This window comes from Neoarius graeffei, chromosome 23, assembly GCF_027579695.1.
Source record: "Neoarius graeffei isolate fNeoGra1 chromosome 23, fNeoGra1.pri, whole genome shotgun sequence".
Classification (NCBI taxonomy): Eukaryota; Metazoa; Chordata; class Actinopteri; order Siluriformes; family Ariidae; genus Neoarius; species Neoarius graeffei.
In genome coordinates this window covers 33710224-33854402 of record NC_083591.1, presented here as the reverse complement: position 1 = coordinate 33854402, position 144179 = coordinate 33710224, and the positions used below count along the sequence as shown (strand labels likewise).

General features: G+C 43.5%; 1 protein-coding gene and 1 pseudogene across 1 annotated transcript; both read right to left on the bottom strand.

The window, feature by feature from the left end:
- Positions 1-25438: 25438 nt before the first annotated feature.
- Positions 25439-66732, bottom strand: LOC132871282 (uncharacterized). The gene is made up of 10 exons (XM_060905402.1): positions 66580-66732; positions 66441-66473; positions 66244-66312; positions 66075-66155; positions 65924-65986; positions 65614-65837; positions 65377-65524; positions 49019-49158; positions 25679-25803; positions 25439-25496 (listed from the first exon to the last, which is right to left on the bottom strand). Exons 2-10 carry the CDS (start codon positions 66457-66459, stop codon positions 25439-25441), a joined length of 927 nt encoding a protein of 308 aa, XP_060761385.1. The 5' UTR covers positions 66460-66473; positions 66580-66732.
- A 5970-nt stretch (positions 66733-72702) lies between these two features.
- On the bottom strand, positions 72703-75575 carry LOC132871281 (uncharacterized; annotated as a pseudogene).
- Positions 75576-144179: the final 68604 nt, after the last annotated feature.

Below are 144179 nucleotides of genomic sequence, written 5' to 3'. Positions count from 1 at the left end.
CAGATTCGTTGGAGACAGCAAATCAGGAAGCAGAGTTGGCTAGTAAGGATGAAGTGAGGGCAGCCATGAAAAGAATGAAGACTGGGAAAGCAGTCAGACCAGATGGTATCCTGATTGAGGCTTGGAGATGTTTGGGTGAGATGGCTGTGGAGTTTCTAACGAGATTGTTTGTTTAATAAGATCCCAGAGAATGAGAAAATGCCAAATGAATGGAGAAAGTGTGCTAGTCCCAATATACAAGAATAAGGGAGATGTACAGAGCTGCAGTAATTACAGAGGGATAAAATTGATGAGCCACACCATGAAACTATGGGAAAGGGTATTGGAGGCAAGATTGAGAAGAGAGGTAGCAATCTGTGAACAGCAGTACAGGCTAATGCCAAGGAAGAGCATGTCAGATGCAATTTTTGCTTTAAGAATGTTAATGGAGAAGTACAGGGAAGGCCAGAGAAAGCTACATTGTGTTTGTAGACCTGGAGAAGGCATACGATAGAGTGCCGAGAGATGAGTTATGGTATTGTCTGAGAATGTGTGGAGTGAATGAGAAGTATATTAGAGTGGTGCAAGACATGTATGAGAACAGTGAAACAGCAGTAAGGTGTGCAGTTGGAATGACTGAATGGTTCAAGGTGAAGGTGGGACTTCATCAAGGATCTCCTTTGAGTCCTTTCTTGTTTGCCATAGTGATGGATAGCTTGAAGGACAAAGTGAGGCAAGAGTCACCATGGAACATAATGTTTGTGGATGATATTGTGATGTGGTGAAAGTAGAAAGGAGGTTGAGTTGGGTTTGGAGAGATGGAGGTATGCATTGGAACGAAGAGGAATGAAGGTGAACAGTAGCAAAACAGAATACATGTGCATCAAGGAGTATGAAAATGAGAGTGTAGTGAAGCTGGAAGGAGTAAATGTAAAGAAAGTTGGTGAATTCAAGTACCCGGGGTCAACTGTGCAGGGCTGTGGGGGCTGTGATAGTGAGATGAGAAAGAGAGTGCAGGCAGGGTGGAGCAGTTGGGAGAAGGATTTCAGGAGTCATTTGTGATAGGAAAGTCCCAGCAAAAGTGAAAGGTAAGATGTATAAGACAGTAGTGAGACCAGCTATGATGTATGGATTGGAGACCATAACCTTAACGAAGAGACAGGAGGCAAAGTTGGAGGTGGCGGAGTTGAGGATGTTAAGGTTTGCGATGGGAGTGACAAGATTGGACAGGATAAGGAACGAGCACATCAGAGGGACAGCACATGTGGAGAGCTTGGGAATTAAGCTAAGAGAGATGAGACTGAGATGGTATGGGCACATCCTGAGAAGAGATGCAGAGCATGTGGGAAGGAGAATGTTGAGGATGGAGCTGCCAGGCACACAAAAATGAGGACAGCCAAAGAGGAGATACATGGATGTGGTGAGAGAGGACATGAAAGTGGCAGGTGTGGTAGAAAAGGATGCAGAAGACAGGGAGCAAAGGAGACGAAAGATCTGCTGTGGCGACCCCTAATAGGGAGTAGCCAAAAGAAGAAGATAGTGAACTCTGTTGGTGGACAGAAACAAAGCTGCACAACCATGGCATTTAGAGCAGGTTTGACACAGCTGCAGGAGAAGCTTTATGGAAACAGTCAAATTCAATTTATCAAATGATTTTGAGAAATCGGTGATAACAGTGCTGATGGTCAATGTGATGTTTGAAGCCTTATACAGGGTATGATGAACACTCATTATGGCAAGAGGGAACAATATTCCAGACCTGCTATCAGACTGAGCAGGATCAAGATTAGGAGTTATATCACTGTAGTATTGGACCAGGTGGGTGGAGCACAGAAGCGCGGCAGGCCAGAACTGAGTTCTCAATTAACTATTTATTGTTAGCTTTTCAGCCTTTTATCACTTCCCAGCTGCACGTGCGCACACACACACACACACACACACAAGTGTTCTGGTTGGGGAGAGCTCCCTTTCTCTGCTCTCCTCTCCTTTTACAGGGCGCGGTCACTGGGGAAGACACACAAACACAGGTTAATCCCCATCAGGTGCAATGATTCCACCACTTACCTTCCGTGACTCTGCCCTCCATTCACACACCGATGCTTGGCCATGCTCCCGCTGCCACATACCCCCACTGCCCGACTCAGGCCAGGGAGCTGTCTGGCCTATAGCCGACTCCCCCCCCCGACGGGAGAGGAAATCTGCCATGACCATCTGTGCCCCCAGCCTGTGGACTACCTTGAACTTAAATGGTTGGAGTGCCAGATACCAGCGGGTGATCCGCGCGTTGGCATCCTTCATGCGGTGGAGCCACTGCAGGGGCGCATGGTCTGAACAGAGGGTGAAAGGGCGCCCCAGCAGGTAGTAATGGAGGGTGAGGACCACCCATTTGATGGCGAGGCACTCCTTTTCGATCCTGCTGTACCTGTCCTCGCGGACTGACAGCTTCCGGCTGATGTACAGCACTGGGTAGTCCTCCCCACCTCCTGGGACAGAACAGCCCCCAGCCCTCTGTCCAACATGTCCGTCTGCAAAATAAAGGGGAGAGAAAAGTCAGGGGAGTGTAACAGTGGCCTCCCACACAGTGCAGCCTTTACAGTGGCAGCCATTGAATTTGCTCCATGTTTCCGTGTCTGGCCCTCTGCAGGCCCTTGGCCATCCCCTGACTGGTTCTTGACTGTCTGCTGATTTGTCAGTGCAGATAATTTATCCCCCACAATGACTTAGTCAATGCAATCCTGACTGGTGACACCCCTAAGCAGCTTGTGTGAAAACCAGCTGCTATCCCTCATTTTTCCATGGGGAGGAGCAGTGATTGTCCATTTCACAAAGCAGGTCTATCAAACGCTGAGAACAGCTGATTTCAGTTAGTTAATTCAACCCGGAGGACTTTCACCGGGAGTTAAAAAGCCATACGATTTTAGTGCGCTCATACAGAGAGTTTGAATATGTTTTCTGAAAGAAGCGTAACACTGCTGCAGCTGCCAATCACACTGGGAAATCCTAATAGAAATGAAATTACTCATCGGTTACAGCGCAATGTCAATATAATTAAAAATTAATTCAACAGATCTGACAGGTGATTTATGTACGGTATGTGAAGGGAAAATGGCAGGGACTATATGCGCCTTGGTAGCCCGGGGGTTACACTGCATGCCTGGGTTTTCCGTAGAGGTCTGCGCGGGACAGAATTTTCAGTCCCGCTCCCGCAAAGAATTATGATTTTCAGTCCCGCTTCCGCCCGCCATATTTTGTCCTGCTCCCGCCCGCAAATCCCGCATGATGCAGACGTTCGCGTTATTTCTCACGAAAGTTCTTGTCTTTGGCTTGGGGAATTAAACATGCTGATCTTAGCTGAGCTCTCCACTGACCGATCCTTCACCTAGCGCACGGAGCGAGGGTGCGCGTTGCCAGGCGGCATGCGCAGCTGAGGCTTTACATGTACATCTATCTATCTATCTATCTATCTATCTATCTATCTATCTATCTATCTATCTATCTATCTATCTATCTATCTGTCTGTCTGTCTGTCTGTCTGTCTGTCTGTATCTCTCTCTCTCTCTCTCTCAATCTTTCTCTATCTGTCTGCATGTTGTGTGTGTGTGTGTGTGTGTGTAAAACCCTGACAGCCTTTGGCCAGTGTCATATTACACTGAGGCTATTCATTCTCTCTCTCTCTCTCTCTCACACACACACACACACACACACACACACACAGGAAATGAAGAAAATAAAAAGGAATAAGAAAAAATAAATAAAAAGAAAGAAAGGAGTTTGAAAGTGAAAGAGTGCATGAGAGAGAAGAGAGAGAATGAGTGTCAGTGTATGAACAAAATAAAAAATAATAAGACTTTACACACAAGCACACATACACATATACACACACTTATGCACACACACACACACACACACACACAGACACACACATATGCCGCTTTTCCACTACCAACGGGGCTGAGCCGTGCCGTGCTGAGTCGAGCTGAGCGGGGCTGTTGGAGTTGCATTTCGACTACAACCGGGCTGAACCGTGCTGGCTGGAAGTGGGTGGACACATTGGGTGGAGCTAGCGAAAGTGGGTGGACACAATGGGTGGTGTTAGCGAAAGTGGGTGGACGTCACGTGATGTCGTTAGGCGGCGCAAACAGTGACATCAGTGAGCTTTTAAGCGGAAGTCTCACGACCCGGCTAGTAAACAATAAACATGGAGGACATGGAGTCGTTAGTGTTGCTGGTCTTGTTGCTGTGGCTTGTTGTCACCGAAAACGCCAACAGATACTGGCAAGAACGCATAGATGAGGCGAGGCGCATAAGGCTTCAGAAAGAGAGGGAACTTCTTCAATTCCTTCTCAATGACGACGACACAGACGATACGGACGACACAGACACAGACGATGAAACAGTTTCTGACACGGAGTACGAGCTCGCCAGCAAGAGACGACGTGTAATGGTAAGCTAACAGTTAAATTTCTTGCTTTTCACCCTGTCTCGTAGAGCGCAACAGCATTGTAAATCGGCGTGAAGTACTAAAATGTGTTGTGTTGTGTGCATTTCAGGCGGTTATTGGAACACGCCGCACTCCTTCAGTGTGGTCGTTCAACCGGACATCTGAGTGGTGGGATACAATTGTGCCCAGTTTCAGTACAGCGCAGTGGATTGAAAACTTCCGGATGTCTGAGGAGACGTTCGATTACCTTTGCAACAAACTGCGTCCAGCTATGAAGTTGCAAGACACGACCTTTCAAAGATGCATGCCTTTAAAAAAGAGGGTGGCTGTTGCGCTTTGGAAGTTTGCTACTGGCTCTGAATACAGGTCGGTTGGGCATCTTTTTGGAGTCAGCATCCCGTCTGTGTGTCGATGTGTGCAAGACTTCTGTGCTGCAGCACAGGCGCTGTTGGTGCCCGAACTAATCCGGTTTCCAAACCAGGAGAAGTTTGCTGAGATGTCAGCATATTATGAGAACAGATGGGGTCTCCCACATTGTGTTGGTGCGATTGATGGGTCTCATATACCCATCATTGCTCCACAAGAATATCACTGTGACTATTTTAACCGCAAAGGCTGGCACTCTATTATCCTGCAAGGTGTTGTTGATGGTAAGGGCCTCTTCTGGAATGTTTTTGCTGGAATGCCAGGGAGCTTGCATGATGCCAGGGTTCTGAGATTGTCAACCATGTGGGAGCTAGCCACCCGAGGAAACCACTTTCCTGCTCGCACCAGGAACATTGGCGGGGTCAATGTCGGGTACTACATCTTAGGAGACTCAGCATACCCGTTGCAGAATTGGCTCCTGAAGCCATTTCAAGACACAGGGCGACTCACTCCAGAACAGCAGACATTCAACCGGAAATTCAGCCGAGGTCGAGTTGTTGTTGAAAATGCCTTTGGCAGACTGAAGGGGAGGTGGCGTTGCCTGCTGAAAAGGAATGACTTTGATCTCTCACTGGTGAGGTCCATGGTGGTGACTTGCTGTGCTCTTCACAACCTATGTGAAAGTCATGGTGAAAAATACAATACAGAGTGGGACCCTGCAGCAGTAGCATTGCCAATGCCAGGTGTTGCAGGGCCACAAGAGGTTGAAGAGGAGGGCAGAGATGTTCGGGAGGGGCTGATGCGTTACTTGATGACAAACAGTTTAATGTGAAGTAACACTTTTTATATATAAAGTTTTTGTTATTGCTGATGATACCGGTGTTGCAGTTTTCCTGCCCTCTCCTCAGTGAAGTTGTCCACCCACTACTTGGGCATGGAAACAGCCCCCTTTTTTTTTTTTATGTGCCATCAATCTTTGAATAAAACACCAATGCAATAGATCCATCTGCGTTTTGATTTCAGCTTTTAGTCACATCGCAACATATATTTGGTTTGTCTCATAGTGCAGCATTCACGATACACGAAGAGGCAACCCAGATAGCAGAGGGTCGTTGATTCGACGTGGAATCATCGGCATGTTCTTCGACCTATACGCCGTCGAATCACCGTCGATCACCGACGTTGATTCAACACCGCTTTGCTCATACGAGTTTCCGTTGAAACGACGTTGAAAAGTGGCTGGTGGTCGACAGAGAATAGACCCCCTTTCACCCTTTATTCAACTATGTATTTCGGTCGATTTATAGTTGAATTTTCGGCGATGATTCATCCAACTTTACTTCCTGTTTTATGTACAACAGGAAGGCTACAAATTAAGCAAAACAGGCTAAATTAAACTAGCTAACAATAAAGCATCGGGGCTCTTGCCTAGGATGAACACACACATGCATACTTCAACCATGAAAGTGAAACTTAATTTATATCAATGTGCGTAGGCTACGTCCTGTTTAATGTACAACAGGATATAAAAATGCATGCAACAATGCACCTCTCCTAATGTTTGTCAAGCTATCTAATGAGGCATAACTTTTAACATTTATAAGGAACAGAACACACTTGAACAAGTTCTTAGAAACATTTTATGATTTATTTATAATTGTGGCCTATTCCTCCTGCGGCGCAGACACCTGTACATGGAAACAGAAAAACATAACCAAAATTAATTTGATGCAGCATTGATAAAGAAAGTCAGCAGTAGGCTATGGGTTTCTAAATGCCACCCTACCTCATTATTTGGACATGGGGAAAAACTATATTTAAAATCCAAAGAGGGATGGAGGGAGGAAAATTAAAACAAAAGAAAGAAATGAAATATAGAGTAGAGAATATTTGATAAAATTAAGGATGTTTTTATTCAGTAAACATTTAAAAAAAATGTTCTACAACACTCTAGCCTAGTGACTTACCAGTAACAAAATAGACTTGAAGTATTCAGATCCGCTCTGCATAAAGCAGCTAAATCCTCTCTCTGTCTCCCGGCAGAAAGCTGCTTGGTTTGCTTGTGTCTCAATCACAGCTGGTATTCTGTAGAAAGACTTCTTTTCACCTTTCCCATCAGCTTTGTTAGAACCCTAACACAGCACAAAAGTTTACCATTGTAGGTTTATGATGAACCAAGTGCCTCGTGGGTTCACATACCGCACGCTGCCGTTATTTCCCCCAAATCACGAGTTTGTTGGTCTTCCAATGTGGCGCAGGGTTTGTTTACTTCCGGTTTCGGGTGACGTCAGTGAAAGGGGTCTAATGGGGGCATTACCGCCACCCACTGGATTGGGGTGTAAAGCAGTCTGAACAAAACGTGTAAACATAAACATAGGAGAAATGAACCCGTTTTTCTAACTCGTCCTCACTTAGTCTACTTTTCTTTTTTGATTAGTCTGGATTTGATATTGTAAATTTAAATGTGAATCAATGTATATTCATCGGACATGAACAAATGAATAAATCTTGAGTAATCTTGAGGCGTGTGTGTCCGGGGCGCGGTGTCGCGGGGGGGATCGAACGAACCCTCCGATCCCCCCTGGCTACGGGCCAGAATTAGATCATCCTACCAATGTTGAAAACTGGCCGGCAAAAGTGACGATGGTTCAACGTCGTATACTCAACCTTCTCTGACGGTCGACAGATCAACCTTTACCCACGTTGATTCAACGGTGATAAATCGACCCTCTCAGACGGCGGAGAAATCGACGTTTCACGGCGCCGTTTCAACGTTGATTTTCTGACGTACGACGGAAACTGACCATTCTGACCAAAACTCTACGTCGTTTCAACGACCCTCTGCTATCGGGGAAATATCAAGTGCACATATGAAGCATTGTTTCATGGTCAAGTTTTCACCAGCTGTAACTGTTGGAGTGTCAGAGTATGTTTACAGACAATGGGCATCCCATGATCTCATAAACCCAAACTATGCTTTTCATATGAAAATGTGAAATGTGAGGGCCCCCCTTTTGTCTACTGAAAATGATGCAAATGACACATTACAGGGACATTAGGCTGGTTCATTGAGTTAATCTAAAATCCACAGAAATCAGGATAACAGATGAAGCAAATACATGGAGTATGTAGACAAAAATAAATTAAGCAGAATAACTAGGCCTATAAAGTTAATAAAACAGACAGGAAAAAATATAAATAAATTAAAGCTAAATAAAAAATAACCTCAGCAATGCAGATGTTTTAACCCTGGAGCCAGGTCACCTGAGGTCAAGTGTGAGCCCCCCCCCCCCCCCCCTTTTTTTTGTCTGCTGAAAATGATGCAAATGACACATTACAGGGACATTAGGCTGGTTCATTGTGAGTTAATCTAAAATCCACAGAAATCAGGATAACAGATGAAGCAAATACATGGAGTATGTAGACAAAAAATAAATTAAGCAGAATAACTAGGCCTATAAAGTTAATAAAACAGACAGGAAAAAATATAAATAAATTAAAGCTAAATAAAAAAATAACCTCAGCAATGCAGATGTTTTAACCTTGGAGTCAGGTCACCTGAGGTCAAGTGTGAGCCCCCCCCTTTTTTTGTCTGCTGAAAATGATGCAAATGACACATTACAGGGACATTAGGCTGGTTCATTGTGAGTTAATCTAAAATCCACAGAAATCAGGATAATAGATGAAGAAAATACATGGATGTATGTAGACAAAAATAAATAAAGCAGAATAACTTGATATCAAGTGCACATATGAAGCATTGTTTCCATGGTCAAGTTTTCACCAGCTGTAACTGTTGGAGGGCCAGAGTATGTTTACAGACAATGAGCATCCCATGATCTCATAAACCCAAACTATGATTTTCATTACAGGTGTAGGTCTCAATTACTTGTATGTACAGGCAATCTTGGTCATTCAATATTTTTATGTAATAACTAATCCTTCCACATCTTCAATTCTGATTGACTCGGTGCCTCTGTGATGGTCTTTTATCATGTATTTTTATGTTGGCAGTCAAAGCTGCCATTTTCCGGTGCTTATGAGATGCATGTGTAACATGCACATTATCACGTACTATCTCAATTCAAACAAATACAATGATCTTAAAACATATTATACAAAAACACTTTTTGTATTTTGTCCCTTGGGCTCATTACAGGGGCCTCATAACCCTATGGTCAGGTCACTGTGGTCAGGTTACCCGGAGTCATGTGAAATGTGAGGGCCCCCCTTTTGTCTACTGAAAATGATGCAAATGACACATTACAGGGACATTAGGCTGGTTCATTGTGAGTTAATCTAAAATCCACAGAAATCACGATAACAGATGAAGTCTGGTCACCTGAGGTCAACTGTGAGCCCCCCCCCCCCATAGTCTAATGAAAATGATGCAAATGACACATTACAGGGACATTAGGCTGGTTCATAGTGAGATTGATAACCCTGAAGTCAGGTCACCTGAGGTCAAGTGAAAACATGATGAAGAAACCTACAATCGGGCTGCTAAAATCATGTCTAGAACAAGAAAAGTTGTTTTATTCTCCAACTTAAGTATGGGTTGAATGTTTTGGGGTTGTAGATGACATTACAGGGTATTAGGCAGGTTCATTGTGAGACTGATAAGGTCAAGCGGTCAGGTCACCTGGGGTCCCCCCATTAAGTAATGGATAGTTCAATGCAATATTCAGCTAACCTGTTGTCAGGTTAGCTGGGTTCATTGCCACATTATGAACCAGGTCAATACATTTATTACACAAGGCATTTTGTTTTTTTCTGTAAAACAACTGTTTATTAAAACTCTCACCAGTGACCATAACACGTGCAATTAAAAATATGGTGCAAAATTTAAGTGATTCAAATGACAAACATACAATTACAAAAAAACAACGACGATGGTAAATAGTGCAAACTATGTACATGGGCATGAACTATATACAAGTGCGTTGTGCAATGGTCAGTGGACTATGCATTGTGCAAAGTCAGTAGTCAGGGATCAGGGAAACCAGAGTCAGGGGTTTGTGGTGCGTGTGGCAGCCATTGCCTGCGCCATCCGGTCCAGCACCCCGAGTAGTGCTTGCCCAAAGGCTTCAGACTGAGCTGCCTGGTGGCTTCGTGCGGCGAATTCTAACTCCCTCGCAGCACGGGAGTCTTCCAGCATCAGCTCAAAGAGGCGTTCCCGATGGGCCTCACGCCGGGCCTCACGCTGTTCTCGCTGGGCCTCACGCCGTTCGCGCTGGGCCACACGCTGCGCCTCATGGCGTTCGCGCTGGGCCTCTGAGGACGCCTGCAGCTCACGCGGTAGAGTGCCCTGTTCCTGGAACAAGCTCCTTTTCCTCCTTCCTAAACAATGGAGAAATTCAAAGAGAAACATATAAATGGGGGGCAGTAGACATTTTTCATGCAGTGATTCCTTTGCAACCAGTGAGACCATACCAAACATATAATGTAGGCTGGCCAGCTCACTTTTGTTAGAGATTACAATGCTGTATGTCTTCATGTTATGCCTGATTTTCTACAGGAGTGGCAGAGTGTTTCTGGTGGTGTGACTGAGTTTGATTTGAGTACCCAGAACTATTGTGACCACTTGTGAAGCGGCTACTGTTGAAATGCGTTGTGTTGCAACCCAGAATACAAGTCAATGGAATTGTACACGTAAAGTTATTCAGGCAATTAGTTGTGACAACAAGACAAGATGTATGTTTAGATTGCACATACCAGCGTGAGGACGTGGAGCGCTCACAGCCAGCACTTGCGGTTCCGACGCCGGTGTCGAAACTCCTGCAGGCGTGAAGTCCGCAGACAGGGAGGGAGTAATGTTTTCGGACTGTTCCGAGGTAGGCGCCAGGTCTGAGGTGGATGCCAGTTCCGAGGCGGACTCCTCCTCAACCAAGTCTTTGGGGGGAGAAAAAAAGGTGTATGAAAATAAGGCAGAGCAAAAGACACACATGTAGTTCTCACATGGCAACACTGCAATACTGCTTGGTATGTACTATCCTATGCATTCGTTGTTGTGTTAAAAACCACACCAACGTGTCCCATACTAAAAAGAACAGTAAAGAACTTATAAGAATTTACCACTGTCTTAGTAGTAAATCCTTATAAGGATTTATAAATAATATATACCATGTATGATTTACTCCTGAAAGTGGCCCCTTTTGCATTTTCCTCATACAAATTTTTTATGAAAATCTAGTATGTATGAAGTGAACATTGTGCATGGTTTTTACAGATAATGTGTATGATGAATTACACCGTCTTTGTATGCTTCATGTAATGTTTGTAGTTTTAAATTATATTTTACAGTTTAAAATGCATATGCCTTTTATATGTAAATTTACATATAAAAGGCATATACATTTTAAACTGTAAAATATAATTTAAAACTACAAACATTACATGAAGCATACAAAGACGGTGTAATTCATCATACACATTATCTGTAAAAACCATGCACAATGTTCACTTCATACATACTAGATTTTCATAAAAAATTTGTATGAGGAAAATGCAAAAGGGGCCACTTTCAGGAGTAAATCATACATGGCATATATTATTTATAAATCCTTATAAAGATTTACTACTAAGACAGTGGTAAATTCTTATAAGTTCTTTACTGTTCTTTTTCGTATGGGGTAACAGCTATTGCTAACTCAAATGGCAGAGCAAAAGACACACGCGTAGTTCACACATCACAACACTGCAATACTGCTTGGTATGTAGTATCCTATGCATTTGTTGTTAAAGTGTTTAAAACCGCACCAAGTCTAGCAGCTATTGGTAACTCAAAAATAATTGAAACGTGACTTACCATTATCTATCGCCTCCAAAAAAGACATTGCGGTGTCAAGACCCGTGTCCCTCTGGTTCGCCGGACGGTGGCCGTAGATAGCGTCCATCTGGTCGTACCATTTCCACTGCTTTCGGCTGGCCCCACTTCGTCCGTTGTGGTCCTTCACTTGCCTATATTCACTTTTTAGTTTCTTCAGTTTATCCCGGCACTGAACCACGGTGCGGGGATAACCGTGTTCCGACATCAGCCGGGATATCTCCTGGAACACCCTCTCATTGCGCGTAGCACCGTCGAGATTTTTCTGGATATGCCCCTCAGCCACAACACAGAGAAACGTCTGTGTCTCCACGATGGACCACTGGCTGGCCTTTCCTCGCTTGTGTTGGTCTTCCATCTTCTTTTCTTGCTAATCTTCTTCGTAATTCTTCTTCTTCCGGGTTTACGGTGTTTACAGATGGTGGTTGTTTATTTTACAGATCCCAGCGTGCTCGCGGGGCATGTGTGGGCGTGTGAGGACACTCCTCCTCACCAATCAGTGCACAGGGGAGTGTCTGCTCATGCCCCTAGCCCCACTCAGCACGGTTTGGCTCGCTTCAGCCCTACCCCAAAACCGTGCGAGTTTTGGGTGCCCAGTAGGGCTGAAGCGAGCTGAGTCGTGCTGGTTTTTGGTAGTCGAAACGCGAGCCGTGTCGGGCTGAAGCGAGCTGAAGCGAGCCGAAAAAGGGTAGTGGAAAAGGGCCATTACACACACACTTATGCACACACACACACACACACACACACACACACACTTATGTACGCACACACACACACGCAAAAATATTAGAATTGCACATTGGCAGTAGTGCATTAGCATTGTGTGTGTGTGTCCCCTCTGAAAAAACATGTGTGGAAAGGAATCGGAAAAATACGCGAGATTAGACCACATCCACAAATTTAGGCATCTTAAAATGTTTTTATTAATGCCAAATAAAATATCCAGCACAAATTATATATGATAGACATAAATTAATATTTAATTCGTTTTTTCCACAGTTTATCCAAAGTATCATTTTTTCAGTGTGTGTTCTGAGTGTTTACCCTTAGCAGTTTACAGGAGACAGAAAAACAGGTTCTGAATGTTCTGGTTTGGGGGATGCCTTTTGCATTGTTCAAAGAGAATGGTCCCTTTTCACTGAATGGGGGGTAGGGCAGCTTGCGCATTCCAGCCAAACGAGCTGTTACGCATTACAAAAGGTTAGATGCCATACTGTAGTTTACCCTGTAAGACCCATTGTTTCAATATTGCAACATCACTTTTAGTGATTTTAACAAAAGGTCTGCAAATGTTTTTTTTTTTCTCAAGACCACATTTACACCGTAATGTAATCATATGAAAAATACCATTACAGACTGGTGGAGCAGCGTGCCGAAAATAATATGTATTTGGTCCAAGGTGTGGGTTTTTTTCATACGTTGCTGGCTCTTTTGCCAGTAGCGCATCACTTGCGCAGGTCTGGGGTTACCCTGCAATTTTCGGGTTGTTCTATTATTATTAGGCTACCGCATAAAAGCGGTCACATTGTGTGCTCAATACCTGTATACAGCGCTGAAATAAACGTTTTGCAATGAATAAGAAGTGTTTTGAGTTAACAGCATATTTTTAACACTAGAAGGCCCAAAGTGCAGACTTTAGTCTGCAATGAAATCCCCCCCAAATTTGTGAATAAGTCTAACGTACTATTACCTGCCTCCCATTGTTGTGTAAAGAAGCCTAATTATTGTGCTACCTGAGAAATAGCCTCTTTGTTTCTAATCCTAACCAGACTTCACAATGTCACAACCAAGGCAACCAAGAAGGATCAGTTCTAACCCTAACCCCAAATCCTGGATCTAACCCCAACCTGAGCTCACCCCTAACCCAACCCCTAGCCTTAGCCCCTAGCCCAAAACCTAGCCTCAAATAATAATGGAATAATAACCCAAATATAACATGGGGGTACTGACCAGGCACTTGTGGAGCATTGAGAATGGAGCTTGGGAAGGACAGTGCATAACACGGCCTTGGCCTAGGCCAGGACGTGAATCTTTCCGGAAACCCTAACCCAAGTATGTGATTGAGCAGGACAGTTCAGACACGGAGGCCACATCAGATGAGGAGGAAGACACAATGCACATCAACCCCCCTTGTAATAAAAAAAACAAAAAGTTGCAGATGTGGGCATAACACCTGGATCCACAGAGAAGGCGAAAGATGGCACTGTGTGGTTCCACCACAAAGTTGGAGACTTTTCTGCTCATGAAACTCCACAGACAGCATTCAATGGATCTGGAGGGCCAACAGAGTTTGCAACACGCAAAATCACGAGTCGCCTTCAAAGCTTCCTGTATTTGTTGGATATCAGCATGTTGTTGGCCATCAGAGACTGCACAGTCCAGGAGGGCTATAGAACAAATCCCAGCTGGCAGATGAGTGTCTTCGAGCTGATGGCGTTCCTCGCAATCCTTTTTTGAAGGGCTGCCAAGGGCTACATTGGTGCCATGCGACTCATGTGGGCCAATAGATTCGGCAACCCCAATATCAAAGCCATAATGCCCCGTAACCGCTTTCTTGAAATAAAGCGGTACTTTCACTTCGACAACAAGGACACCCGCAAGGAGCGCATACAAACGGACAAATTTGCAGCAATTTCAGACATCTGGCAGGAGTTTGTTCAGAATTGTGTGTCGTCCTACAGTCCAGGGCAACATGTTACCATGCATGAGCAGTTATTTCCTTCAAAGGTTCGTTGTCCCTTTCTGCAGTACATCGCATCCAACCCTGACAAGTTTGGAATCAAGTTTTGGATTGCAGCAGATCTGGACACAAAATACATGTGTAATGCCATCCCTTACTTGGGAAAAGATCCCACTTGTCCAACGGGAGAGAGGCTATCAGAGAATGTTGTTTTGAAATTGATGGAACCATTTACCATATGGATCAGGGAAGGACTGTAACTATGGATAATTTCTTCACCTCTCTGTCTTTGGCTAACAGGCTTCTTCAATGAAAAACAACTCTGCTTGGCACCATCAACAAAAATCGTCAGGAGCTACCAGCAACTGCAAAGGAAAGCTCGGGCGCCAGTTGTACTCCACACAGGTGTTCACATCTGGAAGTACCTTGCTGATGGTGTTTGCAACAAAAAAAATAAATCTGTTTGTCTTCTGAGCACCATGCATCAGAAAGTGGAAATTGTGGACACCCCAAAACAAAAAAACATTTCAAAATGTTTCAAAAAATCATTTCAAATGCAGCATTGATATCATGGACCAGAAATTACGCAACTACTCGGTGCGTGCAGGAACACGGAGATGGCCCATGGCTGTGTTTTACAACCTGCTTGACATGGCTGTCACAAATGCACATGTCTTGTACACAGCATGTACAGGATCCAAAGAAAGTTGCCAATTGTTCATGCTGGAGCTTGCAGAGGAACTTCAAAACAGGCTTTTGCAGGAAAAGGCAGAAGGGGAAGAACACAAACAGCAGCGTGAGATGAACGTTTCTCAGAAGAAAAATACACAGTGCCAGGTGCGCATACCCTGCAATAATAACAGAAGCACTGAACTTTGTGTACGCTGCCACAAATACACCTGTGGCAAATGTACCATAGGAAAGACTCACCATGGGAATGTGGAAACTACTAGATGGGACAACTGTATGCTACATTTCTGTGCTTTGTATAGCCTCCATATTTAGCGAGCCTGCTTTTCTTAGTGTGAAATAAATGTTTATTTTCTTCCTGAAGTTATACCGTCTGTAGTTTTTCCAAAGCTGAAATTGTGTTTTTTGGGGCACTAATTCCAGTCCTCCGTCCTCTGACATTGTGAGCTTGGCAGAGTAAATTGTCATTGAAATTGGGGTGTAACCTAAAACCAAATTACCATTCATGAATAGCAACCTCAGTGGGGGGTGGAGTGGCTGTTCACAATACAATGGAGACAGTTAGCACCTTGAGAGGAATACACAATTTTTGCAGAGAGGAGGGGGCATGCAGCAGAAGTGAAAATTCCTGGGCCTTTTAATGAACCGTTTATCATATACGATAACACATTATCAACAAAGAAAGAAAAAAAAACAATGCCAAGGATCAGGAAAAGAACCACAGTGCTGTGATTAGTTGGGCTATCAATGACTGACAGAGCCCCGGCACGTAACTAAGCATTATAAAGTTAAAAAATATTATTTTTATTGAAAAATCAAGAATGTAATGATTTCTAAAATGATTTTACCTAACGAAATTTTCTGCTTTAATCCACATTTGCTGGTGTTGAGCGGTTTTTTTTTTTTTTTTGCTTCTCTAAATCATCTCATCACAGATCACTCGCTGCTGGAGTGTGCGAGCTTCCCTGCCCCCTATTTGTTGAAAATCTTCTGTAGATGTCAGGGTTTTATATTGATTTATTATTATTATAATTGGTAATAATTAAACGTGATAAATCTGGTTATTAGGAACAAAGGAGGGCATAGTGGGAAATGATACGGTAACTGTCTCTTGTCGGTTCAAATACGATACTGTTTTGTGATTACACTGTACCGGTACATTTTAATAAAAATAGACAAATGGCATGAACCTCTCTACTGTCTCTTATTACACTAAAGAAAGGGCCTGGCCGAGTCATTGCGTATTACTGAAAAAAAGAAAGAACGAATGATACACGGATTGTGTATCATTCGTTCTTTCCAGTTTTAATTGGCAATCAAAAAATGACTTTCATTTCAATTTTAGGCTCATATAAAAAATATGAAAAACCAGTCATTTTTTCATTTTTTTGTGTTAAAAACAAAACAAATAAAATAACCAGTCACTTTTTCATTGCCATTTTTGATCGCGGCGGCTGTGCAGGCGGTTTGGGACACACCAGCGCTCTGCGTGGCGGAGCTTCTCTGCTCGCTGTGTGGATCCACGGCGTGGTTTTCGAGCGATGTGGCTGACGGCGTCACGGCGGCCGTGCTGGAGATGTGGGACTTGTTTTCGTGCGCCTTTTGGTGGGACTGTGGCTACACCACGGGAATTACATCCTGACCCCTACTTGGTGGACTTTTAACTTTTTATTTTTATTTATTTATTTTTTCTTTCCTTTTCTATAATTGTAAAGCGTCCTTGGGTTTTTTGAAAGGCACTATATAAATTTAACTTTATTATTATTATTTGAAAATAGAAAGAACGAATGATACACTGATTCAAACAATTAAGCTATACGGTACTTTCATCACAAGCATGTTGTTTAGCGTGCCCTATAAGGCCTACTTCATGAAATAGTAATCAGTGGCTACATTCAACTTGTAATAGATTTCAGTAGTTAGTAAAGTCTTATAAGCAAAAAAAAAGTCTGTTTTCAGTCATCCCAATATTGCCACTATTTAATATTGTCTAGCCTATTTGAAAGTAGGACCTACATGTAACACTAAAAAGTGCACAGTGATTGCAAGAGTCACTTTTTTAAAAATATTTATTTTTGAGCGAGTTTGCCTTTGTTTAACAGTAGCTGGTATACAGGTTGGCAGAAAACAGGGAGAGAGGAGTGAGGGTGAAAAACCCAAGGCAAGAATCGAACCATGTTTCAGGAGTTACCGGTACAAGACATGTGCAGTAACCACCAGACTACCAAGACTCGCGGTTTCGCCTGCTCCTGCACTGAAAAAAGTAACCTACCGTATAGAATTTACCCAATAAATCTGAGGTAATAATTTGCATTGACTTGTTTGGAGTAGATTTAATTCAATATATTGAGTATAAAATAACTGAAATAAAAATATATTAAATACTTAAATTGGGTAAAATTTACCTCACATTTATGTATCTATTCAACAGCTACTTTCTCACTGAAATTGGGTAAAATTATCTCTTGTTTGCTAGGAGGTAATACCTGATAATTACTAATCAAAGGTAATTAATATCACTTACGGTAGTAACCATTACTTATTCAGAGAAGGTAAGATGTACCCCCCAAAAAAAGACTTTCAGATGGTTCATCATCTCAATGTTTTTAATCCATAAAATCATCAAAAAAAACCCCACAGAATAAAGTGCAGTACAACAGCTTCACACAACATTTCAAGTAATGAACCTGTTTTATAACTCACTAACTAACAGCTTCAAATGTTGTTTCTGGACTGACCAAATCTGCAGTCCAGGTGCATTTATACAACAAATAACTGAACCGCCTTGTTTATATGCAGCAATGATGCACCAAATGATCAAAAAACACAAAATAAAGTGCAGTACAACAGCTTCACACAACATTTCAAGTAATGAACCTGTTTTATGGTATACCGTAGCTCACTAAACTACCGTAACAGCCAGAGACAGGAAGATGGCAGTCCGAGAGTTCCCTGGCTGACTGCAATAATTCCTAAATATTCCTTGGCTGACTGCAATAATCGAGTAAATTTTATCTGGTTTGCTTAGATTATATTTACCACTCTCCAAAATCACTTTTTACAGTGCACACTGAAAAAAGTAACCTACCATATAGAATTTACCCAATAAATCTCAGGTAACAATTTGGATTGACTTGTTTGGGATAGATTTCATTCCATATATTGAGTATAAAATAACTGAAATAAAAAGCTATGAAATACTTAAATTGGGTAAAATTAACCTCACATTTATGTATCTATTCAACAGCTATTTTCTCACTGAAATTGGGTAAAATTATCTCTTGTTTGCTAGTAGGTAATACCTGATAATTACTAATCAAAGTTAATTAATATCACTTAGTAACCATTACTTATTTAGAGAAGGTAAGATGTACCCCCCAAAAAAAGACTTTCAGATGGCTCATCATCTCAATGTTTTTAATCCATAAGATCATAAAAAAACAGAATAAAGTGCAGTACAACAGCTTCACACAACATTTCAAGTAATGTTTTTTTATGAGAGAAGCGCCATCTAATGGCAACACCGTGGAATCGAATGAATGGGCGTGTTTAGAATTAAAATAGGAGAGGGAAGGGGTCTGAGCCATCCATGGCAGCCCCCTGGCGTTCAGCTGGGAACTGCACGGCAGTCGCATGGCAGTCGCATGACGTGCAGCTGGAATGGGAAAAATTCAATAGCTGCTACCGTACCTCCGAGAAAGCCCGCTGGCATTGCTCTGTTCACTGGATCGGATCTGGTGCTCCCTTTTTAGTGAGATCAGTCAGCGGGCTGGTGACGTCCGAATAATTAGGTATAAACCTACGATAGCAGCCAGCCAGCCCCAGGAATTGTCTCACCCCCTTTCTGGTCTTGGGCCTCGGGCAGGCCGCAATCACTGCTATCTTATTAATTTGGGGACGCACCTGCCCATTGCCCAAGTGGAAACCCAGATACTGTACTTTCACCTGCCCAATCGCACACTTCTTTGGGTTGGCTGTGAGACCTGCTTGCCTCATTGGCCTAAGGATGACCCTTAGGTGTTCCACGTGCCACGGCCAATCATTACTATAAATAATAATGTCATCCAAGTAGGCAGCTGCGTAGGTGGCATGGGGGTGGAGGACGCTATCCATAAGCCACTGGAATGTAGCGGGTGCCCCAAACAGCCAAAAAGGAAGTGTGATGAACTGGTGTAAGGCAAATGGTGTGAAAAAGGCCATTTTCTCTCAGGATAGCGGAGTCAAGGGGATCTGCCAATATTCCTTTGTCAATTCCAGTGTCGAATAAAAACAAGCCGTGCCTAGTCGATCGAGCAACTCCTCAATATGAGGCATTGGGTACGCGTCAAACTTAGACACCGCGTTGACTTTCCTATAGTCCACGCAGAACCAGACCGACCCGTCGGCCTTGGGAACCAAGACCACCGGGCTGCTCCAGTCACTGTGGGACTCCTCGACGATGCCCATTTCAAGCATGGCCTCGAGCTCTTCCCGAACCACCTTTTTTTTGGGTTCGGGCAGTCTGTAAGGGTGGCTGCGCGCTACTACCCCTGGGGGTGTCTCAATGTGGTGTTCTCTGAGGTGGGTGCGGCCAGGCAGTGGTGAGAACACGTCAGAAAATTCTGTTTGCAACTGGGTGACCTCTGTGAGCTGGGTTGGGGAGAGGTGGTTTCCACAGGGGACCGGAGTGGTGGGTGATGTCAATTTCCCTTTTTGAACCTCCGGCCCCAGCTCCGCCTTCTCCGGAACCACCGACACCAATGCCACAGGGACCTCCTTGTTCCGTAGGTTGAGGTGGTATATCTGTAACTCCCCACCTCTGTCCATTTGCCTCACCTCATAGTCGATGTCCCCGACTCGCCATGTGACCTCAAAGGGTCCTTGCCACCTGGCGATCAATTTAGAGCTCGATGTGGGTAACAACACAGGTACTTTATCTCCCGGTATGAATTCCCTAAGGCGCGTGCCCCTGTCGTACAGACGGACTTGACGTTCTTGGGCCTGCCGCAAATTCTCCAGGGTTAGGTGCGTGAGTGTGTGGAGTTTGGCGCGCAGGTCAATAACGTATTGAATTTCGTTTTTACTGGTTGAAGGTCCCTCCTCCCAATTTTCCTGTAGCACGTCCAGAATGCCACGTGGCTTACGCCCGTATAGTAATTCGAATGGGGAGAACCCTGTGGAGGCTTGTGGGACCTCTCGCACTACGAATAACGGTCTCGAGCCATTTATCCCAGTTGTGTGCGTCCTCGCTTATGAATTTTTTAATTATGTTTTTGAGGGTGTGATTAAACCGTTCGACTAAGCCATCCATTTGTGGGTGATAAACGTTGGTGCGGATAGGCTTAATTCCCAGTAACCCATACAGTTCGCACAGTGTGCATGACATAAACATAGTGCCTTGATCAGTCAGAATCTCTTTGGGGATTCCAACCCAGGAGATGACGCGGAAGAGTGCTTCAGCAATACTACGTGCTGAGATATTGCGAAGAGGCACTGCTTCCGGATATCGCGTTGCATAGTCTACCAGAACAAAAATAAAGCGATATCCTCGTGTTGACCGATCTAATGGCTTGACGAGATCCATCCCAATTCTTTTGAATGGGGTCTCAATTAATGGCAGAGGGTGCAAAGGCACTTTTGGGATGGCCACAGGATTTACTAACTGGCATTCGCGAAACGCCGTACACCAACTATGGACATTGCCGCGAATCCCTGGCCAATAGAACCGGGCCATTATTCAGGCTAGTGTCTTGTCCTGCCCTAAATGTCCAGCCATGGGATTAAAGCGAGCCGCCTGGAATATAAATTCCCGGCGGCTCTTTGGGATTAAAAGTTGGGTTATTTGTTCCTTAGTCCAAGTGTCCTGCATCACTTGGTGTAATCTATCCTTAATAATGGAAAAATAGGGGAAGGATGGGGTGGCGTTTGGCTGGAGCGTTTGACCACCGATTACTCTCACTTGGTCAAATGCGTGCCGCAGAATCTCGTCTCATGACTGCTCTAACGGGAAATCCGTGAGGGATTCCCTGAGAGAGGGAGGAGCAGCCTGCTGCTCTTCACTCTGATGCGGTGATGACTTAGATGGCTCTGTGACAGCTGCTCCCGCCAATGCCACTCTGGGACCTCCCCCCGCTGAACTATGGCAGGCCCCACTCTTCACTAAGTACATCATTAATTCCCAAAATCCTGGCCAATCAGTCCCCAAAATTATCACGTGGGTAAGGTGAGGATTAACCGCCACCTGTACTCTAAATTTCTCCCCTCGAAACAGAATGTGGACCGACAGTAAAGGGTAGTTGTGAACATCCCCATGTTCACACAACACCTTCACCAACTGTGCTCTTCCCAATGCCTCGTCTTGCACCAGGCTTTGGTGGATTGAGGTCTGATTACAGCTGGAGTCCACCAAAGCCTGCTATGTATCCCCTTGGATACTCACCGGTATGCGATACGCTCTGGCCTGATCGAGAGCGGTCTCTGGTAGCCTGGGCCTGCCCATCCTAAGCATGACGCAACACGAGGGCCTGTTGCGAGCTTAGTCTGGCCAGGCAAGCTATCTCCAGCTCCTCCAAGCTCCAGAAAAATCGGGAGCCAATCAACTTTGAGCATCTCCAACGTCCCTGGGTAGAGGCATGTTCAAGGCAGTGACGTAGTAGAACTGCGACTGGAAGCCATAGATTGTTTACAGAATCATGCTGTATTGAAAGCATTCAATGGGAAGTTCTCATTGAAAACGGAGCAAAGAGCAGCCCTGGAGGTATTTATTGAAAGGAAGGACGTTTTCGCCTTGCTCCCGACCGGCTTCAGTAAGAGTTTAATCTACCAGTTAGCCCCGCTAGTAGCCAAATCAATGGGGCTCAGCGAGAATCCTATCGTCGAGTCACATACGTCAGAGGAAAGAGTGATGTGATTGGTTTAAGCTTTGTCACAGCCTTTTCTGGCTTCGACCAGTAGTAAACTGAGGCATTTCAGGGAGGCAGGTCAACCACGGGCTCTGGGAAACGGTTGGGCTGAATATCTTGGCCAGATCAATAGCTCGTAGAGCTTTGAAGTTGCGTTAGCCAGACTAGGTCTCTGGTGCATCGGGGATCCAGACCACCGCACCCACCTCCATCGCCGAGCACTGATGCTGGAGGTGCCCCGGTTCTCCGCAGCGCCAGCATACCAGTCCAGGCTCTCTCTCTGCACCGGTGTTCCGGAGATCACTCACCTGAGGGGGGGAAGACACACACACGGAAGTAGGAAACGGTAGGACACCACGGGTGTGGTGGGCCAGCTGGGGTGGAGCCGGCCCCCACGGTGGGGGAATGGGGTGATGGTGAGAAGGGGGAGAGAGAAGAGAGGGGAGACATGCTGTCCTGCTGTCAGAACGGCTGCCATATGGTCCTCCGCCAGCTCAATGGCCTGATCCAGCGACGCCGGGCGATGGCACTGGACCCACTCCATGGTTCCTTCCAGAAGTCGGGCGATGAATTGCTCCAGCACCACCAGATTGATGATTGATTGATTCCCTCAGCCTCGTGGTTGTCGGCCCTCAGCCACCACCGGCAGGAGTCCTGGAGTTGCTGGCCAAACGCGAACAGCTGGCCGACCTCCTCCACGCGCAGTGCACGGAAGCGCTGCCACTGCTACTCCAGGGTGCAACCCATGAGCTGGAGGATGGCCCTGTGGAGGTCCGCGTAGACCAGCTGGCTGTTGATGGGGAGCTGTAGCGCGGCCAGCTGCGCCTCGCCCTGTTCCACCGGCCAACCCCACGCCTCAGCTGACTGCTCGAAAAGAGCAAGGAAGGCTTCAGGGTCGTCTTGCGGACCTATCTTCGTTCAGGTGAGGTGGGGATGGTCTGCGGCGGTGGTGATCGGGGCCCCCACCGACGCGAGCAGGTGCCGGAACGCCTAGCAATCTTCCTGTTGCGCCAGCACCAGGGCGTCGAAGCGTTGTTCTTGCTCCTTCCGGAGGGCGATTAGTGCCTGGTGCTGGCTCTGTTGGGCCGTGGTGAGGCATGGACCAGGTCCTTGAAGGGGGAGGACTCCATGTGGCCGTTCCCTTCTGCACTTTCCTGGGTTTTGGCACCACTGTAGTATTGGACAAGGTGGGTGGAGCACAGAAGCTCGGCAAGCCAGAACTGAGTTCTCAATGAACTATTTATTGTTAGCTTTTCAGTCTTTTATAATTTCTCAGCCACACACACACACACACACACACACACACACACACACACACACACACACAAGTGTTCTGGTTGGGGAGAGCTCCCTTTCTCTGCTCTCCTCTCTCCTTTTAATGGGCGTGGTCACTGGGGAAGACACACAAACACAGGTTAATCCCCATCAGGTGTAATGATTCCACCACTTACCTTCCCTGACTCCGCCCTCCATTCACAGACCAATGCTTGGCCACGCCCCCGCTGCCACAATCACTTTTTACTCAAACTCTTCTTCTATATTGATTATCTGAGCTTTTAGTGATGTAGCTCAGTGGTCATGATTTTGGACTACTGACTTGAAGATTGTGAGCTCAAATTACAGCACTGCCAAGCTGTCATTACTAGGATCCGGAGCAAGGCCCTCAACTGGTATAAATGAGATAAACATAAGTTACTCTGGATAAGGGCATCTGCCAAATGTAACACAGATGTAAATGATCAGCATTGATCAAATGTAGAGGGTGAAGATTTAGGAATAATGTTTCTTTTTTTTTTACTTCAGAAAGATAACTTATTTTGAGAGCTATACTTAGAATGTAAGAAGGGGCTGAGTTCTTAATGACAAAGACTATTCTATTCTATTCTTAAACAAAGTCTATTAATACCTGCTGAGGTTTGCTTGCTTGATTGCTTTCAGTTTAACATACCTCTCATGGGTGGCAGGTGGCACAGTGGTGTAATGGTTAGCACTGTCACCTCACAGCAAGAAGGTACTGGGTTCAAGCCCAGTGGCCAAAGAGGGCCTTTTTGTGTGGAGTTTGCAAGTTCTCCCCATGCCTGCGTGGGTTTCCTCTGGGTGCTCCGTTTTCCCCCACAGTCCAAAAGCATGCAGGTTAGGCTAATTGGTGGCTCCAAATTGACCATAGGTGTGAGTGTGAATGGTTGTCTGTGTCAGCCTTGCAATGACCTGGTGACTTGTCCAGGGTGTACCCTACCTCTCGCCCATAGTCAGCTGGGATAGGCTCCAGCTTGCCTGTGACCCTGTAGAACAGGATAAGCGGCTACAGATAATGGATGGATGGATGGATACCTCTCATGGGTATATTGGGGGAGAGCTTTGAAGCAAGCAGAAAGGCAGGCAAAGCAAGGCAAGACATATATAGATGAGAATTATTGCTTTATGAATTGAGCAATGATTTTATTTTCTGAATTACATGGAGGGATGTCAATTTGGAGGGCTGATTCATTTCAACCATAGCCTAAACTTCATTCAACCAATACTGTTGGGTTTCATTTTTGAGGTGAGAAATTTGTGTAGAATTAAACACTCTCCTTTCCTGATGGCTATCTGCACAATATTTCATATCTGTCGACACATTTCAGAGTCAAGTCTTATAAGCCCTCTGAAAAATCCTTACTGAAGACAAAAAAAATCCTTCTAAACTAAAAATGAGACAACTACATGTTGATTTTGAGGAAAAATATATTTTACATAGCAAATAAGGAACAACTTCAATAGCACTTTAATTTTCCACATCATTATATGAAGTTTAGTGGTGCAGTGGTTAGCACTGTCACTTCACAGCAAGAGGGTTCAGGGTTTGAGCCCAATGGCCAACAGGGGCATTTCTGTGTGGAGTTTGCATGTTCTTCCTGTATCTGTGTAGGTTTCCTCTGGGTGCTCCTGGTTCCCCCACTGTCCAAAGACATGAGGTTAGATTCACTGGCTACTCTAAATTGCCCATACTGTAGGTATGAATGTGTGTGAATGGTTGAGAGGAGAAAACATCTATAAATAAGCCAGTAGAAGGCAACAAGAAACCACTTTCTGCAGTCAGTCACAATTTTCTTGACCTGGGAAAACACTTGTTCAGTCTCCCTTGCTGTATGGCAGACAGAACAAGGCCTCAATAACTTGTCTGTGGTGAGGGAATCTAGCAGCTCCCATTGGGGTTCTCAGATCAAAGATCTCCCTCCACACAGCATATACCCTCCTTGGCATTTCCTCCTTGTCCATTAGGTTGATGCAGGCGTCATCAAGGACCTGGTAATCCTTCAAATTCCTCCTTGAACTGCTCCTGGTCCATTTGGAGTGTGGAGGCCGGTCTGATAACTGAATAAAAAAGTTAAATTAGGTTCCTTCTGCCTTTTACAGAGGCAAAAAAAAAGCATATTGACTGCATAGAATACACATACTGTATTTCTGAGGGAATTTCTATAACTTGTATAATATTGTACCACAATAAGTGTATCCAAGCACTTACTTGGTGTGTACTGCAAATCAGCCCTCTTGGCAGGGTCCAGGACAACTAGCTCTTTGATGGTGGAGTCATCTCATGGGAATATTTTGATCGTCTTCTGCAGCACTCCCTCATAGAAAGCTCTTACATCTCTGCAAAATTTAGAAAGAGAAACATCTAATGAAAACATGAAATACATGATGATTTATTTACATAGCATTTTCTGTATTCTGTACACATTTTCACTCTCAATTTCAAATATAAAGTGTCTCAACTCATCATATTTCTTTCAGAATTAGGGTCAATATGAATGTACGTGTGTGTGTGTACTTACTTGAAGAACTGGCACTTGAAGTCTGGATACAGTCTTTTCTTCTCCAGGTCAGAAAGAAGAGTCCTGGTCTGTAGACCAATTGCAACAGTGTTATCATGCTGCAGCTCCCTGTTCTTGAAGTCCACCTGGCACACATGATTCTGACCTCTGACATGACACATCTTCATGATTTTGATCATTTTCCTCAAGAGGTGGTCCATTTCATCACCCAGAAAACCTATCTTAGTCTCATCAGCATGAAAAAAAGACCATGTGGTAGAGAGGATAATAAAAGTGAGCTATTCATCTTCATATAATACCACCTACAATTGAGAATTGCACGCTTGGCTTATTTGAAAATAATCTACAAGTGGAATTACAGATGAATATTAAAACATTTGAAATGTTAATAAGAAATCAGAAGATGGAAATTTTAAATTCATTAAGTGCTACAGTCTTCAAAAGTCTTCATGTTTTTCCAATCCCAATGATTCACTTCACTTCTCAATTGCTTCACTCAAGCAAACACAAACATGGAACAGTTTGTTGAATTCACTGATTAATGGCAGAACATATTCTAGGAAGCGCAGTGTCAGTTTGGTTAGAGGAGATGACAGTTGGGCATTGATCCTCTCCACTCTCCCAGGCTTCTGAACATCCTCATGGCTCTGAAAATAGCTGGCCAGGGCTGGATACTGATTGAGGATGGGACAACCAGCAAGGCCGGCATTGTTTCAGGATCTCAAGATGCTCGACATCTAAAAAGTCATGGTAGCATCAGATATGCTTTGTATCGCTCCTTCCTCTTTGAACTGCAAAAAAATCCAACGTATAAAATATATAAGTATATCTGAGTATGCAGAAAACCTCTAATATCAGATATGCTGAATCGTGAATAAAGATGAAACTAAAGAATGTTTTGAGAGATTCATCACAATAACTGATGGTGTCAGCATTAAATATGACACAGTAACAAATCCTGTATAAAATTTAAATTAAAAAACAGAATGCAATGATTTGTAAATCCTTTTCAGCCTATATTCAATAAAATACAATACAAAGACAATATATTTCATGTTCAAACTGAAACTTTACTGGGTTTTTTTTTGGTAAATATACACTCATTCTGAAATTCATCCCTGTAATACACTTAATAAAGTACTTAGGAACTCATTCTCATTATCTCTAGCCGCTTTATCCTTCTACAGGGTCGCAGGCAAGCTGGAGCCTATCCCAGCTGACTACGGGCGAAAGGCGGGGTACACCCTGGACAAGTCGCCAGGTCATCACAGGGCTGACACATAGAACCATTCACACTCACACCTACGGTCAATTTTAGAGTCACCAGTTAACCTAACCTGCATGTCTTTGGACTGTGGGGGAAACCGGAGCACCCGGAGGAAACCCACGCGGACACGGGGAGAACATGCAAACTCCACACAGAAAGGCCCTCGCCGGCCCCGGGGCTCGAACCCAGGACCTTCTTGCTGTGAGGCGACAGCGCTAACCACTACACCACCGTGCCGCCCTCTTAGGACTTAGTACTTAGGAACTAAGGACACTAATTGTTGAAGTTTTTAAAGTCAAATTCTTTCCTATACTTGCTTGATATATGACTTCAGTTGCTCAATAGTCCAGGGTCTCCATTGTCATATTTCGTGGTACGTAATGCACCACACATTTTCCAAAGGAGACAGACAGACCAGTTTAGCACTCTTTTACTATGAAGCCATGTTGTTGTAACATGTGCAGAATGTGGTTTGGCATTGTCTTGCTGGAATAAGCAGGGACACCCCTGAAAATACATCATCTAGATGGCAGCATATGTTGCTTCAAAACCTGTAGGTACTTTCAGCATTAAAAGTGCCTTCACAAATGGGCAGTAACACACCCCCAGACCATTACAGATGCTGACTTTTGAACTTTGTGCTGGTAACAATCTGGATGGTTCTTTTCCTCTTTAACCTGGAGGATGCAACATCCATTATTTCCAAAAACAATGTAGAATGTGGACTTGTCAGAGCACAGCACACTTTTCGACATTGCATCAGTCTATCTCAGATGAGCTTAGGCCCAGAGAATGTGGCTGCATTTTTGGATGTTGTTGATATATGGTTTTTGCTTTGCATTTGTAGATGCAGCAGTGAACTGTGTTTACAACCCCAATTCCAAAAAAAGGTGAGATGCTGTGTAAACTGTACAAAAAAAAAAAAACACCACAATGCGATACTTTGCAAATCATGGAAACCCTATATTTCACTGAAAATAGTACACAGACAATATATCAAACATTGAAACTGAGAAATTTTATTGTTTTTTAAAAAATATATGCTAATTTTGCATTTGATGTTGGTAACATGTTTCAAAAAAGTTGGGACGGGGCATGTTTCTGACAATGTTGCATCATCTCTACTTTTAACAGCACTCTAACTGAGGAGAACTGAGGAGACCAATTGCTATAGTTTTGAGAGAGAAATGTTGTCCCATTCTTGACTGATAAACAATTTCAGTTGCTCAACAGTTTGGGGTCTCCTTTGTCATACTTTGAGCTTCATAATGTGCCAGATGTTTCAAATCAGAGACAGGTCTGGACTGCAGGCAGGCCAGTTTAGCACCTGGACTCTTTGACCATGGCGCCATGCAGCTTTAATATGTGCAGAAAGCAGTTTGACATTGTCTTGCTGAAAGAAGCAAGGCCATCCCTGGAAAAGATTTTGTCTGGATGGCAGCATATTGCTCTGAAATATGAATATGGTCATTCAGCATTAATGATGCTGTAACACTTCCCTGATGTGGGTGGAGTAAGAAGCACAGCAGGTGGGAGATGATGTTCACACACACACACACACACACACACACACACACACACACACACACACACACGCATTTATTGAGGCTTTTCAGCTCCACTTGCTCACTTTTAGGACACACACACACACAGTCGTGTTCTGGTATGGGGAGCTCTCTTCTGTCTGCTCTCTCCCTCCTTTTCTATGTTCCACCATCACTGCAACAAAGACAATGGGGACACACCTGCCCATGACCCAAGTGGAAACCCAGATACCGTACGTCCCCCCACCCAATCACACACTTTTTTCAGGTTAGCTATGAGATCCGCACACCTCAGTAACTCTAGGATGGCCCTAAGGTGTTCCAGGTGCCACGGCAAATCGTTGCTATAAATAATGATGTTGTTGATGTACACTGCTGCATAGGTGGCGTGAGGGCGGATGATCTTGTAGCAGGAGCCCCAAATAACCCAAAAGGAAGTGTGACAAATTGGAGTAATCCAAATGGTGTGGAAAAGGCCATTTTCTCTTGGGATAGAGAAGTCAAGGGGATCTGCCAATATCCCTTCGTTAAATCCAGTGTAGAATAAAAGTAAGCAGCGCCTAACCGATTGAGCAACTCATCAACACGAGTTATGGGGTATGAGTCAAATTTAGACACCGCATTGACTTTTCTATAGTTCACACAGAACTGGACCGACCTGTCGGTCTTGGGAACCAGGACCACCGGGCTGCTCCAGTCACTGTGGGACTCCATGATTATGCCCATTTTGAGCATGGCTTTGATTTCATGCCAAACCACCTTTTTTTGTGTGTTCAGGCAACTGGTAAGGGCAGCTACCCACTAGACTTGGATGTCTCGAGACCGGTCTCGTTCTCGAGACCGGTCTCGAGACCAATTTTTCGTGGTCTTGGTCTTGTCACGGACGCGACTGTCTGTGGTCTTGGTCTTGTCTCGGTCTCGCATCACTCTTGTCTTGGTCTCGCAGTTTCAGATCGATAGTGGTCGAAAAATTTGCAGCCAACAATATCCACAGTAAATATAATGTTGGATAATGCAACATTAATATTATTAGGCCTATTATTATTATTATTATTATTATTATTATTATTTTATTCCGCCTTTCTCACCCTTCATATAGGCTAACCAATCAATGTCATCCGTGTATTTTGTTGCGATTTAGATATTGGTGCTCACCCAATCAAAAGACCGCCACCAGCATGAAATGTTACGTGAACTCTGTCAGTCTCTCACACTAAAAGAGTTTTTCAGTCAGACATAGCCTACACAGTGATGTCCGCGAATTCGTGCATTATCAAATATGCATACACAGAGCACAAAGAGTTCCTCGCCACAGGTGGAAGGAAGAAACATTCTGCAAAATGCAAGTTTTGCAAGGTCTCGTTGACAGAGACAGCCGGGACAACATCTACATTCACCCGGCACCTGGAGCGGAAACACCCGGAGAGGTAAGTTAGCCAGATGGTACTGGCCTCAAACTCTTTATCTCACTTTTCAGTCTTAGACGACCAGATCATGTATGCGTGGTGTTTTTATCGTGTGCTCCCTCACACGCCCAGTATAGATTATTAGGGACGGATTTTTTGGCAAAAGACTTAGGTGCTAAGCTAACTTTTCTGGTGAAGAAGTGTAACTACATGCTAAGTACAGATATGCTAATTAAGTTACATCTGTGGGTCTCGGCTACTTAAACATTAACAGTTTTCACCAACGTTGGATATTTTGGCAAGTTCATTGAACAGAAAATGTCGAAACCATGTTAGTGAGCACTTTAATGGCTGGTGTAATGTGGTTTGTTGTCGACTTATATTTGGCATAATGGATGAGCCATTAAGGATACCTAAGTTTAGGAGTCTTCTGTGTTGAACCAGTCCAGTGTGTAGGGACTACTAGCATGTTATTATGAAACACAATACTATTGTATAGCCTAGGTGTGAGCCTAATTACAGACTTAATTGAGTAGTTTTTTTCTGTTCCATTTCTTGTCAGTACAGTACAGTTATGTGTGATTCCTGTGACGCTCTCATTCTGTCCCTCTTACTCTCTCTAATGTTTTGTATTATTGTTTTTGCCTTACTGAACAACAGGCTTTATATCACTAGCAGTGATGTGCACATTTCTTTATATTGTCGGTTACAATATTTTATTTAAATGATATTGTTTTACTAAATAAATGTAACCATTTACTTTTGAATATCATCTGCATATCAAGTTGTTTTGACTTCACGAGCCTAATCCATTTCAGGATTATAATTGTGTATCTTCAATTTAATCTACAAATTAAGCATAATTAAAATCAGCTACATATTTCCCACAGTTGTTGAAGGTGTTTTATCAGATGACTTTTGGACCGGTCAGTACCAGTCATATCAGTCCTCAACAGCACACAAAAGTACTATAAAGGGAGTGTCAATCCTCTAATAGTGCAGTGACAGCCATCATGCAATTGTTACACATTTATCTCACTCAGTCTGTGGAACATTTACAGTGAGTGAGCTCAGTCATACACATTCATGACGTGCTCTTCTCAGCATTGTCTGTAGTTAGAATAATACCTTCTTTTACTGAACCTCTGACCTCAGTATGCTGCTCTTATTCTATTAATGCAAGTAACATCAACACTAGTTTTTTTCCGGTCTTGGTCTTGTTCTCGTCTTGACTTTGTCTTGGTCTTGACTCGATCTGTCTTGGTCTTGGTGTCGTCTTGGTCTTGTCTTGGTCTTGGTTAAAGCGGTCTTGACTACAAGTCTACTACCCACCACCATTCCTGGGGGGTTTCAATGTGGTGTTCTATGAGGTGGGTACGGCTAGGAAGGGGAGAGAACATGTCGGAAAATTCCTTTTGCAACTTGGCAACCTCCGTGAGTTGGGCCGGTGAGAGGTGGTCTCCACAAGGGACTGGAGCAGTTTGAGATGTTCTTTTTTTTTACCTCCAACCCCAGCTCTGCCTTCTCAGGAAACTACTGATGCCAACACCATGGGGACCTCCTTGTTCCATCATTTTAACAGGCTGAGGTGGTAGATTTGCAGTGCCACGCCCCATCCCTTCGCCTCACCTCATAGTCAATGTCCCTGACTCGCTGTTTGTCCTCCAAGGGCCCTTGCCACTTGGCGATTAATTTGGAGCTCAACATGGGCAATAATACGTATACCTTGTCTGCCGGGGTGAACTCTTTAAGGTACACGCCACTATCATACAGCCGGGATGTTCTTGTGCCTGCCTTAAATTCTCCTGGGTTAACTATGTGAGGGTGTGGAGTTTTGCGTGCAGGTTGAGAATGTACTGAATTTTGTTTTTACTAGATGATGGTCCCTCCTCCCAATTTTCTCATAGCACATTCAAAATGCCACCCGGCTTACACCCATATAATAACTCAAATGGTGAAAATCCCATGGAGGCTTGTGGGACATCTCATACTGCAAATAACAGGGGCTTGAACCATTTATTCCAATTACATGTATCTTCACTTACAAATTTTCAAATTAAGTTTTTGAGGTTCTGATTGAATTGTTCCACAAAGCCACCTGTTTGTGGGTGATAGACACTGGTGCAGATAAATTTAATTCCCCATAACCCATACAGTTCACGCAGTGTGTGTGACATAAATCAGACCCTCCAGGATTTTGCGATTTGCAACTTCAACGCAAATTCAACCAATCCCCGGGAATTCAGGGTGGTGTTGCAATTATATCCAATCACTGCAACTTTCCCGCAAATTTGACCAATCGTTGGCGTCATCTTGAGGTGACGTCGACAAACTACCTTCCGCCTTACTTCCAGTGTTGCCAGATTGGGCAGTTTCAAGTGCATTTTGGGGGGATTTTGAACATATTTTGGGCTGGAAAACGTCAGCAGTATCTGGCAACACTGCTTACTTCCGTGTATACATTCAAGAGAAGCAGCATGTGCGAGTCAGTGTTTATATAGGCTTAAATTCTGTTACTGAAAGTGTGTTATGTTTACAGTGAAGGACTGTGCGCACTTTACCTTTTTTTTTTTTACTTAATACAAGAAATTAATGGATGCCAACAATTTTGCCAAAATGGTATTTTATTTTCCATTGTTTAGGCAGCTTCAGCATCATACTGAGATTCTGTTCAAATTGTTTTTTTCTTCTATGAAGCCTGAGCTATTTATTTTATTTAGTTTATAATTGTTTAATTTAGTCTTCAGGAGAGACTGCCTGCACACAGTACTAATAGTTTTTTTTTTCTTACATGAAAGCTGAGGCATTTATATTATATTTTAAGGTAACTTCATGTTGTGCTGTGAGGTTCTATGCACTTTAACTTTTGAACCAACAGTTGCATTTGGATAAGTAAAGCCTATTTTTCTGCATTTTTGTAGTCCTGGTAATCTTTTATATTGGTAAAGTTGTTTATAGGACCATTTCTCAGTGTCTGGTTTTTTTAATCAATAGTTTTTCAGTAATAACTTAATATTTAACATATCACTCAATTTTAATCACAAAAAGAGAAAATCACAACAATTTCCTGCAACTTTCACTTCCTCCCAATGTAATCACAACAAAAACCTAAAAAACACCACAACTTTCATCGCAATTTTTTAGAAAACCTCCCGCAACAGACATTTTAGCCTGCAACAATCACAAAAAAGGCCTGCGAAATCCTGGGGGGACTGATAAATGTAGTCCCTTGGTCTGTCAGGATTTCTTTCAGAATCGCAACCCAGGAGATAACACGGAAGAGCGCTTCCGCAATACTGCATGCTGAGATATTGCAGAGAGGCACCGCTTACAGATATCACACAGCATAGTCCACCAGAACTAAAATAAAGTGATATCCCCATGCTGACTGATCTAATGGCCCAATGAGAGCCACACCAATTCTCTCAAAAGGGGTCTTGATTAGAGGGAGAAGGTGCAAAGGCACTTTTGGAGTGGCCGGGGGATTTACTAATTGGCATTCACGGCACACCACCAATGAACAGCCCTATGAATCCCTGGCTAATAGAACCAGGTCATTATTCAGGCTAGTGTTTTATCCTGCCCCAAGTGTCTGGCCATAGGATTAAAGTGAGCCACATGGATGAGGTCCCTATGGCTCTTTGGGACAAACAACTGGGTTATCTGTTCACTGGTTTGAGTGTTCTGTGTCACTCGATACAGCCTATCCTTAAATAGCAAAATATGGGAAAGAGAGTGTCGCATTTGCCTGGAGAGTTTGACCATCTATTACTCTCACTTGGTCAAACCATGATGCAGAGTCTTGTCTCACAACTGTTCCAACAGGAAATCCTCAAGGGAATCCCTAAGAGAAGGAAGAGGGGCAGGCTCATATTGTTAGGGGTGGTGAGATTAGGATCCAGAAGCAGAACACACAGTCAGTAATCCAATAATTAATGAGATTTAATCCAGGGAAAGGGTGTGGCAAAAATGGTAAACAAACAAATGGCAAAAAGAGACAAAAAACTTGACAAAAACACGAGACAGACAAGGACAAAAACACTACAGCAAAAAACCCATAAACAAGAAAAAACCCCAAGTGCAAAAACCATGAACTAGAAAAACCCTTAGTGCAAAAACTAGAAAAATAGCTTGAGCAAAAACCATGAAAATGCAATAAAGGCACAGAAATAGCTAGAATAGCAAAATGGGCTGTTCTGGCAAAGTCAGGGTCTGAGAACAGCTTATTTATACACAGCAGAGAGAACCAGGAAGTGAAATGCAGGCTAGATGGATTTCCCGTCCCGGATCCGGATTGGCACTGACCTGGGAGATAAGTAATCTCCGGCGTGGAAGTCCGGGGCAGAGCATGACAGTACCCCCCCCAACGAGTGCCTCCAAGCGCTTTAGGAAGAGCGTCAGGGTGTTGCCGGTGGAAATCTGTGAGGAGTGTTGAGTCCAATATGAACCTGGTGGGGACCCAACTTCTCTCCTCAGGACTGTAACCCTCCCAGTCCACCAGGTACTAGAGCCCTCTGCCTTGCCGCCACACCTTCAGCAGTTTCTTGACCGTGTAGGCCTCGCCACCATCAATGAGCCTGGGACGAGGATGGGGTTTGGACAGTGGGAGCAAAGGACTGGAGACCAGGGGTTTAAGTTGTGATACATGAAAGGTGGGGTGAACATGTCACATGGTGAGTGGTAAAACCAGTCTGACGGAACATAGATTGATTACCTTGCTGATGAGAAAAGGTCCTAGGTACCTGGGAGCCAGCTTGTGGGAGACAGTTCTTAGTGGCAGGTGGTGTGTGGAGAGCATGATTTGTTGCCCTACCTGGTAGGTGGGTGCCTTAGAGTGGCGTTTGTCAGCCTGCCTCTTGGATGCTAGATCAGAGCGAATGAGTCTTCTCTGGGCCACTGCCCATGTCCTCCTGCAGTAGCATATGAAGATCTGGGCTGAGGGTACAGCAACCTCCTCCTCCTGGCTGGGGAACAGTGGTGGTTGGTACCCTAGTGAACACTGGAATGGAGAGATACCTGTGGCAGAAGAAGGGAGAGTGTTATGCACATATTTGATCCAAGGTTCTGAGTGATCTGCTGGAGGTCTTGTTGATGGGTCCCAAGGAGAGTCCCTTGCTGCTGGATGGCCGTTCTCAGATGGATGAGTTCCGCTGGATCCATGTTGGCCAGAACGTACTGTTGGGGTGATGAGATTAGGATCCAGAAGCAGAACACACAGGCAGTAATCCAATAAATAATGAGATTTAATCCAGGGAAAAGGCATGGCAAAAAAGGTAAATAAACAAATGGCAAAAATAATCCAGGTAAAAAGAGACAAAAAAACTTGACAAAACACGAGACAGACAAGGACAAAAATGCTAGAGCAAAAAACCCATAAACAAGAAAAAACCCTAAGTGCAAAAACCATGAACTAGAAAAACCTTTAGTGCAAAAACCATGAACTAGAAAAATAGCTTGTGCAAAAGCATGAAACGCAATAAAGGCACAGAAATGGCTAGAATAGCAAAACAGGCCATTCTAGCAAAGTCAGGGTCTGAGAATGGCTTATTTATACACAGCAGAGAGAACCAGGAAGTGAAATACAGGCTAGATGGAATTCCCATCCCGGATCCGGATTGGCGCTGACCTGGGAGATAAGTATTCTCTGGAGTGGAAGTCCGGGCTGGAGCATGACACATATTGCCCTGATGCGGTGCTGACATAGACAGCTTCCCCAATCAATGCCACACCGGGATCTCCACATGACATACTAATGCAGGACCCACCCCTTATCATGTGTTCCATCAATCCTTTGAACCCCGCCAATCAGTCCCCAACATCAATGAGTGGGTGAGACGAGGATTAACTGCTGCCTTTATTCTATGCTTTTCTCCCCGAAATAGAATGTGGATGGACACTAATGGGTAGTTGTGAATATCCCCATGCACACACAGAACCTTTACCACTTGTGCTCTTCCCAATGTCTCACCTTGCACCAGGCTTTGGTGGATTGAGGTCTGATTACAGCTAGAATCCAGCAATGCATGATATATATCCCCTTGAATGCTTAGCAGTATACAATATGCTCTGGCCCAATCGGGGGCAGTCTCTGGTGCGTCAGGGATCTGGACCACCGCTCCCACCTCCATCACAGAACATTGACTCTAGAGATGTCCTAGCTCCCCACAACACCAGCACACCGGCCCAGGCTTTCTCTCTGCACCGGTGTTATGGGCGTCACTCAACTGAGGGGGAGAAGACACAGACAAGGAAGGGGAAGACAGGAAGACGCCATGGGTGTGACAGGCCAGCTGGGGGGGAGCCGACCCATGCCTCCATGGTAGGGAAACAGGCTGGGGAATGGAAGAAGGGGGGAAGAAGAGAGAAAAAGAGAAGAGGCAACACGTCCACCTGCCATTGGAACTGCCGCCAGATGGTCCTCTGCCAATTCAATGGCTTTGCCCAGCAATGCCAGGCAATGACACTGGACCCACTCCACTGTTCCTTCTGGAAGTCGTGTGATGAACTGTTCCAGTGTCACCAGATTGATGATTCCCTCGGTGTCACAGTCATCTGCCCTCAGCCTACTACTGGCAGTCGAATGCGAACGGCTGGCCGACCTCTTCCAATTTCAGCAACTGGAAGTGCTGACAATGTTGTTTCAGGGAGCAACTGACACGCTGCAGGATGGCTCGCTTGAAGTCGGCATATACCGTATGAGCCAGCTGTCAGCAGGGAGCTGCTGTGCGGTGAGCTGCGCCTTGCCAGTCAATAGTGGAAGTAGGCACGCTGCTTGACCGGCCACCCCCACACTTTGGCTGTTTGCTCAAAGAGCACTATGAAGGCTTCTGGATCGTCATACGGGCCCATCTCCATGAGGGTAATGTGGGGAGGGTCTGCTGTGGTGGCAATCAAGGATCCTGCCGACATGAACAGGTGCCAGAACGCCTGGCAATCTTCCTGCTGGGCCAGCATCAAGGCTTCAAAGCATTGTTCTTGCCCCTTCTGGAGGGCAATCAGTGCTTGATGCTGGTTCTGCTGAACGGTAGCGAGGGCATAGATGAGCTCTTTGAATGACGATGACTCCATGAGGTGATTACCTTCTGTGCTCCCAGGTTTCGGCACCACTGTAACACTTCCCTAATGTGCACGGCAGGCAGAAGATGATATTCATACACATTTATTGAGGTTTTTCAGCTTAACTTGCTCACTTTTAGGACACGCATGCACACACAGTCGTGTTCTGGTCCAGGGAGCTCTCTTCTGTCTGCTCTCAACCTCTTTTCTATGTTCTGCCATCACTTCAACAAACACACACACCCACCCACCCACACACACACACACACACACACACACACACACACACTACATTAATTGACAAGTGTAATGACCTGTCCATTCACCTTCCCTGACCCTGCCCTCCATTCACAAACTGATGCTTGGCCATGCCCCCACTGCCACAAATGCCTTCCCAGATGTACAAGCTATCTATATCATGTGTACTAATGCACCCTCATACCATCACAGATGTTGGCTTTTAAACTGTACACTGATAACAAGCCAGATGGTTCCTCTCCTCTTTAGCGTGGAGGACATGGTGTCCATGATTTCTAAAAAGAATTTGCCTCAGTCCATTGTAAAAGAGCTCAGGCCCAGAGAAGGTGGCAGTGTTTCTAGATATTGTTTATATCTGGTTTTAACTTGCATTTGTGGATGCAGTAATGAACTGTTTTCACAGACAATGGTTTTCTGAAGTGTTCCTGAAACCATACAGTGATTTCCATGACAGACACGTGTCTGGTTTTAATGCATTGTTGTCTGAGGGCCTGAAGATCACAGGCATCCAATGTCAGTTTTAAGCTTTGTCTCTTGCATACAGAGATTTCTCCAGATTTTCTGAATCTTTTAATGATATTATGTACCACAGATGGTGCGATCCCCAAATTCTTTGCAAATTTACATTGAGGAACTTTAATCTAAAATTGTTGCATTGTTTGCCCACACAGTCTTTCACAGAGCAGTGAACCCCTCTCCATCCTTAGTTCTGAGAGACTCAGCCTCTCTAGGATGCTGTTTTTATACCCAATCATTTTACTGACCTCTTGCCAATTAACCAAATTATTATAATTTTTTTCATGTCCCAAAAGCCAGTTTTGTCAGCTGGAGATCAGTATGTCAGGGCCTCTGCCTTTGACTGCTACCTGGTCCACAGTGCCCCAGACCAGGTAGGACTACTGTGGGTGGTGAGTCCACTGGAGAGTTTTTATGGACAGAATTTCTAGGCACAGCCAAGGGGTGGAGGGTGTCCGGTTTGGTGGCATCAGGATCATGTCTCTGCTTTTTTCAGGTGATGTGGTCCTGTTGGCTTCATCAATCTGTGACTTACAGCATGTGCTGGGATAGTTTGCAGCTGAGTGCAAAGCGGCTGGGTTGAGGATTGTCACCTCCAAGTCCGTACCCATGGTGCTCAGCCGGAAATGGGTGGAGTGCTTACTTCAGGTCAGGGGGGAGTTGCTACCTAAAATGGAGGAGTTTAAGTATCTCAGTGTTTTGTTCACGAGTGAGAGTAAGGGGAGTGGGAGTTGGATAGACGGATCAGGGCAGCATCAGCAGTGATGCAGATGCTAAACCAGTCTGTTGTGGTAAAGAGAGAGCTGAGCCAAAAGGCAAAGCTCTCAATTTACTGGTCCATCTACGTTCTCACTCTCACCTATGGTCACAAGCTATGGGTGGTGACTGAAAGAATGAGATCACGGATACAAGTGGTAGAAATGAGTTTTCTCCGCAGGGTGGCTGTGCTCTTCCTTAGAGACAGGGTGAAAATGTTTGGTGTGGCAGTGGGAGCATGGCCAAGCAGCAGTCTGTGAATGGAGGGCAGGGTCGGAGAAGGTAAGTGGCTAAGTCATTCCACCTGCTGTCAATTAATGTGTGTGTGTGTGTGTGTGTCTGTTTGTTACAGGGATGGAGCATAAAAGGAGGGAGAGAGAGCGAGAGCAGAGAAAGGGAGCTCTCTCTCCAACCACAATGCATGAGTGAGTGAGTGATGAAAGAAAGAAAGAAAGAAAGAAAGAAAGAAAGAAAGAAAGAAAGAAAGAAAGAAAGAAAGAAAGAAAGAAAGCTGAAAAGCTCGAATAAAAAGTATTTGTATAAACATCAACTCTTGCCTGCCATGCTTGCTCGAAAAGAGCGAGGAACATTTTTGGATCGTCCTGCAGTCACATCTTCGTGAGGGTGGCGGCAGTGGTGATTGATGCCCCTGCCCCATGCTGGAACACCTGGTGATCTTCCTGCTGGGCCAGCATCAAGGCTTCGAAGCGTTGCTCCTGCTCCTTTCAGAGGGCAATCAGTGCTTGATGCTGGTTCTGCTGGGTGGTAGCGAGGGCAAGGATGAGCTCTTCGAATGGCGGGGACTCCATGGGGTGGTACTCTTCTGTGCTCGCAGGTTTCAGCACCACTGTAACACTTCCTGATGTGGGTGGAGCACAGAAGCATGGCAGGCGAGAGTTGATGTTTATACAAATACTTTTTATTCGGGCTTTTCAGCTTTCTTTCTTTCTTTCATCACTCACTCACTCACTCATGCATTGTGGTTGGGGAGACAGCTCCCTTTCTCTGTTCTCCCTCTCCTTTTATGCTCCATCCCTGTAACACACACACACACACACACACACACACACACACACACACACACACACACATTAATTGACAGCAGGTGGAATGACTTAGCCACTTACCTTCCCCAACACCACCCTCCATTCACAGACTGCTGCTTGGCCACACCCCTGCTGCCACACTTGGTCATTCAGGAGAGACTCAGAGTAGAACCGCTGCTCCTTCACATCAAAAGGAGTCAGTTGAGGTGGTTCAGGCACCTTGTTAGGATGCCCCCTGAATGCCTCCCAAGGGAGGTTCTCTGGGCATGCTCCACCAGGGAGACCCTGGGGCAGACCCAGGACACGCTGGAGAGATTACATCTCTTGGCTGGCCTGGGAATGCCTTGGTATTCCCCCGGAAGAGCTGGTGGAGGTGGCTGGGGAGAGGGAAGTCTGGGCTGACCCCTGTGACCCGGATGTGGATAAGTGGTAGAAAATGGATGGAAGGTTTTTTTTTTAGCATTACACAATTTTTTTCAGTCTTTTGTTGCCTCTGTCCCAACTTTTCTGAAATGTGCTGCTGACATCAAATTCAAAACGAGCATATATTTTCAAAAAACAGTAAAATTTCTCAGTTGCAACATTTGATAAGTTGTCTTTGTGCTCATTTCAATGAAATATAGGGTTTCCATAATTTGCAAATCTTCACATTCTATTGTTATTTATGTTTTACACAGTGTCCCAACGTTTTTGGAATTGGGGTTAAACTAACAGTGGTTTTCTGAAATGTTCCCAATCCTATGTGGTCATTCCTTCAATTATGTCAATTTTTAATGCAGTGCCTTCTGAGGGATTGAAGGTCACAGGCATTCAGTGTTGATTTTTGGTCTTGCCTCTTATGTGCAGAGATGTATACAGGTTCTCTGAAACTTTTGATGATATTATGGGGTGTATATGGTTAAATCCCTAAATTGCTTACAATTGTCCATTGAGATACACTGTTCCAATTTTGTTAAAGTGGTGAACCTCACCCCATCCTTGTTTGTGATAACCTGAGTCTTTTGAGGGTGCCCCTTTCATACCCAATCATGATACTTTATCTGTTAACAATTAACCTGTTTACTTGTAGAATGTTCCAAACAGGCATTTTTTTTAGCAGTCTACAACTTTCCCAGTCATTTGTTGTCCGTGCTAACTTTTTTGGAACGTGTTGCAGACATCAAATTCAGTATTTGTGCATGTTTAAAAATAAATAAAATTTAGAAAATAAATAAACTTTATCAGTTTGAGCATTAAATATATTGTACTTGTATTGTATTTAATTGAATATAAGTTGAAAATTATTTGCAAACCATTACATTCTGTTTTTACTTACATTTTACATAGAGTCCCAACTTTTTTAGGCATTGGGGTTGTACATTCTGAATCCGTGACATCATGCCAGGAATACTTCATGGCTCTCATCATCATCAGAGCTAAACATGCTTGCTGTCAGGGAGGCTACTGCTTTTGTCACACAGAAAGGAAAAAAAAAAAACTCTCATTGCAGCTTGAGCAATTGTGAGATTCCATCCCAAAAGTCATACAATGTCTTTTACCATTCTAATTTGCATTTCAACCAAAGGTTATTAAACCTTGATGAGATACTCTAGAGACATACTGCAATTGATCTACCTGGCATCCATCTGGCTATCTAGTCATCTGTATAAATTGATACAGAAAAGTGACAAATGCCTTGCTAGGAAACTGAAATGATGGGGGGGATAAATGGATAAATGGATAAAAAAAACAAAATAAAAAATTTATATATTTTCCTTTTGAGGTGTCAGCATAAATAGGAAAGCAAATAGCATTAATTCCTTCATATGATCATCAATTAAATGATTGCACAAATAAATAATAGGATAATCGTGTTTGTGTGTGAACCTCCCATTTTTATTTGTGAAAAACAAAAATATTTGTTTTTGTGGAACTTGTGTTATGCATTTTTGAAAATTATGCAATTAGACCATGATACTAGTCAAATTTCTTGATGAGATCTAAATGTAAATAGATTTATATATTATTTACTAACTAAAAATGCAGCAAGAGGGGCTTCTCTTTACTTTTTCATTGGCTTCCAGTCCAGACCAGGTCTGACTTTAAAATGCTTCTGGTAACATGAGAGCAGTAGCTAAGCTCCACCTCTTGACACAGGTCATTTATTATCCTGGGAGACTCATTAATCACAGCCTGAACCTCCACATAATTATTCTTCCAACCAGTAGTGCTCACAAGGTGGTAAACCACACACTTCCGCGGCCTCCCCACATGTCTTACGCAATGCTAATTACTGCATGCCAAAGGTGCCTAGTGTGAATGTCATCTCATTTACTGCATTAGAAAGCATAGCCTTCTAAGTTTAGTGTGTGTGTGTGTGTCACAGAAAAAGAGAAAGGACTACTGAAGAGATCCATCTCATTTAGCGAGTGTCAGTTCCCAATCATTAAAATGACCACAGTTATGAATAAATGTGGTGGGAAGCAATCACTACAACCATATGAGAGGAAGTGAGAGAAAGAAAAGAGAGTGAGACTATCATGATGAGGATTATTTTTCATTATATATAAAGTCAAGTTTATTTGTATAGCACTTTTAACAATAAACATTGTTGCAAAGCAGCTTTACAGAATTTGAACAACTTAAATCATAAGCTAATTTTATCCCTAATTTATCCATATATATTGTTGGGTTCGCCCAGAAAGAGACCCTGGATTCCTTCGTGAATGCCTTTCCCTCGGGCCCGAGGTAGACGAATCAACAGCTCGAACACAGACAAGGGAACACGTGAGAGTTGTTCACATGTCAGTTTATTCGCTCAGTCACTTCGTCAGAATGAAAACATTTGTGGGAATGTCTTATAGTGTTGCTGTGTTTATGTTTTGTCTTCGTGTGTCTATGTAGAAGTGTGTAATGATCTTGAATCATCTCATCTCATCTCATCTCATTATCTGTAGCCGCTTTATCCTGTTCTACAGGGTCGCAGGCAAGCTGGAGCCTATCCCAGCTGACTACGGGCGAAAGGCGGGGTACACCCTGGACAAGTCGCCAGGTCATCACAGGGCTGACACATAGACACAGACAACCATTCACACTCACACCTACGGGCAATTTAGAGTCACCAGTTAACCTAACCTGCATGTCTTTGGACTGTGGGGGAAACCGGAGCACCCGGAGGAAACCCACGTGGACACGGGGAGAACATGCAAACTCCACACAGAAAGGCCCTTGCCAGCCACGGGGCTCGAACCCGGACCTTCTTGCTGTGAGGCGACAGCGCTAACCACTACACCACCGTGCCGCCCGATCTTGAATCAATCATAATAATATAATAACATATTTTTGCTGACAGTAAGGTACAGATAGATGTTATGTCTGATTCTTCGTGGAATAGTTTGGAATGTATAAACATAGATAATGTTTAATGTTTGCCTACGAAGAAGGTCAAAAAACACTAGTTTGCACAGAAAGGATCTTACTAATTCTTAATAATTAACATGAATAATTCTTAACACATGAATGTGTGGTCAGTCAGTAAATTACATCTTGATTATCTTGATTCCATCAACATAAGTAAAATAACAAATAACAATCAGCTCTTAATAATGAATGTTATAAGAGAATAAACATAAAAAAAATAAGAACAACTTAACCACAAGAACAATGAGAATATGTCTGAAAGAGAGAGAACAATTAAACCACTAACAGGATTAAACTTATAACTAAATTAGGTTAATGCTCTTAAACTAAAAATCCTTAGAATCATGAGATCTTAATTATAATTATAATGTCATTATGAAACTAATCTAGAACTATGAAACTAACATTAATCACGGAATGTATTCATTAATTACGGGATCTATAAAACTAATATTAATCATTACCATAGTATATTTCAATATATTTCAGTGTATTTCATAGCCTTTATGAAGCCATGACCTAAGATTCAACTGAATGAATAAGCATAATCATGAACTTTAATTCTACTATTTCTGAGTGTGGTATGAGTCGATCTGACACTAAAACAGACCTTCAGACACGTCTCTGTTCAAAAATACACATTCATAAACAAAATGTTCCCAAACAATGTCCAGCCGGACCTAAGGTCATTTCAAACTAAATTTTAACACAGAATAAGCTAAGAATCACTATTTCACTAAACTTACATATACCTACATATATCCTGATTTAACCTACTGATTCATATTCTGATCATAATCTACATATAATAAATTTTGACCCAACATATATAAAGTATATAAGAACCATACTCTTAATTTAATGGGTCATGGAGAGAGATAGAGAGAGAGCCTAGAGCCTATAGCATGTTGAAGCCTTTGGATGACATGTAAATGTCATTTAATTTTTTAAATTTATTTTATTTTTTTTTAATACCAAGTTAAGACAGAATGATGTGGTGCAGTAACACTTGCACTGTTTTATAGAAGGGTTATAACATTCACTTAGCTAAAACTTTCTACGCTAAACTTTCTATTACAGCATTTTATATCATATAAAAGTCTTGAGGGGCGGCACGGTGGTGTAGTGGTTAGCGCTGTCACCTCACAGCAAGAAGGTCCGGGTTCAAGCCCCATGGCCGGCGAGGGCCTTTCTGTGTGGAGTTTGCATGTTCTCCCCGTGTCCGCGTGGGTTTCCTCCGGGTGCTCCGGTTTCCCCCACAGTCCAAAGACATGCAGGTTAGGTTAACTGGTGACTCTAAATTGACTGTAGGTGTGAATGTGAGTGTGAATGGTTGTCTGTGTCTATGTGTCAGCCCTGTGATGACCTGGCGACTTGTCCAGGGTGTACCCCGCCTTCGCCCGTAATCAGCTGGGATAGGCTCCAGCTTGCCTGTGACCCTGTAGAACAGGATAAAGCAGCTACAGATAATGAGATAAGATGAGATAAAAGTCTTGAATGAACAGAAACAATTGTCACATTCCCTCTATCTATTATGTACCCACACTTGTGTACAGACAAATGATCTGGGATGGGTTTCCTGAAAGCCTCGTAAGGCTAAGAGCATCTTTAACTGACTCTTAAAAATCATCTTGATGCTAATGTGGTTTTCCTGAACACCACCATCTTCAAAGTAGTATTTTAGTTTGCTCCTAACTTACAGTCAGTCACTCTTTCACACCAAAGAACGGCTCACTTGCACACAAATATTCAAAATGCACATGCACCTCTGAGGGACTCTTACAATCAGTGGGCAGAATATGCTGTCGGTGTTAAATTATTTTTCTTATACGTTGCAAGTACATTGAGTTAATTATTAAATAAATAGATTCAAAACATTATGAATATTTTTCAATATGTTATGGAATTACATATTGATATCATAATGTCACACTGATATTGCCACATTTTTTTCTATTATCTAATTAATGTCATAAATGAGACAACTTGCTGCACCTGTAACCTTGTTGTGGTAAATCCCTGATGTGGGTGGAGTACAGAAGCATGGCAGGCGGGAACTGAAGTTCTTACAAACTTTTATTTTTGAAGTGTAGGTCGAGCTTTTCAGCTGATTCACTCCCACACACACGCACATGCATTCTGGTTGGGAGCCTCTTTTCTCTGCTCTCCCCCTCCTTTTATGCTCCATCCTTGTAACTAACACACACATGTTAATTGACAGCAGGTGGAATGACTTAGCCACTTGCCTTCCCTGACCCCACCCTCCATTCACAGACTGCTGCTTGGCCATGCCCCCACTGCCACATACCCCCACCACCCGACTCAGGCCGGGGAGCTGTCCAGCCTGAAGCTGACTTCCCCTTCCCCCCCGATGGGACAGGAAGTCCGCCACCACCATCTGTGCCCCCAGCCTGTGGATCACCTCAAACTTAAATGGCTGGACGGCGAGATACCAATGGGTGATCCGCACATTGGTATCCTTTATGTGGTGGAGCCACTGGAGGGGTGCGTGGTCCAAACAGAGAGTGAAAGGGTGCCCCAGCAGGTAGTATCGGAGGGTGAGGACCCACCCACTTGATGCCAAGACACTCTTTTTTGATGGTGCTGTACTTGCTTTCACGCATCGAGAGTTTCTGGCTGATGTACAGCACAGGGCGCTTCTTGCCCTCCACCTTCTGTGACAAAACAGCCCCCAGCCCTCTGTCCAATGCATCAGTCTGCAAAATAAAGGGGAGAGAAAAGTCAGGGGAGTGCAAAAGTGGCCCCCCACACAGTGCAGCTTTTACCTCAGAGAAGGCCTGTTAGCACTGCTCTGTCCACTGGACTGGATCTGGAGCCCCTTTTTTAGTGAGATTGGTTAGCGGGCTGATGATGTCTGAATAATTAGGTAGAAACCTACGATAATAGCCAGCCAGTCCCAGGAACCATCTCACCTCCTTTTTGGTCTTGGGCCTTGGGCAGGCCACAATCGCTGCAGTCTAGTTAATTTGGGGACGCATCTGCCCATGACCCAAGTGGAACCCCAGATACCATATTTCCACCCGCCCAATTGCACACTTTTTTGGGTTAGCTGTGAGGCCCGCTTGCCTCAGCGACTTTAGAACAGCCCTCAGGTGTTCCAAGTGCCATGGCCAATCATAGCTGTAGATTATCATATCATCCAAATATGCAGCTGCATAGGCAGCATGAGGGCAGAGGACCCTGTCCATAAGCTGCTAGAATGTAGCGGGCACCCCAAATAACCGAAAAGAGAGCGTGACAAATTGGTGTAATCCAAACAGTGTGGAAAAGGCCGTTTTCTCTCAGGATAGAGGAATCATGGGGATCTGCCAATATCCCTTTGTTAGATCCAGTGTCAAATAAAAGCGAGCAGCACCTAACCAATCAAGCAACACATCAATGTGAGGCATTGGGTATGCGTCAAATTTAGACGCCATGTTGACCTTTTCTATAGTTCACACAGAACCTGACTGACCTGTCAGTATTGGGAACCAGGACCACTGAGCTGCTCCAGTCACTGTGGGACTCCTCGATTATGCCCATTTCGACCATGACCTTGAGTTAGTCCCGAACCACCTTTATCTTGTGTTCAGGCAAGCGATAAGGACAGCTATGCACTACCACCCCCGGGGGTGTTTTGATGTGGCATTCTATGATGTGGGTATGGCCAGGAAGGGGCAAGAACTTGTCAGAAAATTCCTTTTGCAACTTGGACACCTCTGTGAGTTGGGCCGGTGAGAGGTGGTCTCCACAAGGGACCGGAGTGGTATGAGATGTTATCTTTTTCACCTCCGGCCCCAGCTCCACCTTCTCCGGGACTACCGACGCCAATGCCACGGGGACCCCCTCATTCCAGCATTTTAAAAGGTTGAGGTGGTAGATTTGCAGTGCCCCGCCCCTATCCATTCACCTCACCTCATAGTCGACATCCCCGACTCACCATGTGACCTCGAAGGGCCCTTGCCACTTGGTAACTAATTTGGAGCTTGATGTGGGCAATAATACAAGCACTTTGTCTCCTGGCGTGAACTCTCTAAGGCGCGTGCCCCTGTCATATAGCCGGATTTGACATTCTTGTGCCTGCCGCAAATTCTCCTGAGTTAGGTGCATGAGGGTGTGGAGTTTTGTGCGCAGGTCAAGAACATACTGGATTTCGTTTTTGCTAGGCGAAGGTCCCTCCTCACAATTTTCTCATAGCACGTCCAGAATGCCACGCGGCTTACGCCCATATAATAATTCAAATGGAGAAAACCCTGTGGAGGCTTGCAGGACCTTTCATACTGCAAATAACAGGGGCTCGAGCCACTTATCCCAATTACGCGCATCTTCACTAACAAATTTCCGGATTATGTTCTTGAGTGTTTGGTTAAATCGCTCTACTTAGCCATCCATTTGTGGGTGATAGACACTGGTGCAGATAGACTTAATCCCCAATAACCCATACAGTTTGCACAGTGTGCGTGACATAAACAACGTGCCTTGGTCTGTCAGGATTTCTTTTGGAATCCTGACCCAGGAGATAAAGTGCAAGAGTGCTTCCACAATGCTGCATGCAGAGATATTGCACAGAGGCACTGCTTCTGGATATCGCATTGCATAGTCCACCAGAACTAAAATAAAGTGATACCCTCATGTTGACCAATCTAATGGCCCGACGAGATCCATCCCAATTTGCTCAAATGGGGTCTTGATTAGAGGGAGAGGGCGCAAAGGCACTTTTGGAGTGGCCGCGGGATTTACTAACTGGCATTCACGGCATGCCACACACCACTGACAGACATGCCCATGAATCCCTGGCCAATAGAACCAGGCCATTATTCGGGCTCGTATTTTATCTTGCCCTAAGTGTCCAGCCATGGAATTAAAGTGAGCTGCATGGAATAGGAGTTCCTTACAGCTCTTTGGGATTGACAATTAGGTTATTTGTTCACTAGTTTGAGTGTCTTGTGTCACTCGGTACAATCTAGCTTTAATAATAGCAAAGTAAGGGAAGGCCAGTGCCGTGCTTGGCTGAAGGGTTTGACCATTGATTACTCTCACTTGGGCAAACGTATGCTGCAGAGTCTCATCTCGCAACTGCTCTAATGGGAAATCCCCAAGGGAATCCCCAAGAGAGGGAGGAGGAGCGGGCTGCTCCTCACACTGACGCGGTGCTGACATAGACGGCTCTGTGACAGCTTCTCCAGTCAGTGCCACACCGGGATCTTCCCATGACCTACTAGTGCAGGACCCACTACGTGTTAAATATTCTATCAGCTTTTTAAACCCTGGCCAGTCAGTACCCAAAATCAACGAGTGGGTGAGACGAGGACTAACTGCCGCCTTTATGCATTTGGCCCTGGAATAGAATATGGACAGACACTAAGGTATAATTGTGAACATCCCCATGCACACACACCACTTTCACTGCTTGTGCTCTCCGCAATGCCTCACCTTGCACCAGGCGTTGGTGAATTAAGGTCTGATTACAACCGGAATCCACCAAAGCATGATATGTATCCCCTTGAACACTTACCGGTATGCGATATGTTCCGGCCCAATCGGGGGTGGTCTCTGATGCATCAGGGATCCAGATCATGGGTTCCACCTCCCTTGCAGAGCCCTGATTCTGGAGACGCTCCGGCTCCCCGTTGCGTCAGCATACTGGCCAAGTTTTTCTCTCTGCACTGGTGTTAAGGGCGTCACTCACCTGAGGAGGAAAAGACAGACACAGACGCGGGAGACGGGAGGACAGTACGGGTGTGACGGGCTGGCTGGGGGGGGTGTCTGCCCCCGCCTCCGCAGTGGGGGAATGGGGCAAGAGGAAGAGAGAAAGAGAGAGGGGGGAGAGAAGAGAAATGAGGGGAGGCACCTTCGCCTCGTCCATCTGTCATCAGAACCGCCACCAGATGGTCCTCCCCCAACTCGATGACTTGCTGGAGTGACGCCGGGCGGTGACACTGGACCCATTCTGCCATTCCTTCCAGAAGCCGAGAGATGAACTGTTCCAGTGCCACCAGGTTGATGATCCTGTCGGCATCGCAGTCTTCCGCCCTCGGCCACCGCTGGCAGGTGTCCTGGAGTTGTTGGCCAAATGCGAACGGTCAGCTGACCTCCTCCAGTGTCAGCTTCTGGAACCGCTGGTGATGTTGCTCCAGGGAGCAGCCAACCTGCTGCAAAACGTCCCTCATGAGGTCGGTGTAGTTGAGCCGGCTGTCAGCAGGGAGCTGCTGCGCTGTGAGCTGCACCTTGCCTGTCAAGAGTGGGAGGAGGTGAGCCACGCACTACTCAATTGGCCACCCCCACGTTTGGGCCACTTGCTCGAAGAGAGTAATGAAGGCTTCAGGCTCGTCATGTGGGCCCATCTTCATGAGGGTGACATGAGGGGAGTCCAGGGTGGTAATTTTGGATGCCCCTGCTGACACCAGCAGATGCCGGAACACCTGGCGATCTTCCAGCTGGGCCAGCATCAAGGCTTCAAAGCATTGTTCCTGGTCCTTCCGGAGGGCGGTCAGTGCTTGATGCTGGTTCTGCTGGGCAGCAGCGAGGGCATGGATGAGCTCCATAATTGGTGAGGACTCCATGGGGTGGTTCCCTTCCATACTCGATCCCAGGTTTTGGCACCACTGTGGTAAATCCCTGATGTGGGTGGAGTACAAAAGCACGGCAGGCGGGAACTGAAGTTCTTACAAACTTTTATTTTTGAAGTGTAGGTCGAGCTTTTCGGCTGATTCCCTCCCCCCCCACATGCATTCTGGTCGGGAGCCTCTTTTCTCTGCTCTCCCCCTCCTTTTATGCTCTGTCCCTGTAACACACACACACACACACACACACACACACACACACACACACACACATTAATTGACAGCAGGTGGAATGACTTAGCCACTTACCTTCCCTGACCCTGCCCTCCATTCACAGATTGCTGCTTGGCTATGCCCCCACTGCCACACTTGTGTATATATAAAGGAAAACATTGTCAACGTGGCATTTTGAATAACAGTGAAAATAATCATGACTGCACTCCAGCGAATCCACTCCAAAGCTCCACTTGTCTGTGCAGCAGACCTATGTAGTTTTGCCTGTTTAAGGCCCATCCACTCCTGATGGTGCCACTTCCTTCGGTCATGCAGTGGAGCTGCTCCTTCGCAGTGTTGAGCAGCTGCTGGCTGCACTGACACTCTTGGCCAGCTGTACTCTGGTTGCCTACAGTATGGGAACCAGTCAACCAAGAGGGTCCAGGGGATGAGGAGGCAGTGGGAAGGCACTTCAGTCTGGGGAGGTGATAGGATAGATACTGTACTTTCTTTATACACCAAATACAACTCAGCTGCATGCCAATATATAAGGGACATTCAGCTCTTGATTGGGTAACAATGAAATGAGCAGGCACAGGGAAAACATTTTACTGAATTGTTTAGTTTATTATTTGCTCATTCTGTTATATGAACATTTGTTCATTGAATTAAAAAAACATGCTTGGAATAAACATTTTATTGTCCAAAAATATAAAATAGTTTGCGTTATTAATTAACATTTTATATGTAATGCTTAATCACAATACAATATCTTATCTCTCATCTCATTATCTGTAGCTGCTTTATCCTGTTCTACAGGGTTGCAGGCAAGCTGGAGCCTATCCCAGCTGACTACGGGCGAAAGGTGGGGTACACCCTGGACAAGTCGCCAGGTCATCACAGGGCTGACACATAGACACAGACAACCATTCACACTCACATTCACACCTACGGTCAATTTAGAGTCACCAGTTAACCTAACCTGCATGTCTTTGGACTGTGGGGGAAACCAGAGCACCCGGAGGAAACCCACGCGGACACGGGGAGAACATGCAAACTCCACGCAGAAAGGCCCTCGCTGGCCACGGGGCTCGAACTCAGACCTTCTTGCTGTGAGGCGACAGCGCTAACCACTACACCACTGTGCCGCCACAATACAACATGTTAATATATTTTAAGCACTATATATTTCATTGTTTTTTTATTAAAAATGAATGCCATGTGATCGTCGACTGGATTTAACAACTATTAATGCCTTTAGTGAGGACACGTGCTGCAAAGAAGATCTTAGCAAAGGTGCTTTTTAGGATCCTTATGAGTGTGTTCAGGAAAGTCAGGAAAGCCACATACAGAGACACTGCTCATTGCTTAAGAGCATCTTTAAACTCACTCTTTAGACCAAAATACAACATTATTGGGAAACCCATCCTTGGATAATTAATTTAGCACATGACACATAACCACTGAATACTCCTGTAACATTAAAAGACATGGTCCTTTATATTATTCTTCATCAGCTGCTATATTTTTCTTCCTTTTTTCCATCCATCACTATTTTTTTTCTTTTGAAAAACCTCAGTACCTGAAAATATTTTAGTGTACCAGGAGCCAATGGGACAAACTTTTTAAGTACTCTTAAGCTAAGACATCTTAGACAATTATTCATGTAGGCACTACACCTTCATTAGTCACAGGTAAATAATAATAATAATATTGCAGAGGTGAATAAATCGGCAAAATTGACATCTGTAGCATGCTCTGGCTTCATCCCAAACATGGTGATGTAACTCTTTACTGGATGGTCCAGGGTTACTGATGATATGCTTATTGTCTTGGAGGTTACTTCTAAATCAAGGTTGGTTAAGGATATCATCACCCCTGTGTAAATTAGGGTTGTGCACTAGTGGCATCCTAAGAGCATGTGGGGAAAGGCACAGTTATCTGTGTGATTATTTAGAAGCTGCTGATACTTGCTATTCTCCTGCTCTTCCCTTTCCCCATTTCTTTTTTACAGCTGCTGCATTGCTAACTACTCAGCACATTTATTTCACTACAGAATTTAATATACAATGTGCTACTATAACAAGCTACTATGAAAATCTGCCAGATTGTTTTTTGTTTGTTTGTTTGTTTGTTTTAGGATGGGTTGTCCCTCAGAACTCAGTCAAGTGAAAGAATGCTGAGTGTCAATGTTTTACTTTCAATTAAATAATGTTGCCATATTTAAATGATCATTAGTTTGGGAGAAGAGCTAGCACCCTGGAATAATGAGCATTCTTACATTTTCAAACAAACCATTTGAATGCGAGTGCCAGTAAACCTGCTGAGAACACTCTGACTACAAACATGGAAACCTTGAACTACAATCCCCAAGGTTCACAGTGCCCTCTAGCTCCCAATTACTGAGTACAGCTGACACGCATTCTCCTAATCACCACTCTCCCTACTTAAGCCACTTTCCCAAATTACTCCAGTGTGTAGTATTATTCTGCTCGACCAGTTCATACCAAGCATTGTTATTTCTGACTTTCTCTTGATTTCTGAGTCTCTGCATTCCCTTTCACATTTTTGCCATTCTGTCTCCTCTCTTCTACATTGTTTGCTGATCGCCTGACCCTCGCTAGTTTACCGACCACAATTGCAGTCTCTCATTTTGGCTTTGTTGACAGTTTGCTTCCTGCCTTCATCTGCACATACATCTGTAAGTGCCTGTACTCTGACAGGATACTTCGCCACCATGGATGTAGCAGACATTCCACCAAATGGGTGCCATTTGCTTGTTGTACCACTCCTAAATTAAACTTAATTTGTTATATCTTTTCAACACTGATTATAATAATGCACATATTTAACTATTCAAAATATGTATTGGTCAACCTCAGGCTATGTTATTTACTTTTTTTTTACAAGGTTTGGAAGTCAAAGATGGCTGCATACTCTTTATATGAGTAACAGGACTGAGTTTTTAGCCTAGGATTAACTAATACTGTACATGGAATTAAGTCACATGGCATCATCGCTAATAGCATGACCACACTTAGCACATTCTAGTGATTTACCAAAAATCTGTATTTTTAAAATAAACGAATATCATCTAAGAAATAATTTAAGTAACAGGACAGTACATTGACATTGACCATATCAGTCAAAGTTAAAAAAAAATCATCAAATATACAGAAAAGTAAATGAGAGAACTAACTTTTGGTCTTCCCATGGCCTTCAGAAGACAACTGATGTAACTTCCTGTTGAGCATGTGATTTATGGAATGTTCCAAATTTGTCAGATGGGGTAATATGTTTGGGTAACAGGACTGAGTGAAAACCCAGGGACACAAATAAATGTGTATTTTAACTAAGATATTGTGGATTTCTTATGAAAAAAAATATATTTAAACCATCGATAGGATATGGAGTCACACAACAGTGCAAAAGAAATACTGTTTCTGAAGGATTTTAATCATAATATTTCATAGTTAAGTATAGAGTGCGGGGACAGGTAACACATGCTATTTTTCAGTGTTTTAGGTAGTTTTTATTAATCCTTACAATTATGCATCTTAAATTTGAAATCAGATCAATGTGCAGGACATTCTGCGTAATAAGGAAATGCATTTTAAAGTGCAGTTTTATGTGCATTTGTACATATAATTTTCTAGGGACGGAAATGGCACTGATTCGGTGCTTAACACCCAGGGACGCCTTCTGGGAGAACATCAGCAGATGCTAGCATACCTCCACACATGTATGGCACAACTAGGCTCTGTGATGTAGCAGGCCCTCCTAGTGTGTCCCGAGTCTCCTCCAAGCCCTGCACTGCAACTTCCTGCTCAGGAAAGATTTGCTGGAGACACTAACACATGTAAGGTTTTCCCACTTCAATGTTCCATGTATTTCGCTACTATGCCTAACCTGTCTGAAGAGTGTAAAATTGTGAAGTTCACTTCTTTCCTCACTGGTAAAGCACTCTGATGGGCCAGTGCCATTTGGAACCAAGGAGGTGAGCAGACAAAATCATATGAGTAATTCCTCACTCAGTTTAAGAGAATATTTGACCATGAACAAGAGGGAATTGAAGTGGGTGAGAGCTTACTCACCATTTCACAAGGCTCCTGTAGCATGGCTGAGTATGCTCTTGACTTCAGGACACTGGCTGAAGCCAGTGGATGGAATGTTCCTGTTTTAAAAGCAGTTTTTTGCCAAGGCCTGCATCCCGAGATTCTGAGCAAGCTCACCTGCAGAGATGAACAGTTCACTCTGGACTCTCTCATTGACCTAGCCATTTGCTTGGATCATCTGTTGACTCACCATCCATCCGTTCAGGAGAGTGATAAGCCAGTTCAAACCTCAGAGGGCAGTTCACCCATGGAGGTATCATGCACCCGGTTAACATGCTCTGAACGTCTTAGGAGGAATAGGGAGGGCTTGTGCTTTTACTGTGGGAGTGCTGAACACCAGCTCAACCAGTGTTCCATTCGTCCATCTCGTGCAGCTCCCACAGAAGATCCAGTGCGTCATGCTTAAGAACCACCACTACATCAAGGCTGAGAAGTGTGAGTTCCACCAGAAATGTATCTCCTTCTTAGGATATGTCATCAGTGCTGAAAGAGTTAGCATGGACTCATATAAAGTCACAGCGGCCACATCTTGGCCCACACCCACACCATAACGGACCTTCAACATTTCTGGGCTTTTGCAAACTTCTATCGCCATTTCATTAGGTGTTTCAGCACAATTGCCGCTCCCTTGACTGCTCTGCTTAAGAAAGGACCTAAATGGCTCCAGTGGAACCCCACAGCTGAAGAGGCTTTTCACCATCAGAAACAAGCCTTCACCTCTGCCTCAGTGTTACAGCACCCTGACCAGTCTAAGCCCTTCATCCTTGAGGTAGATGCATCTGATACCAGAATAGGGGCCATTCTGTCACAACATTTCGGGGAGAAGCAGAAAACCTATCCTGTAGCCTTCTTTTCCAGAAAGCTATCATCTGCAGAAAGAAATTATGATGTGGGTAAGAGAGAGCTGCTCATCATTAAGCTAGCGCTTAAAGAGTGGTGACACTGGTAAGAGGGAGCCATGCACCCCTTCATCATTCTCACGGATCACAAGAACCTTGAGAGGAAAGCGAAAAGGCTAAACCCTCACCAGGCTAGGTGGGCACTCTTTTTCATGTTTCGACTTCACCATATAATTCCATCCAGGTTCCAAGAACACCAAGGCCAATGCCTTCTCATGTGTCTTTGTTCCGCCTCATCAGAACTCACCCACTCATCAGTCACCCACTTGATTCTTCCACAACAATGCTTCTTACAGTCAATCACCTGGGACCTCGATAAAGAGGTAAGGGATTCACAACCTCAGACTCTACCCAGCAATCTTCCACCAGGGCTACTATATGCTTCAAAATGCCTTAGAAGCAAACTCATAACCTGGGCTCATGCATCTCCATCCACTGGACACCCTGGCAGTCGGTATACTCATCAGTTGTTGAGAAACAAGTATTAGTGGGAGAACATGCTCACGAAAATCAACCATTTCATCACCTCATGCTCTGTCTGTGCCCAAGGGAAAGTTCCAAGAACCCTGCCAGCAGGCAAGCTCTGTCCCCTCCCTGTACCTCAGAGACCCTGGTCCCACATTGCCATCAATTTCATCACCAAACTCCCTCCTTCTCAAGGCAATACTGCCATAATGGTAACAATTGACTGCTTCTCCAAAGCCCTTAAACTCATCCTGTTACCTAGCATCCCCACAGCATCACAAACGGCTGAACTACTGTTTCAGCAAGTCTTCAGATATTATGGCATCCCTGAGGTGTTAGGGGTTCGCTGGTGTGATAATCCAGCAAACCCCCCTAGGCCACCAGGGGGATGACTCAAGTGCAGAGGCGTGAGGCGGAAGTAGAAAAGTATCAAAAAGTTTATTTACAAAATGTACAATCCACGGCAAAAAACAAAAGTAATCCAAAAGCTCAGAAGATAAAGGGAAAATAAAAAATATCCAAAGTTCAAAGTCCAAAAATAAGAAAAGGCAAAAATGCAAACGCTCAGAAGATCTCAAAAATGGTAAAAACAAAAATCAAAAAGGTCCAAAAAGAAAGCAAATTACAAAAACCACAAAGACACAGGCAAGGACCATGGAACAGAGGGAACTAGCACTAACAGGCATAGCATAGGAAAAAGAATCCATGACAAGGGAACAAACAGAGGGGTATTTATACACACACTAATTAAGGAACAGGGTGGGGCAGGAAACAGGCAATGAAGACAAACACAAAAACACAGTGGCGGCCTCTAGAGGCCAAAACAAACATGACAAGATGGAAATAACAGCGGCCTCTAGAGGCCAAAACAGTCCCAGTCCTAACATGAGGACATTGTCAGTGACTGGGGCTCTCAGTTAATCTCACACTTTTGGACATGCTTCATGGACAGACTGGGGGTGTCAGTGAGTCTCACGTCAAGGTATCACCCCCAGTCCAATGGCCAAGTGGAAAGAACTAATCAAGAAATCAGTTGTTTCTTAAGGATATTCTGCTTGCATAATCAGGGGGACTGGACATGCTTCCTCCCATGGGCTGAATATGCACAGAATTCTCTTAGACACTCTGCAACTCAGTTGACACCATTTCAGTGTGTAGAAATAGTTTAAGGTGGGTGGAGCACAGAAGTACAGCAGGCCAGAACTGAGTTCTCACAAACTCTTTTATTGCATTTTTCAGAGTCTTATATTTCGCTCGCCCACACACACACACACACACACATGCGCACACAAACACAAGTGTCCAGGTTGGGGGAGAGCTCCCTTCCCCTGCTCTCCCTCTCCTCTTATAGGGTATGGTCACTGGGGAAGACACACAAACACAGATTAATTCCCATCAGGTGCAGTGATTTCTGCCACTTACCTTCCCTGACTCCGCCCTCCATTCACAGACCGACGCTTGACTACACCCCCGCTGCCACATACCCCCACTGCCCGACTCAGGCTGGGGAGCTGTCTGGCCTGTAGCCAACTTCCCCCCCCCCCCTTGATGGGAGAGGAAATCCGCTACGACCATCTGCACCCCCGGCCTGTGGACCACCTCGAACTTAAACAGCTGGAGTGCCAGATACCAATGAGTGATCCATGCGTTGGCATCCTTCATGCGATGGAGCCACTGCAGAGGTGCTTGGTCCAAACAGAGGGTGAAAGGGCACCCCAGCAGGTAGTAGCAGAGGGTGAGGACCACCCACTTGATGGTGAGGCATTCCTTTTCTATTGTGCTGTACCTGCCTTCGCACAACGACAGCTTCCGGCTGATGTACAGCACTGGACAGTCCTCCCCCTCCACCTCCTGGGACAGAACAGCCCCCAGCCCTCTGTCTGATGCATCTGTCTGCAAAACAAAGGGGAGAGAAAAGTCAGGGGAGTGTAACAGTGGCTCCCCACACAGTGCAGCCTTTACCTCAGAGAAAGCCCGCTGGCATTGCTCTGTCCACTGGAGCAGATCTGGTGCCCCCTTTTTAGTGAGATCAGTCAGCGGGCTGGTGACATCCGAATAATTAGGTATAAACCTACAATAGTAGCCAGCCAGCCCCAGGAACTGTCTCGCCCCCTTTTTGGCCTTGGGCCTCGGGCAGGCCACAATCCCTGCTGTCTTATTGATTTGGGGATGCACCTGCCCATTGCCCAAGTGGAAGCCCAGATACCGTACTTCCACCCACCCAATTGCACACTTCTTTGGGTTGGCTGTAAGACCCGCTTGTCTCAGCGACCTAAGGACAGCCCTTAAATGTTCTAAGTGCCATGGCCAGTCATTACTATAAATAATAATATCATCCAAGTATGTGGCTGCATAGGTGGCATGGGAGTGGAGGACCCTATCCATAAGCCGATGGAAAATAGTGGGTGCCCCAAACAGCCCAAACAGAAGCGTGACGAACTGGTGTCAGCCAAATGGTGTGGAAAAGGCTGTTTTCTCTTGGGATAGCAGAGTCAAGGGGATCTGCCAATATCCCTTTGTCAAATCCAGTGTCGAATAAAAATGAGCCATGCCTAGTTGATCGAGCAACTCGTCAATACAGGGCATTGGGTACACATCAAATTTAGACACTGTGTTGATTTTTCTATAGTCCACACAGAGCTGGACTGACCCATCGGCCTTGACCACCGGGCTGCTCCAGTCACTGTGGGACTCATCGACGATGCCCATTTCAAGCATGGCCTTGAGTTCTTCCAGCACCACCTTTTTTTGTGTTCAGGCAGTCTGTAAGGGCGGCTGTGTACTACTACCCCCGGGGGTGTCTCAATGTGGTGTTCTATGAGGTGGGTGCAGCCAGGCAGGGGCAAGAACATGTCAGAAAATTCTGTCTGCAACTGGGTGACCTCCATGAGTTGGGCCGGGAAGAGGTGGTCTCCACAGGGGACCAGAGCGGTGGGCAATGTCAATTTTCCTTTTTGAACCTCTGGCCCCATCTCCGCCTTCTCCGGAACCACCAACACCAACACCATGGGGACCTCCTCATTCCAAAGTTTTAACAGATTGAGGTGGTAAATCTGTAACGCCCTGCCCCTGTCCATTCGCCTCACCTCATAGTCGACATCCCCGACTCGCCATGTGACCTCAAAGGGTCCTTGCCACCTGGTGATCAATTTGGAGCTCGACGTGGGCAACAACATGAGTACTTTATTTCCTGGTATGAATTCCCTAAGATGCGTGCCCCTGTCATACAGATGGACTTGACATTCTTGGGCCTGCCGCAAATTCTCCTGGGTTAGGTGTGTGAGTGTGTGGAGTTTGGTACACAGGTTGATAATGAATTGAATTTCATTTTTACTTGTTGAAGGTCCCTCCTCCCAATTTTCACGCAGCACATCTAGAATGCCATGTGGCTTATGCCCGTATAATAATTTGAATGGGGAGAACCCCATGGAGGCTTGTGGGACCTCTTGCTCTATGAATAACAGGGGCTTGAGCCATTTATCCCAGTTGTGTGTGCCCTCGCTCACAAATTTCTGAATTATGTTCTTTAGGGTGAGATTGAACCGTTTTACTAAGCCATCCGTTTGTGAGTGATAAACACTGGTGCAGATAGGCTTGATTCCCAGTAACCCATACAGTTCGTGCAGTGTGCGTGACATAAACAATGTGCCTTGACCAGTCAGAATCTCTTTGGGGATTCCAACTTGGGAGATGACACGAAAGAGTGCTTCTGCAATACGACATGCTGAGATATTGCGAAGGGGCACTGTTTCCGGATATCGCATTGCATAATCCACCAGAACTAAAATAAAGCGATATCCTCGTGTTGACCAATCTAATGGCCTGATGAGATCCATCCCAATTTTTTCGAATGGGGTCTCGATTAATGGCAGACCCCACTCTTCACTAAATGTGCCATTAATTCCCTAAATCCAGGCCAATCAGTCCCCAAAATTATCAAGTGGGTAAGCTGAGGATTAACCGCTGCCTTTACTCTAAATTTCTCCCCTTGAAATAGAATGTGGACTGACACTAAAGGATAGTTGTGAACATCCCCATGCACACACAACACCTTCACCAATTGTGCTTTCCCCAATGCCTTGTCTTGCACCAGGCTTTGGTGGATTGAGGTCTGATTACAGCCGGAGTCCACCAAAGCCTGATACGTATCCCCTTGGATACTCACCGGTATGCGATACGCTCTGGCCCGATCGAGGGCGGTCCCTGGCATGTTGGGGATCCAGACCACTGCGTCCACCTCCATCGCCGAGCACTGATGCTGGAGGTGCCCTGGCTCCCCGCAGTGCCAGCATACTGGTCCAGGCTCTCCCTCTGCACCAGTGTTCTGGAGCTCACTCACCTGAGGGGGGGAAGACATAGACATGGAAGTAGGAAACAGTAGGGAACCGCGGGTGTGGCGGGCCGGCTGGGGTGGAGCCGGCCCCCGCCTCCACGGTGGGGGAATGGGGCGAGGACGAGGAACAGAAGGGGAGAGAGAGAGAGAAGAGAGGGGAGAAGAGGAGACACGCTGTCCTGCCATCAGAACAGCCGCCATATGGTCCTCCACCAGCTCGATGGCCTGATCCAGCGACACCGGGCGATGGCATTGGACCTACTTCCGGAAGTCGGGCGATGAATTGTTCCAGCACCACCAGGTCGATGATTCCCTTGGTGTCACGGTTGTCAGCCCTCAGCCACCACCGGCAGGCATCCTGGAGTGGCTGGCCAACCTCCTCCAGGCACAGCGCGTGGAAGTGCTGCCGTTGCTGCTCCGGGGTGCACCCCACATGTTGGAGGACGGCCCTGTGGAGGTCGGCGTAGACCAGCCGGCTGTTGGCAGGGAGCTGTAGCACAGCCAGCTGCGCCTCGCCCGTTAGCAGGGGGAGGAGGTGCGCCGCATGCTGTTCCACCGGCCAACCCCATGCCTTTGCTGCCTGCTCAAAAAGAGTGAGGAAGGCTTCGGGGTCGTCATGCGGACCCATCTTAGTTTGGGTGAGGTGGGGAGGGTCCGCTGCGGTGGTGATGGTGGACCCCACCGATGCGAGAAATTGCCGGAATGCCTGGCGATCTTCCTGCTGCACCAGCCCCAGGGTTTTGAACTGTTGTTCCTGCTCCTTCCGGAGGGCAACCAGCACCTGGTGCTGGCTCTGTTGGGCCATGGCGAGGGCATGGACCAGGTCCTTGAAGGGGGAGGACTCCATGAAGCTGTTCTCTTCTGTACTCCATCCCGGATTTCGGCACCACTGTAGAAGTAGTTTAAGGTGGGTGGAGCACAGAAGTACGGCAGGCCAGAACTGAATTCTCACAAATTCTTTTATTGCACTTTTCAGCATCTTATATTTTGCTCGCCCCCCCCCCCACACACACACACACACACATGCACACAAGTATCCAGGTTGGGGGAGAGGTCCCTTCCTCTGCTCTCCCTCTCCTCTTATAGGACATGGTCACTGGGGAAGACACACAAACAGATTAATTCCCATCAGGTGCAGTGATTCTGCCACTTACCTTCCCTGACTCTGCCCTCCATTCACAGACCGACACTTGACCACGCCCCCGCTGCCACACAGTGCATACTCGGCTACCAGCCACCCTTGTTTCCCTGGGACGACACGCCAAGCCAGGTACAAGCTGTCAAAGATTGGTTTTCATGCAGCCAGACAATATGGGAGGAGGTACACCAACATCTCGAAACCGTCAATGCCCGGTATAAGGAATATGCAGACAAACATCAGGCAGACAATCCAAACTTTTCCTTGGGCAACAGAGTATGGGTAGCAACTAGGAATCTAATAGAACCCGACACCTGCAAAAAACTTCAGCCATGATTTATCTGACTATTCCAGGTGATTCATTGCATAACCAATGTCTCATATCATCTGGAACTACCCCCTCACAGTAGATTAGCACCCACATTTCACATCTCCAGTCTAAAACCTGCCATTCCAGGCCCCCTTGCTGAGAACACACTGGTCCAGGAGCACCCAGCTTTCAACATAGAGGGCGAACCCATCTACCAGGTAAACAAGATCCTCAACTCTAGACGAAGAGGAGGGCAAGTTGAATACCTGGTAGATTGGGAAGGGTATGGCCCTGAAGAACAGAGCTGGGTTTCTGCCAAGGACCCACTCCTCAAGCAAGAGTTCCACGCTCTTCATCCCGACAACCCAGCACCCAGAGGTAGGGATGCCCTAGGAAGAATGTAGCTCCCAGAGGGAGCTCCTTGGGGGGGGAGGTTTTCTGTCAGTAAACTTGCTGAGAATGCTCTGACTACAAACATGGACACCTCGAACTACAATCCCCAAGGTTCACAGTGCCCTCTGTCTCCCGATTACTGAGTACAGCTGACACACATTCTCCTAATCACCACTCTCCCTACTTAAGCCACTTTCCCACACTATTCCAGTGCGAAGTATCATTCTGCTCTACCAGTCCCTACCAAGCCTTGTTATTTCTGTCTCCTGATTTCTAACTCTTTGCATTCCTCTTCATGTTTTCACCCTTTTGTCTTCTCTCTTCTACATTGTTTGCTGATTGCCTGACCCTTGTTAGTTTACCAACCATGATTCCTGCCTTCATCTGCACATACATCTGTAAGTACCTGCACTCTGACTGTTAGAACATAAATTGTGTCAAACTAAATTGTAAGTGTAGTATACAGTAAATAAAAAAAGTTTCCAGATGACACCATCCTCATTGGACTCATCTTTGATGAGGATGAATCTGCTTACAAGTGGGAGATTGACCATCTGGTGTCCTGGTGTAGACAGAACAACTTGGAGCTCAATGCTCTAAAGTCAGTGGAGATGATTGTGGACTTCAGGAAGAGCTCTGCCGGACCCTCCCCATCACCCTGTTTGACTCCCCAGTTACCTTTGTGGAGTATTTCTGCTTCCTGGGCACTAAATTCACTCAGGAAGACACCAAGAAAGGACAGCAGAGGATGTTCTTCCTGCAGCAGTAGAAAAAGTTCAATCTGCCAAGGACAGTGATGGTGTACTTTTATACCACCATCATTGAGTCCATCCTCACCTCCTCCATGACCATCTGGTACACTATTGCTTCTGGCAGTGACAAGGGCAGACTGCAGGACATCATTTGCTCTGCTGAGAGGACTATTGACTGCAATGTTCCATCTCTTCAGGACCTGTATGAATCTACAACCCAAAGGAGAGCAGAAAGGATTGTGGCCAACCCCTCTCACCCCGGACACAAACTTTTTGAGTCACTTCCCTCTGGTAGGAGGTTGCGGTCTGTCAGAACCAAAACCTCACACCATAAGGCCAGCTTTTCCCCTGCTGCAGCTGGCCTCATCAATAAGGTTAGAGACCACTACTGACTCTAAAGTCTTATCTCACATTCTCATTCTGTATCATTAATGCATTTCCTCTCTGAACTGCAATTTTGCACATTTCATGGTCATGTCATGCATTCTCATCCTGTGAAATTTTTTTGCACATTCCAGCATGTGGGGTACAGCTTGGCTATTTATGTAACCCATTGCACATATTCTCTTCTTCTCCCACATTCATGTCATGACTTCTTATTCTCTTCAAACAGTTTTCCGGTTGAGAGTATGCCGTGCTCATTCTGGCTGCTGCTTCTCACAGGAGCTTTTTATTATTACTTTTTTATTTTCTCTTTTTGTTTTTCTTTTTTTGTGTTTGTGTATTTCAATGTTTGTTTTTCTTTGAGTGTTTTACCGCCGGTTGTGGTGTAGCTCCAGATGCAGTTTTGGCTGTTGGTTCCCTCCAGGCCTTGGTTTGCCTTGGGTGATGCCTGTGCTCCTCGGTATGGACTGCAGTGAGCTTGTTGTTCATTTTAACATCGGGGTTGTCCAGCACTCTGTGCAGTGATGCTTTTGTGCTTGGCACGGTGTTCTGAGTGATGTTGCTCGGTGGTGTCACGGTGGCTGTACAGGCAGTTTGAGACATACTAGCACTCTGCATGGTGGTGCTTCTGTGCTCACCTTGTGGATCCATGGCATGGTGTTCCGGGCGGTGTTGCCTGGCAGCGTTGCCTGGTGGTATCATGGCGGCTGTGCAGGCAGTGTGGGACTTGTTTTCATGTGCCTTTTGGTGGGACTGTGGCTGCTACACCATTGGAATAACATCCTGACCTTTATTTGGTGGACTATTTTTTTTCCCCCTCCCTTTCCTTATAATTGTAACGCGACCTTGGGTATTGAGAGGTGCTATATAAAATCATTATTATCTTCATCCTGTGACCTATTTTTGCACATTCTGGGACAATACTGTACAGCTTGGACTTCAAAACAACCCATGTGCATGCCCCTTAAATAAGTCTACTTTACAAATATGTATATTTTAGAGTCCTCCTATTTTTTATTCTATTTATATAAATACTTTTGTCTATTTTTAAATTCTTTTGTTGTAATTGTTCATGTACCGACCACCAAAGCAAATTCCTTGTATGTGAGAACATACTTGGTAATAAATTCTGATTCTGATTTTCTGATCTGAGCTTGTAAATAGCTGAATAACTAATTCAGATGGAAATGGCCAAATAGCTACAATGTGACTATTCTCAACAGGTGCAAATAGATATGAGCAGCAAAGTTAACTAGGGATAATAAATTCACAGATACCAAAAGTATGTCATAGCAATGATTTTATGATATTTTTTCAATGACAAATTTGAAAGCATTAGACAGCATATTATACTTCCAGCATATCTGGCCAAAATGAGATGCTTCCTGTCTTTCTATTGTTTTGGGGCACCTCTCGCTGAATGCCAAAAACATGAAGGTGTGTTTTAATATTCTGCCATTGTGCTTGAATCCCTGACCCTGCCCTGTTCTTCCAGTACTGGCCTTTCAACCTCTCCTTTCTCTTTGTTATGACTTTAGCCACTTTGTAAGCTGATAGCCTCAACCTTTAACCATATGAAATATTCTATCTTCCTTTTCTTCATGCACTCATTCTGCTCCAGGATTCAGACCAAGTGCAAATCCAGCAACCTGTCAACCTCCTAAATGGTTATACTGAATTATTATATATCCAGGCCAATTTTTCCATGGAGTAAAAACATGTATTCTATTCTCTTCTAGTGGGTTTATTGGTGGCATGCAATATTATCATATTGCTTATCCTCCATGTATCACGCCACTCTCCCCAATGGAGAATGAGCGTGCAATATTGTTATAAGATTGCATGTTGTCAAGACAACATGATGTCACACATTGGAGCACATACAAAGATCCAATGACAAAACTTTTCTGCTGCGCATGTGCAGAATAATTTATTTTTCGACCGAGAAAGAGAGAGGATCCAGTGCTACCCTAGTAACAATTTTATGTTCCCAGAACGTTCTGGGCACGTACGCCTTTGGTTGCCTATACGGTGCATATACGTTAGGTTTGGTTGCCACTTGGTTGCCATATGGTTGCCATGGAAAGTTTTTCTGACGTTGCCCAAACGTTTCCTGTTGGTTACAACAACAACCTTCCCCTGCCCTTCCCCTAACCTTGCTGGTTGCATGTTTGGTTCCCTGAATGTTAGCCTAACGTCCCCCTGACGTTAGAAAACTCAGTGATGAATGAACAGGCAAATTTGGCAGGTCTTGAAAGTTTAATGAGATAAAATATCAATAACAAATTTGAATAAAAAAAATGCTTGAAAATAAAAAATAAAATAGAAAAGTTTCTGAAAGTGTAACAGTGCATTCAATAAAACAAATCATATATACAAAACAGAATAAAATAGAAAAGTTTCTGAAACGGTGCACTCAATAAAACACATTCAAAACAGAATAAAATAGAAATAACAGTTTTTTAAAGTGTAACTGTGCATTCAATAACAAACAAAATAGAATAAAAAAAATCACTTCACAAAAAAAATCACTGTTCACAATTCAATTGTCCATCCATTGCTGCTGACCAACTGATCTGAAAAGAAAAAGGAACAAAATGTTTAAAAACAAGAACAATGAGCACATGTCCACAAAAGCATGATAAACCACCCTACTACCAACCACGAAATTTCTGTGATTGCACCAAATTAGAGAGCAGAAGTATACCGTCTGTGTGGTGCAAATTTTAGAGTCTGCCCAAGGCATTCCTCCACTTCAGCTTCCGTATGGCCAGGAAATTTTTTGACACATGCAGCTAGAAGGCAAAATAAAGGAAAGTTACACATCAAAACCTAGTCAGTCAAGCATGGCATAAAAGTGATGTGATCAATATATAAACACTTACCCTTTATAATCTTGCACAGAACGAGGTCATCAAAGGACATTTTGGCCCGTCTGCCCCGCAAGCTGTACTGGGCGAGTACCTCATTATTTGCTGCTCGGCGTAGCATACGGTGAATGGCTGCCCCTCTGACAGTTTCAAGAAAATGTTGCTGTAAAAAAATAAAAATAATTATACAATGAAAATTACTGTAGCGAGCTAGCTAGCTAGCTAGCTAGCTAGATAGATAGATCAAATTACCATCTTGTTCCACTTGTCTGGTTGTTCCAGACTCCTATCCAACTCCAGCAGCTCCATCACCATGCTGCATGGTTTAGCCAACACCACATCATCTTGCTGGAGTTGAGGCGTGTGTGTCGGGGCATTGGTCTCCACCAATGACTCGATCTTGTCAAACCTAGCCTCGGTCCTGTCAAACCTAGCCTCGAGCCTCCGCATCAAGCGACTCATGTGGGCCTCTGTGACTATGGGGACAAATGTGATGGAAGTTGTAATTTATAATGTACTTTCCTGAGTGAGTGAACTAGTTAGTGTGTATAAAAGTACTTACTTCTCTCAAACATGGCTGCGATAGCCGAGACACCCTGTCCGTCATGAAGTGCCCGGCTGCTGGCTGAAGTTTTCAAAAAGAAAATATTAGTTTTCCTGTTCATGATTTTGTATTCCAACATCTGTAAATGGGAACTTGAAAGCAACTGTACCTTGAACAGAGTCAAAAGAGGTTTCCAGTGATTCTTGGAGGTGCCTGGTTGACTGAATTGGGTGTAGTGCCCGGCTGCTGGCTGAAGTTTTCACAAAGAAAATGTTAGTTTTCATGTTAATGACTTTGTATTCCAACATCTGTAAATGGGAACTTGAAAGCAACTGTACCTTGAACAGGGTCAACAGGACTTGGGCTAGGGTGGTGAGGACTGGCTCCAGTCCCAGCTGGTGTTGACCCTGAAAAGATGGTGCATATGGATGTTAAGTCATTTATTGGGGGGGGGTTCTTATACATGGTATTCGCAAAAGAAGAACCTATGATAATACATTAGACATTTACAAATAAATTGAAAAAAAACACTTACATTGTGGTGGTAAGGGCATTGGGTCCTGCTGACCTGAAAAGAGCACACAAACATCAGATCAGTCACGTAATATACACCGGTATTCATCATGAATGTTAGCTCCAAGCTATGAATGATGATTTGGGAACTGTTAACTTACACACAGGGCTTCCAGGCACAGTCCGAGTCTTGGGTTGCTTCTTGGTTGCTGCTACCACTGGAGCAGAATCATCTGGAAGGAAAGACCATACAATGTGCAATGTAAATTTCTTGTAAATGACTTGAAAATGAACACTGAATTGAGTAACTAATGTTGTCATTAGTGAAGAGAGCTTACCACCATCAGAGGATTCAGAGACAAACCTCCTTGGGCACTTACGCTGCCTTATTGCAAAAGTGTTCACATCATCCTCTGTCTCAACACTTGAGGACTCCATCGATTGCAAACACTTCTGTTCAGCTTTGGCGTATGAATCTATGGAAAATGACTTTTAGTCAGTAGCACAAAAAAAAAAAAAAAAAAAAAGTGCTGCCATAGAGAGAACAATTCAGTATATTCTATGTAGTGCATAGCAGCGATAGCTCACCTGTTTCGTACCAAGTTTTCTTAACGGGATGTTTGGCCCAAGTTGTATTTGGTGCTCGGCACTTCACAACATGCAATCGCACATTGTGTGTCGTCCAGTAGCAGACCATGCCATGCTAAAAAAAAATTTTATATATATATATATATATATAGTGCGATTTGCTGGTATATATATATAGTGCGATTTGCTGGGGGGGATGGTGGGGATCATCCCCCCCTCTGGTTTTTATCTCTGCTGAAAAAAATCCTTGGGGACAACCCTGTCAATAAAACAAACAAACCAAAAAAAAAAGTTGACATGACAGGCATGTTGTGAGACAGTTTTCTATGGTCTACATTGCACTCACTTTCAAAATGACCCGAAGTGGCAGCTTTGACGTTCACGAACGTCTAGGGTTGCCAACCGTCCCATATTGGGCGGGACATCCCGTTTTTTGGGTAATTTTAATTTGTCCCGTCAGGGACAGATCCTGCCCCTCACTCCAATGCTGTGGTGTAAATCGCGTAATTGCCGTGAGAAGCGCTATTACCGCGAGTCGCGGTCATCTGCGATTTAAAACCATTCACTGTTGCCATATCCTGAATTTTTAAGCTATACTGACAAAATAGGCATCAAATTAAACTAGAGCAGATGGTGCAGCCAGTGGATCCAGCCTAACTGTTCGATAAGGATAGCAGATAGCTTAAAAAAAAAACCTTCCGAAACACTCCTGCCTTTGTGATGTCTTTCTCTCTTCTTCTTCTGCTATGAAGCATTGCAGAAGGTTCTTAGGGTTTTCAAATGGACAATTAAGCAAATATCAGGGTTTTACAGCTACAGCAAATCATTTTTCAGTTTATGACATTACCTTCATAAATATGGCCTGATGAATTATTTGGCCAAAGTTTAAAAGAGAAAAATGAGACAATAATATTAGAATTGTTTGTTATTTTGCATTAAGTTACTTAAAAATATCCATTAATTGGTCTATTAATTTTTAAAAGCTCTATTTTAGAAATGAATTTGTAGTGGCCTACATTTGAAACGCTCACCTAAAGGCGAATCGGTACTGTAACTATTTTGGGGCGCTGGGGTGCGTGTACAGGGCCTGTACCGGTACTTGTCCGCACCCGGAACAAAGTGTCCCTCATTTGGATATGAGAAAGTTGGCAACCCTACGAACATCCCCAGCAAATAGATATATTGTAGATAATCAGAGTGTGAACGTGGATTTAGCGCCATGAATCACATCCTTACTGATGAGCGCAACAGAAGGAATGTATCCACACTGACAGCCTTCTTTTCCTCGCTGTCAATGGGCCAGACGTGCGTTCCTTCCCTGCTGAGAAATTCGCAGAAATGTGGATTAAAGAAGGGCGAAACGCGGCGGATAACGCACCGACGGGAAAGCAGAAAAGGCCACATGAACTGCACCATCAGAGCAAACTGTTCATTTAGTATTCATGTATTTCAGTGATTTTCGAGTCACTGTCCATTTAATCTGGAGGGAGAGAAACATTACAGCAACGCGACAAGCAATGCGAACTTTGTTGTGTGTTAGTGTATTTAGTCAGAGAGATAGGAAGATGAATTTACTATCTCTGGTTTAGTGTTCGTTTTCATTTAGTGTTATTCATTTGATATCATCGGATGTTATTGAGCTGTTAGCCTATTGTTACCTTAATTTTGTGACGTTTCATGATTAAAAAAAAATAAAAAATCCCCCCTTCTGGTTTTTTGACAAATCGCACCCTGTATATATATATATATATATATATATATATATATATATATATATATATATATATATATATATATATATAATATGCTATCAAAAGTATATAGGCATATGTAAGCATACATATTTGCTATGTATCGACAAAAAAAAAAAAAAGACTCGTACCTCAGAAGTGTGTCCAAGCCATGAAGATGGCACAACCTCAATAGCATTGTCTGTGAACTCATCTGTGAAAACAAAGGCATCATTAGCAACTTTCCTTGACCACAAACGTTTGAGACATATTTGCAAAACAGATGGAATTCCCCTTTAAGGTATAACCACAACCAGAAAGAAATCACAAATTACCTTTTCGAAAGTAGAGTACTTGAACAGAAGCAGGCTTCAGTACTTCCAACAGAGACGTTTGCTTCCAAATCCAAGTTCCGGGTAGTGACTTTACTACACGCACCTATGTCCTCTTATCCATCTGTCCAGCCAATGAGGAGTGTTCGTTTTGCGTCACATGCCGTTGCGTCAGGCAACCTGACCAATCAACAACTTACAGTGGCTAGGTCTCGTTTCTTCCTGTAGACCCCATGGGAACAAATCCAATGGATAAGGGAATCTGAACTATAAAATAAGTTACTTATTTTACAGTTCAGATTCCCTTATCCATTGGATTTAATACATGATGATTATTAACTTTTATCACAACCCTTCACACCAACAAAGTGTTGTTTTTCAACAGACAGTAAAAGTTACGTTACGTTTTCTGTGCAACCTCTGAACTACAATGCTTGTCTCATGCTATATTCTAAACTCCAAGCAATGTGGTTTGAGTGAGCTAGGCCAACAGAGTACTGCAGTAAACGTGTTGCTGATCTTTGCAGCCTACAAAAGTAGGCCCTCACTTGAGGTTTTATCCACCAACATACTATATTTCGTCAAATAATACATGGGGAAATCCGTACTGCTGTTATGCCGCCGTTCTGAGGCACAAATACACAGACATTTTAACAGAGAACACCGTCACCTACACGACATGTATATCGATATGGGGTAATCATGTGGAACCTCGGCGCTATGGCGTTAGCCATGCTAAGGTATGCTACATAGCATTATATCAGCGTGCTAAATCACAACAAAGGTGAAAGAATTATGTACAAGTTCTTTGTCAGATGGGAGACTGGAAAAGACGTGTTTTAGAGATACCAACAACGATTCACTTCGTATAATGTGACCGGAGATGGTTGCATGCATAGCAGCTAACTGCTAGGTGAATACTATTCACATTTATACAGAATAAAATAACACATTACCTGATCGCACGTACTGTAAATCCAGATAATGTACACTGGCGCTGGTAGTTCTAAATCCAACAAGGAGACTCGGTGAAATTTTCAAATAGCTAAATAAAAGGGCCATCATAGCATCCATTAAGTCCGCCATTTTGTTATTTGTCTTAGAGCTGTTTGAAAGCACAGAATTCTGGGTAATGTGCAGGATGATGATGCATCGAAGCTACCTAGCTGGACTTTTATTTTTAGAAAATAAGAGAAGAGAAGTGGATTTTTGTATTGCAGCAGATTTTGTTAGTGGTACAGGGTGGATTTGGTTGTTGTTGGGACAAAGTACAAATAAGTTGATCAATGGAGCTGGGTGTGAGTGAGTTGGGGCAACAATAGGGATAATGTACCAGAAGTATGTGCATGAGAAAATGTAGGCATTATTGTAATGCAGCATGTTTTGAGGGCGAAATGTGTGACCACAACTTAAAGGTCAAACTTTTGTTGCTGCTCTGCCATATTATCAGGAGCCAGTTTGCACCACACAAGACTGTGCACCAAGTCACAACAACCCATTGCCAAACCATGTTCACCCTCTTCATATGATATATGCTGCAGCCTGCTCATTACAGATCACTTGAATTCCACAAAAAACATCACCACTTACAATCCAAACAAATTTAGCCTATAAGTTTATTTCTGCAAACCAGCCACACTCTATCCACATTGCACTAACTAGAAAAACATTTAACCTGTCCATTTTGCTTTCACCATTCCCTTCTTGCCCAGTAAAATATCTTTTACATTTAACACTCAAAATGCTTCCTTTCCTTCGTTCTTAATGGGGTCTCCTGGAATTGAATTGGAGTCGCCTGAAATAACCAATAGAAGGAAAATACTGAAAATAAAAATGTTCAACTAATTATGTTATATATTACAAATAAAATGCTATATATCAGCTTTGAAAAGAAAACATCCACATAACTGAAGGCTAGGCTGCTGATCAAAATATAGAATATGTGACACTGTGCAATCTCTATAAAATCTAAAAAATGTGTATGGGGTCATGAGAAATTGGTGATGTAAAAATGGGGTCCCAGGCCCAAAAAGGTTGGCAACCACTGCTTTAGACAGTCAAAACACATTACTCAGGAATGTACATGGGTTTGTCGCCTATTTTTGTGAAAATTTCCTTGCAATATATCTCACAACGGGGCGGCACGGTGGTGTAGTGGTTAGCGCTGTCGCCTCACAGCAAGAAGGTCCTGGGTTCGAGCCCCGGGGCCGGCGAGGGCCTTTCTGTGTGGAGTTTGCATGTTCTCCCCATGTCCGCGTGGGTTTCCTCCGGGTGCTCCGGTTTCCCCCACAGTCCAAAGACATGCAGGTTAGGTTAACTGGTGACTCTAAATTGACCATAGGTGTGAATGTGAGTGTGAATGGTTGTTTGCGTCTATGTGTCAGCCCTGTGATGACCTGGCGACTTGTCCAGGGTGTACCCCGCCTTTCGCCCATAGTCAGCTGGGATAGGCTCCAGCTTGCCTGCGACCCTGTAGAAGGATAAAGCGGCTAGAGATAATGTGATGTGTGATGTGATATCTCACAACTCAACATAGACTAGCCTATTTATCTGGCCTAGTATGCACACATTTCTGTTGACCATATGGTGTCTTCAATGTGTGAGGGTTGGATTCCAAACCAAAATGGCACGACATAACAATGCATAACAAAAGGAAAGTTATATGTGACAGTTTACTATGGCAAAAAAAAAGGCTACAAGTACAAAAGAGGTTGAAATAAAAGATTAAAAGATAATTTAGCCAGCATCAGGAAAAGCAGATAGTATAGTTCTCAGAACAACAAAAAAACAACCAAACATAACGTTGTGTGGAGGTTATAGTGTAACCAAATGATAACGTTTCAGTTGGTTAGTTACCTCAACGTTTTGGGGACGTTTGGCTTCGTTAGGTTTATGCATAACCATGAGGAAACGTTCTCTAAATGTTAGTTGTTGGTTACGTTCTAACAAACCTTTAGAGAACCATAGGCTAACGGTACATTAACATTCTGTGTTACTAGGGTAGGTATAAGCACTAAATTAATAAACTGAAAACTGAAACTAAAGACGTGCTGAACACCTGAAAGGCTACCAAAACTTCATTATATATTTTTCATGCATATTTACAAGAGAAAAACATACCAACAGACATAAAAAAAAACTGGAAAAGAGACACGTCAGAGATGTAAAACTTCCGTGCTAGCAAGTGACTGTGACAGTTTGTACACAAACATGGCTGTGAGGTTTGCTTCGTTAAATAGAGAAGATTTAGAGAGAATTTTGATGAAGAAAAATGTGTCGAACACCCAAAAGGCTACCAAAACTTCATTGGATATTCTTCACGCATTTAATCTTCCACATTAAATCTACAGAAACACTGGAAAAGAGACACATTAGAGATGTAAAACTTCCATGCTAGTGAGTGACTGTGACAGTTTGTACACAACATGGCCACGAGGTTCACTTCATTAAAAGCATAAGATTTAAAGCATCAGATTAAAAGCAGTGATACATACATCTTCCGATGCACAAACTTGGACACATCATCAGTGTTGTATCCTGGCTTCATCGGGTGTTTTGGGTCTTACAACAGACACCCTCAGCCAGGTGACCTGACTGGGGTTGATCAAGCCCTGGTCTGTGTCCAAGTGGCATACTACGACCCCCACTTGTCGCCCCTCTTCAGCCAGAGCCATCTGGATGCCTTTTCTGCCACCTCCATGCTATTATTAATGGCCCTTCTCCTGCTTTGACCCATGATCCCCAGGATTCCATAGGCCTTGCTGAGGGAATGGCCTGCAAACCTCCAACAGCCCACCTCCACTGGCATGCACCTGGTCCTCCACCAGTTCCTGCAGCAGTCCTCCACAAGCTCCTGATATTTTGCCCTCTTCCTCCCCTGTGCCTCCTCCATTCTCTCTTCCCAGGGCATGGTCAGCTCCAAGAGGATCAGCTGTCTTGTGGCATTTGACACCAAGATGATGTCTGGTCTCAGCGTGGTCTGGGTGATATGAGCTGGAATCTTCAGCTGCCTTTCTATGTTGACTGACATCACCCAGTCTCATGCTGTGGAAAACAGACCTCCTGGGCAGTTCTTGGGTCTGTTCTTTAGCTGCTCTCCTGCCTTCACAAACTGGATAGTTCTGGTTGTGGTGTTGGTATGCCTGTCATCATTGATCCCCTTGCTGATTGCCTTGGCGATGGATTTGAGGACCTGGCTGTGTCTCCAATGATGGTGACCTTCTCCCAGTGCCTTGGAGCAGCTGCTTAGGATGTGCTCAAGGGTCCCAGTTTTAGAGCAAAGTGGACAAGCTGGTGTTTCAATCTTGCCCCATTTGAACAGGTTGGAAGGTCTGGGGAGGACATCATAAACCCCCCTGGATCAGAAACTTGATCCTCTGGGTGTTCTATTTCCAGATGTCCTGCCAGGTGACATTCTGTCCTTCACCTGTTCCCATCTCATCCAGGCACCCTGCTGTCTCATTGCCATGGCACTAGATGTTCTTTCTTCCTCCACTGTGGAGCGCACCTCTTCCTGAACCAACATTTGCCCCTCTTTGCAGTGTTAAATCGGGTCAATGGAAAACATCCAAGCCCAGCTCTGCCACGAGCCACGCTCCCAAAAAGGACCTTCTGCTGTAGGCAAGCTTCTGCCTGCTTCACTGCCTCACCTGCCTTCCACTTCCTCCCTGTCTTTACAACAATCCCTGCCCCAGTTACTTTGTTGTCTCCTGATTTGGTGTACTGCAGATGTTCTCTTGCTCAAACCACAATGAACTCCTCCCTGATTGAGCTGAGAGGGAGGCTGACCTTATTGGTGCTCCCATACAGAGTAATGCTGCACAGGCTGTGTGGCAAACCTAGCCACCTGTAGAGATAGCTGCTCACCTTGTGCTTAAGCCCATCTACTGCAGTCATAGGTACCTCATAGATGAGCAAGGGCCAGAGGATTCTTGGGAGGATCCCATGCTAGTAGACCCATGCCTTGAATCACCCAGGGAGACCAGACTTGTCTACCACCTTCAACCATCCCTCCAGGTAGGTGTTGGTTGCCTTGATGGAATCTGTATCCTTCAGGCTACAGTTGAAGACTTTCCCAAGGCTTTTCACTGTTTTTTCTGTAACCGACGGAATTTGGTCTTCTCCCAGCCTGAAGCAGAATCTATCCATGAGCTTCCCTTTTTTCAGGACCAAAGAATGGGATTTGGTGGGTTTGACGCTCATGCAGGCCCAAGACATGAGCTTCACCAACCCCTGAAGGATCCACCTGGCTCTGGGCATGGCTGTTGTTGTTACCATGATGTCGTCCATGAAGGCTCTTATGGGTGGCTGTCTCATGCCTGACTTGCTGAGAGGGTCTTGACACTCTGGTTCCACTGACTTGACCAGCATGTTCATTGCTAAGGTGAACAGGGTCACCGAGATGGTGCAGCCAATGATTATCCCCACTTCAGGCTGGTGCCAGTCAGATGTTGTAAGACCAGCAGATACCCTCAGGCTGAACTTTCTGTAGTAGTCCAAGATGAGATATTGCACCTTCTGTGGAATGTGGTGCCTGTCGAGTACCACTCCTATCAGTTTATGCAGTATTGAACTGTAGGCATTGGTGAGATCCAGCCACAGTACTGCCAGGTCCCCTCTGCCCTCTCTCGCCTCCCTGATGAGCTGAGTCACCACACCTGTGTGCTCTAGGCAGCCTGCAACACCTGGTATACTTCCCTTCTGTACCAAGGTGTCAATGTAATTGTTGTTCAGCAGGAAGTTGGTGAGTCTCTTGGCTAGCATGCTGAAGAAGATCTTGCTCTCTACACTGAGCAGAGAGATGATATGAAACTGATCAACCTTCTCAGATGTCTCCTCTTTCAGAATAAACACCCCTTCCGCATATCTCCATGACTGGGCGATCTTCCCTCTTCTCCATATCACCTTCAAGGCCCTGCAAAGCTAGTGTAGTAGCTTTGGGCAGTTCTTGTAGACCTTGTAAGGCACTCTGCTTGGGCCTGGTGCAGAACTGGCTCTTGCTCTCCTCACCACTTCCTCCACTTCCTTTAGGCTGGGCTCCTTCAGGTTGAAGTCTGCTGTTGGCTCTGGTGGAGTTATGAGAGCCTCACATGTTCCCAGGGGTTGGTCTCTCCTGCCATCACTGTAGGTGCTCTTAAGGTGGTCATTAATGGCTTCTCTTGAGCAGGTAAGACAGCCAGTCCTCTTCTGACCTAGAAGTTCCTTGGTCAGCTTGAAGGGGTTGGCCAGGAATACAGCTCTCCTCCTTGCCCTCTCCCTATGCCTCCTCCTGTGGTTTTCTGCCCTCCGCAAGGTCAGTAGCTCCTTCCTCAGGATTGCCCAAAGATCTGTCAGACCTTCCCTCTCCACAGCACCTGCCTTCTTATACTGCCTCTTGAGAGCCTTGAGCTCTTCCCTGAGGTGCTGGATCCTCCTTGCTCAGTGATTTGGAGCATAGGCTTGCAGTGTGGGCTTGGCCTCCTTCATCCCGAATCATGCGGCTGCAATGTTAACTATGATTGTAGCCATAGTAGCCAGCCGGTGGTCTACATCCCCCTTAGCCATCTCCTCCAGGATCTGGTCAATGTCCCCATCAAACTGATGCCACTCAGTTGTCTTTGAGGACTGGGGCTACTGGATCCTTGAGTAGGCTGTTGGAGTGTCATCGTGGACAGCTGGTGCAGCTGTTGCTTGGTGGCTCTGACGGTTCTGTTCATCTCTGGCAGCTGATGGTAGTTGGTGGCTCTGGGTACTACACGGAGTGCAGAATTATTAGGCAAGTTGTATTTTTGAGGATTAGTTTTATTATTGAACAACAACTATGTTCTCAATCAAACAAAAAGACTCAAATATCAAAGCTGAATATGTATGGAAGTTAGAGTGGGGTGTTTTTAGTTTTGGCCATTTTAGGAGAATATGTATGTGTTCAGGTAACTTTCACTGTGCAGAATTATTAGGCAACTTAATAAAAACCAAATATGTAGCCATTTCACTTATTTATTTTCACCAGGTACACTGATATGACAACTCCAGATTTGCAAATAAACATATCTGACATTCAAACACAAAACAAAAACAAATCAGTGACCAATATAGCCACCCTTCTTCATGAGGACACTCAAAAGCCTTCCATCCATAGATTCTGTCAATTTCTTTATCTGTTCACGACCAACATTGTGTGCAGCAGCAACCACGGCCTCCCAGACGCTGTTCAGAGAGGTGTACTGTTTTCCCTCTTTGTAGACCTCACGTTTTATAATGGACCACAGGTTCTCTATGGGGTTTAGGTCAGGTGAACAAGGGGGCCATGTCATTATTTTTTTCACCTTTCAGACCTTTACTGGCTAGCCATGCAGTGGAGTATTTGGACGCATGAGATGGAGCATTATCCTGTATGAAAATCATGTTCTTCTTGAAAGATGCTGACTTTTTCCTATACCACTGCTTGAAGAAGGTTTCTTCCAGGAACTGGCAGTAGGTCTGGGAGTTGAGTTTGAGTCCATCCTCAACTCGAAAAGGTCCAACAAGCTCGTCTTTGATGATACCAGCCCATAGCAGTACTCCACCGCCACCTTGCTGGCGTCTGAGTTGGAGTGGAGCTCTGTGCCCATTACTGATCCAGCCACAGGCCCATCCATCTGGCCCATCAAGAGTCACTCTCATCTCATCAGACCACAGCACCTTAGAAAAATCAGTCTTAAGATATTTCTTGGCCCAGTCTTGATGTTTTATCTTGTGTGCCTTACTCAGTGGTGGTCGTTTTTCAGCCTTCCTTACCTTGGCCATGTCCCTCAGTATTGCACACCTTGTACTCTTTGACACTCCAGGAATGTTGCAACTCTGGAATATGGCAGAACTGGATGCTAATGGCTGCTTGTTAGCTTCACGCTTGATTTTCCGCAGATCATGTGCAGTTCTTTTGCGCCTTTTTTTTCCCCACACGCTTCTTTCGACCCTGTTGACTATTTGCAATGAAACACTTGATTGTTCGGTGATCACGTTTCAACATCTTCACAATTTCAAGAGTGCTGCATCCGTCTGCAAGACATCTCACAATTTTATACTTTTCAAAGTCTGTCAGATCTCTCTTCTGACCCATTTTGCCAGAGGAAAAGAGGTTGCCTAATAATTATGCACACCTGATATAGCATGTTGATGTCATTAGACCACACCCCCTCTCATTACACAGATGCACAGCACCTGATATACTTAATTGGTAGTAGGCTTTCAAGCCTAAACAGCTTGGAGTGGGACAACATGCATTAAAAGGATGTTGTGGTCAAAATACTCACTTGCCTAATAATTCTGCACTCAGTGTACTTGCCATTGGGTCAGCTAGTAGGGTTCTGGCAGTAAGTGTGACCAACACCGGGAGGCTCTGGGCACTGTGGTTTGCCTCTGGGCCTAGCTCCTCCGTCGTCTCACCAAAAGATATATTTCGAAAGAGAAAGCTGTGCTAAACACCCGAAAGACTACCAGAATTTCACTGGATATTCTTCATGCGTAGTTACAAGAGAAAAACATACCAATGGACATCAAAAACCTGGAAAAGAGAACAATAGTGGAAATATTGTAAAAGTTCTACTTGGAGGTGAGGAAAAGTGATGGAGACTTTTAGAAGAGGACTCCACTTGTGGACTTCACTCAGCAAAGCCCTTTTCTTTTGAACAACTGCAGTGTAACAATTAATGACTATCAAAATGAACTTGAACTGTCAACCTGTACATAGCTTGTATATAAGTTGGGTTGTTCAGGCTTTTTGGACTTGTACCATTTATATTGTTAGAACTTTGACTTTGTACATGTACATTGGATTGACTGAACATTAAATTATGTTCGATCAGAATGTTAATATCATCATTCAATATTGGTAAGTTACCCCCTGTTAACTTTTTGTAAAATCTATAATTGCTCCATTGAATGTGTATGTATAATAATAATATTGGCTGGCTTTTTTTGTGGTACATCAGATATATTCCATTCAGCTAGCATGATACACGTGTGTGTGTGTGTGTGTGTGTGTATACACAGTTGTGGTCAGAAGTTTACATACAGTTACATGAATGTCATGGCAATATTTGGGCTTTCAGTAATTTCTCTGAACTGTTCTTTTTCTGTGTCAGAATGGCTGTATTCCATCCATCCATCCATACATACATACATTATTTGTAGCCGCTCATCCTGTTCTACAGGGTCACAGGCAAGCTGGAGCCTATCCCAGCTGACTATGGGCGAGAGGCGGGGTACACCCTGGACAAATCGCCAGGTCATCGCAGGGCTGTATAGCATATACCTTTAATTTAAAAAAAAAAACACTCAAATTTGATGCCTAAGTTTTAATTTTCTTTGGGTTTTCTGAAATCAACACAGGGTCAAAATTATACATACTGTATAGGATCAGAAATTTACATACACTCAGATTATTAATTCAGAGGTGCTGAAATGTCCAAAATGTATTTTATCTTCCCAAGACCGAGGTCTCTTAATTTTTTGTTAGTGATCATGATTAACTACAGTTGGTAGCTTCTCTCTGCCTTCATAAAAAGGGTTTGTTTACAGCACTCATTGGATTGACCAACACACAATACAATAGGAAAGTCCAAGGAGCTCAGTGCAGATCTGAGAAAGAGGATCACAGAAGTACACAACTCTGGAATGTCTCTTGGAGCCATTTCTAAACAACTGCAAATTCCAAGATCAGTTCAAACAATTGTATGCAAGTTATTGTGAGGGGTAGTCACTTTACCAAGCCACTTTGCTTCAAGAAAACCCAAACTATCACCCTCAGCTGAAAGAAAATTGGTTTGGATGGTCAGGAACAACCTGGGAACCACCATGGCACAGCCCTGCCATGAACTGAAAGCTGATGGATCACTGTCTACAGTTCAGTGAGTTTTATATCACCATGGATTAAGAGGCTGCTATCCAAGAAATAACCCCCTGCTCCAAAATTGACACCTTCAAGCTTAACTAAAGTTTGAAGCTGACCACATGGACAAAGAAAAAAAAAAGTCTTCTGGAGGATAGCTGTATGATCAGATGAGACAAAGATTGAGCTGTTTGGCCACAATGACCACCATGTACAGAGGGACACTGTAGCAACTGGTGGTAGGATCATCATGCTCTCAGGCTGTTTTGCTGCCAGTGGAACTGGTTTATTGCACAAAGTGGATGAAATAATGAAGAAGGAGGACTACCTCAGAATTCTTCAGCATGAATCATCAGAAACTTGAAAACGACTTGGGAGTTACAACAGGACAATGAACCCAAACACACATCAGAGCTAGTTGTGGAGGATAAAATAGGCTAACATTACACTTAAAACAAGTCCTGATTTAACCCTATTGAAAATATATATGGACCATGCTTATAAGTTGAGTACATGCTAAGAAAAAAAAAAACTAATTTATTTGAACTCTACCAGTTCTACCATGAAGAGTTGTGAAATATCCAACCAGAATTCTGCCAGAAGCTTGTTCATGGTAAACAAAAATGTTTAGTCAAGTTGAATCTTGCGAAGAGACATTTTACCCAAATATTAGGTGTGCTGTATGTATATTTTTGACCATGTATGTATACTTTTGATCCTGTGTTGATTTCAGAAAACCCAAAGAAAATTAAAATGCTTGCACCAAATTCTAGTGGGTTTTTTTTAAATTAAAGATGTATGCTGTACAGTCATTCTGCCACAGAAAAAGAACAGTTCAAAGAAAGTACTGAAAGCCCAAATATTGCCATGACATTCATATCCAAGATGACATTCATTTCAGTGTATGTAAACTTCTGATCCCAACTGTATATTGACAAAACTATGTTGGCATGTGACCATCACAGCCATATGTGAGCCTTCCCCATACTGATGCTACAACTGTGGACATACACAATTTACTAGGATGTTTTGTTTGCTGTAATACAACCCCGATTCCAAAAAAGTTGGGACAAAGTACAAATTGTAAATAAAAATGGAATGCAATAATTTACAAATCTCAAAAACTGATATGAATGAATGAATCCTTTATCACTGTTGCCAGTGAAATTGACCATCAACCTGTCCTTACAGAGGGGGAACAGGACAGGAAGACAGGGATAAAAGAAAAGGAAACACAACATGAGGAGAGATAAGGAAAAAAAGAATACCCCCCCCCCCCCACTATGCTCCTGTCAGGAGTACAGTGTGGGAACATTTAAAAAACCTTTGCACATAAGCACACAATAACACAAGTACACTTTAAACACGGGACTTGATGGGAGGAGGTAGAGGTAACCCAGCGCAAGCAAGCAGCCATCCGCTCCTGCAGCCACGAAGGCACTGGTCACACACCCACTTGTCACACTGGGGATGAAAATGGCGACCGCGGAAAGTTGGAGAAGGAATGCAAGGAATGCGAGAGCATCTCCCAGCAGTGACCTTCAGGGGGAAATGTTGCCTCAGAAATGGCCTTAACTGAGGCCGGTGCTGTCTCAGGGAGCCAAATGTCGATAAGATATAAATTGTTTGGTCTTTCCAGACGCAGTCTTTGCACGTCCACACCGTTCGTCCATATCTGTCCATTCCATCCATTTTGTTCAAATTGGTCTCCAAAAAACTTTTATTCCTTGCAATGCCGAAAGCTTCTCCAAGATAACAACCATATTGTGGTTCAAGTTCTAATATCCACAGTTTGAGTGCCGACAGCTTTGCCCACCGCTCCAATCATATCGGGCAGCTTTGTGGGGCTTTGAACAGCTGTCACCGTTGTCTGATTTCCTTGATATATCAGGGCAATGCTAAATCCAATCAGCAAAAGTCCTGTAATCATGGTTCCGAATAGGTAGATATCTTCAATGTCCTTCACAGAAAGAATCGCCAGGCACACGACTCGCCACCGCTCCCACGTGTCCATCGTGTAACCAGCCGCAAACGTTCCGGCAGGACAGGCGGGGTCCCCAGAACTGTCAATTTCGTTAGGAGACCAGTTTATCAGTTCCATGCTTTTTTTAGTTTAGAAAGTAATGCGGGGAGAGTCTCTTCAAAAAGTACAGCAGACGAGACAAGACAAAGAAGCACAAGCAGGGAAAAAAAGGAGGGAGAGGGAGAGCAGAGAATGCGACCACCTTCTGTGGAAGCACGGAGAAAAAAAAGTATATATTTTTGTATTCACAATAGAACATAGACAACATATGAAATGTCGAAAGTGAGACATTTGAAATTTCATGACAGCAACACATCTCAAAAAAGTTGGGACAGGGGCAATAAGAGGCTGGAAAAGTTAAAGGTACAAAAAAGGAACAGCTGGAGGACCAAATTGCAACTCATTAGGTCAGTTGGCAATAAGTCATTAACATGACTGGCTATGAAAAGAGCATCTTGGAGTGGCAGCGGCTCTCAGAAGTAAAGATGGGAAGAGGATCACCAATCCCCCTAATTCTGTGCTGACAAATAGTGGAGCAATATCAGAAAGGAGTTCAACAGCGTAAAATTGCAAAGAGTTTGAACATATCATCATCTACAGTGCATAATATCATCAAAAGATTCAGAGAATCTGGAAGAATCTCTGTGTGTAAGGGTCAAGGCCGGAAAACCATACTGGGTGCCCATGATCTTCGGGCCCTTAGATGGCACTGCATCACGTACAGGCATGCCTCTGTATTGGAAATCACAAAATGGGCTCAGGAATATTTCCAGAGAATATTATCTGTGAACACAATTCACTGTGCCATCTGCTGTTGCCAGCTAAAACTCCTATAGTTCAAAGAAGAAGCCGTATCTAAACATGATCCAGAAGCGCAGACGACATCTCTGAGCCAAGGCTCATTTAAAATGGACTGTGGCAAAGTGGAAAACTGTTCTGTGGTCAGATGAATCAAAATTTGAAGTTCTTTATGGAAATCAGGGGCGCTGTGTCATTCGGACTAAAGAGGAGAAGGACGACCCAAGTTGTTATCAGCGCTCAGTTCAGAAGCCTGCATCTCTGATGGTTTGGGGTTGCATTAGTGCATGTGGCATGGGTAGCTTACACATCTGGAAAGACACCATCAATGCTGAAAGGTATATCCAGGTTCTAGAGCAACATATGCTCCCATCCAGACGACGTCTCTTTCAGGGAAGACCTTGCATTTTCCAACATGACAATGCCAAACCACATACTGCATCAATTACAGCATCATGGCTACGTAGAAGAAGGGTCCGGGTACTGAACTGGCCAGCCTGCAGTCCAGGTCTTTCACCCATAGAAAACATTTGGCACATCATAAAATGGAAGATACGACAAAAAAAGACCTAAGACAGTTGAGCAACTAGAATCCTACATTAGACAACAATGGGTTAACATTCCTATCCCTAAACTTGAACAACTTATCTCCTCAGTCCCCAGACGTTTACAGACTGTTGTAAAGAGAAAAGGATATGTCTCACAGTGATAAACATGGCCTTGTCCCAACTTTTTTGAGATGTGTTGTTGTCATGAAATTTTAAATCACCTAATTTTTCTCTTTAAATGATACATTTTCTCAGTTTAAACATTTGATATGTCATCTGTTCTATTCTGAATAAAATATGGAATTTTGAAACTTCCACATCATTGCATTCCATTTTTATTTACAATTTGTACTTTGTCCCAACTTTTTTGGAATCGGGTTTGTATTAAGATTTCCCTTCACTGGAGATAAGGGACCCAAAGCTGTTCCAATATGACAGTGCTCTTGTGCACAAAGTGAGCTACATAGAGATATGGTTTGCCAAGGTTGTTGTGGATGAACTTCAGTGGCCTGCATAGAGCCCTGACCTCAACCCCAATGAACATCCTTGGGATGAATTGAAATACCAACTACCTGGCAGGCATCCTCACTCACCATCAGTGCTTGATCTCAGTAATGCTCTTGTGACTGAATGGGTAAACCCCATCAGTCTGACTAGGGCTGGATGTATCATTTCGTTTCATTCATTAATAAATAAATTGATAGAAAGTGTGCTTCAGAAAGGCATTAAAGTCTTTCTCTTGTTTTGAAAGAAGTAACTTCAAAATAAGAGCTTTTATTTAGTTTCTCAGATACTCAGTGGCTCAAAAGTTTATAAACACTTTACTAGTATTTAGGAACATTGCCTTTAAATGGTTTATTTTGACCCAAATCCTTTGGGTAGCCTTCCACAAACTTATCACAATACTTTTCTGGAATTTTTGCTCATACCAGGGCCACAAATTTTCTACAGGATTTAGGTCAGGGCTATATGATGACCAGTCCTATATTTTTATTTTGTTGTCTTTAAGAGATTTTGATACAACTTTGGATGTTTATGATCATTGTCTGACTGAGACCAGGTTTAACTTTCTGTCTGACATCCTGTTCAGAGATTGCACTTTTGTGACAGTTTTTTTTTCTTTTTCCTTATGATGTCATATATTCTGAAGTGCACTATTCCCTTTAGCAGCAAAATAATGCTGCCACCCCATGCTTCACAGTTGGCAATGGTGTTCTTTGGATTAAAATGCTGCTCTTGGTATAGGTTTCTTGTTTGCACAAAATCCTTTAAGATAATCACTTTGTAAGACTCTATTAATGGTGGAGGTCCATATTTTGGTACCTGATGCCTCCGAATCTTCACCAGCTCCTTTCTTATTGTCTTTGGATTCATTTGAATCTTTCAGACCAAGTTAATTTATCTTTGTGAGTCAATGTATACCCAATTCCTAAATGACATAGTGCATTCAATTACAAATTCAGTTCGGCCAGATCTTCAAACCAAGAAATTTAGCTAGGCTAAGCATTTTCAGCAGCTGGTAAGCAGCAGTTTAAACCAACTCAAATGAATGTATTGAAAAAAAGTAATGTTTATTCAGTGTTTTCCTTTTAAATTTGGTCATATCTGACACAGGCACCTCAAAAAGTGCATAAAAAAAACAATAAAAAAGCTATAATTGAGTAGAATCTTAAGTAGTAATCATGCTTTTTTTCCACTTTTGAAATAAAAAAGAAACATTTTGGTCATATTTGGCCTAGGCACGTCTCAAAGTTCATAAAAAAATAATGCACAGCATTAGCAATAAAATTTGTTTCCCTTTTGAAATAAAATAAACATTTTGTTCACATATGACCCAGGCACATCTCAAAGTGCATAAAATCAAAAGAAGTGCAGAGTATTAGCAATAAAATTTGTTTCCCTTTGGAAATAAAATAAATATTTGTCATATATGACCCAGACACATCACAAAGTGCATTTAACAGAATTATAAAAAAAAGAACTATCAGTGCTATCAAACTATCAGTGCACAAACCCATAACAAGTGATAACAGTAACTAACACACATGAATACAATATCTACTGCACACTGAGGGAACATGGGTTTGTTTTAAATAACCACATGTATGATTAGGCATGGCTTTGTTACACATCCCACAATATGTTGATATGTAGGTTACAATTACCCAGTTGACTTTCTTAGTAGGAGAAGTGATATTTTTTGTTCTGAATGAGGTCATAAGATGTCAATGCAATCCGAAGATATTGGTGAAGAGTATTGTCAGTCAGGGAGCAATGAGAGCTGCTTTTTATTGAGTTAATGTGTCAAAAGCTTGATTCACATGTGTGTGTTGATCCAAACATGCTGTGCACAGAGTGCTACTTTCTTAACATTAGGGAACTGATGTACATTGACATCAATCCAAAACTTTGCAGGTCTGTTAATGCGAAGCTCCTGTGCCATGGTTACAGATGACTGCATGTCAGCAATTTTGAGAATGAATTTCCCCTCATCAGTGGAGGGACTACTTCCTTTGCTCTGGCAGATAAGTCCCCTTTCTGTTGCAACAGTGAATGGGTCTCTGGGAAAACCCATTACCTCTGTGGGCAGAGCAAGTCCATACAATCAACCAGCAAAGTTCTCTTTCAAACTCACAATGAAATCTATCATCACATCTGTGATTTGTGCAAGGGCGTAACCATGGTATAAATATTGGGGGGGTCCAAATTTGAGCCCTTCCCAAAATATTTTTAAGTGCATTTCGCGCAATTTTCATATGGGCCTATTGATAAAGATGTGCTTATCTAGAACATTGTTTTGATAAATACAATTCCCAATGAACATGTTAACATTTATATCTTGTTTTTTTATTGTGTATCAGGCAAAACACAAAACAACAGAATGTGCAACTGCAAAACATGTAACGCAATACAACATACAAAAAACATGTAAAACATTGCATGAAAATCTGTCACACCAGAGCTAGTCTCACTCACACACACACACACACACACACACACACTTCAAACAAATGCAGAAATGCCAAATTGCTACAAAAAAATGGCTACCAAAGCAATAGAAAGGAGCATTACCCTGGTTAATAGGTCAAAACAACATAGAACTTTGTAGAAAATATATTGACTTTATCTAAATAAATGGCCCAAAAATATGGAGGCATTCAAGAATAGAGGGCTACCGCGTGACGTCACCGTACCACGAGATTTTGTTAGGGCGCCATATTGGAAGACCTCAAGTACATACATACATACTCACAATATAAAACAAACTACGAGCGAGAGTGAAGTGACACGATGGCTGATAATTCTGGTTATGTGAGTACATTACCAGCTGCAGAAAGGGCACGGTATGTGGAGAAACTCGCTGTGATTGATGGGTTTGACCCATATGATAAGACTCGGGGCAATGGAAAATGGAAACATAAGGAGGACCGGACACCAATTCTGCCATCTGTTTGCTACCCAGACATTGTAAACTATTTGTTGTTTACACCCAGTGCCTACACTGCTGATGACTTGAAAGCCTACAAAGGGCTACAGGCTTACAATTATGTTGTTAGTGGCTTGGTTCGTGATATTACAGCTGTTGTTAAGAATAACCTACACATAGTTATGGCCAAGGTAATCTTGTTGATATTTATCTTTTAATAATATATCTTTTCAGTTGAAAAATTAATACTTTTTGTTCCTATTAAGGTATCCATAATTTAGGTTAATTTATCCAAATTATACATATGTATTTATGATATATGCCTACACAACAACTATGCTTTATTTATATAATAGGAGGGAGAGCAAGCCCCAAACCATCCTAAATTATTATTATTAAATTGTAGAAGTCTGGGAGGCTTGCTCCTCATACAGATCAACTTGGGGCCAATTTAGCATGTTTTAAATCTGAATTTCTTGCGTTTGCTTACCTCAAAGTGTCCGCAGATCATGCACAGACTTATCCATTATATCCACAGTTTTTTGCCAAGTCTCACACAGGTTTCTTTCAAGTCTACTGTTGGGCCAATAAATCATAAATAAAACAGCTCAGATTTGTTTGTTTAAGTCGTTTGCCACTCCACTTTATTCTCGTGGGTTCACATACCGCTGCCGTTATTTCCCCCTAATCACGAGTTTGTTGGTCTTCCAATATGGTGCAGGATCTGTTTACTTCCGGTTTCGGGTGACGTCAGTGAAATCCCTCTTATAGAGGGACTGACCAAAATGATAATTATGAGTGACCAAAATGATAATTTTATTTAATTTATTTACATTTAATTAAAGGATAGTATGCTCTTATTACTAGCCTACTGATGACATGCAGCCTATGATGAGGTTAAAAATAATGTAAAGTTGTTTTAAGGACTCGTAATACAATGCTCTTTACCAGTTCATCTTCAGAGCAGGTCTCTATCTGTTCCCTTCCTCCATCATGCCTGTGACTCTCTGTGACAGACTCATCATGTCTGTGACTCGTCTGGAAAAAAAAGGCGAATGTCAGCCCGTTGGTCCTTCCTTTTCTTTGCGGCTACCGCCATTTGAATGTGTCCACCAGCAGCCTACCTGACAGTCCGACTGAGTGGATTTTCAAACCAACTAAGCCGCACTACGGCGTCATGGGCTGACCCAAGTGCACAATCATAGGGGGCACTGGCGTAACGCAAGTACTTGGGGCCCCCCTGCAGCTACTAAAAGTGTGGGCCCCCCCCCAAGGCCACCCTGCCACGGCCTCTTCTCTCTCTCCCTCTCACTCTCTCTCTGTATATCTCTCTTTTGATTGCTGAAAAGTGTGAAAAAAGTGCCAGGGCTCAGCCCCTGACAGCCCAGGCCCATTTAAACACGTATAGGACTGCCTAACCCATAGGCCTAGATGTTTTGTCAATTCATTCATATTCAGTACACCAGCAGAGTAGGCTATCCATTTATTACAAATAAATCCAACAATAAAAATGGTGTATGATGTGACAAAGCTCACAGTTCATACAGCTCAGTAAGCAGTAACGATAACAGTAACATTAATAATGATAATTACATAAGGTTCAATAAGGTTTAGGAAAATAAAAATGAAACTGTTTTAAAAGCCAGAGTATGGTTAAATAAAATACATCATAAGTTTAAGTAAAAGTTTGCATAAAGAATAAATCTGTCAAACACAGGGGTGCAAGCAACTAACCTTTACTCACGTTACTGTTATGAGAAGTTTTATGAGTAATATAAAAATGAGTAATTTTAATTTTACTCAAGTAAATTTTGACCTAGGTATCTTATTCAATTACAATGGAACCAGGCCTGAAAAGGCCTACTGAGTAAAAATGAAATGCAGCACAATAATAAAACAATCTGACGGAAATTAAAGAAAATTACGCTACCTTGCGTGCAGTTTTTTTTTTTTTAAACTATTTTACATAACCAACCTATCTTGGATCAATGTGTTGGATGATGGCTGGTGGTCATGGAGAACAATATTCAAGAAAAAGAAACACTGAATTATTGAGAAGAAAGATAATAAAAAGTAACTTTTATTCAAATCCCATTTTAAATCAGGTACTTTTTCACTCATTAGCCTCGTTTTAACTGCACTATTCCCCCCCCATGGCCCTACCTGTTAGCGCATCATGAACTGGAGGATATAAGGCCTAACTCTCCCAAAAACGGATGAAATTTTGGGCAGTGTGGATGTAAATTCTTCTTTTTTCTTTTTGATTTGCCGCTTTTGAGCACCACTTTTTTCTCTGGTACGCTTCATTGTTGTGTTTTATTATTTTCATGTTTCATCGGATTTTGTCGTGCATTGAATCACATCGGGCGACGGGCCCCCCCTAGCGGTCGGCCCCCCCCGCCTGGCGGGGGCTGCGGGGGTATACTTTACGCCAGTGATAGGGGGTGGTCACAAAGTTTTTTGTTTGTTTGTTTCTCTGTGCTTCCTAAATTGAAAGTAAATCGGACATAACAAGTGAAGGATTCATTATATAGCCATGGTTCAGGATGGCATATTATTTGTCTCATATTGATTTAATACGCCAAATATTGGGGGGGACAGATTGGTACTTTCCCAATATTGGGGGGGACATGTCCCCCCCAGTGCCTATGGTGGTTACGCCCATGGATTTGTGCCAGGGATGAGATGCATTTGGCCTGTGCTCAAACAGTCCAACTTGACTTAGAATGCATGCATTTGTTCCACAAATTCAATGATAGTTTTGTCTCTGCCTTGTAGTCCCACATTTAGGTAATTCAAGAATTTTAACCCTGTGAATGTTTGAAGTGTTTGACAAGGGTACAGTTTGAATAGCAGATGTCACACTCATTTTGTCATCATTTATCACCTCATCCACGATGACCAGAATACACTCTTTCACAGTTTGAGTCTACAAATAGCCTTTTCTTTACCAAGACCCAGGAAACATGAAAGGAAGTTGCTGTAACTCTCTTGGACTTGTATAAAGGTGATGAAAGATTATCTGCATCAGTAGTTTGGTAAACTTTCTTATATCCTCATAAAATCCCAGAGTGAAATGAGTGGAATTGCTTGTTAAAAATGTGCAAAACCTAAGAATCCTTGCAAGTCCTTTATAGTTTGGGTAGTAGGTCTCTGTGCTACAGTGGCTTCATCGGTCACTATGCCCCCTTGACTTGGATCTCATCTTTTGCCACTTTTCTAAAGAGCCCTCTCTTCATGAGTTAGCTAACACCCATTTGTGTAGTGGATCTGGGTTAAAGATGTCATCTTTGGAAGCAATAATGCTAGTTATTAAAAATGTTAAATTTTACATTAGCCTGAAACACAAAGTAAGCATAGACCAATCCTTATGGCATTACCAAATATGCACAGTAACTTGATCATACTGATTGTCATCTTCCATTAGTCATGCTTGTTAATTGAAACCATGTTGCAAGTACTTCAAAAGATTAAATTTAGCAAAGATAGTGACTGTTAAGATATTCTAGAGCTGGGTGCACCAGAGAAGGTGGGCCTATTTAACTGTGATTTAGTTCAGGCCACAATTTACATTGTGGCCATTACTTACCTCAATGAAATCAGCATAATGTGTGGTTATTTAAGCACTGTCAACATTGAGCCTTGCTTTTTACTGGGTTGGACTGAATGCTAGACAAAGAGGCTTGCCTGTCTGCAGTATAGACATTGTGCTGTAGGTGATGTTGACATTCTTTGATGGTTAACTTGAATGATTTTCATGGGCCTTGGGGACAGACAGAAGACTCCAAGTTCTAGCATCCAGAAGTTTGCCAAAGCAAATGGCGAAACTGTTTTGTAACTAATAATTACTGACTCTTGCAGCAAACAACTCAGCTGACTGAATGCTAATGGTGTTCTCAATTTTTGTAAACAGAGACCTCTTTAATGATAAAATTATTCCATGAATTTTCCATCAACAAACACATTTGGTCCAATTTGACGTTTGTAAAACTACTTGTCGAGTTGTTGAAATTTACCCAAAACCTTACTTGGCAAGATACAATTAAGCAGTTGAAGGTTGAGAGCCTTGCTCAAAGTTTGAACAGTTACATCTGTGTGACACTAGAATTTGAACTCTAGCTTCTAACCAGCAGCCCAGTGTTTTAGCCACTGAGCTATGACTGACCTGTTGAGATTCATGTAACCAATCAATGTTGTTAGTTAGTTAGTTAGTTAGTTAGTTAGTTAGTTAGTTAGTTAGTTAGTTAGTTATCCCTTGACTGCTGAGGTCATAAGAGTGCCATGCTAGACTGGGTGGTCAACACCTTCCGCTGGTCACAGTCCTCTGTGAGGCAAAGGAGAGTGTCAAGGCTGCTGTCAGTCTAACGCCTGATGTTGTCCAACCAAAGCTTTCTTGGTCTGCCTCGTTGGCACTTGTCTTCTACTGTGCCTTGGAGAATTGTGTTGGCTAGGGAGTTGTGGTGGCTAACATGTCCATACCAGCCAAGTTTTCTGTGCCTAATGACTGCTAAGAGTGGTTCCTGTCTACTTGTAAAGATATTAACTTGTTTCCTGACATGCTTGTTAGTCTTGTGCTCTGTATATGAGATGTGTCACAGTCTCCTGAAGCACATATGTTCAAACACTTCACTGCTTTTATGGTCTAACTCTTTCATCCATATAAGAGGATGGATAGCACAAGAAATCCATATAGTTGGATCTTTACTGGGAAGCTGGTGTTGTTGCTCCTCCAGATCACGTTCAGTCTTATCATGGCAGAGGTAGCTAGGCTGATTCTTATTCATATCTCTTTGGTCGAGATGCCATCAGTTGTCAGTGTGGACCCAAGGTATTTAAAACTGTCCACTTGTTCCAGCTTCTGATTGTTCAGCATGATGTTTGATGAAGTGTCTTGTCTGGAAATGTTGACCAAAGTCTTGCTCTTCTCAGAGCTGACCTCCATTCCATAGTCTGCAGAGGCTTCTTCCAGGCTGGTGGTGATCTTCTGGAGCTCTGATTCACTGCTTCCTATGAAGGCAATGCCATCAGCAAAGCACAGATTATAGATTGGTCTGCCGTTAATGCTTGTAGAGGGATGAAAAAGTCTGTCAGTGTCTCCTGCATGATGTTTTCCAGGAAGATGTTAAAGAGAGTCAGTAAGAGGAGGCATCCCTGGCCACTGTTTAGTGTCCCATATCCTCTGGCAGATGGTGGTATATGCCTTAATGACTTCAGGACTGCCATGCTTGAGAAGTTTTACTGGAATGTTATTGACTCCTGGCGACTTTCCTCCACTGAGTGAGTGGAAAGCTTCTTTTACCTCTTCCTGGAGAATTGGGGCATCTCCTGCTTCAACATTTGTGCTGGTAGCATTCATTAAGATGTTTATGTCTGGCTTGATCTGATAGTTGTAAAGTTCTTTACAGTACTCAGTCCACCTTCTTAATATAGCTGTTTCATCTGTGAGGAGGGAGCCATCCTTGTCTTCTATCACAGTTGTTCTTGGTTGTTGTGTTTTGGTCAGCATCTTAAGCATGTCATATGGTGCCTTACTGTTGCCCTTTCTTATCTCAGTGCCGATGTTGTTGCACTGCTCTGTTATCCAGCTTTCTTTTCCTTCCTTCATTTTCATTCTGATTTTGCTGTTCACCTTTTTGTATTCTTTTGCTGACTCTGTGCCAATTTTAGTCTTCTTCAGCTCCCTTCTTTTGTCACATAGGTCCAAGATGCTATTAGTAACACATGGCTATTTTCTTGTTCTCTTCACTCCAAACACCTCCATTACTGATCCATGAAAAGCATCTCTGATATTGTCTGTTAGGGAGTCAATATCATCTTCAAAGAGGTTGAGTGCAGCAAACTTGCCACCTATGTTGACTTCAAAAATAGCAGTGATTTTAGGGTCCTTCAGCTTTTCTAAAGCAAATCTGATGTGGCTGCTGTGTGGTTTGTTGTCCTTTTTCAGCTTAAGTTTGATGATCATAAGGACCAGGTCATGATCATTGCCAATGTCTGCACTGGGAAAAGTCCTGGTTTTAGCTATATTAATGCTGGACTTGAATCTCCATGGGGTGAGTATGAAGTCTATCTGAATGTGCATCTTGCTATTTGGTGCATGCCGTGTTATTCTGTGAGATATCTTGTGGGTGAACAGAGTGTTTGCCAGCATGACCTTATAAGAGCTGGCAAATTCCAGATGGCAAAGTCTCCTATCATTTGTTTCTCCTATAGCAAAGCACCCCACAATTCCTCCCCACTGGTTGTATGCATCAGGGCCTACTTTTCCATTCCAATCTCCCATGACAAAGAGCAGGTCTTTCTTTGGGATCTTGTTGATGGTGGCTTCCAGAGTTTCATAAAATTCTTCAACCACCTCATCTTCGTAATTTGATGTTGGAGAATACACTTGAATGAGGGTGATGTGATGTGGCCTTGTAGCAATGCGCATGGTGATGACTCTTTTGGAAATTGATGTACAGCTCATGACTGAATTAATTCTCTTTTTGTTGACAATAAACCCTACTCCATGTTGGTGTATGGAGTCTTTGCCACTAAACCATATCTTGTGGCCTTCATCAGTGCATGTTTCTCCGAATCCAGTCCATCTGATCTCTGACAGACCTATGATGTCCCAATCATATCTGGCAAGTGGATGTGTAAGTTCTTTGGTCTTGCCACATCTGTACAAAGTGCAGACATTCCATGTCCCAAAGATGGTGTTTTCTCTTGAGATTTTGATGGTAGGTGATGTTAGTGCTGATTGTGTCCCAGTAACATACTTACCGTATCACTTCCACCCTGGGATATTGCAGTGAAAAGCACGGCCATTGGTAATCTGGGCCCCGACTGATCCGGCATGTTGTTGACTGAGTGTGAGTCCATCATGGCATTGTAGTGGGTGTAAGTATGGGAGTCACTTGGCAGTGCCCATCTCCTCTCCAAGACTCAGCAATGGCAATATCTGCTGCCAAATATTGGCAGACACAGAGATACTGCTGACTAGGCAGCCACTGGATTCCAGAACAGACGCATACCTAGATTTGGGAGACTAAAAGGGTGCTAGGTACCAGCCTCCCATGGCACCACCCCCGGGCTGTGGTGGGGAGGAGTCACCTTACTGTTCCTCAGGCTGGGAAACCAACCCCCACTACCCAGGTTGTTAATAACTAAGACAAAAACAAATTTCACAGTGATAAACCTGTTACATATTAATGCCTACTCTGAAGTATTTGGTGTATGGCCATTCAGGCAGATCACTTTCTTGGTCCAGTTCTGGAAATCTGCATTTTCTTGAGATTCATTTACCCCCAAAGACTCTTCCATGCTATGAGAAAATGGTTGTGAATTTCCTAGATGTGGATGATAATATTCTGGGTGACTTGCATGACAATTGTTTTTTTCTAAAAGATCATTCATGTTGTCAAAACTTGCATGAGCCCTATGCCTCAAAGTTGAACTTGAAACCTAGAACAATGCCTTCCTGCTCATTTTCTGCAAAGAAAACTATGCAAGCACCTTAAATTATCATGCAGTGTTAATGCCTATAATTGCTATCTAAAATGAAATATTATCCTAATAACTCCCACATAACATGTGGGAGATAAATGTGGTAAAAATCCCTGTCATTTTTCTCTTAAAAACTTTGTACATCATATCCAAGCAATTCCCAATTATTAATTGAAGTGAAAATTATTTTAAATTTATGTTTTACAAGTTCCCTCTATAACAGAATTTACTATACTATATATTCTTTTCTTAAAATAAATTTATTTTTTTTTTCAAATTATTCACATTTTCTGTATTTTTCCTTTTTTAAATTGTAATCTATATTAAACGTACTGTTTTATTTACACCTGAGCTATAATATTCAATCAGTTCTGATGGAAAAAATGCAATATTTGCCAATGTTAAAATGTTGTTAAAATGAAAGGTCTGAACCAAACTATTCGTACCAAAGGAAAAACCTGCAAAAGTTTTTTTTTTTTTTTTTTTTTTTATAGATCTACATGTGCTGTGGATTTCTTAAAGTACAGAATCTGGTTTAACATTAAAAATCACATCAAAACAGTTCTAGGATAAACTGCAATGTAGCAGTATCATTTTTTTTTTTTAATTTACTGTATATCTTTTGAAAAAAAAAATCCATGCTAAACTAGTTATAAAATTCCCTGCAAGTTGTTTACCATGTCTTAAACCAAAGCAGATAGGATAAACTGAGCTTTTTCTATTCTTTATAAATTATTCTTATCCTGTTAAATAAATTGTCGATTTTATCCAAATAATTTAGGGCATTGAGCTACATAATTTTGAAAATTATGAGAAGCATAGCAAAAAAAATAATATTACTCAATTATGTACCCTAATATAGGCCTATACCAGTTAAATTTGTAAATTTGATTATACCTAGACAAGCTTTAGTTATAATGACTCAGCATAGACTCTGCATCAGTTTACAGACAGAAGCCTATATCTATACAGGCCTACATTATTAAATATGTGTAAGTATTTTAACTATATGTAGGCCCCTACCAATTCTATGTAGACCTAGGCTATCAACATGAACTAAATTTATAAATATTCTTATTGTGTAGGCCTATACGATGGGTGGATGATGGGTCATTTTAACAGACACACAGGGCTAAAATCCTAGCCTAAAATAGTAGCCCAGAAGGCCAAACAAAATGTGAGCAAATTAGGTCTAAAGTTGCCTTAGACATTTTATTTAAACTCAGGGTATAAAGGCCTAAAACATGACATCTTCAAGCAGGGCCTTAATATAATTTTAATTATCAGAACAAAATGATTTTTTAAATTAATTTATTAATTAATTTATTTCTGTGATGACCTGGCGACTTGTCCAGGGTGTACCCCGCCTTTCGCCTGTAGTCAGCTGGGATAGGCTCCAGCTTGCCTGCAACCCTGTAGAACAGGATAAAGCGGCTAGAGATAATGAGATGAGATGAGAATGGGAATTAATTTATTTTTTAATTTTCAGAAATACAGAACTATGTAATTTTGCCATTCTTAGCCTGTAAGTTAGGCCTAGACTTTGGTCTAATAATAATAGGAGCCACATTCTGAATTTGCAGGTTATAGGACCAGTAATTTTGTGCATGTCTATAAAATTTTAACAATCGCCATGCTGTTTTCACTTTTGTGCAAACTCAAATGAACTGAAACATCTGTTTTCATCCCTAAGGTTAAACATTCAATTTTAATATTATAAGATTAGAAGGTATTCAAGCCTACTTATTTGACTCCAGATATTATTTATGAAGTAAAGCAAAGGCTGCACCCTATTTATTTCCACAATAAACACTGTCTACATGCCCTATACATTTAGACATATTATTGTATAGACCTAAAAAGCCATGCCATTACACTCTACATAACATGCATGCAGTCACAGGCCTACATGGGCTTAAACTTGCAAAAAATAAATAATATATACATTCAGCAATTAGTAGGCCTAGCTCTATGTCCAACAAAAACTGTAGTAATTTGATTGATATAAATGTTCTGTGTTTGTCTCTCTTGTCAACAGGGGCAGTCCGACCGGGCAGCCGCCCGGGGCGGCATCGTGGGGGGGCGGCGGGTGCGAAAAAAAAAAACGGTCCCCAACCCCCCCCCCAAAAAAAAACAAGACGGGCGGGGGGGTGAACATTTTGGATGGGGAAGCCCAATACCAAAGTTGCGCAGGTGACGTCATCATAACAAGAGGTGTCAATACCTGAAGTTGGTCAGTTCTTGTAGCTCAATTGTAATTAAGGGTTTGCAGCAGTGTTACACACACACAAGTGTAACATACAGCAAAAGCCATCATGCGTCATGTTTGCTGTGGGCACAAAACCCCGTATAATTTAAATAACAAACCAAATATGGTGCCGCAATGCATAGGACACAAACTCAAGACGCCTCTCAAATGTGCAGACCACATTATATTACATTGAGCAAACGCTTTTGTGTGTGCATGTGCGCGCGAGAAAGAGGAGAGAACAGAAAAGCAGAACAATCCAAACAACTTCAAAACAGCTGTACATTTGATTGTGTGTATGAACCAAATGAATTCCCAACATTATTGTGGTCGTGGTGGTCAATTGGTCAAGTTGAAATGGTTCAGTCTCACCTCTCGCGTTAGGTGATCACCACTACACACTGATGGTGAGTTTGTGTTGGGGGAAGGGGGAATCATTCAGGAGGAGGTCGAATGACAAATAAACGGAGTCGTACTCGGAGATAGATCTAATGGATAGGAAAAGGTCAAAGCCATCAGGTGCCCAATTCTGGAAGAAAAGGAAAGAAGAGGAGGAGAAACAAGCAAAAGAAAAAGGTATGCTTTATGAATCAATTTCAGTGAGTGACATGAATTAGTGCCCTAATTAGCCTTATATTATTGATGCTTGCTAAGTTGGACGACCTGGTGTGGGTGCAATCAGTTAATTATTGAAATTAAGTGATCAATCTTGTTAAATCAGTCTCATTAAATTTTGAAGGTTAATAATTAAAATGAATCAATCCCATTGAATCATTTACTTTGACTCACTTGAAGTGAATCATACCATAGAATCAGTCTCGTTCAATGAATCATTTAATGAATCGTTTAGTGAATAATTTAGTGAATCATTCAATGAATCATTTAGTGAATCATACCATTAATCCTGGTGCTTAATAATAAATTACCATACAGCTAAATTATGGTATATTTCCAAATTATTACGATCACTTACCACATTACATAACTTTTATATGCACCCTTTTGAACTCGAGGGAGATTGGGGACTTCATATTGTTCACACAAATAAACACAGTTTGTTTAATAAATTAATTTATTATAACAAAGATAAAAATAATAAATCAATATATACAAGCAGTGAGGTGTGTATATACGTGTGTGTGTGTGTGTGTGTGTGTATGGCCTAGCTTGTTGCTAGCTAAAACAAAAGAATGTTATCTAAATAGAACAAAGGATTAGCTCTGTTGTTAATGTGTGCTTGTGTGTGTGTGGGACTTGACCATGTGTTTAGCCTCGTGTAGCTAACTACACGTGGTGGAGGCCTAGATTAGCCTTGTGTTGCTAGTGTGTGTTTGTGAACGGCCCTATGGCCTAGCTAAAGTGTGTTTGTTAGGCCTGGTGAGGCCTACTGAGCATGTGTTGCTAAAGACAAAGGGAAGCTGTCTAAAGTGTATCAGGCCTGGTCAGGCCTGTTGAGCATGTGTTTTCTCAGTAACAAAAAGATTCCACACTCATAACATTACCAAAATCACTGAAACCTTGATAAGGTCAAGATGTATGATAAGGAAATTAGTGTTAGTCAGAGAGAAGCATGCACAACCTATTAAACAATTGAGAGAACATAGAACAAAATAAATCAACACGCTGCGTGTCTAACAGTGTAACAGATAAACCTGGGTTTAAATTCACACTATTTCAAATAAAAGCAAATTCCTAAGACTATCCTAATTATGCCCAAATGCCAAAATCTTACTTAATCCTGCCTTTAGCAAGATATGAAGAACTATTCGCCGGTGTAGTTTCGGCCTCGCCGTGGGAGCACGTGAGCCGCTCGTGATGGAGGCGCAGAAAACTTTCGGGTCCAGCGGAGCACTTGGGTGGTTCCCATGGAAAGCAGAGGATTCTTGGTCCGAACCTCAGCGTTCGTGAGGAAAAGTCTCTGATCAGAATAAGATGCACAGCGCTTTTGAGTTAAAAAGGATTCAATCGCTTCTTAACTTTTAACTGCCTGGGCTGCAGTCGTGACGTCACTTCTAATGCAAGTAAACCGGTTGTAACTCAGGTTGAGTTTAAAGATCGCGCGACTCTAGAGTTTACCTTTGCCAAGGGTAAGTAAGAAAATCACGCTGAGTGATGGATCTTGCAAGAAAGAAGACGTCTTTTTGATGGAGAGCGCGCCTCTTTTGTGCGTCTAAACTCGTTGAAGTCCGGACGCGAGAGACAAAATGGCAGAGCTTCCGCTTGGATTTATGCGTGCATGGTGGACTGACGTAGATGATCCCGCCCACAACTGACGTAGGTCACACGGAAGTTGCCTGGGAATTGTAGTTCTGACACAAGATGGCGGCATGATACCTACACCAAGGAAAGAAGAGGAGGAGAAACAAGCAAAAGAAAAAGGTATGCTTTATGAATCAATTTCAGTGAGTGACATGAATTAGTGCCCTAATTAGCCTTATATTATTGATGCTTGCTAAGTTGGACGACCTGGCCTGGCCTGCCCTGCCCCCCAACACAAAATTAATTTCAGCATAACGATTAGGCTTTGCAACAAAACGTTTAAAGTTATTGCTGTCATTGCCTTGGATTAATGTTGGGCTCTGTATTAGCCAACAGAATGTTAACAGCTTTACATGGTCATTTAAACATTTCTCGTCGTGTGTTGTATGTCGCGGACACAGCCCGTTATAAATTTGCTGTTACCAGAATGGCAATGATCAAGTCGTAATGTATTACTTAAGACTCTGTGTAATGTCATAGTAGTGTAGTACTACGGTAGTAAAGTCTTTTTGATGACTAGTACAACGTTCCGCTGGCGGGATTGTGCATATTATGGGGCTACGACAAGTTAGGCACACACACACACACACACACACACACAGAAACACTAATGACTATATCCCAATGTTTATTTCAAATTAAGCAGTTGTGCTTTCTTAAATAGCTGTGGATAGCTGTAATGCGAAGTCATTGAGTCTTTTTGTTTATTGTTTATCTTTTATTGTTTATCTTTGTATTTTTGATTGCACTAGTCATTAAAACTGGAAATTTGTTCTTGAAAATAGCTGTTGTGAGTTTGTGTATGGGGTTGTGTGTGTTCTGGACGAAGTTAGTGTTTTCTTAGGTGGTGGGTGGGAGGTGGTTGTCAGGTGGGGCCGGGGGGGCGCCAGCAGGGGGTTTCGCCCGGGGAGTAAATCACTCTAGGATCGCCACTGCTTGTCAACAAGCCAGGAGTATACACGTTTTTCTTTGTGCAGCAGTTTAAATAGCATGCCAATTACTGCATGTGCTTGATAGCTGCTTTGGGCTGGAAATGGCATGAACAGCATGTTGTGGTTTGGGTGTCATGCATAATAGCACAGTACTATCAATCATTTTTAAGGCGTTGGCCTCAGCTGGTGTGAGTGCGGAAAACATAGCATGGATTTGCCTTACTAAAAATGGTGCTGGGCCAAATCCCCTTGATATGGGGGTACCATCTGGTTTATATCTGGGAGGGTGATGAGTGGAAGACCACCTTCAATATCCCTACTGGACATTATGAATACCTGGTGTTATACCTGATCTTACCAATGTCCCTGCTGTGCTCCAAGCCTTGGGTAACGATGTGCTGAGGGACATGCTGTGTCATTCTGTGTTTGTTTACTTGGATGACATCCTCATTTTCTCCAAGTCTCATGAGGAGCATGTTCACTATGTCCAGACCATCCTGCAGTGTCTCCTTGAAAACTCCCTCTTCATCAAAGCTGAGAAGTGAGAGTTCCACATCCCTTCTGTCTCCTTCATGGGGTACATCATGGAGCAGGGCACTGTGCAGTTTGACCTGGCCAGAGTATCGGTAGTCACCTCCTGGACAGTTTCAGACTCCCACAAGCAAGCTGCAATGGTTCCTGGGGTTCACCAACTTCTACCACTGCTTCATCTGCAACTACAGCTCTATTGTCTCCCCTTTCACAGCTCTCACCTCCTCTGGGGTGCCCTTCAGCTGGACTCAGGCCATCCAAGAAGCATTTCAGACCCTCAAGTCCTGGTTCACTTCTGCTCCCATTTTCCAAGTACCAGATCTTGATTGTCAGTTCATCTTGGACTGGGAGTGGGGTCCATCTTGTCCCAACATGCAGTCACTGACCAGAAGCTCCACCCCTGTGCCTTTTTCTCTCACTGACTGTTACCTGCCAAAAGAAATTATGACATCACCAACAGGGAGCTGCTGGCTGTCAAGCTAGCATTAGAGGAGTGGTGACAATGGCTCAAAAGGACCAAACAACCCTTTTTGGTATGGACTGACCACAACATCTGAACAGCCAAGAGACTGAACTCATGTCAGGCCCGGTGGTCCCTGTTCTTCTTCTTCCACTTCTCCCTCTCCTACCATCCTCGGTCCCACAATGTGAAACTTGGTGCCTTGTCTCACCTGTTCCAGGGGGAAAAGTATTCTGCCACTGGGCCCGACTCCTCCCTGCCCACTGCATGGTTGCCACCTTGATCTGGGAAATTGAGGAGAGGGTGAGGTCAACCACTGAGGGTCAACCTGGGCCCAGAGCTTGCCCCTCTAAACTCCTCTTTGTCCCTCCATTTCTGAAGTCTAACATGCTCCAATAGGCCCATGCCTCCAAGCTCACCTGCCACCCCAGGATCCAGAGAACCTGTGATGTCCTCCTCCTCCTCCTTCTGGTGGGCCACCCTTGAAGAGACATGCAGGAGTTTGTCAATGCCTGCCTGGTCTGCAAGTAGCACAAGACATCATGTCAGGCTCCCGCTGGCTTCCTGCAGCCCCTCCCTGTGCCACATCATCCTTGGTCCCACATCTCTTTGGACTTCAACACAGGCCTTCCTCCATCTGACGACAACATGACCATCCTCACCATTGTTGACTGCTTCAGTAAGGTGGCCCACTTTGTGCCCTTGCCCAAACTCCCCTCGGCCAAAGAGACTGCCTGGTTGGTTCTCCTCAATGTCTTCTGGCTTGATGACCTCCCCATGGACATGGTCTCAGATCAAGGACCCCAGTTCATGTCCATTTTCTGGAAGGAGTTCTACAGTCAGCTCAGGGCCACCATCAGCCTGTCCTCTGGGTTCCACCCCCAATCCAATGGCCAGATGGAGCATAAGGACCAGGAGATGGAGATGTCTCTCCACTGCATGGTCTCCCACAATCCCTCATCCTGGTCCCAACAGCTTTTGTGGGTCGAGTATGCCCACAATACCCTGACCAACTCTGCCTTGAGCCTTTCTCCCTTCCAATGCTCCTATAGCTATCAACCTTCTCTCTTACTGGCCTTGGAAGAAGAGGTCTCCTGCCCATCTGTTCAGGCCTTCATACAACCCCAGTTCCAAAAAAGTTGGGAAGCTTTGTCTCATCTCATCTCATCTCATCTCATTATCTCTAGCCGCTTTATCCTTCTACAGGGTCGCAGGCAAGCTGGAGCCTATCCCAGCTGACTATGGGCGAAAGGCGGGGTACACCCTGGACAAGTCGCCAGGTCATCACAGGGCTGACACATAGACGCAAACAACCATTCACACTCACATTCACACCTATGGTCAATTTAGAGTCACCAGTTAACCTAACCTGCATGTCTTTGGACTGTGGGGGAAACCGGAGCACCCGGAGGAAACCCACGTGGACATGGGGAGAACATGCAAACTCCGCACAGAAAGGCCCTCGCCAGCCCCGGGGCTCGAACCCAGGACCTTCTTGCTGTGAGGCGACAGCGCTAACCACTACACCACCGTGCCGCCGGGACGCTTTGTAAACTGTAAATTAAAACGCAATGTGATAATTTGCAAATCATGGAAACCTTATATTTCATTGAAAATAGTACAAAGACAACATATCAAATGTTGAAACTGACCAATTTTATTGTTTTTTGAAAAATTATGCTCATTTTGAATTTGATGTCAGCAACACGTTTCAGAAAAGTTGGGACAGAGGCAGGTTTACCACTGTGTTGCATCATCTCTACTTTCACAACACTGTCTGTAAACATTTGGGAACTGAGGAGACCAATTGCTGTACTGTAGTTTTGAAAGAGAAATGTTGTCCCATTCTTGCCTGATATACAATTTCAGTTGCCCAACAGTTTGGGGTCTCCTATGTCGTATTTTGCACTTCATAATGCACCAAATGTTTTAAATAGAAAACAGGTCTGGACTGCAGGCAGGCCAGTTTAGCACCTGGACTCTTTTACTACAGAGCCATGCAGTTTTAATATGTGCAGAAAGCGGTTCGGCATTGTCTTGCTGAAAGAAGGAAGGCCTTTCCCTGAAAAAGATTTTGTCTGGATGGCAGCATATCGCTCTGAAACATGTATAGATCATTCAGCATTAATTCTGTCTTCCCAGATGTACAAGCCACCCATGTCATGTGCACTAATGCACCCTCATATCATCACAGGTGCTGGCTTTTGAACTGTGCACTGATAACAAGCCGGATGGTCCCTCTCCTCTTTAGCCTGGAGGATGTGGTGTCCATGATTTCTAAAAAGAATTTCTATTTTTGATTCGTCAAACCTTGGGACAATTTTCCATTTCGCCTCAGTCCATCGTAAAAGAGCTCGGGCCCAGAGAAGGTGGCAGTGTTTCTGGATATTGTTTATATTTGGTTTTAACTTGCATTTGTGGATGCAGTAATGACCTATTTTCACAGACAAAAACAGTGATTTCCACTGGGCCCAAGCATGAACTTCCCTCTTTTGCTCTGATCACCTCAGCCAACCTATGCCACTCTCAAGCTCCCATCTACCAGGTCGGCCAGAAGGTGCAGCTATCTACCCAAGACCTTCCTCTGTGGGTTGAGTCCAATAAGTTGGCATCTAGATTCATTGGCCCCATTGTCATTGAGAAGGCCATCAATCTTGCAGTAGTGAGGCTCAAGCTGCCCCGGTCCATACGGGTCCACCCAACATTACATGTCTCCAGGATCAAGCCGGTCTGAGAGAGGTCACTTATCCCCACTACTCCACCTCCACCATCTCCTCTCCATCTTTATCGATGGGGGACTCACTGACTTGGGGGTGGGGTTCTGTCACAGCCTGCTTTCCTCTTCACCTGCTGTTCTGATATTTTTATACTCACCTCCACTCTGTCAGTAAGCCACACTCACCTTGTCAACCAGCTCTGGGCTCTGGTTACCTGGAACTCATCTGCATGAAGCCAGCATAAATACTTCTCCTGCCTGCTCAGTCTTTGCCAGATGGTTCTTCATGCTCCCATGCAAGACTCTCCAGCACTATTCATTGGACTGACCTTCCTGCCTCATCTCTGTACCAGTAAATGCCTCAGCCTTCTGTCCCCAACCATGAGTCTACCTCAGTACCTCCAGGTTTCTGTCTGCCTGTACTGGTGACTGTTGGGCAGGCTGCTGCTACTACCGTACTTCAGAGTTTCCATGCCTAACAAACTGAACTGGCTCTATTGTAGAAACAAATACACTTCTGGTGGTGCAGCTCAGCTGCGACTTGGGTGCGAGAGGCAGGCAGTTGCTGTTTGTTTGTTTTCCTCAATGTTTTCCTCACTATATAAAAGTTTGTTACGGACTTGTATGCGTGCATATAGCCTTGTGTGTTGTTTGTATGGGCAGATGGAGTTATGATGATGGAGAAGAGGAGGATTGGGGCATTTTTAATACTGGTGTTGCTGGCTGCTTCTTGCACTAGTTTACTGCAACAAGATGCCAGCTGTTCAACGCTTCGAGGGGAGCACAATCAACTGTTACGGGTGCACAGTAGGGAATGGTTGCTGTCCCTACGCTGGAAGGCTACACCTGAACTGGGCCTGATAGACAAAGTTCCAGAGGAATTGCTAAGGAGGAGGGGGGCCACCAGCTATGGAAACGTGGGAGAAGAGGCGGTATCCAACATCGACTTTGCCGAAGGTGGAATAAACCTCCTCTGCCATATATACTTCTGAGTAATGTTTGTTCCCTCAGGAATAAAATGGATGAGCTACGCATAAACACAAATGTTTGTCATGAATACTGTGAGTCTTCCCTCATGATTTTCATGAAGACGTGGCTTCAGTGTGATGTTCCTGATCAGCTGATTCAGGTACTGTACAAGGCTTTAAAAATGTCCATATGGATAGAAACAGTAACTCAGGGAAGGTTAGGGGTGGTGGAATTTCTGTGTACATTAATGACTCTTGGTGCAATAATTACACTGTAAAGGACTCGGTATGCACACCTGATCTTGAACTCTTGTGTTTGAGTCTAAGGCCATTCTACTTACCCTGGGATTATGGAAATGTTTTAATTTGCATCATTTACATTCCACCGAGTGGTAACACATCAATTGCCGCCTCAGGTGTAGCCGACTACGTTTATAAGCAGCTTCAGAGCAAGCCAGATGCACCTATGTTTATATTGGGTGATTTTAATCATTGCAATATGGACTGCGTTCTTCCTGGATTTCAGCAATATGTCACTGCTGGCACACAGAAAAATAATATATTGGACAAATGCTATGGCAACATTAAGGATACGTATGCTTCAAAAATCAGTCCACCTCTTTCAAATTCGGACCATAATATGATATGACTTATCTCAACTTTTAAATCTGCTCTAAAAAGGAGCAAACCACTTACAAAGACCATCAGTGTGTGGCGGAAGGGTAACAAAGAAGAGTTAAGTGGTTGTTTTCTGGCCACAGACTGGAATGTCTTTTATGGGGACAATAACATTGATAATATTGCTGAGGCTATCACAGGGTATATTCATTTTTGTGTTGATACTGTGGTGGCAAAAAAGACTGTTAAGATATACCCAAACAATAAGTACTATATTACTCCCGAACTCAATGCATTTGACGAAAGAAACAGGCCTTCAAGAATAACAACACTATAGAACTCAAGGCCATTCAAAAGGACCTAAGGGGGAAAATGAGGGAGGCGTGAGTGCAGCACAGCCTGCATGTGAGGGAAGCCCTCTCAAATAAGAACTCTAAACAGCTTTGGGATGTAGTTAAAGATATGACCAACTTAAACTCTAATAAAGGGGGAGTACTGCATGTTCTGAATGAATTAGAAAAAGCAAATGAGTTAAATGATTTTTATAGGTGGTTTGACTGTGCTGCAAAGGGGGTGCTGGAAGAATGCAACAGTGTATTGAGTATAATATCATGTGATCTATCTAGCAGAATTGTAATTAACCCAGAAGTTGTGGACAGGGTATTTGGAGGGTTGCACACAAAAAAGGCCATTGGGCCAGATGTCTTACTTCTTAAAATATTTGCCAGTGAGTTAGCTCCAGCTTGGAGCCCTTTATTTCAACTTTCTGTTGATACACACAGTATTCCTAAAGATTGGAAGCCATTATTATTCCTGTACCCAAGAAACCTTGCCCAAAGGATAACAATGATTTTAGACCTGTTACCCTAATGTCCATAGTGATGAAGGCTTTTGAGTGTATAATGGTAGGAAACCTAAAACAAGAGGTGCAGCATCTCTTGGATCCTTATCAGTTTGCCTACCAGAAAAGCAGAGGCACTGATGATGCTTTAAACACCACAACACATTTAATCTTAAAACATCTTGAAAAGTCCAAGGCCTATGCTAGATTGCTGATCATTGATTTTAGTTCTGCTTTCAACATGATTCTACCCCAGATTCTCTTAAGGAAGCTGGATTAGATGGAGGTGAACCCCTATTTAATCAAGTGGTATTTTGCATTCCTCATTGGTAGGCAGCAACAAGTGAAAGTTAATTCCACCCTGTCTCACTCACAGAAAATAAATATTGGGGCTCCTCAGGGGTGTGTAAGTTCTCCCATCCTCTTTACATTATATACAAATGACTGTAAGAGTCAACACAGGAGCAATTACTTCATTAAGTTTTCAGATGATACAGCTTTACTGAGCCTTCTGTCAGTACAGGCAGACCCTAGGGGGTATCACACAGAGGTACAGGATATAGTGCTGTGGTGTGAGGACCACAACCTCATTTTGAATGTGGATAAAACAAAAGAGATGGTCTTTGAGCCCAGGGGTGTGGAGGATTATAGTCCAGTGCTTATTACTGGACAGGGAGTCCAACAGGTATCACATTTTAGGTACTTGGGTATACATTTTGATTGTCAGTTACAGTGGGCAACTCATGTGGAGTCTGTTTGCTCAAGGATCTGTCAAAGGCTGCTCTTTTTACAGAGACTCAGGGTCCATGGTGTTGATAAGTCAGAACACAACTCTAGACTCTTGTCAAGAGGGCAGGGAAAATAATGGGCATACAGCCCTCATGCTCTTTACAAGGAATTTTTGAGGAGACAGTTAGGAGGCAGGGCCTCAAGATTGCTACTGACCCAACCCATGTTTTAAATAATGAGTTTGAGCTGATGCCCTCTGGTAGGAGGTATAGGCTGCCAACATGCAAGCTAAACAGATACAAATTTTCATTAGTACCTATGTCCATCAAATTAATTAATAAGAGATGAAAGGAATAGTTGCAAGGTTTGAAGTAGGGTAATAGTGCAATAGGCTAATCTCTGTGTAGGAATATGATGACATGTATGTTGGAGGAATATTTATTTATTATTTTTAGAGGGATGTGCAATATTTTAATAGGGATATTTTAATATTTTAATTGTTTGTGCAATATTTTGATAGAGGGTTGTGCAATATTTGAATTAGGGCAATAGTGCAGTAATCCTGATAGAGGGTTGTGCAATATTAGGGCAATGGTGTAATAATTGTTGTGTATTTATTATAGGATGCATTTTTGTGGTGTGTGTGTGTGTGTGTTGGGGGGGGGGGGGGGCTGTGCAAAGACTGCCATTAGGCAGTAGGTAGGACTGTATGTTCAATGTAACTGTTGATGTTTTTTGTTGGTGTCTTTTGATGTGTATGCTATGTGTGACGCCAGTGCTCTTGTATGCTCAAGACAAATTTCTCTGCAGACAATAAAGATCAACTTACTTAACTTTGCTGCAGTCCTCCTGTTACCCTTCATACCCACCATTATCAGCAATAAATTTTATTACCAACTCTACCTGTGGTATTTTGTGATGCAACTGGATTCAACCTCCACCTCTGACCCAGGTATAGACTCAAGCATGGTTGGGGATTCAGTCATGGATTCAGAAATGGATTCAGATATGAATACTGTCATAGGCTCAGCCATAGGCATAACCTCAGGCATGGATTCAGGTATGGTCAAGGATTCAGGGATGAATTCAGGCTCAGGCATAGTCTAGGATTCAGGCAAGGACACAGGTGTGGGCATGTACAGTGCCTTGCAAAAGTATTCATACCCCTTGAACTTTTTCACATTTTTCCACCTTACAACCACAAGCTTAAAAGTTTTTTATTGAGATTTTATGTGATAGACCAACACAGAGTAGCACATAATTGTGAAGTGAAATGAAAATGATAAATGGTCTTCAAAATTTTAAACAAATAAAAATCTGAAAAATGTGATGTGCATTAGTATTCAGCCCCCCCTCCATCAATACTTTGTAGAGCCACCTTTTGCTGCAATTATAGCTGCAAGTCTTTTGTGGTATGTCTCTACCAGCTTTGCACATCTAGACACTGAAATTTTTGCCCATTCTTCTTTGCAAAATAGCTCAAGCTCAGCCAGATTGGATGGAGAGTGTCTGTGAACAGCAATTTTCAAGTCTTGCCACAGATGCTCAATGGGATTTAGGTCTGGACTTTGACTGGGTCATTCTGACACATGAATATTCTTTGATCTAAACCATTCCATTGTAGCTCTGGCTGTATGTTTAGGGTCATTGTCTTGCTGGAAGGTGAATCTCCTTCCCAGTCTCAAGTCTTTTGCAGCCTCCAACAGGTTTTCTTCCAGGATTGCCTTGTATTTAGCCCCATCCATCTTCCCATCAACTCTGACCAGCTTCCCTGTCCCTGCTGAAGAAAAGCATCCCCATAGCATGATGCTGCCACAACCATGTTTCACAGTGGGGATGGTGTGTGCAGGGTGATGAGCAGTGTTAGTTTTCCGCCACACATAGCACTTTGCATTTAGGCCAAAAAGTTCAACTTTGGTCTCATCTGACCAAAGCACCTTCTTCCACATGTTTGCTGTGTCCCCTACATGGCTTCTGCAAACTGCAAACGGGACTTCTTATGCCTGTCTTTCAACAATGGCTTTCTTCTTGCCACTCTTCCAAAAAGGCCAGATTTGTGGAGTGTATGACTTATAGTTGTCCTGTGCACAGATTCTCCCACCTGAGCTGTGGATTTCTGCAGCTCCTCCAGAGTGATCATGGGCCTCTTGGCTGCTTCTCTGACCAGTGCTCTCCTTGCTCACTCTGTCAGTTTAGGTGGACGGCCATGTCTTGGTAGGTTTGCAGTTGTGCCATACTTTTTCCATTTTTGAATGATGGATTGAACAGTGCTTCTTGAGATGTTCAGAGCTTGGGATATTTTTTTTTTATAACCTAACCCTGCTTTAAACTTCTCCAGAACTTTATCCCTGACCTGTCTGGTGAGTTCTTTGGGCTTCATGATGCTGTTTGTTCTTCAGTGTTCTCTAACAAACCACTGAGGCCTTCACAGAACAAGTCTATTTATGCTGAGAGTAAATTACACACAGTAGGACTCTATTAACTAATTAGATGACTTCTGAAGGCAATTGATTGCACTGGATTGTATTTAGAGGTATCAGAGTACAGGGGGCTGAATACTAATGCACACCACATTTTTCAGATTTTTATTTGTTTAAAATGTTGAAGACCATTTATCATTTTTGTTTCACTTCACAATTATGTGCTACTCTGTGTTGGTCTATCACATAAAATCTCAATAAAAAACTTTTAAGCTTGTGGTTGTAAGGTAGAAAAATGTGAAAAAGTTCAAGGGGTATGAATACTTTTGCAAGGCACTGTAACTCCCCTATGGTTTAGCTGGCAGAGTGACATCATCCTCAAAGCCTGGATGTGCAGTGAGGATCTTTTCTCCACAGTCAGGAAGTGGGGTGATGTCATCCTTGAAAGGTGGAGGATATAGACAGAATAATCAAGGGGAAACAGGTGCAGGTGATTATGACACATGAGGCAAGAAAACCAATGAGAGGACAAGGGACAAGACAAGACAGAAACCAAAACAAACATGTGGCAAAGTAAAGACAAACAGTGAAATGCAGAAGCATGCTCGAGCATGCTGTGTGCTTTAGACAGTTCAAAGTGCACACAGTGCTCAAAGTGTGATTCCTGACACTGGTGTAAACTCAAACAGTGCACATATTTCACCAAGACACACTGAAGAACACAACAGAAACAGGCAAAAGTGATAATTACAAAATAGGGAACAAACCAATGACAAGTCATGGGAGGAGACTAGACATAAGGAAACACAACCACACATGGATAGAAAAACAAACAAAGCACAAACTGGAAGTGTGCATTACACCTCAAAGTCTATAAGGCGAGCTGAGAGTTTTGGTGGGTGACCTTCTCTTGTCAGGTTTATAGTAGTGGTGCCATATTCTTTCCATTTTGCTATAATGAATTTAATGGTGCTCCATGGGATATTCAAAGTTTGGGATTTTTTTTTTTTAATAACCAAACCCTGATCTATACTTCTCCACAACTTTGCCTCTGACCCGTTTGAAGTGCTCCTTGGTTCTCATGGTGCTTGCTTAGTAGTGTTGCAGAGTCAGGATCCTTCCAGAACAGGTTGATTTATACAGACATCATGTGACACTTTGATTGCACACAGGTGGATATTAATCAAATAATTATGTGACTTATGATGTTGATTGGTTGTACCATCTTATTTAGGGGTTTCATACGAAAGGGGGTGAATACCTATGCACATTGCTGTTTTTTCATCTTAATTATGGTTTGTGATTTTTTTTTTAAAAATGCACCTTTAAAGTGGTAGGCATGTTGTGTAAATCAAATGTTGCTAACCCACCAAAAATCCATTTGAATTCCAGCTTGTAATCCAACAAAACAGGACAAACACCGAGGATGAATACTTTTGCAAGACTCTCTCTCTCATACATACATACACACACACACACACACACATATATATATATATATATATATATATATATATATATATATATATATATATATATATATATATATATTTCTTTCTGGCGGCATGGTGGTGTAGTGGTTAGCGCTGTCTCCTCACAGCAAGAAGGTCCGGGTTCGAGCCCCGTGGCCGGCGAGGGCCTTTCTGTGTGGAGTTTGCATGTTCTCCCCATGTCCGCGTGGGTTTCCTCCAGGTGCTCCGGTTTCCCCCACAGTCCAAAGACATGCAGGTTAGGTTAACTGGTGACTCTAAATTGACCGTAGGTGTGAATGTGAGTGTGAATGGTTGTCTGTGTCTATGTGTCAGCCCTGTGATGACCTGGTGACTTGTCCAGGGTGTACCCCGCCTTTTGTCCGTAGTCAGCTGGGATAGGCTCCAGCTTGCCTGTGACCCTGTAGAACAGGATAAAGCGGCTAGAGATAATGAGATGAGATGAGATATCTTTCTTTCTGGTCTGATATGTTTGGCATGCTTGAAACTGGTGCAGGCTGTTTTGATTGCTACTTGTTTTGGTTCATTAAATCCTTGAGATTTATCTTCCCTTGCACATTCTGCTTAATGAAGGTTATGTTGACCAGTAATCTCTTTCTTCCTTTCATAAGATTATGATCCTGACAGGTGATGTAATGGTACATAATATTCCTCTTCTTTCATAAAGTAGTGTAGTCTAAACCAGTGATGCAATTCTTCATCACCCATTCACGTTACCCTGTCATACATAAATAACTTTACTTCATCAATCTCATCATCATCCAGTCACATAGCTACAACACACTCTTGAATGTGGATCATGTTTGTCCTACAATAAGCTGAGAAACATTTCTGAATAGCTATGTCTGTGTCCGTGACTGTTTCCTCCTGGATCGATCCATGAGGCAGAATCACCTGGATATCTGTAAGGCAGAATCTCTTAGGCAGCAGAGGTCTATATTCCAAGATAATACTTTGTCAATTCGACCTTCTTTGGTACAGACAGATCAAAACCTAACACACTCTGTCTGCAGGTTTTTTAAAGTTGACTTTTTTTTTGGCACCTTGCCCTTCTGGGCTACCATACACTTCCTCAATGTCAACAAACTATTAAAGAGCTGTGTCAGAGTAATGCTTGTCATTTTGTTTAACCACAAGCAAGAGTTCAATAGAGTTCACCTAGACTTCACTAGACTCTACTCAAACTTCGTTTGGAACTGGTTTCTATAGTCAGATGAGACAAAAGTAGCTTTTTGGCAACAAATACTCAAGTTTATTATAAAACAGGGTGTGACACAGTGGTGCAGTGGTTAGCACTGTCACCTCACAGCAAGAAGGTTCTGGGTTGGAGCCCAGTGGTCTGTGGAGACCTTTCTGTGTGGAGTTTGCATGTTCTGCAAGTGTCTGTATAGGTTTCCTCTGGGTGCTCCAGTTTCCCCCACAGTTCAACGATATGCAGTTAGGTTAACTGTCTGCTGTAAATTGCCCATATGTGTGAATGTGTGTGTGAGTCAACAGAAAGGAACTGGCCCACCCTACTACTGCAATTCTGGCCAAGTCAACCAAATATGGTTTGCCTGAAACCCAGATTGGGTTCAGCAGTGATGATGACAATTATCATAAAAAGGATGGTTATGCAAAAAGAACCTAATTCCCACTGTTGTAGTCTGATGGAGGATCTGTGATGATGTGGGTCTGTATTTTTTTTTCCAAAAGTTCTCTGAAATTCAAAATACATGTTATCATGGCCTCTGTGAAGTTCCAGGGTATTTTAAATGATCTTTGGCTTCCCTTGCCAAGAATCTACAACTGGGTCAAAGTTGTATCTTCCAACAGGACAATGATGCATCCAAATCCACACAAAAATTACCACAGAATCAAGCTTTTGTTGTGGAAATCCCTGTCTCCTGACCTAAATCTTGCCATGACTTGGAGACATTCTTTATTGAGGAGTCTCAGTTTCTTTTGTCTATATTCTCCAAACTCATCAAGCATTATAGAAGAAGATTAAGTGTTATTATGCTGGTAAAGGTAATGGGAGGCATAGTGGTGCAGTGGTTAGCATGGAATTTAGTGGTTAGGTTGGGGACATGTAACCTGAATGGACCATGTTCAAAGCCTCCATTGCAGAAGCAGCTGGTAGGGAGCTGTGGCCAAATGGTCATCTGTGCCTGTCATGGTGGTAACCTAAGAACCTGCTGGTAAACACTGGTGGTGAAGGAAGCCATCAAGCTGAAGAAAGAGGCCTTTTGGGCTTGGTTGGCCCAGGGGTCCCTTGAGGCAGCAGGCAGGTACCGGGAGGCCAGAAGGACTGCAGCTTCAGCACTTGCTGAAGCAAACACCTGGGTGTGGGAGGAGTTTGGGGAGGCCATGCAGAAGGACTTTCAGTTAGCCTCAACTAAGTTCTGGCAAACCATTCAGTGACTCAGGAAGGGGAAGCAGGGCTTGCAAGGAGAACTGCTGACCCAAACTGGGGATCTTGTCAGGTGTAATGGTGAAGTTTGTCTTTGAAATTTATTTATTTATTTATTTAAAGTTAGGCACCAGGCAGTGAAACACTGCCACAAGTAAAAAAAAAAAACCATCCCCATTACCAAAACCCTCTTAAAGCATTAAAACACAACATAGCACAGGACACATAATAAATTTTGTTTTAGTATATTTAGAAAACTCAGTTCGCTGGGTTCCAGTCTTCCATAAATTGAAGCAACAAACAAAAATCAACAAAATAAACAGTCAAATGAAACAAAAAAACAACAACAAAAATGTTAGTTTACTATGGGTGAGTGAAGGTGTATGCTTTTATAAGCAGGCGTGTGTGTGTTTGGGTGTGTGTGGGGGGAGAGAGAGCAGGGGGTCAGCCATGTGTGTGACCCAGGAGGAGAGTAGCTGGGAGAGCGATGTAGAGAGGCTGGCAATTTTGTTGGAAGCTGGGTGTGAGAGCAGAGATCTGGGGAAATTATTTGAAGTAACCAAGGTAAGCCAGGCAAAACAGTTGCACTTCCTATTATGATACCTGTGCAATTTCCCAATCTGTCCGTTACACTTCTTAGAAATCCCGGTCCCATATTCCACCATGAGCAGTAAAATCCATTCAAAAGATGCCTCCGAAACTCTTCTTCCGAATGCTAAAACTGGCTCCTCAGCCACACAGACTGATGTGCCATTCATGGTAACTCTCACCACAGTTTGGCATTTCACTTCCTGTTTTGTCAAAAGACCGTGACCTGCCATGTCGTATTAGGCCACTTGTGATTGGTCAGACAATTAATGTAACCCTTTCAGAAAATACAGATAAGTTTCCTTTATTATCCATGTAAGTGGAGATATAGGGTATAGGAGGAAATGCATGTTTCTGTTACTTGATTTTCCATTTTATGTTTTCCTGGTGTAATATTAAGTGTTCTCATGTGTACGTATGCTATTATTATGTTTAATTATTTGTAATTCTGAAAAAAAAATACAGTGGGACCAATGACTGTACAGGGTGAGAGGTCACAGAGCCAGAAAAAGGCCCGGATATAGCGGAAAAGGGCTTCCTTTGGTTTTTGAATGAGTGAAGGGGAACGCTGCTGTCATCAAGACAGTGAGTTATTGTTATTTTTTTGGTTAAAAAGTGATATTTGATGTAACTGTAAAGGTGTGAAACTGCAGTTAGTGAACTGTTTTTGGAGTTTGTGCGAGGAACTGAAACTGAACTTCGAGTGGGAGTGGATAAACTGTACACGCGATTGCAGATGTCCCCAACGTGTCTGCCAGAAGAACTGCCGCTGAAACTCAAGTCTGGCTGGCCAAGCCAACAACGGAGTTCCAGAAACAGCAGCTAACCGTGAACTGTTTTCCAGAGGTCTACTCTGGAAATTGACACGGGAGTTCGAGGTCGGCTGACTAAACCGACTGCTTGTGGGGAATATGCACTGGAGCTGGTGTGAGTAGCCTGCTTCACTTCTTTTCTTTTGTCGAAGCGGCCATTTTTGTTTAAGGCCACAACGCACGCCAGCCTTGACTCAGGCCTGCATCGGGGACACTGGGCAGGCTATGGGAGACAAGTAAGGTGTGCCGGCTTTGTGTTATATGTTGAATGGGCCCAATAGGTTTATTATACAAAAGGTTGACGGTATTTGATGCGATTAGTTTAACTGTGTCTATTACTGGTATGTTTTTTTTTTAAGTTGTGTAAGGAACATATTGATACATTCTCATTTAGGTTACATTTGTGTTTTTCTGTTTATTTTCATGCTTTTTTTATTTACTTATTACATTTACAATATAGATACTAAACTTTTCACTGTGTGGACAATTCATTTTTGGAATAAATAAGTTAAAAGCTTACACACAAGACTACCAGAACATTTAAGTCAAACATAGTTTATTTGCATTCAGTACATCATAGAGAAAGATACAATCTAGGAGTTATAGACATTGAATCTACATTGAGTTATAAGTTCATAGAACCCAGGGTGTCACTGCAGTACCTTATAGTGGGCTGGGGCACTACATTAAGAAAGAGGAAAAAAATACTGATTTCTTGTAAAGTTATATAAATTAAATGAGCGCATGTGTGTGAATGGAAACGTGATGCTTGAAAAAAAAGCACTTTGACAGAGTGCCATTCTGTCACACTCTCCCCCCTTTAGGGAAACAACCCTTGGTTGTATCCAAAAGGTTATTCAAACCCCAGGAAGTCTTCATCATCAGACTCTTCTTCAAGGATGTCCAGAAGTTTTTTACGCTCACGAGCATCAACTTCCTCCACTGTGGGGTAGCAAGGTTTGAGATTGACAACATTAATGTTGCACAGGTCTTCTCCATTATCCTCCCAAACTACAAGATGGTTCACAGGACCAAGTTGCTGGAGGACCCGATACGGACCCTTCCACTTAGGGGCAAGTTTGGCCGCAAAGTGTTTGGATGCACTGGACTGAGGATGATTACGAACCCAAACATGGTCCTTACACTTATACGTTACATCGCTGCGATGCTTGTTGTAGTTCCGTAATTGTTGTTTTTTAGCAAATATGCTATTCTCACAGGCCTTTGCTTTCAAGCTTTCAATCAACTGTACCATCTCATAAGGTGGAGAGTCAGGGGTGAGATCACTCCATTGTAAAACTTTATCCAAAGGACATTTTAGTTTTTGACCCAACTGTAGTTCAGCAGGGGAAAGACCAGTTGTCTCATGGACTGCTGAGTTTAAGGCAAAACAAAACTCTGGCAGATATTTGTCCCAATGTCTGTGATTCTCAGTGACGAAAGATGAGATCATGGTTTTGAAATTCCTGTTGACTCTTTCCGTCAACAGGAATCTTTTCCGTGGATAATAAGTGGTGGTGGTTTGTGGTTGCACAGTCCATTTCTCACAGAGTTCCTGGAAGATAGTTGAGACAAACTGAGAACCTCTGTTTGACAAAACATTATCTGGGACACCCCACTGAGTGATTATTTCACAGTGGAAGACTTTGGCAATCACTGGTGCAGTGGCAAAGTGAAGAGGAAACATTTCCACCCAGCGAGTGAAATAGTCGACGAAGACTAACAGATGTTCATTTCTGTTTGAACTACATGGTAAGGGACCCATCAGATCAATGCCAATCATCTGATTTGGACCATTCACTGAGGTCTGCTGCATGAGTCCAGCCAGCTTTCGTGTGTTGCTCTCACAGACCTGACAGGTGGTACAATTTCTGACAAACTCTTTAACATCAGTCTACAATCTGGGCCAGAAGGCAACTACTTGAAGACGCTTATAGGTTTTGAAAAACCCATGGTGGCCAGCCATGGGATGATCATGGTAAGCATGCAAGAGTGGGGGTGTTAGCGTGGATGGAATGTAGAGATGATAATGGACCTGCCCATCTGCTGGATGAGTCTTCTGATACACTTTGTCTTCTAAGAGAGCAAAGTTTTCCTGTGTGATGGGATCTAAAGCTGTTAGGACTAGGACTGTTTTGGCCTCTAGAGGCCGCTGTTATTTCCTTTTCATGTCGTGTTTATTTTGGCCTCTAGAGGCCGCCACTGTTCCTGTGTTTTGTGTTTGTGTTAATTGCCTAATTATCTTCACCTGTGTCCTTAATTAGTTTGTCTATTTATACCCCTGAGTTCAGTCCTCTTGTCACGGAGTCTTTGTGCTGTTATGTTTATCTCCAGTTTCTTTTGTACTGTGTTTTTTGATCTTCTTAGCTTTTGAATTTTTGCACTTTGCTTTTCTTTTGGATTATACTCTTTGGTTTTTTTTTTTTTGTCTTTTGTTTTGCCCTGTATATAGTGTATATAGTTTAAATAAACCTTTTGATTCTTTTTCTACTTCCGCCTCACGCCTCTGCATTTGAGTCATCCCCCTGGTGGCCTAGTGGGGGTTTGCTGGATTATCACACCAACGAACCAGGTTCGAATCCCAGCAAAACCCTAACAGAAAGACTCCGTCATGACCGACTCAGCAGAGGCTGCTTCAACTGTCTACCCGGCCAACCTTCAGGGAATTATGGCAGCTTTGACACGCTTCGGAGCGACCATGGACGCTCATGGACGTACGCTCACCAGCCAACGTGAGGCCCTCGCTCGCCACGAGGAACTGCTTCAGCAAATTGGGAAAACCCTGGCACAGCTGACATCTCTGCCTGCATCTCCTGCTCCTGATCCAGTTCCTGCTCCTGATCCAGCTCCCACTCCTGCTCCAGTGCCTCCTGCAATGCTGCCTTCTTCACCTCGCGAACCCAGCCTTCCTGCACCACAGAGGTATGACGGCAAGCACAGTGAGTGCCGAGAGTTCCTTACCCAGTGTCAACTCACCTTTGAGCTTCAGCCTACCACCTACACTACGGATCGCCGCAAGATTGCCTTTGTGATCACCTTATTAGCTGGTAAGGCGCGAGCCTGGGCTACTGCTATCTGGCAAAGACAGGGACCTGAGTGCTTTGATTTCCAGCTGTTTTCTGAAGAGATGCTTCGGGTCTTCGACCAGGCAGACATCAGTACTGACGCAGCCCGAAAGCTCATGTCCATCCGGCGAGGAGGAAGCGTCGCAGATTACGCCATCTCGTTCCGAACACTCGCAGCAGTAAGTGGATGGAACGAGACTGCCCTGGTGTCAGCCTTCCACCATGGTCTGTCTGACCCCATCAAGGACGGTCTGGCCTCTATTGGATGCCCAAGTGACCTCGAAACCCTCATCTCACATGCTATTCGTCTGGACAACAGGATGAGAGAACGCCACCAAGCCTTGAGCCCCCCCAGCCTCCCTACCTCTACCTGGAGACCGTCTACCTCCTTCAGTGACTGTCCAGAACCCATGCAAGTGGGTCGTACTCGCCTCTCCGCATCTGAGAGGGAGCGCAGAAGGAGGGACAAGTGCTGCATCTACTGTGGCAAGCCTGGTCACTTCCGAGCATCATGTCCCGAACTCTTGGGAAAAGGACCGCCCCGTCCAGCCGAGGGAGGGTTGTGACGGGGCCTACCCTCTCTCCCGGACTCCCTGGCCAAGGAATCTACATCCCGGTCTCCATCTCCTGGGGTGAGTCTGTCCACTCTTGTCAAGCTTTGATAGACTCAGGGGCGGCTGGGAACTTTATGGATATTCACTTCGCCCAAAGCATCAATATACCTACTGCACCTCTTGAAGTCCCTCTGTCTGTGTCTGCCCTCGATGGCCAAGCGTTAGGTGATGGAAGAGTCACTCAAGTTACTTCTCCAGTCTTCCTCCAGTCTCAAGGTCACAAGGAAGAAATATCCCTGCACCTGATTCCTTCACCTGAGTTCCCAGTTATTCTAGGCCTTCCTTGGCTTACTCGCCACAACCCTCGCATAGACTGGGTAACAAGCCAGGTTGTGGAATGGGGCCCTGCATGCCATACCTCTTGTCTGCTCTCTAGCTCTCCTGTGTCTCCTGCTGAGCCCCCTGATCTCACCGAGTTATCTCAAGTTCCCACAGAGTACTGGGATCTCAAGGAGGTATTCAGCAAGAGCAGGGCCGCCGTTCTTCCTCCGCACCGGGCCTACGACTGTGCCATCGACTTGCTCCCTGGGACTACCCCTCCTCGTGGCAGACTGTTTTCACTCTCTCAGCCAGAACGCAAGGCCATGGAGGAATACCTCAAAGATGCCCTGGTCTCTGGGTTTATTCGACCCTCCACTTCACCTGCTGGAGCCGGCTTCTTCTTTGTCGGCAAGAAGGATGGGGGGCTCCGACCATGTATTGACTACAGGGGCCTGAATAAGATCACTGTGCGCAACCGATATCCCCTTCCGCTGATGTCCACAGCTTTCGACCTGCTCCAAGGCGCCACCGTCTTCACCAAGTTGGACCTACGGAACGCATACCACCTCATCCGTATCCGACAGGGAGACGAGTGGAAGACTGCCTTTAACACCCCGTCTGGGCACTACGAATACCAGGTGATGCCCTTCGGACTCACCAACGCACCAGCTGTTTTTCAGGCCCTAATCAATGACGTCTTAAGGGACATGATTAACCTATACGTTTTTGTCTACCTCGACGACATCCTTATCTTTTCCAAGACCGTGCAGGAGCACCGCCACCATGTCCGCCAGGTTCTCCAGAGGCTGCTACAGAACAATCTGTTCGCCAAGGCCCAGAAATGCGAATTTCATGTTCCCGAGGTCTCCTTTCTGGGATTTATTGTACGGACAGGCCAACTCCAAATGGACCCTGCCAAGACCCTGGCCGTCCGGGATTGGCCTACTCCCAAGTCCGTTAAGGAGGTTCAGCGGTTCTTAGGATTCGCTAACTTCTACCGCAAGTTCATCAGGAACTTCAGTTCTGTGGCAGCACCCATGTCAGACCTCACCAAAGGGACAGGTGGATCTTATGGCTGGTCTCCTCAGGCAGAAAAGGCGTTCAAAGACCTCAAGGACCGCTTCTGCACGGCACCCATTCTGGTTCTCCCGGACACCTCCCAACCATTCATCGTGGAGGTGGACGCCTCGGACAGTGGTGTCGGCGCGGTGCTCTCTCAACGTTCGGAAGGAAAGCTGCACCCCTGCGCTTACTTCTCCCACCGCCTGAGTCCTGCTGAGTCCCGGTACAATGTGGGGGATCGAGAACTGCTAGCGGTCAAACTGGCCCTTGAGGAGTGGAGGCACTGGCTGGAGGGAGCACAACATCCATTCCTGGTTTGGACTGACCACAAGAACCTGGAGTACCTCCAGCAAGCCAAGAGACTGAACCCTCGACAGGCTAGATGGGCCCTGTTTTTCAGTCGGTTTGACTTCACCCTCTCATACCGCCCCGGCTCCAAGAACACCAAACCTGACGCACTGTCCAGACTGTTCTCTGCCACTAACAGGGAGAATGAAGTCGGGCCTATTATCCCTGTGTCCCGGATTGTGGCCCCTGTCCGCTGGGGTATTGAGGAGGCTGTCCGACGAGCCCAACGCCAGGACCCCGGTCCTGGGACGGGGCCACCAGGCCTCTTGTACGTCCCACATCAAGCCCGGGCCAAGGTTCTCCAGTGGGGTCACTCTTCCCCTCTCACCGCCCACCCGGGAGCTCGGAGGACCCTGGACTTCCTGAAAAGACGCTTCTGGTGGCCTAACATGGAGAAGGAAGTAAGGTCATTTGTCCTGTCCTGTGAGGTTTGCACCAGAACCAAGAACCCACGACAGCGTCCCCAGGGTCTCCTGCATCCTCTGACCATTCCCCGGCGTCCCTGGTCCCACGTGGCAGTCGACTTTATCACGGGTCTCCCTGAGTCACAAGGTAACACGGTCATTTTGGTCTTAGTTGACAGATTCTCCAAGGCCTGCCGCTTCATACCACTGTGCAAACTCCCCTCTGCTCTTGAAACTGCGAAACTTTTGTTTAATCATGTCTTCCGAGTCTTTGGTCTTCCACAGGACATCGTCTCAGACCGAGGGCCCCAGTTCTCCTCCCGAGTGTGGCACGGGTTCTGCAAGGTCATCGGAGCCACTGCCAGCCTCTCCTCTGGGTTTCACCCACAGTCCAATGGTCAGACGGAGAGGCTCAACCAGGACCTGGAAACCACCCTGCGAGGCCTGGCTATGGATAACCCGACATCGTGGAGCACCTGGCTGCCATGGGCGGAGTACGCCCACAACACCCTGCAGTCATCGGCCACCAAGCTGTCGCCATTCCAGTGCCAATTCGGGTTCCAGCCACCTCTGTTCCCGGACCAGGAGGAGGACGCGGGGGTGCCCTCGGTCAACCAATATGTGAGACGGTGTCGCAAGACCTGGAGCAAGGTCAGGAAGACCCTCATACAGACCTCCAGAACCAACCAGACTCAGGCCAACCGCCATAGAAGACCTGCACACGCTTTCCGCCCTGGGCAGCGTGTTTGGCTGTCCACTAAGGACCTTCCACTGCGGGTGGAGAACCGCAAGCTTGCTCCTCGCTACATTGGCCCCTTCAAGGTGGTGCGCAGGGTGAACCCTGTCTCCTACCGGCTCCAGTTGCCCCGGACTCTGAGGATCAACCCCACTTTCCATGTTTCCCTGTTACGGCCCGTACTGACGTCTACGTATGCCCCTGCCCCTAGGAACCCCCCACCCCCCCGCATCTTCCAGGGGCAGACTGTGTTCACTGTGAATCGCCTGCTTGACTCCCGCCGGGTCCGCGGCGGGTTGCAATATCTGGTGGACTGGGAGGGCTATGGTCCTGAGGAGCGCTGCTGGGTTCCTGCTCGGGATGTCCTTGATAAAGAACTATGTCGGGACTTCCATTCGGCCCATCCGGATCGCCCTGGGAACGTCAGGAGACGCTCCTAGAGGGGGGGGTCCTGTTAGGACTAGGACTGTTTTGGCCTCTAGAGGCCGCTGTTATTTCCTTTTCATGTCGTGTTTATTTTGGCCTCTAGAGGCCGCCACTGTTCCTGTGTTTTGTGTTTGTGTTAATTGCCTAATTATCTTCACCTGTGTCCTTAATTAGTTTGTCTATTTATACCCCTGAGTTCAGTCCTCTTGTCACGGAGTCTTTGTGCTGTTATGTTTATCTCCAGTTTCTTTTGTACTGTGTTTTTTGATCTTCTTAGCTTTTGAATTTTTGCACTTTGCTTTTCTTTTGGATTATACTCTTTGGTTTTTTTTTTTTTGTCTTTTGTTTTGCCCTGTATATAGTGTATATAGTTTAAATAAACCTTTTGATTCTTTTTCTACTTCCGCCTCACGCCTCTGCATTTGAGTCATCCCCCTGGTGGCCTAGTGGGGGTTTGCTGGATTATCACACCAACGAACCAGGTTCGAATCCCAGCAAAACCCTAACAAAAGCGATCAAAGCTTTGTGTATCTTTTGAATCTCTGGGTGCTTCTTTTGCTCTTTTCAGATGGTGTCGATGGACAGCGGAAACTCAGAGTCACTGACACCATAGGACAAGACACAGTCAACACCATAGGAAATTCTAGACAGCGCATCAGGGGCAGCGTTGAGTTTACCCTTGCAGTATTCCTCAACAAAATCAAACTTTTGTAAGTGAAGTGCTCACCTGATTAGACGTGATGTGGTCTTAGTGGAGCTGATGACCCACTGTAAGGCAGCATGATCAGTAACAACGGTGAATATCTTCGGCTCAAGATAGTGTTGCCACTTCTCAAGTGCCCAGATCATGGCTAAACACTCTCGCTCAGTGGTTGAGTAGTTTCTCTCGGCTTTATTCAAGGTCCGGCTGGCGTAGGCGAGGACTTCCTCATGTCCAGATGGTTTCCGCTGTGCCAGCACAGCACCCAGACTGACTTCGCTGGCATCTGTGTAGACAGTGAACGGAAGTGACAAGTCAGGGTGACCAAGAATAAGAGACGAGGTGAGATGCTTCTTCAATGTCTCAAAAGCAGTTTGGCACTAGTCACTCCAGACAAACTTGTGTCCTTTCCGCTTCAAATAATTGATCGGCTCTGCAAGCTGTGAGAAACCAGGAATGAAGCAATGATACCAGCCTGCAAGCCCTAAGAAATGCTGGACTTCCTTCAAATTGATGGGGACTGGATAGTCTTGGATGGCAGCAAGTTTTTCAGGGTCAGCTGTAATTTCTTGTGCAGAGATGACATGTCCTAAATCTTCTATCTGGTGGAGACAGAACTTGCATTTCTTTCGATTACGTTCATTATGTCTTATATTGAATATTGTTAGTTTTTTCTTTTTTATCAGACATCTAATTTTTTAGGTTTGTTTACCTGACGTGTTTCGACGTACGACTGTCGTCTTCCTCAGAGTGTCACCGGATGTTATTGGTGACGCATCTTTTATCAGCTGATGTTTCCGAAGGTGTGGCCTTCCTGTCTGGTTTGAAAAAGATGAAATCTAGGCCTAGCACTAAAGCATAGGCTAAGGCCTTGGAAGTCAGCACAGTCACTGGCAGTGAAAAGGTATGTTCATGGAGACACAATTGTAACTCCACCAGGCCTAACGGCATTTCCATCTCACCATTGGCAAGGTAGAGTGGTCCACTTAGCCAGGGTTTTAACTCTTCATTGGGTTGTTTGATGTCATCCCAGACACTTTACTGAATGAGAGTGTACATGGCTCCAGTGTCAATGATGGCTTTTCCCAGCCAGGAGCGAATGGAAAGTGGAACAATCAGCTGCTTTGTGAAAATAAGAGATGGAGGGCCGGCATCTTGAACAGGTCTGGCATTTTTCCTATTTCTCACATTTCCTGTACTGGAAAGGGTGGAGTATGTATTTTTTCCCACCTTGACTCCCAGACTTCTGAGGGTGGGAAGTCTGCTAGGTGTGTTTGAAAGAAGGCTGCTTTGCAGTTTGAGATGGTCCCTCAGTCTGATACCGATACTGAGGGCAAGAACCAGGAGCATGGTGTCCGTTGCATCTCCAACAGGTGACAGTAACCTTTTCAGATGGTCTACTGAGCATCTTGGGCATCACACTAGGTTGGCAAGATGACAAATGCTTATTTTCATTACTCCTTCTGCTGCTCCAGGTCCTTCTCCAGTTGGTGACCTAACCTCACAAGTTCATCCACTGAAGAGTCACGTCCTCTGAGCTGGCTAGTGAGGTGAGGCTTCACATTCTTTAAGATCATTTTCACAATATCACAATCTGACATCTCAGGTCTCCATCTTTTGCAGAGCACTCGATAGGAAAACGCAAAATCTCAGATCGGCTCCGAGTCTCCCTGTCGCCTCTTGTATGCACAGTTAGCGAGCTGTTCTTCATAATCCTCTGACAAGAATGCACTCAGAAAAGAGGTCTGGAATTCATCCCAAGAAGTGACAGTTGCACAGGCTATCTCCCACCAGTCACGAGCAGCGCCATGGAGAACAGACCTAAAAGTAGCTAGGATGTCAGCATCACCCAAAGGTTGAATGGCTATGAAGTCTTGGCATTTGGACAAGAAAATAACAGGATCTGGATCATCATTGGGTCTAACAAAAGTTGGAAATGAAAGTTTGAGGTGATCCGTTTTAAGAGGTGGAACCACTGGCTGAGGAGGGAACACAGAGTGAGGCGGTCTCACAAGAGTGGACCCAACTGAACTTTGGGTAACTGGAACTGGGTGTGAATAAGGAACAGGCTTTTTGCTGAGAATGTCTACCTGTATGTACAGCTTTTTTAGTTCCTTTTCATTTTCTTTTATGTGGCACGTCAGCTGAGACTGAACATTGTTCACTGTTAAAGACAGTCTTTCCACAAGTGCAATGCAATGATCCAATTTATCAAGTTGTTCCTGAGAGGCATACATTGCAGTGTGGCTAGCATGGATGTCCTGTTGAACTTCAACCTGCAGTTGTTGCACCATGAAACGAACCTCAGTTGACTGTTTTACAATTTTCTCTTCCAGTTGTTCAGACAATAAAGTTTTCATTGCTTTTAGCATGTTGTCCAGTCATTGTTTCCTTATCCTCCTGAATGAGTTTTTTTAAGTTCAGACAGCTTTTGGTCATTCTCTTTGGTAAGAGAGTTCATATTTGTTTCCAAGATAGAACAGCTTTTGTTGATTTGTGTTAGAATTTCTTGGTGCTGAGTGCTTCATCTTTCCCCAGTCTCCATTAATTGACCCTGAGCTTGGGCAACAAGATGTCTGGCAGGAGTTGGAAGTGCCCTGGGGAGTTCTTGTTGTGAGACTGGTGTTAAGGACATGTCAGAGGATGTATCTTCTTGTTCCTTAGAAGGAGAAGTTTTTTGAGAAACTTCCTCATGCACACCTTCCTCAATGGGTCTCGGGTTATCATCATGTCTCCTGGCATGTATAGAAGTTTGATGCAATGAGGTGTTGAGGGAGGGGAATGAACAGGCAACATGAAGAGACAATCTACCAATGAAAGAAGTTTAAAAAGGGGTAGATATGTTTGGTAGGCCTCTAAGGACTAAAGACTCATTGACATCAGAAGTGGCATTGGGTTTTTGGTCAGCCATTTTAAACAGTCGAATGTAACAATAAAGGGGGGGGAGAGAAAAAAATGCCAAAGGGCACATTCAAAATTCCCACACACAATGTACACTTGTTCAATTCATTTTTCAGTTTCACAATTCAAATTCAAACTTTTTCAGTTGCAACAAAGTGTTTTCATAAAGAGAATTAAACTTCAGAAAATTCAAGCGCATAAAAGTTTCACTTGATCACCAAAAAAAGTTTGCTTAACCACATTTTTAAATAAACTTAAATTAAACAAGAGGATCATTAGGAAATTAAACAACAGTGCCTCAGTCCTGACCATCAGTGCCAACAGTCCTGACCTAAATCTTGCCATGACTTGGAGACATTCTTTATTGAGGAGTATCAGTTTCTTTTGTCTATATTCTCCAAACTCATCAAGCATTATAGAAGAAGATTAAGTGTTATTATGCTGGTAAAGGTAATGGGAGGCATAGTGGTGCAGTGGTTAGCATGGAATTTAGTGGTTAGGTTGGGGACATGTAATCTGAATGGACCATGTTCAAAGCCTCTGTTGCAGAAGCAGCTGGTAGGAACTGTGGCCAAACGGTCATCTGTGCCTGTCATGGTGGTAACCTAAGAACCTGCTGGTAAACACTGGTGGTGAAGGAAGCCATCAAGCTGAAGAAAGAGGCCTTTTGGGCTTGGTTGGCCCAGGGGTCCCTTGAGGCAGCAGGCAGGTACCGGAAGGCCAGAAGGACTGCAGCTTCAGCACTTGCTGAAGCAAACACCTGGGTGTGGGAGGAGTTTGGGGAGGCCATGCAGAAGGACTTTCAGTTAGCCTCAACTAAGTTCTGGCAAACCATTCAGTGACTCAGGAAGGGGAAGCAGGGCTTGCAAGGAGAACTGCTGACCCAAACTGGGGATCTTGTCAGGTGTAATGGTGAAGTTTGTCTTTGAAATTTATTTATTTATTTATTTATTTATTTAAAGTTAGGCACCAGGCAGTGAAACACTGCCACAAGTAAAAAAAAAAAATCCCCATTACCAAAACCCTCTTAAAGCATTAAAACACAACATAGCACAGGACACATAATAAATTTTGTTTTAGTATATTTAGAAAACTCAGTTCGCTGGGTTCCAGTCTTCCATAAATTGAAGCAACAAACAAAAATCAACAAAATAAACAGTCAAATGAAACAAAAAAAACAACAACAAAAATGTTAGTTTACTATGGGTGAGTGAAGGTGTATGCTTTTATAAGCAGGCGTGTGTGTGTTTGGGTGTGTGTGGGGAGAGAGAGAGCAGGGGGTCGGCCATGTGTGTGACCCAGGAGGAGAGTAGCTGGGAGAGCGATGTAGAGAGGCTGGCAATTTTGTTGGAAGCTGGGTGTGAGAGCAGAGATCTGGGGAAATTATTTGAAGTAACCAAGGTGAGCCAGGTAAAATAGTTGCGCTTCCTATTGTGGTACCTGTGCAATTTCTCGATCTGTCTCTTCCACTTCTTAGAAATCCTGGTCCCGTATTCCACCACAAGTGGTAAAATCCATTCAAAAGACGCCTCTGAAACTCTTCTTCTGAATGCTAAAACTGGCTCCTCAGCCACACGCACCAATGTGCCATTCACGGTAACTCTCACCACAGTTTGGCGTTTCACTTCTGTTTTGTCAAAAGACCATGACCTGCCGTGTCATACTAGGCCACTTGTGATTGGTCAGACAATTAAGAAAGAGGAAAAAGCTACTGATTTCTTGTAAAGTTATATAAATGAAATGAGTGCATGTGTGTGAATAGAAATGTGATGTTAGAAAAAACATGCACTTTGACAGAGTGCCATTCTGTCACACAGGTGGTGGAAGGAGCACTTTGAAGAACTCCTGAACCTGTCCTACACGTCCTCCATGGAGGAAGCGGAGTCTAACGACTCAGAGGAAGCTTCACCCATATCTCTGGCACAGGCCACTGAGGTAGTCAAGAAGCTCCTCGTGGCAAGGCCACAAGGGTGGAGGAGATTTGCCCTGAGATGCTGAAGGCTTTAGACATTGTTGGGCTGTCTTGGCTGACACGCCTCTTCAGTGTCACATGGAAGTCAAATACAATGCCTGTGGAGTGGCAGACCGGGGTGGTGGTTCCTCTTTTTATAAAGGAGGACCGGAGAGTGTGCTTCAATTTATAGAGGTAGCACACTGCTCAGCCTCTCCGGGAAAGTTTATTCCAGGGTGCTAGGAAGGAGGCTCTGACCAATTGTTGAACCTCAGATTCAGGAGGAGCAATGCAGATTCCGTCCTGGCTGTGGAACGGTGGATCAGCTCTTTACCCTGGCAGGGTTGTTGGGGGGTTCATGGAGTATGACCAGCCAGTCTACATGTGTTTCATAGATTTGGAAAAGGCTTATGACTATGTCCCCTGGGTGCTCTTGTGGGGACACCGTGGGCGTATGGGGCATTGGGGTCATTGCTATGAGCCATCTGGTCTTTGTACAAACAAAGTGTGAGCTGTGTCCATATTCTCAGCACAAAGTCAAAAATGTTTCTGGTGGGTGTTGGACTCCACCAAGGCTGCTCCTTGTCACTGATCCTGTTTGTGATATTCATGGATGGGATCTCAAGGCACAGTTGGGGTGAGGAGGGTGTCTGGTTTGGGAACTTCAGAATTGCATCTCTGCTCTTTGCAGATGATGTGGTTCTGTTGGCTTCTTCAGAGAGTGACCTTCAGCATGTACTAGGATAGTTTGCAGCTGAGAGTGAAGCAACTGGGATGAGAATCAGCACCTCCAAATCAGAGACCATGGTTCTTTGCCAGAAAATGGTGGAGTACTCCCTCCAGGTTGGGAGTGAGTTGCTGCCCCAAGTGAAGGATTTCAAGTATCTCAGGGTCTTGTTCATGAGTGATAGTAAAACAGAGTGTGAGATGGACTGGTGGATTGGGGTGGCATCAGGAGAAATGCAGGTGTTGTACCAGACCATCATGGTGAAGAGGGAGCTGAGCAAGAAGGCAAAGCTTTTGATTTACCAAATCAATCTATGTACCAACCCTTACCTGTGGTCATGAGCTTTGGGTAGTGTCTGAAAGGATGAGGTCGCAGATACAAGCAGCTGAAATGAGCTTTCTCCATAGGGTGGTTGGGCTTACCCTTAGAGATAGGGTGATACCAAGGTGCTTCATGCATACACATGATTAAAAAAAATTAATAAATAATAATAATAATAAAAACCTGGGTAGATGGGCTGGCAACTTAAAACTTCTGCTGGCCCTTCCAAATAGTGACTATTTCAACCCCTGTAAGGCTGCTAATACTTCTGTATTGAGTGTACATGCATACACACTCATATGGGGAATGCAGAGGATATTCAAGCATTTTCCTTCTTTTGACTACCTTTCAATTCAATTGTCTCCTATGAGGACCCAAATAAAGCATTTAAAATGTGTGTGTGTGTGTGGGGGGGGGGGGGGGGGGCAGATGAGAGAAAGCAATTTACTCTCAATATCTGGAGCTCTTGTCCTTTCCCAGTAGGCTGAATGTTAAATGGCAGCCAGCCACATCCCTCCAAGCTGATTATATGAAGATGTCATCTGCATTTTGTCTCATCCTGCCCTTGCAAATGGCTGCCAGACACCTTTCCTAGATTACAGTTGCCATTGTCACAAGACTAATTTCTTCACTGAACACAAAAAGAAGTGTGACCTTTTCATGACAATGGGGCAGTCTGCTTCTTTCTTGCATATATAATATTCTACCACTCTGACTTTTTCCTCTATTTTGTACTTGAAATAAATAAATATAAATAAATCAATCAATAAATTCCCTTTGTTGTGCTTGCATGTAAAGTATTATCAAATATGTTAGTTGTTGGAAAATTATATGTTATTATACATATGTTTCCCAGGAGGCCATATTGGCTATTTCTTGCTTCATGAGAGCAGAAATTTTAAGATAAACACTGTTTTCTCTGGGCCTGAATGACTATAACTACAACCCCAATTCCAAAAAAGTTGGGATGCTGTGTAAACTGTACATAAAAACAGAATGTGAAGATTTGTAAATCATGGAAACCCTATATTTCATTGAAAAGAGTACAAGAACAACATATCAAATGTTGAAACTGAGAAATTTTATTGGTTTTGAAAAATATATGCTCATTTTGAATTTGATGTCAGCAACATGTTTCAGAAAAGCTGGGACAAGGGCAACAGATGACTGAAAAAGCTGTGTAATGCTAAAAAAAAAAAACTAAATTGGTTAATTGGCAACAGGTCAGTAACATGATTGGGTATAAATGGAGCATCCCAGAGAGGCAGAGTCTCTCAGAAGTACAGACGGGGAGGGGTTCACCACTCTGTGAAGGACTGCATGGGCAAACAGTGCAACAATTTAAGAATAACGTTCCTCAATGTAAAATTGCAAAGAATTTGGGGATCACATCGTCTATGTTCCATAATATCATTAAAGGATTCAGAGAATCTGGAGAAATCTCTGTATGCAAGAGACAAGGCTGAAAACTGACATTGGATGCCTGTTATCTTCAGGCCCTTAGACAAAACTGCATTAAAAGCAGACACATGTCTGTAGTGGAAATCACTGTATGGGCTCAGGAACACTGCAGAAAACCAATGTCTGTGAAAACAGTTCATTACTGCGTCCACAAATGCAAGTTAAAACCAGATATAAACAATATCCAGAAACACCGCCGCCTTCTCTGGGCCCGAGCTCTTTTACGATGAACTGAGGCGAAGTGGAAAATTGTCCTGAGGTCTGACGAATCAAAAGTAGAAATTCTTTTTAGAAATCATGGACACCACGTCTTCCAGGCTAAAGAGGAGAGGGACCATCCAGCTTGTTATCAGTGCACAGTTCAAAATCCAGCATCTGTGATGGTATGAGGGTGCATTAGTGCACATGACATGGGTACACTACCGTTCAAAAGTTTGGGGTCACTTTGAAATTTCCTTATTTTTGAAAGAAAAGCACTGTTCTTTTCAATGAAGATCACTTTAAACTAATCAGAAATACACTCTATACATTGCTAATGTGGTAAATGACTATTCTAGCTGCAAATGTCTGGTTTTTGGTGCTATATCTACATAGGTGTATAGAGGCCCATTTCCAGCAACTATCACTCCGGTGTTCTAATGGTACAATGTGTTTGCTCATTGCCTCAGAAGGCTAATGGATGATTAGAAAACCCTTGTACAATCATGTTAGCACAGCTGAAAACAGTTTAGCTCTTTAGAGAAGCTATAAAACTGACCTTCCTTTGAGCAGATTGAGTTTCTGGAGCATCACATTTGTGGGGTTGATTAAATGCTCAAAATGGCCAGAAAAATGTCTTGACTATATTTTCTATTCATTTTACAACTTGTGGTGGTAAATAAAAGTGTGACTTTTCATGGAAAACACAAAATTGTCTGGGTGACCCCAAACTTTTGAACGGTAGTGTAGCTTGTACATCTGAGAAGGCATCATTAATACTGAACGATATATACATGTTTCAGAGCAATATGCTGCCATCTAGACAAAATCTTTTTCAGGGAAGGCCTTCCTTCTTTCAGCAAGACAATGCCAAACCGCTTTCTGCACATATTAAAATTGCATGGCTCTATAGTAAAAGAGTCCGGGTGCTAAACTGGCCTGCCTGCAGTCCAGACTTGTCTCCCATTTAAAACATTTGGTGTATTATCAAGTGCAAAATAAGACAAAGGAGACCCTGAACTGTTGAGCAACTGAAATTGTACATCAGGCAAGAATGGGACAACATTTCTCTTTCAAAACTACAGCAATTGGTCTCCTCAGTTCCCAAAAGTTTTCCGGGTGTTGTTAAAAGTAGATGTGATGCAACACAGTGGTAAATATTCCCCTGTCCCAACTTTTTTGAAATGTTTTGCTGACATCAAATTTAAAATGAGCATATATATATATATATATATATATATATATATATATATATATATATAAAAATACAATGCAATTTCTCAGTTTCAACATGTGAAATGTTGTCTTTGTACTATGTTCAATGAAAAATAGGGTTTCCATGTTTTGCAAATTATCGCATTCTGACTTTATCTACAGTTTACACAGTGTCCCAACTTTTTTGGAATTGGGTTTGTATGTCAGATAACAGGTAAGACAAATCAATATGTGAAAGGTAACAGCAGCAATATGGGAGCCACCTCACTTTCACTCTTTTAATGCATCATTAGCACAGCCAGGAGTTCCTTGGATTTTAAACTAACAACACAACATTGAAAGGCAGGTCACGTCAAGCAATTTATCCTCAATATTTTCTCCTGAATTACCTCAGTGATGCCTCTAATGAAATTTGGCCCAAAATGAGAGAGAAAGTGTGTGAAAGAGAGAGACAGAGTGAGAAAGGCACACAGAGAGAAGATATGTTATTTTGGAATAAAAATTCAGCTGGTGTAATTTCTGAGATATGACCTCCTTCATCTGTTATTTAGAGAACAAATGACCATAGTGAAATAACAGTCAGCTACTTCTGTCAAAGTCATGTTTAGGGAATAATTTCAAAACAATAGGTTTTTTCACCATTCTGCAGCTCCTTTTTCACACCTGTTTTTTTTATTTATTTTTTATTTTTTTAAGATTAGATTCAACTTCATTGCCATTGTGCAAAGTACAGGTACAAAACCAATGAAATGCAGTTAGCATCTAACTAGAAGTGCAAAAAACAGTATTATTTACAGAAAAGTACCAGAATATGGCAGCAGGGGTGTGGTTGAGCATCAGCTGTGAACGGTGAGGAGTCAGGTTGAACCAGCAGGTAACATGTGATGAGGTACACCTGTGTCTAATTACTGGCTGTCTATTAGCATGTCTCTCTGTGTCTTTCAGATAGCCAGTACAAAGAGAGAAAGCTGTATCTCCCCACATGTGTGCTTGTGTGTGTGAACCTATAAAGCACTGAAAAGTGACAAAGTAAAAACACACCTTGAATTGCAGCATCTGTCTACAGTTCCTCTTTGCCTACTCTGATAAAGTTATTACACAGAAGTAAGTACTGCAGGAGCTGCTGAGATGAATGCATTTGTTTTCCAACTGCAGAAAAATTCATTGCATGCTCATTCACTAACCTAACCTCACTCTGTTAGCAACATCCCTTTTAAGTTTAATTACAAATTCAAAGTTAAATCCCAGAATAGCTTATACTTTACTCACACATTCAATCTCTGCTCTACCATGTCATTGTATTTCTATCTATCTACCCCCTCCTGCTTTTTTCCAATAGCAAGAGCAAATTCTTTGAACACTCCTTTATTGGAGAGCGTCACTCTCAGTGGTCAACTTTGATAGGGTTTCGGTCAGGATGGGAATGTGAGTGTGATTTGGACTGGCAGGCATGTCATTGCTTTTCTGGAAGCAGAGTGCATTTCACCACACCTCCACAATGATAGCAGGCTCATGAGACTGCTTTCAATATGCAGTCATCCCTGGGTGCTTATTAATATGATTTGCAGACAATGATGGAGAAGTCAGCCAATACTGACAATGTTCCACCCATCAATCAAATAGTCACTTATCATAGTGTGATGCAGTTGGTAATATAATCAATTTCCAAATTGAAATGGCATTTATTTTCATGATTTTCTTTTCACTAACTCTGTTCAGAGCTTTTCTTTCATAACAGTGATCTCGGTCCAGAATTTGAATTAACAAAGCAGGAGTGAAAAGGTTTTTGTGCTTATGTTGAGTTTTAGTTTTCAACATTTGATAAAATATTATGCTACAACTTTGTGGTGCATCATTGTATAGTGATTTATCATGTTTGTATAACCATGTACATTGACTTATATGATCTTGTTAAAAAAAATAATAATAATTTTGAAACTGCCGAGAGTAGCTACTATTCAACATTTTCACATTGTCTAGAATTCAAAGAAGCCCCATAGTGTAGTGACTGACTGTATTCCGTATGCACTACTGTACAGCATGAGTGGGTTCACATCAAACAGTACTGAAAATCATCACCTATTTGCTGCACTTGATGTGGGTCAGAATAAATGAATGAATGAATGAATGAATGAATGAATGAATGAGAACTGCATCAGATTTTGGCCTTGAGTGTGTGACTTGGTGATTGACTCCAAATTCTGAAATGTTTCACAGAGTGTACAGACTTAGAAAGATGATGGAAAAAATAAGTTAATGCACAAAGACAAAAGAAATGGGAGATTCAGGACATGTATCTTCTTAACAGAGACAAGCCTGCAAATTGTTCTGAAATCGTTTTCTGAAAATTATAAATGTTCTATACTTGGAAAATATGTATAGTACTGTGCAAGTTTTAGGCACCCTATGTTTTGTGCCTTTTTTTTTTTTTGTAAATGTTTACTTTATGGCTTCTGCATTATTGAGTCAGTACAAAAAAAAAGTAGATTTCCAAACATTACTTCTTCAACCATAAAATTAAATGTGACAGGAAAAAGTTTGGAAGAAAATAACATATTACATAACAGACTTCATTATGCTTTTGTGTCTGAAAACTGGTCTACTGGGTTCTCCAGCAAAACAAAAATAAGTATGACAATCAGAGGCCTCAGAAGAAGTGTGAAATATTTTTGAGGATGTTTAGTAAAACTGAACAGCCAGTATTCTCAAAAATGTATTCAAAGCGTACCAATGACTACTGGTGCATATTTTCTTTTAAAAGCAAAGAGTACAGCAAATATTGTCTTTGTTTAATTTATTAATGTTTCACTTGTGGTTTATCTTTTTTATCTAGAAACAATTAATTTGCATCTTTTCTTTACAGCATTTCTTTGCAAGTATGTGTACTTGACTGGCCTGCTGTCAGTCCAGCTCTCTCTCTAATTGAGAATGTATGGCACATTATGAAGTGGAGAATCAGACAACAGTGACCACAGACTGTTGAGCAGCTGAAGTCTTGTATCAAGCAAGAATGAACAAAAAGTCCAGTAGGAAAACTACAACAATTACTATCCTCAGATCCCTTAAAATTACAAGAGACCTGTGCAGGTCTGAGCTCAGCCTTGGTGTAAACTGAACAGGGTGGAAAAGTCTGTATTTTTCATGTGATAGGGGAGTCAAGTGGATCTGCCAATATCCTTTTGTTAAATCCAATGTTGAATAAAATTGAGCCATGCTGAACTGATGAAGCAACTTATCAATTTGAGGCATTGGGTATGTGCCAAATTTAGACACCACATTGACCTTTCTGTAGTCCATGCAGAACCTGACCAACCCATCAGTCTTGGGGCCCAAGACCACCAGACTGCTCCAGTGACTGTGCGACTCCTTAATGAGTCCCATTTCAAGCATGGACTTGAGTTCATCCCAAAATACAGTTTTTTGTGTGTTTGGGTAAGCAGTATGGGCAGCTACTGCTTGGACTAATTCTATTGCTTGGACTGATACCTTGTCATGGTGTAGTAGCTTGTGTGCCTCCTATGACCCCAAGGGCTCATACTGGCAGGGGCCTTCGGGTCGCTGGTAGGTTCAACCATGCCAGAGTTGGTCTTGGGATAGGGGCCAGACGAAAATCAGTCCACCAGGATCCATACCCCAACAACTGAACTGAGCTCTGCAGCATGCCAACCCGCATATGAGTGAAGCATGGAGGTACCATATTGCCAATTGACTGGGATAAGCCACTGCATGCTACCTACATCAACATCAAGAGGGTCTGGAGGCCAACCATCAGAATATGGAAAACTAGGAATTGGGTGAGCTACCTAGTGGGTGTAGAGGCTACAGTCTACAACACCTGGACAACTGCTGGAACAGCCAAGTGCACAGTGACTACTGTCTTCCCTTAGAGGACACAAGCCTGAAGAAGTCAGCAGCCTTGCCATGGTGAAAACTCTCTATCCTCTACAGACTCAACAACAACATCATACAATCTGCATTGGTCTGACAGGAAGCGACATTGAAAGCATGATGGATCAAGGGCAAAGTCTTCCGGACCCCCTGACCCTAATTTTCCCAGAAGCCACCACAAATACATCTCCCAGATCATGATTGCTTCGTGGAATGTCCGAACCATGTCTGACACACCTACCAACAAGTGCCAAGCACCACAATGTGGCTCTTCTCTAGTAGCATCCAAGCTCAAGAGGCTGAACATTGACATTGCCTGTCTCAGCGAGTGCCAAATCCCTGGTGAAGGAGAATTCTCAGATGGTGATTACATCTTTCTTCATTCAGGGAGACCCAGTGACCAGCCCAAACTGGAAGGTGTCACAATTGCCATGAAGTCAAGCCTCAGACCACAAGTGCAGAAATGGAAGGGCATTAACTCACGAATCATGACCATGCACATCAAACTTGACACCAAGTGCCATGCAACTATCATCAGCGTGTACATGCCTACCTTTAAGAGACCACAGGAGGAGAAGCAGCTCTTCCATGACCAACTTACCTCAGTTCCTATAAAGGTACCACTCCATGACAGACTATTCCTCCTTGGAGAGTTTAATGCAAAAGTTGGTACAAACACCGAAGCTTGGCCCAATGTCTTTGGGCCAAATGGATGAGGAGAGAAAAATGCTCAGAGAGTGATACTCTTAGAACTCTGCACCAGGTTTGGTCTGCTAATCTCCAATACGGTGTTCACACACCAAGACATCCACAAGGGGACCTGGAAACATCCATGCTCCCAGAAATGGCATATGATTGACTACATAATAGTCAGACAACACTACAAGAGTGACCTTGCAGACTCAAGAGTCCTCCACAGTGCAGATTGCTGGATGGATCACAAGCTAGTCTGTGCTCAGCTAAACCTGTGATTCCACATTTCTACTCAATGCAGATGGAGGAAACTCACACCTCGGCTGAACACAGCATGGCTCAAAGTTCCTGAAAGCAAACAACAATTCCAGGATGCCACTGCCTCAAAATTGCCTAACATCACCTCAGAAAGCTTAGAGGAACACTGGAAGGATCTAGATTCCACTCTCTATAACACTTCCAAAGAGATTCTTGGACTGCAGAGGAGGAACCACAGAGACTGGTTTGATGAGAACAACATGCTGATACAAGACCTGTTCAAGTGCAAGCGAGAGTGCTTTCAAGCCCTCCTCCAAAAAGACACATCGGAGAACCGCAAACACTAAAGCTCATCCTGCAGTCAGTGCCAGTGAAAGCTGCGTCGTATACAGAAACAGTGGTGGTTAGACAGAGCTGCTGAAATTGAGTCCTATGCCCAGTGCCATGATTCCCATGGCTTTTTTGAAGCCCTCCATGTAGTCTCACAGCGTAAGACAGGTGGAATTAACTATCAACTCAGCAGATGGAGTCTGCCTATCTGGACCTCAAGACATCTTGGCTAGATGGAGAGAACACTTCAGTACATTCCTAAACCAGCAAGGCACAGCAAACATGTCAGTCTTAGATGACATTCCCCAGGAGGAGGTCATCCAGGAGCTCGAGCATGAACCAACTCTGGATGAAGTTGAAAAGGCATTGCAACAGCTGAAACCAGGTAAAGCACCAGGTCCAGAAGGTATTCCTGCAGAAGTCTTGAAGGCTGGAGGACCCCTTCTCTTAAATGAACTGCACACACAACTGCTGACCATCTGGGCAGAACAAAGGGTGCCAAAAGAGTTCAAGAATGGCATAGTCATCAAGCTGTTCAAGAAGAACTGTCATTTTACTTGTGGTAATTACCGTGACATAAAACTGCTAGCCATGGTTGGAAAGCTGTATGCTTGCATCATCCTCAACAGGATTTGGCCGTCAATTGCTCCATTCATCCCTGAGGCCCAGTGCAGTTTTCAACCAGGACACTGCACCATAGACATGATGTTTGCCCTCCACCAATTACTGGAGAAAAGCCGTGAACAACACCAGGAATTGCACCTGATGTTTGTCGATCTTGTCAAGGCGTTTGACACTGTAAACAGAGAGGTCCTGTGGCAACTACTACTGCGCATTGGAATATGACTGAAAGTAGTTAACATCATCCGCAGTTTCCATGAAGGAATGCAAGCCCAGGTCTTAGTAGATGGGGCTATGACTGAATCTTTCAAGGTTTCATCTGGATTGAGACAAGGCTGTGTCCTGGCACCAGCCCTGTTTATTCTCTACTTCTTTGTGTTATGCCACACCCACAAGTCAGTGGAAAACTTTGGAGTAGATATCAGATACAAACTTGATTGCCAGTTGTTCAATTTCAGATGACTAAAGACCAAATCTACTGAGGTTGCAAGGTTGGATGATTTCCTGTTTGCAGGTGATGCTGCCCACAGTACAAGAACAGCTCAATCACTTCAAAATGTCATGATCTGCCCTGGACTTCCACTCTGGAGATTTACTATCTCCCAGTTCAGCGCAATCCAGATCCAGGACGGGACTTCCATCTTGCCGGCATTCACTTCCTGGTCTGCTCTGCTGTGTATAAATAGGCCATTCTCAGAAGGGGACTTTGCCATAACCCTACAGTGGACCTCAGGTTGTATGGGCAGCCACTCAAGCAAACGGATAATTAAGATACCTTGGTGTATGGTTCGATAACAAACTTTCTTTTAAAAATCATATTCAAAAGGTTATAGACAAATGTAAAAAGGGAATTAATATTCTGAAATGCTTAGCAGGGAATGACTGGGGGGCATCAAGCACATCCTTGAAAAGAATTTATAGTGCCCTAATCCGACCAGTGTTGGATTATGGATGTATAGCATATAATTCAGCAGCCAAGACTTCCTTGTTAGAGCTAAACAAGATACAAGCCAAAGCCCTCCGTATATGCTGTGGTGCCTTCAGGACCTCTCCAGTCCCAGCACTTCAGGTGGAAGTAGGGGAGATGCCACTGGACCTCAGGCGACTGAAATTATCAGTATCATATTGGCTAAATCTACAGGGTCATGAAGACAATCACCCAACCAAACAGGTACTAAGGGAATGCTGGGAGTATGGTCGACCCGTACGCAGTTTTGGGTGGGATGGTAATCAGCAGGCAGATCAATTGGGGATCAGTGACATTCCTCTTTGCAAAACAATTACAAGGTCAATCATTCCCCCTTGGTTATTTTATTTCCCTATTGTAAATTTGAAAACTAAGGAGATTGCAAACCAGAATGTACAACAGTATTTAGAAGTAATGTATGATAACACTACACAGATATATACAGATGCTTCTAAAGATGAAACTGGTAAGACAGGAGCAGCAGTATTCATCCCCAGCTACAATATAAGTATTGGGAAAAGGACGTCAGATCACTTGTCAATGTTTTCAGCAGAAATGATGGCTATTATACTGGCCCTGCAGTGGGTGGAGGAGGTGAAGCCTAGTAAAGCAGTTATTTGCTCAGATTCTATGTCTTCCTTAAATAGTATCCAGAGTGGAAAATCTACTTGCTGACAAGATCGCTTAGATGAAATTAACCATCTCGTATTTAAGATAAATCAACATAAAACTTTTTTATTCAGTTCACATGGATTCCAGCTCATAAGGGGGTTGAGGGTAATGAGAGAGTGGATAAAATGGCCAAAGAGGCCATCAAGCCAAATGAGGTTGAGTTAGAAGTCCCATTAAGCAAGGCAGAAATTAAAGTAATAATTAAAGACAACATCAACAAAATGTGGCAGGAGAGATGGAATACAGAGGAGGAAGGAAGGCATCTATATAATTTACAAAAGGAGGTGGTGTTTAGAAGGGGCGGTAAACTGAAACAACAGGAGGAGGTTTGGTTGACGAGGTTGAGGATAGGACACACAAGTCTAAATAGTGGGTTGTACAGTGGGGCAAAAAAGTATTTAGTCAGTCACCAATTGTGCAAGTTCTTCCACTGAAAAAGATGAGAGAGGCCTGTAATTTTCATCATAGGTATACCTCAACTATGAGAGACAAAATGAGAAAAAAAATCCAGAAAATCACATTGTTTGATTTTTAAAGAATTTATTTGCAAATTATGGTGGAAAATAAGTATTTGGTCAATAACAAAAGTTCATCTCAATAGTTTGTTATATACCCTTTGTTGGCAATGACAGAGGTCAAACGTTTTCTGTAAGTCTTCACAAGGTTTTCACACACTGTTGCTGGTATTTTGGCCCATTCCTCCATGCAGATCTCCTCTAGAGCAGTGATGTTTTGGGGCTGTCATTGGGCAACACAAACTTTCAACTCCCTCCAAAGATTTTCTATGGGGTTGAGATCTGGAGACTGGCTAGGCCACTCCAGGACCTTGAAATGCTTCTTACGAAGCCACTCCTTCGTTGCCCGGGCGGTGTGTTTGGGATCATTGTCATGCTGAAAGACCCAGCCACGTTTCATCTTCAATGCCCTTGCTGATGGAAGGAGGTTTTCACTCAAAATCTCACAATACATGGCCCCATTCATTCTTTCCTTTACACGGATCAGTCGTCCTGGTCCCTTTGCAGAAAAACAGCCCCAAAGCATGATGTTTCCACCCCCATGCTTCACAGTAGGTATGGTGTTCTTTGGATGCAACTCAGCATTCTTTCTCCTCCAAACACGACAAGTTGAGTTTTTACCAAAAAGTTCTATTTTGGTTTCATCTGACCATATGACATTCTCCCAATCCTCTTCTGGATCATCCAAATGCTCTCTAGCAAACTTCAGATGGGCCTGGACATATACTGGCTTAAGCAGGGGGACACGTCTGGCACTGCAGGATTTGAGTCCCTGGTGGCGTAGTGTGTTACTGATGGTAGCCTTTGTTACTTTGGTCCCAGCTCTCTGCAGGTCATTCACTAGGTCCCCCCGTGTGGTTCTGGGATTTTTGCTCACCGTTCTTGTGATCATTTTGACCCCACAGGGTGAGATCTTGCGTGGAGCCCCAGATCGAGGGAGATTATCAGTGGTCTTGTATGTCTTCCATTTTCTAATAATTGCTCCCACAGTTGATTTCTTCACACCAAGCTGCTTACCTATTGCAGATTCAGTCTTCCCAGCCTGGTGAAGGTTTACAATTTTGTTTCTGGTGTCCTTTGACAGCTCTTTGGTCTTGGCCATCGTGGAGTTTGGAGTGTGACTGTTTGAGGTTGTGGACAGGTGTTTTTTATACTGATAACGAGTTCAAACAGGTGCCATTAATACAGGTAACGAGTGGAAGACAGAGGAGCCTCTTAAAGAAGTTGTTACAGTCTGTGAGAGCCAGAAATCTTGCTTGTTTGTAGGTGACCAAATATTTATTTTACTGAGGAATTTACCAATTAATTCATTAAAAATCCTACAATGTGATTTCCTGGATTCTTTCCCCCCATTCTGTCTCTCATCGTTGATGAAACTATGAAAACATACCTATGAACCATAGTTGATGAAACATTCAGTGACAGAGGTCAAACGTTTTCTGAAAATTACAGGCCTCTCTCATCTTTTTAAGTGGGAGAACTTGCACAATTGGTGGCTGACTAAATACTTTTTTGCCCCACTGTATACAATAGGGAAACATCATTCTGGGGCCTGTGCACACTGTGGAGAAGTAGAAAAGGTTGAGCATGTTCTTATACACTGTACACAGTATTCCAGTGAAAGAGAGAAGATGGGGAGAACATTAAGAAAATCTGTAACTATAGACAACTTATTAAGTCAGCCATTCACACAATCAGCAGTAACAGCTCTAACACAGTATTTAAAGGACACTCAACTAGCAAATATAATTTATTTTTTATTTTTTTTATAATCAGTCTGCAATGACTTGTTTATTTGTTTATTCTCATGAAGGGTTTCACGGGAAGATCTTCGTATCCTTGTAATTGGTTTACGGGAAGATTTTTTGTTTGGTTATCCTCGTAATTGGTTTACGGGAAGATTTTGTTTGGTTATCCTCGTAATTGGTTTACGGGAAGATTTTGTTTGGTTATCCTCATAATTGGTTTACGGGAAGATTTTTGTTTGGTTATCTTCATAATTGGTTTATGGGAAGATTTTGTTTGGTTATCCTCGTAATTGGTTTACGGGAAGATTTTTTGTTTGTTTATCCTCGTAATTGGTTTACGGGAAGATTTTTGTTTGGTTATCCTCGTAATTGGTTTACAGGAAGATTTTTGTTTGGTTATCCTCGTAATTGGTTTATGGGAAGATTTTTGTTTGGTTCATGGGACGATTTGTTTATCCTCGTGACTGGTCATCACGGGAAGAATTGGTTTATCCTCGTGGAGAACACCACGGGAAGAATTAGTGCGTGCACGTCTGTATGAGTTAACACAGAATAATTAATCTCGAGACTGTCCTTTCGTGTCACCAATGGGAGGGGAAATTGTGTTAAGGTACCCAGACCCCGAGGAAAACCCATGGGATTGGATGAATTGTTGTGGTTTAGCATTCTACACAAATTCTAGACAATTTGGCCGGAGTTTCTCTAAGCTCCGGTGAGGTGGGACGAGGGCTGATAGGGCATGCCCGCCCTCTGAGCACCAATACAAGTCAAGAAGAGCAAGGATTAACTCAAGCATACATCTCTTAATATTGTTAATATTCTACTCCTGTTGGGGTCAAATTTTATTATATGTAGATTATGATCAGAATATGAATCAGAATCAGTAGGTTGAATAAGGATACAGATATATGTAGTATGTAGAATATTAGTGAAAAATATTAATTCTCCTTATTCTGATGAAACGACCAAACGACCTTAGTCCGGCCGGGCATTGGGCAATGTTTGGGAACATTTTGTTTATGAATGTGTATTTTGAATGTGTATTTTGAAAACAGAGTCTGAAGGTCTGTCTTAAGTGTCAGGCCACACTCAGAAATAGTAGAATTAAAGTTCATGATCATGCTTATTCATTCAGTTGAATCTTAGGTCATGGCTTCACAAAGGCTATGAAATATACTGAAATATATTGAAATATACTATGGTAATGATTAATGTTAGTTTTATAGACCCCGTAATTAATGAATGCATTCCGTGATTAATGTTAGTTTCATAGTTTCTAGATTAGTTTCATAATGACATTATAATTATGATCTTATGATTCTAAGGATTTTTAGTTTAAGAGCATTAACCTAATTTAGTTATAAGTTTAATCCTGTTAGTTGTTTAATTGTTCTCTCTCTTTCAGACATATTCTCGTGGTTAAGTTGTTCTTATTGTTTTATGTTTATTCTCTTATAACATTCCTTATTTTAGCATTATTAAGAGCATACTGTTATTTGTTATTTTACTTATGTTGATGGAATCAAGATAATCAAGATGTAATTTACTGACTGACCACACATTCATGTGTTAAGAATTATTCATGTTAATTATTAAGAATTATTCAGATCCTTTCTGTGCAAACTTTGTGTGCCTTTGACCTTCTACAGTATCTATGTTTAACATTCCATACTATTCCAAGAACCAGACATAATATTAATTATAAGCCAAAACTCTGATATCTATCTGTACCTTACTGTCAGCAAAAATATGTTATTATATTATGATTGATTCAAGATCATTACACACTTCTACATAGACACACACCCATTACACACACACACACACACACACACACACACACACACACACACACACACGAAGACAAAACATAAACATAGCAACACTATAAGACATTCCCACAAATGTTTTCATTCTGACGAAGCGAGCGAATAAACTGGCATGTGAACAACCCACACGTGTTCTCCTGTCCGTTTCTGAGCGATTGACTCGTCCTCGGGCCCGAAGGGAAGGCATCAGCACGAAGGAATCGGGGTCTCTTTCTGGGTGAACCCAACAATTTGGTGTCAGAAGTGGGATACTGCCAACCAGGTGAGTAAATTTAATTTTAATTTATAATTTGATTGGTTATTGATTGGTTGACCGCCTGGTTGGTAGTAATTTAAAAAAAAATAGAGACCCATAATTCAGGTTGGTAATCCTCGTGTGGAGGCACGGGACGTAAGGAACCTCATAGACTTTTTAGAGATTAGATTAGACCTTTTAGACTCTTGTTTACGGGATGAGACGGGGCTAGTAGAGCCACGGGATTGGGCTGGTAAACCTCGTAATTTGTTTACGGGACGGTAAGCCTCGTGAAGACGCTCCAAGGGGGAGAACTGTCACGAGAAGAGCGCGCTTTTAATCTTTGATTCCTTCGTGCGGCCATGGGGGGTAGTTGTGGTAGTAAAGAGGTACTCAGACCCGATTCTGAAGACACTCCACGGGATTGGATGAATCGATGTGATTTGGGATTCTATACTGCTCCTTGGCTGGACCTTTTAGCCGATTGGTCCACGAAACAATTTCAGTCTCGGTTAATTTATCCTCGTGCAGGGACTTTTAGACCAGAGTATCTTGTTTCGGCACACAAACAGATATATGAAGGATTTGGCAACCCAGAATGGGATTATGATTACATGACCAAAGGTTATTTAGAGTGGATTAAAATGAAGCCAATTTGGGATCATTTTCATAGAATTAAAGAGATGAAAGAACAAAAGAATTCAAAACCACATCCTAAGCGTAATGCAGAGGTGAAACCTGCTTTATTTAGATCCCTAGCCTCTGCTCCTCCGCTGGTACTCGAGGAAACAAGAAACATTCCTGTAGATACACCGGCGAACGCTTCATGTCCCGCTGATAACGTTCCTAGCGTATCTCATAACACAGGCGCTAGAAGAAAAACTGTAATGAGCAGAAGAAACGAGACGAACGAATCTAATACGGATTCTGAAGATGAAATAAACACAGCTTGTGTGTGGGCGCAAAGGGGAAAAGGGTTTAAGATCAATCCGCCTTCGGCATCAGAATTGAAAGATATGATCAAGTTATTGCCTTCGATAAACAACCCAATCAATTTCGTAGACATGCTCGTAAGAATGTGCAGGCATAAACAAATGGTTGGTGCAGATTATCGTTTTATCATGCATGCTGTTCTCAGTGATAAATATGATGAAAATGCATTACTAGCCGCGGTACCTTGTTTAAAGCCAGAAAATGACGAATATGCCGTGACGGAGGTGAAAGAGGAAGAAGATGGTCAGACCACGACTAAGCATGTAATGAAGTTTTACTGGAAAGATACTGATAGAGCTATGAGAGAATTAAGGGAACAATTGACGCGTTATCTGCTCTCACGAAGACAGGCTAGCCGTGATCTTTCACAAGTTACTAATTGTAAACAGGAGAAGGCTGAACTCACTTCCAAGTTTTTGACACGCTTTAGCGAGACGTGGACTTGTTTCGGAAATATGCCACTGAACCAGCAGCAAAGCAATCCTCTCTTTATCTCGACATTTCTGAATAATTGTCGTCCTGATGTACAGAAGGTGTTGAAACATCATTTGAGTGACCGGAGTAATATGGTAGTGAGAGCTCTAGGGGAGAAGATTAGAATTTTGGAGGGAGATGATCTTTTGGATACTAAGCAGGTGGCCTGTCTTTCCGTTGCTAGTGGTTACTCACAACAGAATTGGGGTGATCCACAAGGCAGGGCGGGGAATAAGGGATTCCCTGGTGATAGATTGTGCTATTATTGTGGTAAAGAAGGACATTGGAAGCGCGAGTGTAGAAAGAAACGGATAGATGAGGATAGGGCACGGCAAAGAGCTGCTTCTGCTTCTTCTTCTAATCTTCAGCGTGGTGTATCTCCTCCTTCTCCTCCCCCTCCTCCTCTTGCTTTGCCTACGGCAAGTGTAGGCCCATATCGAGCATAGAGCTGCCTACAGAGCTGTGACCCCATGATGTTACATTGTTCTTTCGACTCTTATCTAGCTAGTGATTTGCCTGTTGTAGAATTGGTTGTGGATGGAAAGGTGCTCCCTTTCTTAATTGACACTGGTGCTACAATGTCCTCGGTGGGAAAGTCATACGAGGGTCCGATGTCTAACAAAACCGTTCGCTCTGTGGGAATTGATGGGGTCCCTTTTTCTTCCCCTTGCACTCCTCCGTTACTGGTAACCTGTCCCGCTGACCCAGCACTTCGTAAACATCACTCTTTTGTGTTGATGTCACAATGTCCTTTTAACTTAATGGGACAGGATCTAATGAGTCTATTACATTTATCCATTTCGTTTCAGGGATCCAAGATGACTATTTGCACTCCTGACTCGCTGCCTCCTGCTTTATCTTATCTTTCTTCACATGTGACTGTGCCAAATATTTCTGCTGTTTGCATGACTTCTGTAAACCCTGTTATTCCCTCTGCTGACCCTTCTACGGCTTTGGCTGAAATCCCCTCCTCTCTTTGGGCTGAACAGAAGGATGAGGTAGGCCTGGTTAATTGTGTTCCTTATGAAGCTAAGCTGAAACATCTGCTCCCTGTTTATGTTAACCAGTATCCTCTCTCTGAAGATAAAGTCAAAGGGATTGATGTCATCTTACAGTCTCTCCTTGAACAAGGCGTGGTGAGAGAGTGTACCAGCCCGTACAATACACCTGTCAACCCCGTGCCCAAGCCAGACGGTACCTGGCGTTTTACGCAGGACTTGCGTAAGATTAATGACTGATTGTGCCTGTAGCACCCATTGTACCTGACGTTTTCTCTGTAATATCACAAGTTCCTGCTGATCATTGCTGTTTCTCCGTCATTGATCTCTGCTCTGCTTTTTTCAGCGTTCCGGTTGGAGAAAACACA

Excerpts from the sequence above, each read along its gene's own strand:
- LOC132871282 (XM_060905402.1), bottom strand. Across the intron at positions 65,838-65,923 it reads CGCAGCCATGTTTGAGAGAA|TCACAGAGGCCCACATGAGT; the intron begins GTAAGTACTTTT and ends TTGTCCCCATAG. Across the intron at positions 25,497-25,678 it reads TTCAAGTGCCAGTTCTTCAA|AGATGTAAGAGCTTTCTATG; the intron begins GTAAGTACACAC and ends TAAATTTTGCAG.